This window comes from Coregonus lavaretus (genome assembly GCF_964263955.1).
Source record: "Coregonus lavaretus genome assembly, chromosome: 30".
Lineage (NCBI taxonomy): Eukaryota > Metazoa > Chordata > Actinopteri > Salmoniformes > Salmonidae > Coregonus > Coregonus lavaretus.
The window spans coordinates 20,193,100-20,308,054 of record NC_140017.1 but is presented as its reverse complement, the minus strand read 5'-3'; the positions used below and the strand labels follow the sequence as shown (position 1 = coordinate 20,308,054).

At 44.1% G+C, this 114,955-nt stretch overlaps 5 protein-coding genes and 3 pseudogenes across 11 annotated transcripts; 5 read left to right on the top strand and 3 right to left on the bottom strand.

Moving 5' to 3' along the window:
* Positions 1-9,932: 9,932 nt before the first annotated feature.
* LOC311106003 (cullin-5-like) lies at positions 9,933-21,174 on the bottom strand (annotated as a pseudogene). The gene is made up of 19 exons (XR_014615850.1): positions 21,151-21,174; positions 19,971-20,080; positions 19,765-19,864; positions 19,360-19,535; positions 19,054-19,195; positions 18,797-18,942; positions 18,607-18,687; positions 18,391-18,484; positions 18,160-18,290; positions 17,794-17,901; positions 17,571-17,635; positions 17,096-17,228; positions 16,708-16,839; positions 16,494-16,617; positions 16,152-16,327; positions 15,801-15,962; positions 15,535-15,653; positions 13,343-13,466; positions 9,933-13,138 (listed from the first exon to the last, which is right to left on the bottom strand). The product of XR_014615850.1 is annotated as a cullin-5-like (transcript).
* Positions 21,175-21,785: 611 nt separating this feature from the next.
* LOC311106010 (solute carrier family 35 member F2-like) lies at positions 21,786-25,671 on the top strand (annotated as a pseudogene). Its single transcript has 8 exons — positions 21,786-21,901; positions 22,314-22,489; positions 22,699-22,826; positions 22,961-23,120; positions 23,246-23,403; positions 23,534-23,586; positions 24,756-24,910; positions 25,384-25,671. The product of its transcript is annotated as a solute carrier family 35 member F2-like (transcript).
* A 3,258-nt stretch (positions 25,672-28,929) lies between these two features.
* On the top strand, positions 28,930-32,318 carry kbtbd3 (kelch repeat and BTB (POZ) domain containing 3; the record flags this gene model as incomplete). Its single annotated transcript, XM_084148481.1, has 9 exons — positions 28,930-29,174; positions 29,257-29,422; positions 29,642-29,824; positions 30,185-30,358; positions 30,444-30,734; positions 30,837-31,079; positions 31,154-31,226; positions 31,362-31,579; positions 32,043-32,318. The coding sequence occupies 9 exons, from the start codon at positions 28,930-28,932 to the stop codon at positions 32,316-32,318; spliced, it is 1,869 nt and encodes a 622-aa protein (XP_084004607.1).
* A 1,227-nt stretch (positions 32,319-33,545) lies between these two features.
* On the top strand, positions 33,546-48,233 carry LOC311106008 (uncharacterized protein). Its single transcript, XM_084148272.1, has 4 exons — positions 33,546-33,994; positions 43,404-43,490; positions 44,809-45,730; positions 46,006-48,233. The coding sequence occupies exons 1-4, from the start codon at positions 33,983-33,985 to the stop codon at positions 46,233-46,235; spliced, it is 1,251 nt and encodes a 416-aa protein (XP_084004398.1). The 5' UTR covers positions 33,546-33,982; the 3' UTR covers positions 46,236-48,233.
* Positions 48,234-48,318: 85 nt separating this feature from the next.
* LOC311106009 (uncharacterized protein) lies at positions 48,319-61,682 on the bottom strand. Its single transcript, XM_084148273.1, has 4 exons — positions 61,425-61,682; positions 49,682-50,411; positions 49,155-49,410; positions 48,319-49,005 (listed from the first exon to the last, which is right to left on the bottom strand). Exons 2-4 carry the CDS (start codon positions 50,377-50,379, stop codon positions 48,760-48,762), a joined length of 1,200 nt encoding a protein of 399 aa, XP_084004399.1. The 5' UTR covers positions 50,380-50,411; positions 61,425-61,682; the 3' UTR covers positions 48,319-48,759.
* A 1,487-nt stretch (positions 61,683-63,169) lies between these two features.
* On the top strand, positions 63,170-65,699 carry LOC311106014 (dual specificity protein phosphatase 14). 4 transcript variants are annotated; one of them, XM_084148280.1, is made up of 2 exons: positions 63,170-63,397; positions 64,782-65,699. In XM_084148280.1, the coding sequence occupies exons 1-2, from the start codon at positions 63,376-63,378 to the stop codon at positions 65,327-65,329; spliced, it is 570 nt and encodes a 189-aa protein (XP_084004406.1). In that variant the 5' UTR covers positions 63,170-63,375; the 3' UTR covers positions 65,330-65,699. The 4 variants fall into 4 exon arrangements, with proteins under 4 accessions (XP_084004406.1, XP_084004409.1, XP_084004407.1 ...); XM_084148283.1 differs by lacking the exon at positions 63,170-63,397 and adding an exon at positions 63,879-63,968; XM_084148281.1 differs by lacking the exon at positions 63,170-63,397 and adding an exon at positions 64,570-64,627.
* On the bottom strand, positions 65,697-67,598 carry LOC311106016 (DNA-directed RNA polymerase II subunit RPB4-like). The gene is made up of 4 exons (XM_084148285.1): positions 67,054-67,598; positions 66,556-66,736; positions 66,324-66,419; positions 65,697-66,138 (listed from the first exon to the last, which is right to left on the bottom strand). Exons 1-4 carry the CDS (start codon positions 67,127-67,129, stop codon positions 66,060-66,062), a joined length of 432 nt encoding a protein of 143 aa, XP_084004411.1. The 5' UTR covers positions 67,130-67,598; the 3' UTR covers positions 65,697-66,059.
* Positions 67,599-67,904: 306 nt separating this feature from the next.
* On the top strand, positions 67,905-87,886 carry LOC311106152 (integrin-linked kinase-associated serine/threonine phosphatase 2C-like; annotated as a pseudogene). Its single transcript, XR_014615849.1, has 11 exons — positions 67,905-68,033; positions 74,002-74,149; positions 74,306-74,423; positions 74,674-74,780; positions 85,031-85,124; positions 86,161-86,248; positions 86,460-86,548; positions 86,631-86,668; positions 86,846-86,965; positions 87,172-87,253; positions 87,358-87,886. The product of XR_014615849.1 is annotated as an integrin-linked kinase-associated serine/threonine phosphatase 2C-like (transcript).
* Positions 87,887-114,955: the final 27,069 nt, after the last annotated feature.

The following is a 114,955-nucleotide window of genomic DNA, read 5'->3' as shown; positions in this document are numbered from 1 at the left end:
AATACACATGTGGAGATCATCCGTTCACCCACACCGTGTCTCACAAAGCCACGGCTGTTGGAACCAAAAATCTTAAGGCCAAATTTCTACCGGTCTAATGTCCATTGCTCGTGTTTCTTGACCCAAGCAGGTCTCTTCTTATTATTGGTGTCCTTTAGTAGTGGTTTCTTTGCAGCAATTCGACCATGAAGGCCTGATTCACACAGTCCCCTCTGAACAGTTGATATTGAGATGTGTCTGTGACTTGAACTCTGTGAAGCATTTATTTGGGCTGCAATTTCTGAGGCTGGTAACTCTAATGAATTTATCCTCTGTAGCAGAGGTAACTCTGGGTCTTCCATTCCTGTTGCGGTCCTCATGAGAGCCAGTTTCATCATAGTGCTTGATGTTTTTTGCGACTACACTTGAAGAAACTTTAAAAGTTCTTGAAATGTTCTGTATTGACTGACCTTCATGTCTTAAAGTAATGGTGGACTGTAATTTCTCTTTGCTTATTTGAGCTATTCTTGCCATTATATGGACTTGGTTTTTTACCAAATAGGGCTATCTTCTGTATACCTATCTTCTGTAGACGCAAAGTTCAGCTAAAAATAAAAACATTACTTGGATTGCTGTAGTCTACGCAGGTTTAACGATAATGGCTTCACAGTCGTAGGTATTATTATTATTTTTTTCTACAGGACGTTTTTGTGATGTTGGTACTATTGGATTGTTTAAGCATTAAATCCAAAAAGTCACCCGGATAAATTTTATTTAGTAGCTCTAGACGATTAGGGTTTGATAAAATCAAAGTTGATAAATACAAAAACTGTCATAGATAATCTAATTCAAAAGTTTATAACCTTACCTGTCAACAAGGTTATCTTCTCCATGCTCCTGTGGTGTCTCCTCAAGCAAGCGATCAAATTGTGTATTTATTCGATCTCTCATTTCGCTTATACGTCTTCGGAATCGATCCGCCATCATTAGTTGTCAGTTGAAATGTGGATAATTGCACGAAACTATGGACCACTCTTGGGAAAATTGCACTTCCGGTATTAATTAAGGTTGTCAGAAATACTGAGTATTATTTATTAAAAACGATACTTAGAGATATATAAAAACATGAAAAGCGATATTAAAGACGAACATAAGTGGTTTTCATTAAGTCTTTCATGGGTTAGGACAACACACATTGGCGTGTTTGGATGTAACTTAGTAAAAGCAACTGGTCTTAAGGTAAAAACAAAATAAATGTTTCGTTTTCACTGTGTAAGGCAACCTCTGACAACACAAATATGTTATATTACACAATACAGCTTCAAATTTGCACAACACTTAATGGTAGTAACTAATCAAAATTGCAATAGGTATTCATTTTTTGGTCCACTAGATGTCAGTCTGAGTTGACTGTAGAATACACGGATACTCAGTGAAATAATAAAAAGCTTCAGTTATGTAGATAATTTCGGAACAGACAGCATTAGACAGCTATTCATGAAAATGTGCTTTTCAATTACCGCCATACCATGTTAACCTGATGAATGGGTGTACTTTATACTAGATAGGACTTCACTGCTCACTGAACTGTTACTAATTTCCTGCGCTGAGCAAAGACTGAATTAAAACATTTATAAAAAGTTATGGAATAAGAAAGCAACAATGTTGACATTTTCAAGATGTATTTTGTATGCATTGGCAAGAGGGAAAATAAATATTATATGCACAACAGTTATTGAACATTTGAGGACCCAAGGAAAGATATGACTTGTTGAAGAATGTCCATTCCTAGGCCTGCTCTGGAGCCTCCGAGGGGATTAATTTGCTCGACAAGTAGTTGCATGTGAGCATTGTCCAAAACAAACTGGTTTTGTGGGAAAGTCACTCTCTCTCTGGTCAGGCTACAACAGACTCTTCTGCTGTATAACGGTCTCCTGTCCCGGAAGCACCGCCGTCTCCTGTCCCGGAAGCACCGCCGTCTCCTGTCCCGGAAGGACCGCCGCCTTCTATCCCAGAAGGACTGCCGTCTCCTGTCCCAGAAGCACCTCCGCCTCCTGTCCCGGAAGCACCGCCGTCTCCTGTCCCGGAAGCACTGCCGCCTCCTGTCCCGGAAGCACCGCCATCTCCTGTCCCGGAAGCACCGCCACCTTCTATCCCAGAAGGACCGCCGTCTCCTGTCCCGGAAGCACCTCCGCCTCCTGTCCGGGAAGCACCGCCGTCTCCTGTCCCGGAAGCACAGCCGTCTCCTATCCCGGAAGCACCGCCGTCTCCTGTCCCGGAAGCACCGCCGTCTCCTGTCCCGGAAGCACCTCCGCCTCCTGTCCGGGAAGCACCTCCGCCTCCTGTCCGGGAAGCACCGCCGTCTCCTATCCCGGAAGCACCGCCGTCTCCTGTCCCGGAAGCACCTCCGTCTCCTGTCCTGGAAGCACCGCCGTCTCCTGTCCCGGAAGCACCGCCGCCTCCTGCCCGGGAAGCACCGCCGTCTCCTGTCCCGGAAGCACCGCCGCCTCCTGTCCGGGAAGCACTGCCGTCTCCTGTCCCGGAAGCTCCTGTTGGTGTTGGTACTGTGCCTTCAACTTCTGAGGGTGTGGCAGCAAACAGGTCATGTATTGCAGTGTTTGCTGTGCAAGGCAACCCCTAACAAACATTTGCAGAGGGGACTGATGCATCTCAGCCCTCAAACCATGATGGTTCCACTGGTTGCAGAATTCTGTTAAGTCTCTATTGATTCTAGGCAGGTACACATAATGCAGAGCCCAGAGTTGCATTTCATTGTCCACATACACAATGCCCTCGCTCTCACACATTGGTCATACCACGCCACAGGTCACCCCATAGTCTCTCAATCCGCTGATTGTGCGTGCTCCTTCCTCTCAGAGCACTGCCTCTCCCAGAGCCTCTGAAAATGTTAATCTCGTTACCTGTATAAAAGACACCTGGGAGCCAGAAATCTTTCTGATTGAGAGGGGGTCAAATACTTATTTCCCTCATTAAAATGCAAATCAATTTATATTGCAAAAAAAAAAATCGGGATTTTTTTGTTGTTATTCTGTCTCTCACTGTTCAAATAAACCTACCATTAAAATTATAGACTGATCATTTCTTTGTCAGTGGGCAAACGTACAAAATCAGCAGGGGATCAAATACTTTTTTCCCTCACTGTATAACAAAGCAGCAGACCAAATATTAAATTAACATCCAAAATGTGGAACAATGTTAATTAACAATCTACCGCGGATCACAACTATAAGTACTTCCGTTAGCCCTCTAAAGGCTACAACAAGGGTTTGTTCTAGACTGTTTCCTGCAGCGGAAGATGTGTGATTACAATATCTACTTCAATTGGAAAAATAACCACGTTTATCTTGATGAGTCAAGAGGACAGACTCTCCTGTTGTTCACATTTAGGCACAAATACTTTGCTCCAACTGTTTTTACCTCCGTATGTCCTCAATATGAGCATGTTAATTAATTTCATGATGCAGACATTCTATAAATCACAAAAGTAGAAGAAACACAATAAAACAATTATTATCCACACAAGTGACATATGGTATCAAGGGCCATTGCTTGCTAAACTGAACTGTTAGTTGTTGATGAACAAGTTGTTGATGAACAAAGTCCATCTTTTCATCCAGAGCCAAGTCTGACGTGTCTGAATCTAACGGTGCAAGTGACAGATTGAAGTGTCTGGAAAAAAAGAGTAACAATGGCCAGGGATGAGGTAATGTATATCATCATAGTAATTTTTAAGTCCTGTCTTGATTGTAGTCATTCTAAATTGTTTGATTGGTAAGAAACTGGAAACCATGCATCTAAAGTCTTTGTAGTTTATAGCATTATTCCCAAGCACAACTGATGTTTGACTGTCGATCGGGACACATGTAGAATATCTGCCATCTGAGGCACACTGAAAGCACAGGACATCAGAAACCTCAGTTGCTCTTGAGTGATGGCATAACAAGGTGCACCTCTAGCTCCTCTCCAAGTCCGAGAAGCCCGGTAACCGGAACTGGCTGTAACAATAATACAACACTGTGTTTAGGCTATTTAATGTATTGTGACACCGCCCGCCCCCCTCATTCCAAAAACACTTTTAAATGATAGTAACTGTCACAAATTGTGGCCAAGTAATGTTTTTATAATATTGGATTTTAAAGCCAAGACATAAATAGAAATGTTGACCAAGAACGAATACAATGGGCAACAGGAGATCGAAGAGTAAAAGAAAATCAACGGCCTATGAACATTACATGGTTTGATTGCTCAACAGTAAGCCCAACCACACCCACTACAATGTTGCTTACCTTGTTGTGCATGCCAGCCAGAGGTATGAATCTCCTGAATGAACTGAGATACTCAATTAGGTCATCTGCTGAAGCAACATTTATCAACCTCCCCTAGCCCACTCAAGGCTCCTCTGCATGGTTTCCATTCTGCAAAATGACAGTTTTGTGAAAATAGAGACCATGGGACTGCGATTCCTGTTCAAACAGTGCCATAGTACTAACGTTAACGTTCCTGGTTTATGTCTGAAGTTGTTAATTTCTATGAATATTTCAAAGGGTATTCAAAAGTAATATCTGTGCTGTTTGAAAGCTGATATGTTGTAGATATTAGCAAAGTTTTTACAGGGTTGTCCTAGGTTAAATTAGCTTTATGTGAGCTTTGTAGCGCGGATAAGGCCAGGTGGCATTGAAATTATAGCTAGCCAGCCAGCCTGCATGAAGTTTTAGACCTTCAGCTGTTGTTTTGCCTAAAAATACAAAAACAGATTTGACGTCAGTACTCCTCGATAATAAGTCACTTTTATGTAGCTAGTCTTAAGGCATAGCCATGTCATGTTTCAGTGGCTGTAAAAGTTAACAATGGACATGTTTTTTCGAGCAGGGCTGTAAATATGTCACAAGACGGCGCCATTCACTGCGGCTAAGTATGGCTGGGGTTTGAGGCTAAGGAACGTTAGCAAGCTAACTTGTAACTCATTTACCAATCCAGCCATTTAAATACCAGCATTCATTAAAAAAAATACATATATACTACATATACTAGCTATATATACAGTGGGGGAAAAAAGTATTTAGTCAGCCACCAATTGTGCAAGTTCTTCCACTTAAAAAGATGAGAGAGGCCTGTAATTTTCATCATAGGTACACGTCAACTATGACAGACAAATTGAGATTTTTTTTCTCCAGAAAATCACATTGTAGGATTTTTTATGAATTTATTTGCAAATTATGGTGGAAAATAAGTATTTGGTCACCTACAAACAAGCAAGATTTCTGGCTCTCACAGACCTGTAACTTCTTCTTTAAGAGGCTCCTCTGTCCTCCACTCGTTACCTGTATTAATGGCACCTGTTTGAACTTGTTATCAGTATAAAAGACACCTGTCCACAACCTCAAACAGTCACACTCCAAACTCCACTATGGCCAAGACCAAAGAGCTGTCAAAGGACACCAGAAACAAAATTGTAGACCTGCACCAGGCTGGGAAGACTGAATCTGCAATAGGTAAGCAGCTTGGTTTGAAGAAATCAACTGTGGGAGCAATTATTAGGAAATGGAAGACATACAAGACCACTGATAATCTCCCTCGATCTGGGGCTCCACGCAAGATCTCACCCCGTGGGGTCAAAATGATCACAAGAACGGTGAGCAAAAATCCCAGAACCACACGGGGGGACCTAGTGAATGACCTGCAGAGAGCTGGGACCAAAGTAACAAAGCCTACCATCAGTAACACACTACGCCGCCAGGGACTCAAATCCTGCAGTGCCAGACGTGTCCCCCTGCTTAAGCCAGTACATGTCCAGGCCCGTCTGAAGTTTGCTAGAGTGCATTTGGATGATCCAGAAGAGGATTGGGAGAATGTCATATGGTCAGATGAAACCAAAATAGAACTTTTTGGTAAAAACTCAACTCGTCGTGTTTGGAGGACAAAGAATGCTGAGTTGCATCCAAATAACACCATCCCTACTGTGAAGCATGGGGGTGGAAACATCATGCTTTGGGGCTGTTTTTCTGCAAAGGGACCAGGACGACTGATCCGTGTAAAGGAAAGAATGAATGGGGCCATGTATAGTGAGATTTTGAGTGAAAACCTCCTTCCATCAGCAAGGGCATTGAAGATGAAACGTGGCTGGTTCTTTCAGCATGACAATGATCCCAAACACACCGCCCGGGCAACGAAGGAGTGGCTTCGTAAGAAGCATTTCAAGGTCCTGGAGTGGTCTAGCCAGTCTCCAGATCTCAACCCCATAGAAAATCTTTGGAGGGAGTTGAAAGTCTGTGTTGCCCAGCGACAGCCCCAAAACATCACTGCTCTAGAGGAGATCTGCATGGATGAATGGGCCAAAATACCAGCAACAGTGTGTGAAAACCTTGTGAAGACTTACAGAAAACGTTTGACCTGTGTCATTGCCAACAAAGGGTATATAACAAAGTATTGAGAAACTTTTGTTATTGACCAAATACTTATTTTCCACCATAATTTGCAAATAAATTCATTAAAAATCCTACAATGTGATTTTCTGGATTTCTTTTGTCTGTCATAGTTGACGTGTACCTATGGTGAAAATTACAGGCCTCTCTCATCTTTTTAAGTGGGAGAACTTGCACAATTGGTGGCTGACTAAATACTTTTTTTCCCCAATGTATAAAATACTCCCTTGGCCTAATCAGACTTACAATATTAGCGACACATAGGCCTAAATTACTTCTGAGCCTCCAAAATACCTGCATAGCCATAAACATATCCGTCCTCTGTGTTAGCTAGTTGATCAACTTTATGATTAAGTAATAATAGTTTTTAAAATAATCAACCTTGTTAACATGGACTGAAGGGCATCAAGTCCAGGATTATCGGAGAGCAGAAGCCGAGTGCATCATTTAGGGTCTGTTTGCAGCGGATAAGGAAGTTCCTGCTCTACATCTTCAATTGTGGTGTTGTTGCTTCAAACTGACTGTACACCGATTAATGAAATCTGGTTGAAAGGAGGAGATAGGGAAATTGGCTGGTAAAATTTGCATATTAAAGAATGTGTTAAGTTAGCGTGTGTAGGTGTATATTTAGCAGCTGTAGCGTTAATTTGACGTGTGAAGGACCGCTTGCAGCCATTTATTTAGCACGTTGGACTGCCTGCAAGCATATTTGCACGCGCTTATTTGACGCATGTAGGCATTAACTTAGCGCGTGAAAGTGTTGACTTAACGGGTGAACACGTTAACTTAACGCGTGAATGCGTTAATTTAGCACCTGCACCTGCTTACTTTACACACGTAGCATTAAAAAGTTCGCATTTTGACCACGTGCTTTATGACCTGATCGGCGTTTCATACTGGACAGGTGTAAAGAACACATGTAAAAATGACCATAACAAGCGTTCTAATCACCTGTAAATGCACACTAAACAGGTGTAATGAACACGTGTACAAGTGACCATAACAAGCGTTCTAATCACCTGTAAATGCATACCAAACAGGTGTAATGAGCACGTCTAAAAATGACATTTGACACCTGAAAAAAGCAAGTGAAAAATGATCATAACAAGTGCTAACATCACCTGTAAATGCACACTGGACAGGTGAAAAAATCACGTGAACAAAAAATGACATTTGACACTTAAAAAAAGCAAGTGAAAAATTATCATTACAAGCGTTCAAATCACCTGTAAACGCACACAGGACATTTAATGACATTTGAAAAAAGCAAGTGAAAAATGTGAATTACAAGTGTTACTACGTCTTCAGGGTAAGACGATCTGAACCTTTTGGCTTTCCATATCGTTCTGCCATATGAAATACGAGTGATCGTGTAATCAATGTGTAATAAATACGTTAAAAAATTATGAACGTGTTAAATTGTTATGTGTCATATTCAGGTCCTGATTGGTCAACAACCTTATTTGACACGTCAAATAGTGTTATTTGACGTGTATTTTTTGACACGCAAAGACCCAAACAGCGTTCAATACACTTGCCATGTCGTCTGCCCGTTTCTCTACCTATCTCTTTCCCACATGTCCCTACGGTGTGAGGTATCTGCTATCATAGCAGGTCAATTAAACTTGGCCATTACTAATTATATATATGTCAATGGGCCATCATCACACTATCTTCTGTGCCATAAAGTTTCAGACCAATTGGAAGAGGCCATGGTATGCAAACATACAGGAAGGCTACTATCAAAGTACACTCAAATGTGGAATATATTGCCTGTCCTACACATGTTCATATGTGTTACACGCCATGTCTATAGATACAGTTGAAGTCGGAAGTTTACATACACTTAGGTTGGAGTCATTAAAACTCGTTTTTCAACCACTCCACAAATGTCCTTGTTAACAAACTATAGTTTTGTCAAGTCGGTTAGGACATCTACTTTGTGCATGACACAAGTAATTTTTCCAACAATTGTTTATAGACAGATTATTTCACTTATAATTCACTGTTTCACAATTCTAGTGGGTCAGAAGTTTACATACACTAAGTTGACTGTGGCTTTAAACAGCTTGGAAAATTCCAGAAAATGATGTCATGGCTTTAGAAGCTTCTGATAGGCTAATTGACATAATTTGAGTCAATTAGAGGTGTACCTGTGGATGCATTTCAAGGCCTACCTTCAAACTCAGTGCCTCTTTGCTTAACATCATGGGAAAATCAAAAGAAATCAGCCAAGACCTCAGAATTTTTTTTGTAGACCTCCACAAGTCTGGTTCATCCTGAAGGTACCACGCTCATCTGTACAAACAATAGTACGCAAGTATAAACACCACGGGACCATGCAGCCGTCATACCGCTCAGGAAGGAGACGCGTTCTGTCTCCTAGAGATTAATGTACTTTGGTGCGAAAAGTGAAAATCAATCCCAGAACAACAGCAAAGGACCTTGTGAAGATGCTGGAGGAAACAGGTACAAAAGTATATATATCCACAGTAAAACGAGTCCTATATCGACATAACCTGAAAGGCCGCTCAGCAAGGAAGAAGCCACTGCTCCAAAACCGCCATAAAAAAGCCAGACTACGGTTTGCAACTGCACATGGGGACAAAGATCGTACTTTTTGGAGAAATGTCCTTCGGTCTGATGAAACAAAAATAGAACTGTTTGGCCATAATGACCATCGTTATGTTTGGAGGAAAAAGGGGGTGCTTGCAAGCCGAAGAACACCATCCCAACCGTGAAGCACGGGGTTGGCAGCATCATGCTGTGGGGGTGCTTTGCTGCAGGAGGGTCTGGTGCACTTCACAAAATAGATGGCATCATGAGGAAGGAAAATTATGTGGATATATTGAAGCAACATCTCAAGACATCAGTCAGGAAGTTAAAGCTTGGTCGCAAATGGGTCTTCCAAATGGACAATGACCCCAAGGATACTTCCAAAGTTGTGGCAAAATGGCTTAAGGACAACAAAGTGAAGGTATTGGAGTGGCCATCACAAAGCCCTGACCTCAATCCTATAGCACATTTGTGGGCAGAACTGAAAAAGCATGTGCGAGCAAGGAGGCTTACTAACTTGATTCAGTTACACCAGCTCTGTCAGGAGGAATGGGCCAAAATTTACCCAACTTATTGTGGGAAGCTTGTGGAAGGCTACCCGAAACATTTGACCCAAGTTAAACAATTTAAAGGCAATGCTACCAAATACTAATTGAGTGTATGTAAACTTCTGACCCACTGGGAATGTGATGAAAGAAATAAAAGCTGAAATAAATCAATCATTCTCTCTACTATTATTCTGACATTTCACATTATTAAAATAAAGTAGTGTTCCTAACTGACCTAAGACAGGGAATTTTTACTAGGATTAAGTGTCAGGAATTGTGAAAAACTGAGTTTAAATGTATTTGGCTAAGGTGTATGTAAACTTCTGACTTCAACTGTAAGTACATTTCTGTCTATAGAAAACATCAGAAGACAAAGGAAACCAAGAGCAGTGGAGATGACTGACTCTCTCTTTACAATAGTTTTTATTTGCCAGGAAATAAATTAGACAACAAAAAAAAGTCACAAACAAAAAATAAAAAAAATAATGCAGCACATCAAAGTAGTTGAGTCCGACAGTCAGAATACTCCCATTCAAACAATGTACAGCATTATATCTGTACTCAAAGTAGGGACACACATTCATCTGGTAATGTTATGATTGATAAAACCTAGTTTTTCAAGTTTTCACTCAAGGCTCCAGATATGCAAGTAGGGAAGGAGAGGAAGAGGGAGGGAGAGATACATGTCTTATGATTACCCATCTGTCTACCATCATCATCACAACCACACTTAAACACATTCAACTGAAGCAAGATGTCAGTCTAGTCTCTTGACACAATAAGAGAGAAAAACATGAATTGTTACAACAAGTAATTCAAGTCATAGTTTAATTAATACTGTTCATTTGTTGTTACTCATAGTGACCTAAATTGTGTCATCTTAAAACATTGTTGAACATGGCTAAAATCCAGAGAATAGCTAAGTGTATCAGAGTGAGTTATATTATCAGAGTAACGTAATGTACTTTATGTATCTTAAGAAGAATGCACTAATTGTAAGCCGCTCTGGATAAGAGCGTCTGCTAAATTATTTAAATGTAATAACACTTTGGCTACGTTCCAAATGACACCTTATTCCTTATATAGTGCACTACTTTTGACCAGAGCCCTATTGGCCCTGGTCAAAAGTAGTGCACTAAATAGGAAATAGGGTGTCATTTGGGGGACAGCCTTCTTCTCCAGGTTGTTTTGATGCAACAACTACAGCAGTGATGCGTAACCATTAATTTCAGATACCAGGGAAGGAAGACATGAAAAACAACAATGGTACTAAAACCTGTCTGCCTGCTGGACACAATGTCATTCAGTGGACGATATAACTGCATAAACTGTCAATGATGACATTAACACACACTATTTATTCACAAAGTGATAGATATCCTTCAGAGTAACTGTTCAAAAGTTGAATTAGTCAGTCTGTTGAGAAATGTAACTGGATCACGTGAAGGAGAGCCTCTTATTGCCAACAGTTGACAGGTAGTAGAAGAATTATCCACACATTACATTACCTGATAGAATAAACTATTAACTGTTTTGGCAATAGTCAATGTGTGTACGTGAGTTTCTCATAGGTGTCCTCCACTGTAGAACGGTGGACTATACGGTGCTGGGTAGGTATGTAGCGTGTATGAATTAAACATGGTAGGATTAAGTAAAGCCATGACATCATGACCAAACAATTCATAACTGCTAAATCCCAAGTAATATTTCCATCATCTGACAATCACTTTGTCTTGAGGTGTCTAAATTGATTCCAATGTGGTTGCATTCAATTCAGAGAAAAGAGGATATTGCCACCTAGGCTGCATCCCAAATGGCACCATATTCCCTACATAGGGGCTCTGCTCAAAAGTCGTGCACTATGGGCCCTGGTCAAAAAGAATGCACTATTTAGGGAATAGGGGGCCATTTGGGGCCACATTCATTTCCCACACTACAAAATTATCCCAATGCAAATAGTAAAATTCAAACTAAAAAAAGAGTCAAAGAGGGATAGTGTTATTCAGTCGTCTCATACATTTCATCATGTACCATTACTCCAAATCAATAAGTGACTATGTACACCTAGTAGCCTGCTACAGACCGGACCTATTTATCAAAAACTTGCATACAAACAAACCACATTCTGATACAAATTAAATAAATAAACAAGTCAACCCAACACGCCCCCAATACTTTTCTGCTTCTTCCATCCTCACCCCTCATATCATACTGCAACACACAGTCTTCTGTAAAAGGTGGTGTGTAGGGTACATTAATAGCAACACTGCAGTGCCGTTGCTTTAGCAACATGACCTCTCACCACAGGAAGTGCTCCAGTAGGAGGGGCTCCCTTGATATTGCACTGGAGGAATTTTACTGGGGCACCCTATTCCATATATAGGGAATATAAACAACTTTTTCCTATATAAGGAATTTAACCTACTTTTTGCCCCATAGGGTCAAAAGTAATGCAGTACCTAGGGAATATGGTGGCATTTGGGAAGAAACCTGGGTTATGAACATTCATGACACCCTCTCATGGTCTGACAACAATACACCTGTCATGTCCTGTCCTGCACTGGCTATGGGTGGGGGAGCGCGAGAGGGAGAAAGAAGAGGAAAGGTACAGGAGAATCAAAGATCGCTAGAGAGAATTTGTGACTTCGATCAATTGGACGACGCTGTGCAGCATTTAACAAACGATACACACAACACACAAGTGTTCACAAAAATAAAGATGAGCATTGAAAAGGAGAATGAAAGTGATATATCAAGACATTCAGACACACTGACCTACAAGGTAGGAAACAGAAAAGTGCTGATGTTCTCGTTTGTTCTCACCCAGCGACTGGCTGATATGTGAGGAGCCATGATCCTCTCTGAGAGGTGTGGCAGTTGGGGGGTGGGGGATGGATCTGGAGGGAAACGTGACACACACACACACACACGTGACGGGTCGTCAGATGATTGCAAGACTTCCACAGAGCAGCAAGATGTCGTGGTGCAGACACACATACACACACACATTACATTTGGCAAAATACACTCCTCTCCGTGTCCACTCCATAATGATAAAGACTACTAGTCCGTTAGCCCTCCTGTCTGTCTGTGTGCGGACTGCGTAAGGAGGGAGAGTTTATTTCGTTAATAATGTCACTACTGTGATACTGAGACCGTCAGTCAGCCCCACTGTCCTCCTCCTCCAGGCCCCCGGGGGGCGCCACAGTCTGAAGACTACACCATCTATCTCGTACAACCAACCAACCGGCCCGGCCCACCCCCTCCGGCCACAGAGAGACAGCCTCCTTCTTCTGAAACAACCACTCCTCCCTCCCTCCTCTTCTTGTGTTTCCTCTTCCTCCTGCAGCAGCGAGGGTTCAGCCAGGTCAAGCAGTAGGTAGGTAAGTAGGTGGTTCCAGTCCAGGTAAGGGGGTTCTATGCCATGTAGATAAAGGTGTTGATGTCAGTCTCGTCCCGTTTGATGTATTTGTGTTCGATGAGCCACTCGATCTGTTCCTTGATCATCTTCTTCTGGGGCAGGAACATGTTCTTGAGGATCTCTACCAGCTCTGTCTGTAGCTGGGCATTACTGATCCTCTTCCTCATTTTCATAATCTGGATGATGGCCTCCTGGAGAGGGGTGGGTGGGTCAAACAACGTACAGCATTATATCTTTACTCAACGTTGCCACACATTCAACTGGTATGGTTATGATTGATAAAACCTAGTTTTTCATGTTCTCACTCGAGGCTTAGTGCTCCATTCAAGTATTTGGGGAAAAAAGTGCTGAAACTTCAGGTTCCTCAAGTTGGACCTTTAAATGTGTAACGTTACCTGGGTTCTTAATATTCTCAGCTGGACGATGCCCTCGTTCTCCTCCTCTCTCATTCGCTCCGTGGTCAGCTGCAGTCGACCAATCAGATTAATCTTGCCTCTTTTCTGGACCTTGGAGTTTTTACTAAGAAACAGAGAGACTAAAGAACTCAATATCCCATCAGCAATCACACCTGAAACTGCTCCTCAACATTCCATCCTGGTCCCTAAGTAGGAAACCATGACAACAAAGCTTTCATCAACATTCAAACTTCCCCAAAATGACTGATGAGTTAGAATACATACAGTTACATTAACTAAATAGAACATAGTAAGTCAACAGCGGTTGCAGTGAGGTGCAATTAAGGTTGCAAAACTCTGCCATCTTTCCCAAAAATCCCAGGTTTTTCAGAAATTCCAGATTCCTAGAATCAGGATGGAATAAGCAGGAAAGTCTGGAATGCTCCAATTAGTAATTTTTAGAAATCCTGGGAATGTGGGGAAAGTTACCAGAATTTTGCAACCCTATGTGCATTCAATGCCTTTATTTACAATGAGGGAAAAAAGTATTTGATCCCCTGCTGATTTTGTACGTTTGACCACTGACAAAGACATGATCAGTCTATAATTTTAATGGTAGGTTTATTTGAACAGTGAGAGACAGAATAACAACAACAAAATCCAGAAAAACGCATGTCAAAAATGTTATAAATTGATTTGCATTTTAAATGAGGGAAATAAGTATTTGACCCCTCTGCAAAACATGACTTAGTACTTGGTGGCAAAACCCTTGTTGGCAATCAGAGGTCAGACGTTTCTTGTAGTTGGCCACCAGGTTTGCACACACCTCAGGAGGGATTTTGTCCCACTCCTCTTTGCAGATCTTCTCCAAGTCATTAGGGTTTCGAGGCTGACGTTTGGCAACTCGAACCTTCAGCTCCTTCCACAGATTTTCTATGGGATTAAGGTCTGGAGACTGGCTAGGCCACTCCAGGACCTTAATGTGCTTCTTCTTGAGCCACTCCTTTGTTGCCTTGGCCGTGTGTTTTGGGTCATTGTCATGCTGGAATACCCATCCACGACCCATTTTCAATGCCCTGGCTGAGGAAAGGAGGTTCTCACCCAAGATTTGACGGTACATGGCCCCGTCCATCGTCCCTTTGATGCGGTGAAGTTGTCCTGTCCCCTTAGCAGAAAAACACCCCCAAAGCATAATGTTTCCACCTCCATGTTTGACAGTGGGGATGGTGTTCTTGGGGTCATAGGCAGCATTCCTCCTCCTCCAAACACGGCGAGTTGAGTTGATGCCAAAGAGCTCGATTTTGGTCTCATCTGACCACAACACTTTCACCCAGTTCTCCTCTGAATCATTCAGATGTTCATTGGCAAACTTCAGACGGGCCTGTATATGTGCTTTCTTGAGCAGGGGGACCTTGCGGGCGCTGCAGGATTTCAGTCCTTCACAGCGTAGTGTGTTACCAATTGTTTTCTTGGTGACTATGGTCCCAGCTGCCTTGAGATCATTGACAAGATCCTCCCGTGTAGTTCTAGGCTGATTCCTCACCGTTATCATGATCATTGCAACTCCACGAGGTGAGATCTTGCATGGAGCCCCAGGCCGAGGGAGATTGACAGTTCTTTTGTGTTTATTCCATTTGCAAATAATCGCACCAACTGTTGTCACCTTCTCACCAAGCTGCTTGGTGATGGTCTTGTAGCCCATTCCAGCCTTGTGTAGGTCTACAATCTTGTCCCTGACATCCTTGGAGAGCTCTTTGGTCTTGGCCATGGTGGAGAGTTTGGAATCTGATTGATTGATTGCTTCTGTGGACAGGTGTCTTTTATACAGGTAACAAGCTGAGATTAGGAGCACTCCCTTTAAGAGTGTGCTCCTAATCTCAGCTCGTTACCTATATAAAAGACACCTGGGAGCCAGAAATCTTTCTGATTGAGAGGGGGTCAAATACTTATTTCCCTCATTAAAATGCAAATCAATTTATAACATTTTTGACATGTGTTTTTCTGGATTTTTTTGTTGTTATTCTGTCTCTCACTGTTCAAATAAACCTACCATTAAAATTATAGACTGATCATTTCTTTGTCAGTGGGCAAACGTACAAAATCAGCAGGGTATCAAATACTTTTTTCCCTCACTGTAGCTCAGGGGGCTAACACAGTGTTGTGGGTTCAAAGCTAATGTTTTCGCTATGTACATGAGAGCGAAGTCCTGGTTGACATAGAACAGGGTGCTGTCTGTGAAGTCTTTAGGGGAGGAGACTGAAGGCTCATAGGACAACACCTGTCTCTTCAGCTTAGGGAACGCTACCAGAGACTAGAGACAGAGAAGAGACAGCAGAGAGAGGGAGAGAAAGAGAGGTAATTAGTTTGTTCTCTCAGTCTCTTCTCTGTGTATGAACTGCGTTTATATTGTAATGTTTGCTTTCATTTTTCAATCCCAGAGAGTGTGTGTGTGTGTTACCCAGAGTGTGCGTCGTAGCTCAGCATCGGGCAGCTCAGTGGCCAATTTAAGGTTCTCAAAGCTGATTCGCTCCCGCGGCCGCTGGTTCCAGGCGAATAGGACTGCCAGCTGAAAGGTTGTGACCTCAAGGTCATAATGACCCATTTCGTTCTTGAAGGTGATCTAAACATACACGCCCACACACACAAACACACACACACACCCCCACACACACAGGGGAGAGGAGGGAGATCACTATGCCGTTGGACATGAGGTGATAGTAGTTTTTCCACTGATTATGTTTCTGAGTGTGTGTGCACTGTGTCTGTCTGTCTGTCTGTCTGTCTGTCTGTCTGTGTATCTTCCACTCACGATGCCATTGGACATGAGGTGGTGCCAGTGTAGTTTCCTCCCGCTGTGGTTCCTCTTGTAGAAGTCTTCTACCTCTGGGATCAGATCCTCCAGCTCAGTAGGCAGAGACACAAACACCTTCTCACTGCTCCTCGACCACGCCCCTGCATTCAGGATCTTTATATTCACACTGTCAGCTGAGAGAGAGAGAGAGAGAGAGACAGACAGACAGAGCGTATTAGTGCATTACTATGATACACCAGCAGGAGGAATATTGAGGCTGTGGTTAATAATCACACAAGCTCAGGCCATAGGGTCTGTGTGTTTGTTACCTCGTAGAGCGAGTGTGTGAGTGTCTGTTACCTGGTAGAGCCAGCTTGTTGTGTTTGTGCATTTCCTTGAAGACCTGGTTGAGATCGTCCGATACTTTAATGTCCTGGAACATCCTGGCCAGCTTATTCACATAGTCTGCAGGCATCCCCACCTCCTACCCACACACAGACGACCCAGGGGAAAAAAATAAATCAAAAAGGGGTATAGAGAGAGAGAAAGCATCTGTCTGTGTGTGTGCTCTTACCCTGAGCCACTCCACCATGTTCTCTTCGATCTCGCTGTCGGCTGAGATATCCAGAATCAGTCTTCTGGTCAGGTGGGCTTTATGGTACCTCATAAACACATCCTTATTCTGAACATACTTCAATACCAGCAACTGGGGGGGGGAGAGAGAGCGAAAGAACACATCCTTATTCTGAACATACTTCAACACCAGCAGCTAGAAGGGTTCAGGATGAACAGGATAGAAGACTACGGCTGCATCCCAATTCTACACCCTTCTCCGAAAGTGCCGACTTCCCGTCATGGATTTCACAACAGCCAATGCTTACAACAATCCCAATGCTTTAAAATCCATGAATAAGAGTTTGAGAATCGGGGCTCATTCTACAGTACTAGGTGAGAGTCTTCACCACTTCTTTGAGTTTGAGTTCTATCTCCTCTGAGGTGAGTTTCTTGCTTAGGGTGGTTTTCCTCAGCAGCATGTCACAGTAGTTAGCTAGGAGCTCTGGACACTTAGACTCTGGCTGGGTCTTCAGACCTACCCTGTAGAGAGACACACAGATGAATAGCACATATATAAATATAATTGCTAAAACAGGCATCTACATTCAAGTCACTGGCTGTGTCCCGATTCTCCACCCTTTTTCCGAAGTCTACATGTGCACACTTTCTTGCATGGATTTTACAGTAATGGAAACTACCTCCAGCCAATGGTTACACAAATCATATGCTTTTAAATCCATGATGGGGAGTGTGAAAATGCACCCGTCAGGAAAAGGATGGAGAATCAGGATGCAGCTAATGTTCCGTGATGGGTGGACCAGCAGCCATATTGACACATAACCAAGGAATATAATATAAACATAAAACTCAGGTTTGTCTCACCCTTTCTGTTTGAGTGGCAGCTCTAGTTTAAAGATGGTGGCATCGTTCACTACAGCTTTGTAGGCCTGGAGAGAAACACAGAACTGTCAAACCTCCCGCTCTCCTCTCTCCCCTCACTTTTTTTCTCCTCCTCCATCCATCCCCACCCCCCTTTTCTCTCCACCCCTCCATTCCATCTCCTCCCTTCACCCCCTTTTCTCTCGCTGTATGTGTGTGTGTGTACCTTGTCTCTGGCGGTGAGGAATCGAGGGTCGTCCTGAAAAGCCTCCTTCACCAGTTTACTGAAACGGTTAAACAACATCAGCAGCTGCTCCACGTACTTCTCAGAGTCCTACACACACAGGAATAACAAGAGAAATACAGATATACTAGCTGATTTTGAGTGTGTACATGTTTTACTATACTTGTGAGTACCAGAAGTCCTCACAAGAATAGTAAACCAACTCAAATTCAGAGAAGTGAGGACATTTTAGGCTTAGGGGTTAGAATTAGGGTTAAGGGAAATAGGATTTTCAATGGGAATCAATTGTTGGTCGCCAAAAAGTCCTCACAAGTATAGTAAGACAGATCTGTGTGTGTGTGTACATACAGAAGTGATAGTCTCTGCAGCAGCCACCATATCAGCCAGCCCAGCATTCATGATGTGATCCTCCAGGTCTTTCAGCATGGGCTCTATCCCACTAGGAACCTTATCCATCAGGGAAAACATCAGGTGGAGCTCTGAAGGGGGAAGGACATTAACGTTACACAAAGAAGGACCCTCTTCTACAAACGGTCCCAAGGTTGGTGGGTTACAGTAGTAATGTAACGTGTTACTCACTGTCTGTCTCGTTGCGTTTGATCATGCCAGGACATTCGGCCAGGATGGTTTCTTTAAACGACGTCACCAGAGCGTTCACACAACATTCCATCAGCTGGAGAGAGACATCAGAGACTAACATTGATCTACATGACATCTACATCATCATCTGTTGACTGTGAATATGAGTTAAAACCAGTCTATACAGCCTCATGGGTAAACAGTCTGTCTACTCACTGCTTGGACAGAGTTACATTCACGACGAGTCTCGAGGTATCGAACTGCCCTCTTCTCCTCTTCCCTTAGCTTTGTGTCTGCCTGCAAGACACACGCGATCAGTGAATGTATACACACCCACTGAGATATTGTCACAACAACAACACACTGACACACACACACACACAGACAGAGAGAGAGCAGTCCTTACATATTTCATGTAGTTCTGGACTCCGTTCTGCTGTAGGTATGATGGGGCCTGTGTTCTGTAGAACCTCTCAGTTGAGTCCAGGTAGGCCTTCTCAAAGTTATCTCTGTAGATCTGGAGCTTGTCTTCAGGGTTGGAGCACAGGTTGACTACACACACACACACACACACAGTCAACATACCGAAAACGTACCATGCTTCACCATAACTTCCCATATAAAATGTGTGGATGTTAGCCACTCAGTGTGTGTGTGTCCTACCATATGATTCTCGTACTCCTATAACCAGCTGTGAGTCAAAAGCCTCTCCCAGCCTCTCAGCGTGAACCAGCTTCATAGCACTGTCCTGAAGACGGCTCTTTATGTTGGAGAAGATCGACTCGTTCCATGTGTCCAACATCAACTAGAGGGAGATTCAGAGGGGGACAGAGAGAGGAAAAGCAGAGAGAGTGAGTAAGCAGGATGAGACAATTGATGCATACTATCAAAAGATGAGCATTGTCCATCTCTCCCCTCCCTCATCTTTTCCTTTCCTCCCCCTTTCTCCTCTCATCCCCCTCTCCTCACCTTGCGTACGATGCTGTCCTCAACGTTAGACTCTTGTTGCTGCCCTGCTTCCCCATCAGTGTGATCTCCAGCTGACAGAAGGGTTTGGGCAGGATGTCACACTGCGTGAAGAACTTCCTCCACTCCACAATGTAGGCCTTCAGTAACGCTGTGTCATCCTGGTGACTCAACACACGCTGCCATGGAAACACAGGTCAGAGGTTAGGTCAGAGACAGGTTGCATAGGTAGAGGTCGGGAGTTTAAGAGTAGCCTCTTGCCTGGAAACTGTCATCACTGTACTGGAAAGGTGTGTGTGTGTGTGTGCACGCATGTGCATGTGTGTGTGAAGAACAGCACATTCCAAACTCAAATGTGATTTAAACCCTTACCAAAACCCTTCCCCTGTAACCCACAGTCACACTTACGTTCTGAGCTTGTTTGATGAAGTCTAGAATGTCTTCTTTGAGGGCCTGGTGGATCTTAGCTGGGCCCTTATCATCCCATAGACACACAGCATGGACGTCTCTGCAACACACAATAATAAGCATAGGGTTTTGTGTGTGTGTGTCTGCGGTGCAGTATGTGTCTGTTGTGCAGTTTGGTGTGGTGTGATGCAGTGTGTGTGTCTTACGAGAAGAGGTCGAACCACTGCTGCTTGGTGACAGCCTCCTGTCTCAGCAGCTTGAGAACGATGGGCCTCATCAGGTCCCACTTGTCCTCAAACTGCAAGGAGCCTTTATTCTGGAGAGAGATGATACTACTGTTACTACTCACTACAACTATACTGTTACTACTCAGGGTCATATTCATTAGTGCACACTGTAGAAAATGTTTTGCAACAGAAAATGAAAACAAGCGTTTCTTTTTTGGACAATTTCAAGTAGTCACTCTCTGTTTCGGCATGTTTGCTTCTGTTTCGTACCTAGTGAATATGACCCAGTACGCACTACAACTGTCAAACTGCAACGGAGCATTATTCTGGAAAGAAACTGAAACAAATACTGTTACTACCTATTACTTAGTATCTCAGACTACAGAGAGCCTTTATTCTGCAGAGAGATGACACTACTCACCACCACACTACCTAGAGCCATTCATTCTGGAGAGAGACCGAGAACGAATACTGTTCCTACTTACTAACCCATTACTCAGTAACATGCTACTGTCTAACGCTGTTCAGAATTAAATTATATGTTCACTAGTAGGTTTTTATTCTTTTAAAACATACGTTACAATGGTTCAGTTCGCTAAAATAAATCCTGCTTCAACTAAAACCTTAGCTACATTGTCAACAGTGTAGTTGCACCCAACTCTGATCAATCTGAAGCAGTCAAGACCGTATGTACAGTTAGTTAGCTAGCTAGCTAGTAACACTACCTTGCTGGAGAGCTGTCAAACAGAGCTAATGTTAGCTTGCCAATTCAGCTGATTGTTCCACCACCTGGACAAGCCTGCTACATATTCTCTTGCAGTTTGATGTTGACAGACAACTGTTACTACAATGAACTGTGTATGATATTATTGATGAACTGTCCATTTAAAAGACGAAATGCTTATGCCGGTGACAACTGTATTGCACGTTAGCCAGATGGCTGGCTAGCTAGCTAGCTAGCTAGCTTGTCTTAGCATCCCTTGCTAGCAAGAGAGACATTTCTGTAACCTTAAGTGCAAATAAAACCTGACAAACAGTGTCCGTGGTCGGATTTGTTTTTAACTCCTTCATTAACTTATTTACATCCAGACTATAGGCATCGGGGCGCATAATTAAGTCTTCAAATCCGGATAAAATGCTGACGTGAAGAGACTCTTACCTTTAACAAATTAGACGTCGCCATGTTTCCTCCAATTTGTGCCCTCCTCGCGCAGTCTCGCGAGTGTGTGGTTGGAGGGGATTAGGTAATGTAGCTTTCTATTTAGCACAATAAAAATAGACATATAGATAAAAAAAGGCTAGATAATTGTCCAGTTTAGAGTATTGTGTCATGACATGTTAACTGCATTTTTATGTGCTGCTCTTTGCACTTAAGACACTGCACCAACTTGGATCTTGCAGGTGTTGGAAAATAAATAGAGTAGGCCACAGTTGCCTTGGCTGGGACAGTGCTAAACTTAGCTTTTGACTGCCATGGAACCACTGAGTTTTATTACAGGTCAGTGCATGGTATGTACGTTAGCTATGTGACTGGGAGACAAGTGAGCAACATAGAGAAGGGATATGGGCCCTGTTCGAATCCACACAGCCTTCCTCTCCTTTCCTTAATTAATTAATTCATTCATTCTTTAATTCACCTACCATCTGAAAGCACTAAGTGGTCTTTGCACTTTGATTAGAGAAACTGTTAATCATTCAGCCCAGGCAGCACAGAAGAAATGTAAAATCCTCAGTACAGGCAGCACACAGCAGTATATTCCCCATCCCAGGACCCCACTGTTACAGTGAGACAACATGGCTGAGAAGGACCCAGAGGGGATTATAGCTACAGACCCCAGCGACAATGATGATAGAAAATGTGTTATTATACGGAAGCTTCTGAAGTTCAACCCTAAAGAAGTGTTTACATGGTGAGTCTGTGGGGGGAGAAAACTCAACTCTAAAGAGAGAGAGATGTTATATCAGTGATGATCTGGATCCCATATGGCACCCTATCCTTTATATAGTGCACTACTTTTAACCAGCTCCCTATGGGCTCTGATCGAAAGTAGAGCACTATATAGGGAATATGGTGCCATTTGGGACACATAGTGACATAGTGGAGATGTCCAAAAATGTGTCCACTGTCCAGTAGCCTAGTCTGAGTTGTGTATGTCCCTGGCAGCTAGCATACAGTAGCTTGGACTGAGTTGTGTTGAAACCCTAATGAAGGATATAGGGCCGAAACATGTTGGTTTTACCAATAAAGACGCAGCTTTGTCAACGTCCACTGTCTTCCAAGAGTTGCTGAATTTCCTCTTCACTTATGCTTTGTCCTAACAGGCAGCTGGTGAAGACAGTAGCCATGGGTCAGGGTTTGGCTGCTCTCATCTGCGGCACAGCAGTAACATCCCAGTACCTGGCTTCAGACTACCACGTGGATGCGCCCATGCTCCAGAGCTTTATAAGCTACACACTGCTCTGCCTCACCTACACCACCGCTCTGCTGTTCAGAACAGGTACACACACACACACACACACACACAAATATGCTGCTTTGAAGAACAGGCTGTCTCTCTCTCTCTCTCTCAAACACATACACACACACACACACACCACCCCAGGGCGCTCCTCGTCAGAATAGTACAGTTGTCAACTCTATAAAATGTTATAATTGTGTAGCAGTGCAATAACCTCCAGGCTACCCCCCTCTCCTAACGTACTGTAGGGGATGGCAATATGTTTCCGATTTTGAAGAAGAGGTGGTGGAAGTATCTCCTACTAGGCTTGGTGGACGTCGAGGCTAACTACACAGTGGTTAAAGCTTACCAGTACACTACACTCACCAGTATACAGGTCAGAACTACGAGAGGGTGTGTGTGTGTATGTCTGTATGTATGTTTTTGTGTGTGTGCGAGCTTGCGTGCATGTGTGTATGTGTGTGTGCTGAGTTATGTCCATGTATGTGACTATTCTGGTGTGTCTCACAGCTGCTGGACTGTATTGTGATCCCTGTGTTGATGATACTGTCCTGCTGGTTCCTGAATACGTGCTACAGACCCATCCACTACGTCTCTGTGTGTGTCTGTCTGCTGGGGGTGGGGGCCATGGTGGGAGCTGGTCTACTGGCTGGACGAGACCTAGGATCCAGTAAGAACCCACTCCATTCATTCATTCAATCTCTCAGTTCATATCATAATAAATAGTAACATCTCTTTCCTCATCCTCCTCTCCTCCCTCTCTCCTCTCCTCCCTCTCTCCTCCCTCTCTCCTAGCCTCAGACGTTCTGCTAGGTGATGGCTTGGTCCTGCTCAGTGCCAGTCTATATGCTGTGTCTAACGTTGTGTCAGGAGTACACCGTCAAACACCTCAGCAGAGTGGAGTTCCTAGGCATGGTCGGCCTTTTCGGCACACTCATCAGTGGCATACAGCTGTAAGTGTGTGTGTTTACGTGTGTGCGTGCGCGTGTATCTGCGTGTGGATGTGTGTTGTGTGTGCATGTTCAGGAGAAGGTAGTAGAACGGGAATGTAGTTGATTTGAGTGGTCTGCTGTGCTGCTACAGGGGTGTTCTGGAGCATAACAACGTGGCAAACATCCAATGGGACTGGAGAATCGGTTAGTACCACATAAAACTAAATATATAGGTAGCTGCCAAAATCAAGGAAACGCTTGAGTAAATTAGGGATTCAAAGTATATTGAAAGCAAGTGCTTCCACACGTATGGCTCCTAAGTTAATTAAGCAATTAACTTTCCATCATGCTTAGGGTCATGTATAAAAATGCCCAGTTGCCCATTGTTTTGGCTACCATGACTAGAAGAAGAGATTTCAGTGACTTTGAGAGAGGGTTCTCAAAGGTGCATAGGAGGTTTAAAGGGTGTGTATGTCTCTTATGGGAGATTCTGGAACGGCACCTAACACAGCGTTTTCCACCACCATCACCAAAACACCAAATGATGGAATTTCTCATGGAAGAATGGTGTCGCATCCCTCCAATATAGGTCCAGACACTTGTATAATATATGCTAAGGTGCACTGAAGCTATTGTGGCAGCTCGTGGTGGCCCAACGCCCTATTAAGACACTTTATGTTGGTGTTTCCTTTATTTTGGCAGTTACCTGTATATTTGTTGATATCTTTGTATGATTTTTTTATTGAACAGATAGGACAGTGTGGAAGAAGGAAAGGGTTTGTTACAAAGTAGCTGTGGGTCCGGGATTCGGTAGTGTTAACCACTAGACCACCCCAGGCCACCAGTTATTACCTCTCTCTTAGGGTTACAGAAGTGGTGGTGGCAAGGTTACAGAGAGTACAGAATGGATGCTGTGTCAGCTTGCAGAAGTACAGTTTCCACATACAGCTGTTTGCTGCTCTATATCTTGTGTTTTATGGGAGCTGCAACAGTTGATCTTCCTTGTTAATAATACTTTCTGCCCTGTATAATGATTGTATGTGTTTTCTGTTCAGGCCTATTGTTCTCTGACTACACCCAGTACAGCTGTATGTATGACTAGAGAGAGTAGAAGAGATTAGTACTTTGTTGATTCCAACTTGGGAAATTGTTTGATCACCACAAGCATCATCAACGATTACAAAAGACAAGACAAGGATCAATAATATTCAGATATGAACACATAATAAAATATTAAAAAGACAGATGCACCTTAGGAGCGATAAGAAAAAAACATTAGAAATGCTGTTGTCTGTCATACTCTGGGAAAACAAGCAACAACAATGCATAGTATAGTATGTTCATTTTATCATGTATAATTATTCTCTCCCCAGGCCTGCTGTTTTCTGGCTATGCCCTGTGTATGTACACCCTCTACAGCTGTATGCCCATAGTGGTCAAGAAGACCAGTGCTACAGCAGTCAACCTCTCCCTGCTCACTGCAGACCTCCTCAGCCTCTTCTGTGGCCTGTTTCTCTTTCAATACACGGTTAGTACACACACACACACACACAGCACACACACTGGGGATAGTAGGTACAGTAGGTTGAGCCATTTGACAGCTCAGTTACTGATTGTGTTTCTGAATAGATAAAGAGATGAGTTAATCAATGATTTGATGACTCCAATGATGGATGATATATTAATTGATTGCTGCTATACTATGTCTGTAATCTCTGTCAAACTAGTATAATCTAATCTCTGTGAGATCAAGGAGACAGTAGTGATAAGATCAGTCCCCAGAAACAGAGATAGGAGGATCCATCCCACTAGAGCTGTACTGAACACAGGACACATCTGTCCTTATCTTAAAACATCTTAGTCCTGAAGAGAAATCCCCTGGTCACCATGACCCTGTTCAGTGTGTTGATAATTGTTTTTAATGTGTAATATCCTATGTCCTCATATAGCTCATCTGGTGTGTGAGTGAGTGTGTGTGTGTGTGTGTGTGTGTGTGTGTAGTTCTCAGGTCTGTACATGGTGTCTCTGGTGGTCATCCTGGTGGGCTTCGTCTCCTTCAACGCTGTGGCAACGACCCCTGACCCTGCAGACCCCATCGCCCTCTCCATGGGCTGGGAGGAGGGCAGCTACGAGAACCCTGATGACATCATCAAAGAAGAAGTGGTGGTGGCGGTCTTGGAAGAGAAGGAGGATCAGGAAGAGGAAGAGGGTGAACGCCCATGGGTGTCATGGAATCAGAGAACACAGAATGAGGAGGTACCGGCAGGGGGACAGAGTACCAAGATGTGATCTGATCTACTAGACGAGCACTTCCCAACAGTCTATAGCTGTTAATCTCATTGTCTCCTTTCTTTAATTTGTACCATTCTAACAGATCTACAGATTCACAGGTGTATATATGTACAGTATAGGTGTTTGTATTAGTTGTAATATTTGTCCACTAGTTGACTTGGCAGGAAGAATAATAAATACATGTTTTATTCCACATTCATTGTGGGGTGTGTCAAGTTAATGAGTGAGTCTTCATTGATATCAAACCTGGTTGGAGCATAAACCCAATTAAGCAAGATATTTTCACATGAAGAATGTTATGTGCAGGGCTCAATGCCTGCAACATTACCTGATTCAATTATTATTATTTGAGACAACAAAACAAAAAACAATCGAAGAATGGGTCCCTCCTTTTTTTAATGAAGACAGTTGAAATACTTGATACTTGAAATCTTTGGAATGAGGTCGCAAGTTGAGTATTTTCACGTCATATCCTCGCGTGGCTTCAATCTTCCGGTAGGTAGAGAGCTGTCCGTGGTGCTGAAACCGTTAGTAGCACGCGCACAACATTGTTTACAAACATCGGATCTGATCAGCTCATCAAATCTATGGACAGAAAACGTTTGTTTTTCCCGAGCTAGTGCTAGTCAAATACTTTATTATTAACAGTTAGCGAACTAATAGTCTGCTTTGTGATTCACTATGTCTATGATGCTAAACAAGGCACGGAAGCAATGCTACTGAACTGCTTTGGGACAGAAAATAAGTGACATGTAGACACCTCCTCCGTGTGTTTACAGACAGGTGAGATATAACAAGGTAGACTGCATGCAATAGTTTTTCTTAACCTTCTCCCTCTGTCAATCTTCCATCTCTTTCCCTGACTCCTAAACTGTCAAACCAGCTCCACAGTAATGATCTATACACAGACTACTAGGCTATAGAGCTTTCACAGGCCCCATATGGAAAATAATTATGAAAATCAAATAAGAATCTTGTACAGCAGAATAACATAATTTGTACAAACATCTACGAATTACTCTAATAAGGATCTGGTAAGATTTTGTATGTTTTTCCTTATATGTCAGTGCTGTATTTGTATATGTGTTAACTTAAATGCATTTTATGACATACACCACAATAATGTATTCAATTGTGTATTTCCTAAAAAGATATGGTAAGACATACAGTACCAGTCAAAAGTTTGGACATACCTACTCAATCAAGGGTTTTTCTTTATTTTTTACATTTTTTGACATTGTAGAATAATAGTGAAGACATCACAACTATGAAATAACACATATGGAATCATGTAGTAACCAAAACAGTGTTCAACAAATCAAAATATATTTTATATTTGAGATTCTTCAAATAGTCACCCTTTGCCTTGAAGACAGCTTTGCACACTCTTGGCATTTTCTCAACCAGCTTCATGGGGTAGTCACCTGGAATGCATTTCAATTAACAGGTGTGCCTTCTTAAAAGTTAATTTGTGGAATTTCTTTCCTTCTTAATGCGTTTGAGCCAGTCAGTTGTGTTGTGACAAGGTAGGGGGGTATACAGGTATACTATTTGGTAAAAGACCAAGTCCATATTATGGCAAGAACAGCTCAAATAAGCAAAGAGAAAGGACAGTCCATCATTACTTTAAGACATGAAGGTCAGTCAATACGGAACATTTCAAGAACTTTGAACGTTTCTTCAAGTGCAGTCGCAAAAACCATCAAGTGCTATGATGAAATTGGCTCTCATGAGGACCGCCACAGGAATGGAAGACCCAGAGTTACCTCTGCTGCAGAGGATAAGTTCATTAGAGTTACCAGCTTCAGAAATTGCAGCCCAAATAAATGCTTCACAGCGTTCAAGTCACAGACACATCTCAACATCAACTGTTCAGAGGGGACTGTGTGAATCAGGCCTTTGTGGTCGAATTGCTGCAAAGAAACCACTACATAAGGACACCAATAATAAGAAGAGACCTGCTTGGGCCAAGAAACACGAGCAATGGACATTAGACCGGTGGAAATGTGTTCTTTGGTCTGGAATCCAAATTGGAGATTTTTGGTTCCAACCGCCGTGTCTTTGTGAGACACGGTGTGGGTGAACGGATGATCTCCGCATGTGTATTTCCCACTGTAAAGCATGGAGGAGGAGGTGTTATGGTTTGGGGGTGTTTTGCTGGTGATTTATTTAGAATTCAAGGCACACTTAACCAGCATGGCTACCACAGCATTCTGCAGCGATACGCCTTCCCATCTGGTTTGGGCTTAGTGGACTATCATTTGTTTTTCAACAGGACAATGACCCGACACACCTCCAGCCTGTGTAAGGACTATTTTACCAAGAAGGAGAGTGATGGAGTGCTGCATCAGATGACCTGGCCTCCACAATCCCCCGACCTCAACCCAATTGAGATGGTTTGGGATGAGTCGGACCGCAGAGTGAAGGAAAAGCAGCCAACAAGTGCTCAGCACTCCTTCAAGACTGTTGGAAAAGCATTCCTCATGAAGCTGGTTGAGAGAATGCCAAGAGTGTGCAAAGCTGTTGTCAAGGCAAAGGGTGGCTATTGGAAGAATCTCAAATATAAAATATATTCTGATTTGTTTAACAATGTTTTGGTTACCACATTATTCCATATGTGTTATTTCATAGTTTTGATGTCTTCACTATTATTCTACAATGTAGAAAAAATAAAGAAAAACCCTTGAATGAGTAGGTATGTCCAAACTTTTGACTGGTACTGTATTTGCGACAAATTATATGAATTATGTTCTGAGAATGTAACCTCTACAAAGTAAACATTTTTCTTATAGGTTTCTCACTGTTTTTTATAAGTAAACATATAAAGACCATGACAATTACTATAAGAAAAATACAGTATTTGTAGATAAATGTTCAGGTATGAGTTTCCATGGTTAAGGCTGGGCAGAACCTCCTACTGGACAGTTGATTTATCTACAGCTATGCCTTTGGTCTCCCATCCAGGATTTTAGCCAAACACAGCCCTGCTTAGCTTTGATATTTGTCACTGACTACTACCAATGTGCTATCATGAGAATGCTTGTTGTGAGATCTCCACTTAATAACTAAATATGACTCACTGCTGCTATCAAAGTCATTCCTCCTCAACCTCCTCCTCCTCTCCTCCTCCTCATCCTCCACCTGTTCTAATCTTCTCTCACTCAGTTGATGCCCCTAGTTTGCATAATATACAACCTTAGAACATAAAACTGATAATAAGGTTTTCCTGATTCTGTCCCAGACTCTGGAGCGATCATGGACCCACGGTCTGAGGGATCCGACCCCCGGGCCGAGGGAACTGACTACGTTCCCAACAGTATTCCCTATGTTCCGGAGCAAAGGTCTGAGCTGTGTGTGTCGGAGGCTCACAGCCAGCAGCTACTGGGCATGCTCAGATCGTTCAGAGAGAGAGGCCTGCTTTTTGACTTCACTATAACAGTCCAGGACCAGACCTTCCCCTGTCACCGCTGTGTCCTGGCGGCCTGCAGTGACTTCTTCAGGTTGGTGTGTGTGTGTATATGTGTGTGTGTGCGTGCGTGCATGTGTGCGTGTGTGTGTGCTCTAACGGTTCTCTGTCTGCAGGGCCATGTTTGAGTTGGACATGCGTGAGTGTGGTGATGGGATGGTAACCCTGGGTAACCAGTCTCCGGAAGCCGTGCGCTGCTTCCTGGACTTCTGTTACTCTGGAGAGATGGTCGTCACCCATGAAAACGTAGACATGCTGTTCCAGCTCGCCTCTTTCCTACAGGTACACTACATCAGGGGTAGCCCTTACCCTAAACCAAATGACACCCTACCCCTATGCCCTACATAGTGCACTACTTTTGACCAAAGCCCTATGGACCATGGTCAAAAGTATTGCACTATAAAGGGAATAGGGTGCAATTTGGAAAAAACACTAGATCTGGGTCAGATACATAAACTTGAGAGGTGATGTTGATATATTGACCGGTGTTCCGTTTCCCAGGTGTCTGTACTCTTCAGAGCATGCAGTGACTTCCTGATCGGAACCCTGGAGCTCTCCAACTGCCTGATGCTATTGGCCCTCGCCGAGGGATACGGCTCCGCCTCCCTCCTCCAGCAGGCCAATGAGTTTGTAGTTCAGAACTTCCACGACCTCTCAATGACTCCAGACTTCCTGGATATGCCGGTGAGGAGCCACTCTGATAGGTTCCCATTGTCATTTATTGAGACTCACAAAAATATGTTTGTGCATTGAAATAAAAGGGCCCTAGCACTAGCACACCTGATTCAACATATCAACTCATCATCAAGTTGAATCAGGTGTGTTGGGGCTAGAGCAAATACACCCCTCTGGGTCCCCCGGATCAGGATTGGGAAACACTGAAGTAGATAGTTACTCCTTTTAGCTTTGAGAAAGTCACTATGTGAGCCATGTAAAAGTGTGCATGGGTCCACTCCCCCTGAAGGATTTAAAAGGATTTAAAAGCATTGGATTGCTTTTAAATAATAACATTGGGAAACACTGATCTACTTCCTGTCCTCCCAGTTGGGCGTGCTTGAGGTATGTCTGGGGTCGGACAGTCTGAGCGTGCCCAGTGAGGAGGTGGCGGTGAGGTCATCGTTGAGGTGGACAAGTCACGACCTCCAGACCAGACAGAGGCTGTTGCCACGGCTACTCGCACTGCTACGGCTTTACCACGTACCCACACACACCCTGCAGGTACACACACACGCACACCCACCCACACACACGTATGCATGGGTCTTTTTACCAGTCAAAATGTATTGTGTATGTGTGTGTTCAGGCCCTGGCCCGGACTGAGAATCTCCTCTCAGAGGACCAACTCTGTGTTAGTCTGGTCAGTGATGCAGTGAGTAGACAGACACAGCTCAGTGGTCTACTGCCAGATGCCAGACCAGCCACCACACAGTCTTACATCTACATCCACAAGACAGAGGAGAACGGAGAGATACACCACAGCTTCTGTTACTGCCTGGACACAGACCAATGGAGAGAGCTGCCTCAGGGCCAGGGGGCGGGTTTTAGTATGACCCCTGACCCCCCAGGCTCCTCCCTCACCAGCTACGCCGAGAAGGTATACAAACAAACACACACACACATACACACACACAGGCAGTAGCGCACAATTGAATTTACGCTTTGATCAACTATCATCATCTTTTATCTCCTCTCTAAGTTGTTTGTGACAGGTGGTTGTCGGGGCAACTGTTGCCGCACGGTGCGTCTTCACGTGGCAGAGCCATTCCATGATGCGACAGCGGAGGTTTGGTGCTACTGCCCCATCACACACACCTGCACCCCTGCCCCGGACATGGGGAAACCCCGTACCATGCACACAGCTGTCACCACCCTGGGCAGACTGTATGTGCTAGGAGGGAGGACCGGAGGAGAGAGGGATGGGGCTCCTAGCCTAATGGAGGTGAGGATGAGGATGATGATAATTATGATGATGATAGTTGTAATGATGATGATGATGATGATGATCATCTGTAGGTGGAGTACTATGACCCCCTGGCCAAAACCTGGACATCCGTCAGCTCTCTGCCCACGGCTATCTACTACCCAGGTAAGGAACACACACACACACACAGAGAAACATACATGCACAAATGCACACAGACACACACAGAAATACAGAAACCCCCACACACATACACACACATACCTCTAACCCTCCCCGTGGCCTCGTATTACCACCCAGAATCTAGTGCGTGCGGCAGCATCATCTACACATTGGGGTCGTCAGTGGAGATATCGGACTCCTTCAACCCTTCGCTGGACTGTTTCCTGCGCTACGATGCCGTTTCTGACCAGTGGAGCCACCTGGTGGCAGAGTTTGGTCAGTTTTTCCATGCCACCCTGGTCAAGGCTGTGTCTGTCAACAACACTCTACACCTCTGTGACTTGTCTACATATAAGGTGACTGACTTGTTGATTGACTGGTTGATTGATTGATTGACTGATTATTTGATTGATTGATGTCTCCATCTATAAGTTTGAACTCACTGCTTGTACTGCAAGGAGCATACGCACAGCTCTTTTTTTTGTAGTCCCGTGTAGCTCAGTTGGTAGAGCATGGCGTTTGCAATGTCAGGGTTGTGGGTTCAATTCCCATGGGGGGCCAGTATGAAAATGTATGCACTCACTAACTGTAAGTCGCTCTGGATAAGAGCGTCTGCTAAATTACTAAAATGTAAAATGTAAATAAGTCTATTTGTATTTCTTTATCCTTCATTTAATCAGGCAGGTCCTATTGACATAGAAACAGTACATAGATAGGGACTTTGTCATTAAAACAAACTTGACAACTATTTTACGAAACACCAACTCACCACACCTGACCAGTCTGAATCCTGTGTTCTGTGTTCTGTGTTCTGTCCAGGTATACAGTTTCTGTCCGGAGACGTGTGTGTGGCAAGGGGAGGGGTCGTTTGAGTGTGCCGGGTTCAACGCAGGCGCCGTGGGTGTGGCCAACCGAATCTACATCCTGGGAGGAGACTACTCACCTGATGAGATCACTGACGAAGTCCAGGTGTACCACAGTGGGCGGGGCCAGTGGGAGGAAGTGACGCCAATGCCACGCCCCCTGACAGAGTTTCACTGTCAGGTCATCAGCTTCAACAGATACAGAGACCCCTGGGGAGGGAGGGACACATAACACACACACACACAAGCATGTGTGCACACACACAAACCCTGGGATTAAAAGCTGCACACCGCATCAATGAAATAAATTATGTTTTGTCATATCTAATTTTTATCACATTTTATGTTATATATTTATTTATAAACTGGGGGATTCGAGCCCTGAATGCTGATTGGCTGACAGCCATGGTATATCAGATCGTATACCACAGGTATGACAAAACATTTATTTTTACTGCTCTATTTACGTTGGTAACCAGTTTGTAATAGCAATAAGGCACCTCTGGGGTTTGTGGTATATGGCCAATATATCACGGCTAAGGGCTGTATCCAGGCACTCTGCGTTGCATCGTACATAAGAACAGCCCTTAGCCATGGTATATTGGCCATATACCACACCCCTTCGAGCATTATTGCTTAATTAAAACATTTTCTATTCCCAAGAATGCTATTTGGGTTCAAAGCCACAGTAGAGGTTTCTGAGTCTTCTGGTCCAAGGACTTGTCTTGGTTGTTTCTGGACATATCTGATCACCTAAGGCTGTTGCAGCTGACATGACATCTATCATGGTGCAGGATCTATTAAAGAACTCTGGAATGGCATTTTTCTGTGTGCAGGTTTTCTGTCTTTATTTTCAGTGTAACTGGACTGGGCCTGCCTTCACTATTTAAAAGTGAGACAATGAGAGACTACTGTTCCAGGTAACACGTGTTACAACACTCTCTACTTTGGAATGTTTTTGTGCCAGAGTAGGCTTGTCTAGCCAAACACCACGTTGTAATGCTGAAATATTTGTAAACACTTGCGCAGAGGGCTAACCATTTGACACAAACATAATTAAATGTTGATTCTACATAGCTCACATTGTGACTTTCTCAAAGCAAAAAACAATGAGCTTGAAATCAGTTGAAATTGAATGCGGGCACCTGTGCTCTATGATCTATTGCCGATTTTTCGCGGGAGATATGATAACGTATTCTACTGTTCAGTGCTTCAGGCTACTTGATTTCGGACGGACTCAACCATCTGACTGGATAGGGGTGTTCCACAATAGGATACGCTGTATGTAGTACGTTTTGTTTTTAGTTGTGTCATGCAAATGTGTTATAGCATTATAATATTCTGCTACAATTTATAACGCATATTTATTATACCTCAATGGTTATTTTAGATAGTATTCGTTCATCCATCTACGAAACGGGAGTTACCCTCCTCTTTTGAGTTAAAGCGGTCCTGTCCTGCTCCGGGAGTGATGTCACTGATAGAATGTGATCATTTCGTGAATCAGTGTACTTCTCGTTGCTTTTTTTAATCATAAGACAGCTTGTGCGGCATCGACAGACGATTGTTCGTAGAGAGACTATCAAAGAAAAGTACATTTTCGGTCTTAGTCTGCCTTCTAGGACAGCTACTCAATGGTTTATTATTAAACCTTTTGTGGATCAAACAACGTAGTTGGCTACATTTCAACTGGGTGACAATGCTAGAATGTTTTGTAGCTAAATGTTGTCTGTTTTGACGAACGTTTTGCTGTAAACTAGAACGTCGAGATTTATTTTCCTAAAAGACCCAATTTCGTCGATTGAAGATCATCAGGACAGGGCTACAGCCGAGCAAGGAGGACAAGATATCACCCTCAGCATTTTGTTTCCAGTTGATCTACAGCGACATACAACAATGTTAACCCAGGTATGTATGGTTTATTACATTCTTATTAGCCTACATTCGTGGTACATTCTTTCCAAAGTGGTAAGAACAAACAAGGTTCCGTGCAGGCTACTAGCCGCTTGTTGTTGTGTGTGGTGTGTCCAGGGCGCGTGTCTTGGACTTGGACACGACAATGTTCTTTCCGGGTAGCCTAATGAATCAAACCCCTCAAATGATGGTCAATGAAAAAAAGCATCGACAACGATGGATGCTCTTTTATTTGCACTTCGTGTGAAACGTGTCCTCTAGTTTGTGTGTCCAGAAAATGTTGACACAACTTATTTTTTTCCTGCGCAGCATCGAGTGTGTGTAGCCTAGGCTAGACAGAAGCCATGTCAGGAGGAATTCTATTGTGTCGCTGAAATATTTGGCACTCCGCTCATTGATTTGCAATCGCAACTTTATGTTAATGACAAATTAGATCCGTGAGTAGACTAGACTAGGATGCCATCTGATCAAGCTCTCGAATTTAGAGAAACTATTTGAAGAAGCGAAGGCTACATTTTATTAACCTACCTCAACAGTCTAACCCACTGTCATTTTTCTCTGATGACCGCCCAGCAATCAGGTTACGATGAAGTGACATCTTCGTCGCCATTTTTAGATAAAATTACTTTTAAGGACCGGAGAGTATCATTTTAGTGATTTTGGGCACGGTGTTTGTCTCGTTATGCGTTGATCAGTTCCTGTGCAGACGACCCCTGTGTAGAGACAGACATGAAGTAGATTTTTTCCTGATTGTCAAATCTCGGATGGGATGATAATGACAATAAGACTAGCCAGCTTATACACGAAAAGTTGTGTATTGTTGAAATGACGACCAGGCTACATTTGGCGCTCCGAGAAACCATCGAGACCGGCTTCGTTGTCAGTGTTTCTGTCATACATGCACCTACAGTCTTTCAGCCCTCGTTTCCTCCCATCCCCCATTAGCCCTTCCGCTCCGGCTTTACACACTCCGAAACAATGTTGCCATTAAGTGATACATAATGTCCAATCGAGTTACAAGTTGCAACAGTGTTGCAATAGCCTCTGTATATCAACACATGTCTGCAATATTCACGAGTCGTTCTTGGGCTATAGGATACGTTTTCATGCGTTGTAGGCTATTTGGGTACACGTTTTTGAAGGGCTGTTCATTTTGTGTAATGCCTTTCTTAGCCTAAAGTTGTGGGTTCTTTCAAAGCACAACTCTATATTTCTTGCATACTCATATTATTGTTATTGTTATTATTATTCCACCCGCTCTATTGCTTAAAATGATTAAGCTATTAACACTCAGCGCGCCGGAAATCTATAACTACTAGAATGGCCATGACGGTCAGTTGTTATTTCAACTGTGTAAATATTCCATAATCAGTGGCGACACGTCATTCAGGGGAGGGGGGGGCAGAGCCTGTTTTTGCCTGTTTTGCATGTTCTTTTGCCATTAATACGTGTCACATATCAGTTTGCAAACAATGTAAAAAAAAATTATATATATATATATAATATTGAGTTAATAAAGCACATACAAACATGGTCTCTTTTTTGCTTTCTTGAATAAGGCAGCTCCAAAATGCAGGTGTTTCAGCCTAGCTCAGTGCTTTCTGTGGTGGTGGGGCAGCCAGCGGAAAATACAGAGCATAGGGGTTGGTAATGTTCTCTATTTGCGCCGTGATTGGCTCAGTGTTCTGTCACTCATGGGTACACTACACCACTGCAAATTCTACAGGGAGAGCTCGAAAATTCAAGCCCCTTGGGTCCTGCCATAGAGTTACATTAGAAGTGCCCATCCAAGAAGGCTCAAGGTCATTGGCCACAGATAAAAATGTCAAATCACGTTTTATCTACCCTAGCTTTGATTGGACTGATCATGTCAACATCATACTTTCAAAATCTTAGCTAGACAAGCAGTCATCATCATGAATCAAGTCGACAATCTACTGGCAAGTCCTTTTCAATCCTTGTCATATGAAGAGAAATTATAGATAAAAGGTATCGGTGCTCATCGGCCATTGGACATAAACATTACACAAGTCGGAAATCGCAAATTCAACAATGAGTGGTTTGGAAGGAAGCAGTGGCTAACTGCAAGCATCTCTGTAGCTCAATTGGTAGAGCATGGCGCTTGTAATGCCAGGGTTGTGGGTTCGATCCCCGGGACCACCCATACGTAAAAATGTATGCACACATGACTGTAAGTCGCTTTGGATAAAAGCGTCTGCTAAATGGCATATTATTATTATTATTATTATATCTCAAAGCAATCACTATTTTGCTTCCCATGCCTGCTATTCAATGGAGAGGGTGTGTGGTCCAAGTCTGGGTTTAAGGATTTAAAACATAATAATATAATATAAAACCTAATATTAGATAAAGGGAACATACGTGAACAATTAACACAACAATTACATATTTATTTCATAAACAAAGTTATGCAACACCCAATTCCCCAGTGTGAAAAAGTAATTGCCGCCTTACACTCAATAACTGGTTGTGCCACCATTAGCTGCAATGACTCCAACCAAATGCTTCCTGTAGTTGTTGATCAGTCTCTCACGTCGCTGTGGAGGAAATTTGGGCCACTCTTCCATGCAGAACTGCTTTAACTCAGTGACGTGTGGGTTTTCAAGCATGAACTGCTCGTTTCAAGTCCTGCCACATCTCAATTGGGATTAGGTCTGGACTTTGACTAGGCCATTCCAAAACTTCCAATTTGTTGCTTTTTAACAATTTTCATGTAGACTTGATTGTGTGTTTTGGATCATTGTCTTGCTGCATGACCCAGCTGCGCTTCAGCTTCAGCTCACAGATGGATGGTCTGACATTCTCCTGTAGAATTCTCTGATACAGAGCAGAATTCATGGTTCCTTCTATTAAGGCAAGTCGTCCAGGTCCTGAGGCAGCAAAGCATCCCCAAACCATCACACCACCACCACCATGCTTGACCTTTGGTATGATGTTCTTACTGTGGAATGCAGTGTTTGGTTTTCGCCAGGCATAATGGGACCCATCTTGTCCAAAAAGTTGACTCAAGTTTGCCAAAAAGCACCTGGATGATCATCAAGACTCTTGGAAGAATGTTTTATGGACAGATGATTCAAAAGTATAACTTTTTGGACGACATGGTTCCAGTAATGCCTGGCGAAAACCAAACTCTGCATTCCACAGTAAGAACATCATACCAAAGGTCAAGTGTGGTGGTGTGATGGTTTGGGGATGCTTTGCTGCCTCAGGACCTGGACGACTTGCCTTAATAGAAGGAACCATGAATTCTGCTCTGTATCAGATAATTCTACAGGAGAATGTCAGACCATCTGTCTGTGAACTGAATCTAACACTTCAGCAACTTTGTGCAGGGAGAGTGAGAGTGCTTAAAGTGTTTTTTGCAGACCTATCCTCGTTTTCCACCTTTTTCACGGGCTCATCCAAAAGACTCTCCGCTCTTGCGGAATCAACGAACAGACGGGTCCCCAGGCCACCGGGTACACAATGGAACTTCAAAAGCAGAACTGTCAATGCAGTGTGGGAGGACCATGAGGCACTGGCCCAATGCATGGAGGACATCCACACGCAGCCTGGATGGGATGAGATCACCATCAGCAAGGCTTATGGCCTGTCCATGAAACTCAACGATCCCACATTTCTGCAACTGCTCAAGTTATTTTCCTTGGTAATGCAGCGGTGGATGTTTTGTACAACATAATGCAGAAACAAACCATTGGTGCAGCAGGAATCGTCGGAGCAATCAACAACTTCAAGGCGAACGTTCAAAACATTCGCGAGCAAACTAATGCACTGACCAAAGGACATGTTGATGCCACTGAACCAAGGCAGAGAAACCTTAACACTGCACCCATGATGAATGAGGCATGCGAAACAATCGCTGCTCATGTGCAAGAAAGGTTTTCTGAAAGTGACCAGTTAATTGCAGCAAAGTTGGACAGCTCATTTCCCCCCCAGTATGGACATTCCTTTCCGACCGCAGAACTCCAGTGTGCTACCAAGCAATGGCCTGTGGGCAACCAGGAGAAGTTGAAAAACTGAGATGTCCCCTCTCTACCGGCATTCCTGAACTGCACACTGGAAAGAGAGCACTTTCTTTATTGAAATCACTCTACGAGAACAACCTGCAGGAGGCCTTGTCTGAGACGGTCTCTCTTCTCAAAATCATCATCACCACTCCGATGACAACCGCAGAGTCAGAAAGAAAAGGTTCCACCCTTAAAAGGATAAAAACCTTCACACGTAACTCCATGGGCCAGAAAAGGTTAAATGCATTGGCCATGCTGTCAATCCAGTATGACTTCATCCAGAGAGTGCCAGACTTTGATGATAAAGTAATTGAGAAGTTTTCCCACAAGAAGGACCGCCGTGCCAACTTCCTGTTCAAGTGAGCACAGCACAACAATATGTCTAGTATGCTGCTGCATAAGTGATGTAATATGCCAGGGAGATGTGTATACTGTAGCTAAGAAAGTAATACTAAGTGTATGTTGTGTAGTAAGCAGTTAGTAGCCTATGTGTCTCACTCACCCTAAGAATGTGGTCCCTTTCCCCCTTAGAACTTAGCCTACTGTTCTGACTTGGTGGTGCACATGCAGCCTATAGCCTGTTTTAGAGAAATGTCATCATCAAATATTGTAACAGCTTTCATTGCCTGCTTACCTGCCCCCATTGTAAGAGCTTTCATTGTCTGCTTATGTGCCCCCATTATTGATCCTACGGTTCTGACTTGGTGTACAGGGAGAACACTGTAAGAACGGCCCATGTTCTGAATTATGTCGCTGTCCATTTCAAAATTGCTGAACGAATAGGCAGCATATAGGCTACATCCGTCTCAGCTCGCTCATGTCTTAATCGGAATTACGGCTTGCCTCTTAACCGCTTATCGTCATATATGCCATAGTTTGGACATCTGCATTGTTATATTGCTTATATAGGTCTCTCATTAGTATCTTATTAATAATTTTAGGCAATGTTAGAATTATGCATTTAATTGTTTTTCTTACTTTGTGTGTTATAATTAGCTCTGGTGCTTTTCTCCACGAGGAGGGTGGTAAGTTACAGACCCAACAACATTAAATTATAGTATCCCCTCCTCGTAACCATGTTTGCCAGTGACAGTCTCTTCCCATTCAAATATTTTTGTTCAACAAAAAGTTCAGTAATAGACCGATGTAATTCCAGTTCATATTGTGAGGGTTATTTTGTTTGCACAATGCGTAGTCAGTGCGTCTGTATATTGTCTATACAAGTGGATCCTCGTGATTTGTATTGTCCTTCCTTTTTAGACCACATAGGCCTAATAAAATATGTCAAATGGTAGGCTAACCGCTGAGTCTGGGTCTCTCTTTCTCTCTCTGTGGTGACTTAAAGAAGAGTAATGTTAAGGCCTCAACATCTTGCTGAATTTCTGTCGCTGCCCTTTTCGAAATTGCAGAACGAATACGCCTACCTCATCGCAGCTCGTTTGCTTGCACTTGCTTATACTTAGAGCTAAGTGTTAATTATATAAGAACAAACATTATGAATTTACTGAACATAAATCTAATGATGTTTGTGTATGGTTCAAAAGTCAAAACTCATGTGGACATTCATTATTATTGAAGGACAATGCGGTTCTTATCCAGTTACACAAATCCACAACGAGTCAGTAGAAACCACATTTATTTAAGCAAGTCAGCCATAAGCTTCACTCTCGGGACAGCTTTATGAAGACCCTAAAGGTTTGTGGGCACCGTTTGTCACCATTATAGTGCATTTCATGTATTGTTTAGAGTTGTGTAGTGACTTCGCTGGCATGCATCTAAAGAAATTGGTTGTTTGCCCCACCAAGATTGACACGCTAAAATCGCCACTGTCCATAATAAATAATAAATTGCTAAATGAATGCTTTTATTGTGTTAAAATAGGTCATAAGAAACCTCAGGACACCAAATGTACATTGTAATCAGTCAGAAAATGTATTGATTGATCCAGAAGTGCATAGACTTGAGTGTATTTTCTGACTTTAAGACAACAGTTGCCTGCCCATCTAGCCCGTCCAAACTACACCGAAACTATAATGAAACTAATTTCACACATATTATAATAATAACAGATGTGGCCTAAAGAAAATATTAAATTGACAATAGTCTGATGGGTTACAATATTATCAATTGAGAATGAAGAGACTGATGACCAGTGCACCAGCACATTGTGCATTGACAAACGCACCAGTGCATTGGAAAAGAAGGGACCAGAGCTTACAAAATAGCACCTTCCATATCAGTCTACAGAGGTCCATGCAGGCCAGACGTTTTGATTGCTATACACTATCGGAAAGAGCAGATTCCAAGGTTTCTAATTAAACTATTTTTGCCAAACAACTCTACAAATTGTGCACACTGTCTCTGTTTCAAAGTATTACTTTTTCCTAGAACAACCGAGGCTCCATACACATGCGTTCCTCATGTGAGTACTGGCGACAATCAGCAATAACCATTTGGGAAAACTATCATTTCTATTTTCTAATGTATATTCCATTACATTTTTACTGTAAAATATATGTTTTGACTGTGTTAGGGCAGGGGAATATACAGTGGGGAAAAAAAGTATTTAGTCAGCCACCAATTGTGCAAGTTCTCCCACTTAAAAAGATGAGAGAGGCCTGTAATTTTCATCATAGGTACACGTCAACTATGACAGACAATCCAGAAAATCACATTGTAGGATTTTTTATGAATTTATTTGCAAATTATGGTGGAAAATAAGTATTTGGTCAATAACAAAAGTTTCTCAATACTTTGTTATATACCCTTTGTTGGCAATGACACAGGTCAAACGTTTTCTGTAAGTCTTCACAAGGTTTTCACACACTGTTGCTGGTATTTTGGCCCATTCCTCCATGCAGATCTCCTCTAGAGCAGTGATGTTTTGGGGCTGTCGCTGGGCAACACGGACTTTCAACTCCCTCCAAAGATTTTCTATGGGGTTGAGATCTGGAGACTGGCTAGGCCACTCCAGGACCTTGAAATGCTTCTTACGAAGCCAGGCGGTGTGTTTGGGATCATTGTCATGCTGAAAGACCCAGCCACGTTTCATCTTCAATGCCCTTGCTGATGGAAGGAGGTTTTCACTCAAAATCTCACGATACATGGCCCCATTCATTCTTTCCTTTACATGGATCAGTCGTCCTGGTCCCTTTGCAGAAAAACAGCCCCAAAGCATGATGTTTCCACCCCCATGCTTCACAGTAGGTATGGTGTTCTTTGGATGCAACTCAGCATTCTTTGTCCTCCAAACACGACGACTTGAGTTTTTACCAAAAAGTTCTATTTTGGTTTAATCTGACCATATGACATTCTCCCAATCCTCTTCTGGATCATTCAAATGCACTCTAGCAAACTTCAGACGGGCCTGGGCATGTACTGGCTTAAGCAGGGGGACACGTCTGGCACTGCAGGATTTGAGTCCCTGGCGGCGTAGTGTGTTACTGATGGTAGGCTTTGTTACTTTGGTCCCAGCTCTCTGCAGGTCATTCACTAGGTCCCCCCGTGGGGTTCTGGGATTTTTTCTCACCGTTCTTGTGATCATTTTGAACCAACGGGGTGAGATCTTGCGTGGAGCCCCAGATCGAGGGAGATTATCAGTGGTCTTGTATGTCTTCCATTTCCTAATAATTGCTCCCACAGTTGATTTCTTCAAACCAAGCTGCTTACCTATTGCAGATTCAGTATTCCCAGCCTGATGCAGGTCTACAATTTTGTTTCTGGTGTCCTTTGACAGCTCTTTGGTCTTGGCCATAGTGGAGTTTGGAGTGTGACTGTTTGAGGTTGTGGACAGGTGTCTTTTATACTGATAACAAGTTCAAACAGGTGCCATTAATACAGGTAACGAGTGGAGGACAGAGGAGCCTCTTAAAGAAGAAGTTACAGGTCTGTGAGAGCCAGAAATCTTGCTTGTTTGTAGGTGACCAAATACTTATTTTCCACCATAATTTGCAAATAAATTCATTAAAAATCCTACAATGTGATTTTCTGGATATTTTTTTCTCAATTTGTCTGTCATAGTTGACGTGTACCTATGATGAAAATTACAGGCCTCTCTCATCTTTTTAAGTGGGAGAACTTGCACAATTGGTGGCTGACTAAATACTTTTTTTCCCCACTGTAAGTCTGCTAAATGAACAATTTGATTTTGTAGCCTTTGCTATAAAACACAGATTAATACAACTCAAAACATGCTATTCTCTTCTGTTCTTTTGAAATAAATTGTCTTTTATCATGTTTTTTTTAATGTACTTCCTAAACAGAATATTAATGGCTTTTTATAATATTTATACTTTTTCACCTATAACCATTTAACGTTTGCATAAATTAACATTGGTTTGAATGAGAACCATAGGACTACAGAGGTAGCTATTCAAAATGGTCCTGCTCCTTTGCCAATTAAGCTATAAGACCAAATTAAAAATGTTCAGGCTATCCTAATTCTTTAAAATCCTTATCAACTATAACTATAAATGTGCATAAATTAGCATAAAATTACTCACCAACAGTAACTCTTGAAACGTTCAAGCTAGATACGCCAAACCAAATTTCTCATGTTCAGGCTATCCTAATTTTAAATTCTTTAAAATCTTTTTCATTTATAACTATTCACTTTTGCATAAATTAGCATAACCTATCCCACCAACAGTAACTATTTAACCGATCAAGCTAGAGACACCAAACCAACTTTCACATGTTCAGGCTATCATATCTTATCCTATCAATCATTCAAGCAGTCTTTCCATCTACCTACATTTTCAACTATAACCAGTCACTACCACTACTATAACCATAAATACTTTAAAACAAGCTAGCAAGCACACCACATTTTCTTCAGGAAATGTATTTTTCTAGTTTAGCTTGAGCTTGATCACTTCTAGGATATATATAGCTGTTTTTGCAGCATAGGTATCTCTCTTGGCCACACTGAGTCAGTCCCACCATCGATCCAGGTTAATAATGTTTACATTTCAAAAGGCGTGGGCCCTGACATTCTAAAGCAGTAGTCGGTAATCGTTGTATCTTTACCGTGACGCCTGCTTTCACACACTGGGATTGTCTGTTACATAACTGGCTCGATGTTGTCGACTGAATGAAGTCTAGGCTAGCCTACAACCGATTGGTTGGTCGGTGTGACAGCGCCTCCCACGCTTGGTTCACGGCAGTTTACTATTGCACTTAGGTGCGTTTGTTTCAGTTCGCCGGGTGCACCGAGTAGGCGGAGTTTGCTTTCAAGGCCAATAGAATGGTCTCAAATGCACACACTCTGCCTACCCAGCGTTACGGGCCAGCTGCATAGATGGGAGGGACTCAGCATATGTTATAATGTGGTTATTAATGGTCTATAATAACAAGGTGTTCATTTGTTTCCGCAGAGAAAGAGAAAACGCACTGTGGAAGACTTCAACCAGTTTTGCACCTTTGTGTTGGCCTATGCTGGATACATCCCTTATCAAACAGAGGTAGGTTGATAAAACACTGTTTTTTCCTGTTCAAGTAAGACTGAGATGTAGCTTATTAACACCAAATTGCTCTTGTAATTAATTGATGTCTTATTGTTTCTACACTGAAAAAATATATAAACGCAACATGTAAAGTGTTGGTCCCATGTTTCATGAGCTGAAATAAAAATCCCAGAAATGTTCCATACGCACAAAAAGCTAATTTCTCTCAAATTCTGTGCACAAATTTGTTTAAATCCCTGTTAGTGATAATTTCTCCTTTGCCAAGATAATCCATCCACCTGACAGGTGTGGCATATCAAGAATCTGATTAAACAGCATGATCATTACACAGGTGCACCTTGTGCTGGGGACAATAAAAGGCCACTCTAAAGTGAGCAGTTTTGTCACACAACACAATGCCACACATGTTTTGAGGGAGCGTAAAATTGGCATGCTGACTGCAGGAATGTCCACCAGAGCTGTTGCCAGAGAATTCAAAGTTCATTTCTATACGTCGTTTTAGAGAATTTGGCAGTGCGTCCAACCGGCCTCACAACCGCAGACCATGTGTATGGCGTCATGTTTGCGAGCAGTTTGCTGATGTGAACATTGTGAACAGAGTGCCCCATGGTGCCGGTGGGTTATGGTATGGGTAGGCATAAGCTACGACGAACATAATTGCATTTTATCGATGGCAATTTGAATGCACAGGGATTCCGGATTCCATGAAGAGATCCTGATGCCCATGGTTGTGCCACTCATCCGCTGCCATCACCTCATGTTTCAGCATGATAATGCACGGCCCCATGTCGCAAGGATCTGTACACAGTTCCTGGAAACTGAAAATGTCCCAGTTCTTCTATGGCCTGCATACTCACCCATTGATCACGTTTGGGATGCTCTGGGTCAACGTGTACAACAGTGTGTTCCCGCCAATATCCAGCAACTTCGCACAGCCATTGAAGAGGAGTGGGACAACATTCCACGGGCCACAATCAACAGCCTGATCAACTCTATGCGAAGGAGATGTGTTGCGCTGCATGAGGCAAATGGTGGTCACACCAGATACTGACTGGTTTTCTTATCCACGCCCCTACCTTTTTTGTAAGGTATCTGTGACCAACAGATGCATGTCTGTATGCCCAGTCATGTGAAATCCATAGATGAGGGCCTAATCAATTTATTTCAATTGACTGATTTCCTTATATGAACTGTAACTCAGTAAAATCTTTGAAATTGTTGCATGTTGCGTTTTATATTTTTGATCAGTATATTTCTGTTGAATAAGGTCTCCAGTTCTGCTGTTGTGTTTACATGGTGATGTATCCCCTTGTAGGAGTGGTGGTGTAGTGAAAGCAAGCCCAGTGACAGCAACCCCTGCAGCACCAGCCACAGTACCAGTCCATGGAGCTACCAGTCCTCTCCTAACTCAGCCTGTGGCTCCTCCGCTCAGAGCCAGAAGGAGAAAGGGAAGGAGGTGAAGAGGAGGAGGTCAGACAAGAAACCAGCCGGGCCTGGCCAGGGGGAGAAGAAGCCTAGAGGAGGAAGTGCCAAAAAGTCTCCCAATACGAAACAGACTGCCCCTAGATCAACAGTCAGCAGAACGCCAGAGCTCCATGAGCAGCACCAGCCCCAGTCTGGACGGACCAACCACAACAGCTGTCCGACTGACAACAAAACACATACTCTGACAGTTCCCAAACGTGACCATGACTGTAAACTTCCCCCATCTTCCCTGACTCAACTCTTCCCTGATGCCACCCCCAGCAGCTCTCTGTCTGTCCACAGGCACAAGACCAACACCGGTCAGACAGACACACCAGACCCCAACGGGTCAGCTGGGAAGACGAGTGACGCTACAACCCTTCAGAAGACAGGAAGTGACGAACTTGAACAGGAAGTGACAGAGCAGCCTGTTGACATGACAACAACAAGCTATGAGACGGAGAGGAGCAGTCCTCACAGGCCAGGAGACAGAGAAAAGAAGAGAAGAAAGGAAGAGGAGAATGGGGCGAGGGATAGCTGGGAGGGGTCTGGGAGTGAAGGAGGGATAGACAGGGGTCAGAGGTCAGATATCCTGAGGATGGTGATGGACAGGAGGTTGAGAGATCAGCTAGCTGAAGACCAGGAGACAGGCTACCACACAGAGGAGGGCAGCAGCCCCGACCAGGACCAGGACCATGGAGGGAGCCACTACCAGACAGACCAGGGAGGGAGCGATGGAGAGGACACATCTGCAGACAACAGCAAGATGGAGGGTGAGTAAAGAGGAACCCCACCTGAGACTTAAGATGCATCCCAAATGGCACGCTGTCCTCTGTAGCACTAATTTTGACCAGGGCCCATATTCCCTATATAGTGAACTACTTTTGACCAGGACCCTAGTAGGGCTCAAGTCAAAAGTAATAGGGAACAGCGAGCCGCTTTGGTCGCAGCTTGCTCATTACCTCATCACTATCTACAACCATCATTGCTAGTTTAAAACAGAGGCTGTGTTTAATATAACATCTCTCTTCTATTTTTCTCTTCTCAGATGAGGACGACTCATGGGACCTGATCACCTGTTTCTGCCTGAAGCCGTTCGCGGGTCGGCCCATGATAGAGTGTAGTGAGTGTGGCACCTGGGTGCACCTGTCTTGCGCTAAGATCCGCCGCACCCACGTTCCTGAAGTCTTCACCTGCCAGCCCTGCCGAGATGCCAAGACCAACATCAGACGCTCCAACCGGGCGCGGATCGCCCCCCGCAAACGCTTCAGCGACTAGAGAGCACCAGCTGGTTCATTGGCTGCGTCCCAACTGGCGGCAGGTAGCCTAGCGGCTAAGAGCATTGGGCCAGTAACCAAAAGGTCACTGGTTCAAATCCCCAAGGTGGAAAAATCCCCAACAACAACTGCTCCCCGGGCACTGATGATGTTGATTAAGGCAGCCGCCCGCACCTCTCTGATTCAGAGGGGTTGGGTTAAATGCAGAAGACACATTTCGGTTGAATGCATTCAGTGTAACTGACTAGGTATCCCCTTTCCTATTCCGTATATAGTGAACTACTTTTGACCAGAGCCATATGTAGGGAATAGGGTGCCATTTGGGACGTTGACCACTAGTGAGCATCAAGTTCTTTGCTGGTCCATTCTGCCACTCTGCACAAACCACCTCCAGTCACCAGGGTTGTGTTCAGTAAGACACACAGTAAACGTAAATTAACTTTTGTTATTGAATAAGTCCAGGTAGTCCTCCCTGTTTCAGTCATTTTTCTTCCGTTTTGTGCCTAATGAACACGACCCAGGACACTGCCATCAGCAACCAAGCCATGAGTCTACGGTCGTGTTCCCCTGCTCAGACGTTGCATTCATCAACGAATGGTTGCGTGCCACATCCTCAACTGTGCCGTCGGCAACAATTGTTATAACATATGATGTGGCTAGCTAATACTTAAAAAACCTATACAGGCATTGTAAGATCCAATCACTCTCTCCAGAACAGTACAATGTCCATGCATTCACAGACAATCATGTCTTCTCAGGAAGGAATGAGGGGCTACAGGAGAGAGAAAGAGGGAATGGGCGGGATGGAGTGAGGGCAGGGGTGAAAGAGGGATGTGGTTGGTAAGTCTGCTGTTACTGTTGTGGTGAGAACATAACATCTTCTCACATGCTAATCTCATTTACCCCCACCCCTCCCTTCATCCATCCCTTTTATCCCTCCAGGCTCCATCCATCCATCCCCTTATCCCTCCAGGCTCCATCCACCCCTCCCTCCCTTCATCCATCCCTTTATCCCTCCAGGCTCCATCCACCCCTCCCTTCATCCATCTCTTCCTCCCTCCCTCCATCCACCCCTCCCTTCATCCATCCCTTTATCCCTCCAGGCTCCATCCACCCCTCACTTCATCCATCTCTTCCTCCCTCCAGGCTCCATCCACCCCTCCCTTCATCCATCTCTTCCTCCCTCCCTCCCTCCCTCCCTCCATCCACCCATCTCTTCATTGGTACATCACTGAACCTAAGGGCTTGCCTTGGCTGATCTACACTAGTATGTTCAATTCACTACTTAGGATTGTACTATGTAAGGAATAGGGTGCCATTTGAGACACATGGACAGGTTTCTGGGGACTGCTTTCTCAAAATATGCATTTTTAGTTTGTTCCACAGTTGTCATTTAAGATGTAAAAGATTGTCTCTTCCAAACACGTTATGTATGTACACTGAGTGTACAAAGCATTAAGAACACTTTCCTAATATTGAGTTGCCTCAATTCATCAGGGTATGGACTCTACAGGGTGTCGAAAGCGTTCCACAGGGATGCTGGCCCATGTTCACTCCAATGCTTCCCACAGTTGTGTCAAGTTGGCTGGATGTCCTTTGGGTGGTGGACCATTCTTGATACACACGGGAAACTGTTGAGCGTGAAAACCCAGCAGTGTTGCAGTTCTTGACACAAATCGGTGCGCCTGGCACCTACTACCATACCCCGTTCAAAAGCACTTACAGCTTTTGTTTTTCCCCATTCACCCTCTGAATGGCACACATACACAATCCAGGCATAAAAAATAATTATTTAACCTGTCTCCTCCCCTTCATCTACACTGATTGAAGTGGATTTAACAAGTGACATTAATAAGGAATCATGAGCAGGTGTTCATAATGCTTTGTACACTGAATATCAGATGGTAAACCTTTAGTAAGATGTAAATAGTTTGCTTTTTTTTAGGAGTTGTTTATTATGTGACACATGCAGTAATAAAGGTCAAGGACTAACTCCTTAGTCTCATCGTTGTTCTGTACTGTTTACATAATTACATTATTTTCACAAGTACCTTGTACACAACATCAGTCACCAGACCAAATAATGTGGTTTTGTCTTGTTTTAATGGAGCAAAGCATCACCATCATTAAGCATGTATTCTTCCAGTGTCTATTTAAGCAACCGATCTCTAGCACAACTACACTATGTTCCTGTCAGCTGCCACACTACTGTTGATCATATAGGTTGATCTCTGCACACATGAAATCAGCTCCAGGTATCTGAGATGTCTTAAGGCAGGCATGGTTTATTTACATTCAAATATTTGACAGTAAAGTAATAGGTTCAAATCTCCAAGCCTGCCTGTCAAAAGCAGAAGGTTCCTCTACCACTTATCTATGCAGTCGCCATAGCCCTTTACCACTTACCCTACCCTACCCAGACCTTCACCACAGACACAACCACAGTTTGTCTCGGGACTTCTATATCTGACATCCTGAACCAGCTAGCCACTCCCCTGTTTGTTAACAGTGTCCAGGCATGCTAGCTACTTCTCCGGCCTCATGGCTGGTATGTCCAGTCTGTCTCTGACGTAGGGCAGGACAGCGTCGGTGTAGAACATCTCCAGCTTGGCCAGGGTGTCGTCCCAGAACGCAGGGTCAAAGGTCACAGGGATGATGGCTGTTTCCTTCAGGGTGAACACCACTAGGTCAGCCTGGGTTAACCCCGTCACCGCCAGCTGGCACTGGATCTGGGTGTAGTAGCTGTGGTCTGGTTTCAGATGGTACCTCACCTGTAGAGAAAAAATAATTGGGAAGCGCTGCTAGAATACACTAGTAGATAGATCTTTGTAGATTGAAGGTGCTCTTTGGTTAAGGGGTTAACTGGTCATCAAAAAATCTTGGCGTACAATGATACAACAAACATCATGTCCTAACTAACCTGTCCCACCTCCTCCCCCTGGTCCTGTATCGTCAGGCAGAAGGCTGGGTCCTCTCTACAGGCCTGGGCTACAGTGTTCTGACGGTGCTTGTAGGGACACTTGACCTCCAGGCAGAGCAGCCGTTGGCCGGTCCTCTGGTCCTCTACGATGCCGTCAGGGCTGCCTGCTAGCCAGGGGCGCTGGGGGTCGATGAACAGGCCACACTCCTGCACCCTCACCACCCGGCCCAGGGCCTTGCTCTTGAGGCTCTGATATCTGAGAATAGATGAGATGAGATTGTAATTTATTAATCTCTGAGGGGAAATGAGTTTGTCATCTTTACAGCCATAGAAAACACAGGTGGTTGGTGGACCTTAATTGGGGAGGACGGGCTTGTGGTAATGACTGGAGTGGAATGGGTGGATTGATATGAAATACATCAGACATGGTTTGATGCCATTCCATTTGCTCCGTTCCAGCCATTTATGAGCCGTCCTCCCTATTTAAAACAATTGCAGGACAATTACAGTAAATACATAAATGGTACCTCCGCACGGCCTCGGCCTCCCGCTCGATGCCCCAGGTCATGGCGCGGGTTTTGATGTTGGGGCCGCAGCCGGTGATTGCGGCCAGATAGGAAGCGGGTGGGGTCTGGCTCTGGCCGGTGACGAAGCGGCTGTGGGCGAGGCGGTGAGCCACGGACGCTGTGATGCGGTTTTTACGCCAGGAGAACCAGCTGGGGTTCTCTCTCTGGCCCCGGGTCTGGAGCTCCACCGCCTCCACAACACCACCCTCCATCTTCTGCCCTAACCCCAGGGGCAGGGCTTCGGGCCTGGGGGGAGAGACCATGGAGCTCCCCCCAACCTGGTTGGTCCTGGGGGGAGAGACCACAGGCTTACCCCTGACCTGGCTGCACTTGACAGGGCTATGACTATGCTGATGGGCCTCAGGTTTCTTCTCTGAAATGTCAGGATGATATCTGACAGTAGGGATGTTCTTTTTGGCGTAACGTGTATCTGTGGTCTTTGCTCCTGCTCCCCTGGTCTGACTGGCTGTGGCTCTGGTGGTCCCTGAGCCTGGGGTCTTCACAGTGGCTGACCACCCTGCTGAGTCCCCTGAGCCATCAGAGGGGGTTAGGGTGGAACCTTTGTTGATATGCATCTGTGTTGGGGGGCTCTTTGAGGCAGAAGCAACCACTGAGCTGTCAGGGTGAGAGCCATCCTGGCTTGTCTTGGTGGTAGTCATTGTTCCGCGAGTTTCAACAAGTTAGAAGGATTCTGTAAATTTAAAACAAAATAGAGCAGTAAGATACTTTTGCATATAAAACATGTATATGTCCTATTCCTAAAGCTGTGTGTGTGTGTACCTAAAATCCCAACAAGGATAGTAAAACAAGGAAAATTCTCCCTCGTGGAGACATTTCCCACATCCCCATGAGGACAAAGGCTATTTTAATCTTAGGGGTTAGGTTTAAGGTTACAATTACGGTTAGAATTTGGGTTTGGGTAAGGGGTTAATGCTTAGGTTTGGGTTACAGGTTAGGGTAAAGGTTAGGTTTAGGGAAAATTGGATTTTGAATGGAAATTAATTTTAGGTCCCCACGAGGATAGAAGAACATACAGTGTGTGTGTGGCACGGGCTAGCAGGTGTGTTGGTGGTTTACTGTTCTTACTAACAGATTACAGTCTGTCTGTAACTAATGATACCCATTTAATCTGTCTCCTGCTACCTCTCTCTCTCCCTCTCCCTCCCTCCTTCTGAGTCTGTATGTGGTGACTGAGTAATCAATTTACAACGTAAAGTGCTTGTGAACCTCTTTTACAGTGCCCCTCCACTGCCCAGTTCACAGATCAGTAAATGTCCCGTAGCAGGTGGTGTACAGTGGGGGTTAAACTAGGGCTATGTAATGGGGAATGCATTCCCTGAACTGAACAGTTCTGCAGGTCAGGGATCAGGGTTCACATCACTGTCGGCACGTGAGGAGACTACTGGTAGGCTGTGTCCCAACTGGCACCCTACTCCCTTTATAGTGCACTACTTTTGATCAGGGCCTATAGGGCTCTGGTCAAAATTAGTGCACTATAACATTATAGGGTGCCACTTGGGACGCAAAGAAGAATTTCTGCAGTTGAGGGGCTGACTCTCGAGTCCTGATGGCTCCAATCTAAACCGAAACTACCAAACAAGCAACAAACCTACTTCTATGCAAGGTAGGTAATGGACATGAGACACTCACCCTATAGCAAGCTGGCCAGACATGAGAGGTATGCACGGAGGTACCGAGAGAGTCAATCTACATCTGCATACTGAGTAATTCTGAGTTGAGAGAACATGGAGATCACAACGGAGGTATTTAAACCCCCTATCCTGTGACTTCAGCTGTCCTCAGAACAACAGTGTATTAGGAGGCCAACCCCTAACAGAGCCTGTGTCCCAAATGGCACCCTATTCCCAATATAGAGGGCCCTGGTCAAAAGTAGTGCACTACGTTAGAGAATAGGGTGCCATTTGGAATACACCCAGAAACTGGGAGGATTTGCTCTATCCCTGATAGAGAACAAGATTATGGGAGGGGTTTGGAGGGTCTTTGTTGACATACTCCAAATGTCTGTGTTTGTTTGATCATTACGAGCCTCATTGACTTTATCTTCTGTTCAACTGTCTGTTTGCTGCTCTAATGGTCTTCTGTTTTTGCTTAGCTCCCCCCGCCCACTAAACATAAAACTTACTGGATAGTATTTCTGAAGTGTTTGAGAGAAGGGTAAGGGTCCTTCAGTGAGGGTTCAGAAGCAGACGTACAAACGAACCCTACTAAAAACATGACCAAAGTCTAACATTAAGACACTGTTTACAGGATCATCTAGGGACTAATAGGGGTAGCAGGTTTTGAATATAGTATAGACTGAGTAGTAGTAGACTTAGTGGAGTTAATTTCCTGGGAGTGATCTTTCAGATTTCATCCGAAATGGCACCCTATTCCCTTTATAACGCTCTACTTTTTGACTAGAGCCCTTTGTAGGTAATAGGGTGCCATTTGGGACACAACCATATTTGATCCCTTCCCCCTATGTAGTTGTCCAGACCAGGCAGGGGAGCCGGTGAGGCAAAATCATGTGTGGAGTTACACTAATAATAACTAAGAGACACACACCGAGTAGCACAGGGGCTTAGGCCACGTTCACGTCGTCATGGAGGAACGACTTGGAGCGTTCACGTGCTCAGAGCTTTGGAAGGAACGCAATAACTATTCTCACCATTGACAGCCGAAATCCCGGCCATGTTTGTTGCCTCTTTCAGTGGTGCATGACGTCAGAGTTCAGCATGTGGGAAAGATCGGGGTCCAGAGGTCATCCCTAAGTTTCCTAGTTGTAATTACAAGTTGGAAGTGCGTTCGCGTGCATTTTTCCCAGTAGGAAGGTCGTATTTACGAGTTCCCAACATGACGTGAACATGGCATTAGGCTGCCTGCCACACACACACACACACACACACACACACCGTGTGAGCTGTTGGTCAGCTCAACTCTCTCCTTCTCCGGACTAGCTCAGCTCACCCATCCACTCAAGCTCTTACATCAAATGCGGACCGCATTACCTCCCGTGAGAATTTTCTTTGGTTATTGTCACTGACGTGTATATCTGCCCCCAAGCAGACACCGTGACGGCTCTCACGGAACTACACTGGACTTTGTGCAAACTAGAAACCGCATATCCTGAGGCCGCATTTATTGTACCTGGGGACATTAATAAAGGAAATATGAGGAAAACGCTCCCAAAATTCTATCAACACATCTCCTGTGCTACATGCAGGGAGAACATGCTTGACCATTGTCACTTTCCCTTCCGGGATGGCTACAAGGCCCTCCCCTGCCTTCCCTTCGGCAAATCAGATCACGCCTCCATCCTGCTCCTCCCCGCCTATAGGCAGAAACTTAAGCAGGAAGCACCCGTGGTAAGGACTGTTCAATGTTGGTCTGACCAATCGCAATCTATGCTTGAAGACTATTTTGATCACGCGGACAGGTAAATGTTATGTTCCTACTGTGACAATTAGAACGTATCCAAACCAAAAACTGAAAGCACGAACCACCGCATTTAACCACGTCAAGGTGACTGAACATGGAAGTGTACAAACAGACCAGCTATGACCTCCATAAGGCAATCAGAGGCAAAACGACAGTACGGGGACAAAGTGGAGTCGCAATTCAACGGCTCAGACACGAGACATATATAGTAGGGAAAACCAGCCATATCACGAACACCGACGCCTCGCTCCCGGACAAGCTAAAAACCATCTTCGCCACTTCGAAGAAGGTGGGACCCATGTTGTCCATGTCACCCAAAAAGGTATACTTTTGACTCATCTGTCCATAGAACATTCTTCCAAGTGTCTTTATGATCATCCAGGTGTTTCCAGGTGCATTTTGGCAAGCTTGAGTCCACTTTTTGGATGAGATGGGTCCCATTATGTCTGGCAAAAACCAAACACTGCATTCCACAGTAAGAACCAAATACCAACAGTCAAGCATGGTGGTGGTAGTGTGATGGTTAGGGGATGCTTTGCTGCCTCAGGACCTGGACGACTTGCCTTAATAGAAGGAACAATGAATTCTGCTCTGTATCAGAGAATTCTACAGGAAAATGTCAGGCCATTCGTCTGTGAGCGGAAGCTGAAGTGCAGCTTGGTCATGCAGCAAGACGATGATCCAAAACACACAATCAAGTCTACATGAAAATTAAAAGCAACAAATTTGAAGTTTTGGCCTAGTCAAAGTCCAGACCTAATCAAAATTGAGATGTTGTGGCAGGACTTGAAATGAGCAGTTCATGCTTGAAAACCCACAAATGTCACTGAGTTAAAGCAGTTCTGTATGCAAGAGTGGGCCAAAATTACTCCACAGCGATGTGAGAGACTGATCAACAACTACAGGAATCATTTGGTTGCAGTCATTGCAGCTAAAAGGTGGCACAACCAGTTATTGAGTGTAAGGCGGCAATTACTTTTTCACACAGGGGAATTGGGTGTTGCATAACTTTGTTAATGAAATAAATAAGTATATATATTTTTGGTATTTGTACACTCAGGTTCCCTTTTTTTAGGGGATAGATCAGCTTTAATATCAATCAATCAATTTTATTTTATATAGCCCTTCGTACATCAGCTAATATCTCGAAGTGCTGTACAGAAACCCAGCCTAAAACCCCAAACAGCTAGTAATGCAGGTGTAGAACCACGGTGGCTAGGAAAAACTCCCTAGAAAGGCCAAAACCTAGGAAGAAACCTAGAGAGGAACCAGGCTATGAGGGGTGGCCAGTCCTCTTCTGGCTGTGCCGGGTGGAGGTTATAACAGAACCATGCCAAGATGTTCAAAAATGTTCATAAGTGACAAGCATGGTCAAATAATAATCAGGAATAAATCTCAGTTGGCTTTTCATAGCCGATCATTAAGAGTTGAAAACAGCAGGTCTGGGACAGGTAGGGGTTCCATAACCGCAGGCAGAACAGTTGAAACTGGAATAGCAGCAAGGCCAGGCGGACTGGGGACAGCAAGGAGTCACCACGGCCGGTAGTCCCGACGTATGGTCCTAGGGCTCAGGTCTCTCAGTTGGCTTTTCATAGCCGATCATTAAGAGTTGAAAACAGCAGGTCTGGGACAGGTAGGGGTTTCGTAACCGCAGGCAGAACAGTTGAAACTGGAATAGCAGCAAGGCCAGGCGGACTGGGGACAGCAAGGTGTCAGCATGCCCGGTAGTCCTGACGTATGGTCCTAGGGCTCAGGTTCTCAGAGAGAAAGAGAGAACGAGAGAATTAGAGAGAGCATACTTAAATTCACACAGGACACTGGATAAGACAGGAGAAGTACTCCAGGTATAACCAACTAACCCCAGCCCCCCGACACATAAACTACTGCAGCATAAATACTGGAGGCTGAGACAGGAGCGGTCCGGAGACACTGTGGCCCCATCCGAAGAAACCCCCGGACAGGGCCAAACAGGAAGGATATAACCCCACCCACTCTGCCAAAGCACAGCCCCCGCACCACTAGAGGGATATCCTCAACCACCAACTTACAATCCTGAGACAAGGCCGAGTATAGCCCACAGAGGTCTCCACCACAGCACAAACCAAGGGGGGGCGCCAACCCAGACAGGAAGATCACGTCAGTAACTCAACCCACTCAAGTGACGCACCCCTCCTAGGGACGGCATGAAAGAGCACCAGCAAGCCAGTGACTCAGCCCCTGTAACAGGGTTAGAGGCAGAGAACCCCAGTGGAGAGAGGGGAACCGGCCTGGCAGAGACAGCAAGGGCTGTTCGTTGCTCCAGAGCCTTTCCGTTCACCTTCACACTCCTGGGCCAGACTACACTCAATCATATGACCTACTGAAGAGATAAGTCTTCAGTAAAGACTTAAAGGTTGAGACCGAGTCTGCGTCTCTCACATGGGTAGGCAGACTGTTCCATAAAAATGGAGATCTATAGGAGAAAGCCCTGCCTCCCGCTGTTTGCTTAGAAATTCTAGGGACAATTAGGAGGCCTGCGTCTTGTGACCGTAGCGTACGTATTGGTATGTACGGCAGGACCAACTCGGAAAGATAGGTAGGAGCAAGCCCATGTAACGCTTTATAGGTTAACAGTAAAACCTTGAAATCAGCCCTTGCCTTAACAGGAAGCCAGTGTAGGGAAGCTAGCACTGGAGTAATATGATCAAATTTCTTGGTTCTAGTCAGGATTCTAGCAGCCGTATTTAGCACTAACTGAAGTTTATTTAGTGCTTTATCCGGGTAGCCGGAAAGTAGAGCATTGCAGTAGTCTAACCTAGAAGTAACAAATGCATGGATAAATTTTTCTGCATCATTTTTGGACAGAAAATTTCTGATTTTTGCAATGTTACGTAGATGGAAAAAAGCTGTCCTTGAAACAGTCTTGATATGTTCGTCAAAAGAGAGATCAGGGTCAAGAGTAACGCCGAGGTCCTTCACAGTTTTATTTGAGACGACTTTACAACCATCAAGATGAATTGTCAGATTTAACAGAAGATCTCTTTGTTTCTTGGGACCTAGAACAAGCATCTCTGTTTTGTCCGAGTTTAAAAGTAGAAAGTTTTCAGCCATCCACTTCCTTATGTCTGAAACACAGGCTTCTAGCGAGGGCAATTTTGGGGCTTCACCATGTTTCATTGAAATGTACAGCTGTGTGTCATCCGCATAGCAGTGAAAGTTAACATTATGTTTTCGAATAACATCCCCAAGAGGTAAAATATATAGTGAAAACAATAGTGGTCCTAAAACGGAACCTTGAGGAACACCGAAATGTACAGTTGATTTGTCGGAGGACAGACCATTCACAGAGACAAACTGATATCTTTCCGACAGGTAAGATCTAAACCAGGCCAGAACTTGTCCGTGTAGACCAATTTGGGTTTCCAGTCTCTCCAAAAGAATGTGGTGATCGATGGTGTCAAAGGCAGCACTAAGGTCTAGTAGCACGAGGACAGATGCAGAGCCTCGGTCTGACGCCATTAAAATGTCATTTACCACCTTCACAAGTGCAGTCTCAGTGCTATGATGGGGTCTAAAACCAGACTGAAGCATTTCGTATACATTGTTTGTCTTCAGAAAGGCAGTGAGTTGCTGCGCAACAGCTTTTTCTAAAATTTTTGAGAGGAATGGAAGATTCGATATAGGCCGATAATATTGCAGATAGATTGTAGCTTCCATCAATGTAATTGTCTGCATCATTTCCAATCCCCCATATCTTAAAGAAATTATAATATATATATATATATATATATATATATATATATATATATATATATATATATATATATATACACACAGTACCAGTCAAAAGTTTGGACACACCTACTCATTCCAGGGTTTTTCTTTATTTTTACTATTTTCTACATTGTAGAATAATAGTGAAGATATCTAAACTATGAAATTACACTTATGGAATTATGTAGTAACCAGAAAAGTGTTAAACAAACCAAAATATATTTGAGATTTTTCAAAGTAGCCACCCTTTGCCTTGACAGCTTGCAGACTCTTGGCATTCTCTCAACCAGCTTCATGATGTAGTCACCTGGAATGCATTTCAATTAACAGGTGTGCCTTGTTAAAAGTTAATTTGTGGAATTTCTTTCCTTCTTAATGCGTTTGAGCCAGTCAGTTGTGTTGTGACAAGGTAGGGGGGGTATACAGAAGATAGCACTATATGGTAAAAGACCAAGTCCATATTATGGCAAGAACAGCTCAAATAAGCAAAGAGAAAGGACAGTCCATCATTACTTTAAGACATGAAGGTCAGTCAATACGGAACATTTCAAGAACTTTGAAAGTTTCTTCAAGTGCAGTCGCAAAAACCATCAAGCGCTATGATGAAACTGGCTCTCATGAGGACCGCCACAGGAATGGAAGACCCAGAGTTACCTCTGCTGCAGAGGATAAATTCATTAGAGTGACCAGCTTCAGAAATTGCAGCCCAAATAAATGCTTCACAGAGTTCAAGTCACAGACACATCTCAACATCAACTGTTCAAAGGGGACTGTGTGAATCAGGCCTTTGTGGTCGAATTGCTGCAAAGAAACCACTACTAAAGGAAACCAATAAGAAGTAGAGACTTGCTTGGCCAAGAAACACGAGCAATGGACATTAGACCGGTGGAAATCTGTCCTTTGGTCGGATGAGTCCAAATTTGAGATTTTGGGTTCCAACCACTGTGTCTTTGTGAGACGCAGAGTAGGTGAACGGATGATCACGGCATGTGTGGTTCCCACCGTGAAGCATGGAGGAGGAGGTGTTATGGTGTGGGGGTGCTTTGCTGGTGACACTTTCCGTGATTTATTTAGAATTCAAAAGGCACACTTAACCAGCATGGCTACCACAGCATTCTGCAGCGATACGCCATCCCTTCTGGTTTAGGCTTAGTGGGACTATAATTTGCTTTTCAACAAGACAATGACCCAACACACCTCCAGGCTGTGTAAGGGCTATTTTACCAAGAAGGAGAGTGATGGAGTGCTGCATCAGATGACCTGGCCTCCACAATCACCCGACCTCAACCCAATTGAGATGGTTTGGGATGAGTTGGACTGCAGAGTTGTTACGGATACAGGTATCCTGTGTCCTGTGTTTTTCTCTCCTTCTGCCCTAATCACAGGTGTCCTGTATGTTCCTGATTGGTGGTCGTTGAGATGTCTGCTGATTGCTAAGGTGGACCAATCAGTGAACATTCCTCTGCATTTCACCACCTGTTGCTGGGTTTTCAATCACACATCCCATTATATAAAAACCAGTCAGTTATGTTTGTTGATAGAGAGAGACTATTTCCGTATGTGAGTATGGACACTGTGGTGTCCTGTTTTTGTTTACTCACTAAGTTGCTGGTTACTCTGGTTGGTAATTTTGTTAGACTATTTTTTTGTATGTGAGTAATGGATACTGTGATGTCCTGTGTTTAGAGTACTCATTAATTTGCTGGTTACTCTGTTTGGTAACTTTGTGTGTTTCTGGGAAAAGGGGAAGTTAAGCAAGCTGCCCTTGGGCATACATTTCCCGTAGAAAGAACTGTCTATAAACACTAGTTAGACCTGAGCGGACCACCCACTGTATTTTTTTATGAGTAGCAGTAGCTTAGCGGTTCTTGAGGCAGGCAAGATCAGTTTAGGGGTGTTTTACACTATTGTTTCATTTCTTGGGTCCTGCTCAGCCCTTTTTCCCAAACCTTTACCGTGTGTTCAGCAATAAACCATTTATGTTTGACGGTAGTTCATGGTTGTTGTGTAGTTTTTGTTCTCACTGCTCCATGTCACACTCCTAATTTGCATGAATTATGTTACGGGTCTCATGTCCATCCACCCTAGACGTTTAGAGCCACGGGGTTCGTAACAAGAGTGAAGGAAAAGCAGCCAACATGAAGCTGGTTGAGAGAATGCCAAGAGTGTGCAAAGCTGTCATCAAGGCAAAAGGTGGCTACTTTGAAGAATATAAAATATATTTTGATTTGTTTAACACTTTTTTGGTTACTACATGATTCCATATGTGTGTTATTTCATAGTTTTGATATCTTCAATATAGAAAATAGTAAAAATAAAGAAAAACCCTTGAATGAGTAGGTGTGTCCAAACTTTTGACTGGTACTGTATATATAAAATATTATTTTCCACTACCCCTAATTGGAGTAAACTAATGGACAACAACTCTTAGGCTTCTACTTCCAGCTTATACATACTATATACATTTTACAGACAAAGTATATTTTACAATAGTTACAGTTGAAGTCGGAAGTTTACATACACCTTAGCCAAATACATTTCAACTCAGTTTTTCACAATTCCTGACATTTAATCCTAGTACAAATGCCCTGTCTTAGGTCAGTTAGGATCACCACTTTATTTTAAGAATGTGAAATCTCACAATAATAGTAGAGAGAATGATTTATTTCAGCTTTTATTTCTTTCATCACATTCCCAGTGGGTCAGAAATTTACATACACTCAATTAGTAATTGGTAGCACTGCCTTTAAATTGTTTAACTTGGGTCAAACGTGTCGGGTAGCCTTCCACAAGCTTCCCACAATAAGTTGGGTGAATTTTGGACCATTCCTCCTGACAGAGCTGGTGTAACTGAGTCAGGTTTGTAGGCCTCCTTGCTCACATGCTTTTTCCGTTCTGCCCACACATTTTCTATAGGATTGAGGTCAGGGCTTTGTGATGGCCACTCCAATACCTTGACTTTGTTGTCCTTAAGCCATTTTGCCACAACTTTGGAAGTATGCTTGGGGTCATTGTCCATTTGGAAGACCCATTTGCGACCAAGCTTTAACTTCCTGACTGATGTCTTGAGATGTTGCTTCAATATATCCACATAATTGTCCTTCCTCATGATGCCATCTATTTTGTGAAGTGCACCAGTCCCTCCTGCAGCAAAGCACCCCCACAGCATGATGCTGCCACCCCCGTGCTTCACGGTTGGGATGGTGTTCTTGGGCTTGCAAGCCACCCCCTTTTTCCTCCAAACATAACGATGGTCATTATGGCCAAACAGTTATATTTTTGTACAGAATAAAAAATATTCCAAAACATGCATCGTGTTTGCAACAATGCACTAAAGTAATACAGCAAAAAAGGTGGCAAAGCAATTCACTTTTAGACCTGAATACAAAGTATTATGTTTTGGGCTAATCCAATACAACATATTCCTGAGTACCACTCTCCATATTTTCAAGCATAGTGGTGCTGCATCATATTATGGGTATGCTTGTAATCATTTAGGACTGGGGAGTTTTTCTGGATAAAATAGAAACGGAATGGAGCTAAGCACAGGCAAAATCGTAGAGAAAACCCTGGTTCAGTCTGCTTTCCACCAGACACTGGGAGATGAATTCACTTTTCAGCAGGACAATAACCTAAAACACAAGGGCAAATCTACACTGGAGTTGCTTACCAAGAAGACAGTAAATGTTCCTGAGAGGCCGAGTTACATTTTTGACTTAAATATACTTAAATCTATGGCAAGACCTGAAAATGGTTGTCTAGCAAAGACCAAAAAACAATTTGAAAGAGCTTGAATAATTGTTTTAAGAATAATGGGGAAATGTTGCACAATCCAGGTATGGAAAGCTCTTAAGAGACTTACCCAGAAAGACTCAGCTGTAATCGCTGCCAAAGTTGCTTCAACAAAGTATTGACTCAGGGGAGTGAATACTTAAGTAAATGAGATATTTCTGTATTTCATTTTCAATACATTTGAAAAAATGTCTACAAACAGGTTTTCACTTTGTCATTATGGGGTATTGTGTGTAGATGGGTGAGAAAAAAATCGATTTAATCCATTTTGAATTCAAACTGTAACACAACGAAATGTGGAATAAATCAAGGGGTATGAATACTTTCTGAAGGCACTGTAGGGTTTTACATAGAACCCAAAAGAGTTCTACCTGGAACCAAAACGTTTCTTCAAAGGGTTCTCCTATGGGAACAGCCGAAGAACCTTTAAGTTATAGATAGCACCCTTTTTTCTAAGAGTGTAAGAGGCGAGGAACAGAAACTATACACATATTGCATTCTGTTCCCTTTTCGATCGCCAGGTGAGCTAAATGGTCTTGATTTATCTGGCGTGATCTGATAGAATAATCCCAGCTAACCGTATGTTTTAAAGGTGTGTTTGGCCGTTTCAAACTAATAGTTTTAGAAAGAATACAGCAGACCTATGTCATCATTGTCCTACTCTACTTTTCTATTAAATTACAGGAAGAATAGTATTCCACAAAATATATTTTTTGCTTACCCGATGAAGTTCTGTCTAGTCGCGAGTTATGTATGAAAGTAAAACTGGTACAAAGGCGGAATTGAAGATCTACTACATGAGTCACTATCTCATGACAAACACGTCAGATTCATCCTATTGGCTTGCTGCTGCTGTGTGTGTGAGTGCGTTTGTGTGTATCCGACATGTCCTGAACATGTCCAGTTTCAGTTTCGCGTTAAAAACACCTGGGAACTCGGAAATCTCGGTGCGTTAAAGAAAAAAACGAGCTCCGACTGGGAAAAACAGTTTTGACTGGTCTTTCAACTCGACATTTCAAGTCGGAAACTCGGGCATATTACTAGAGCTCCGACTTTCCGAAGTAATTATTTGAGCTTCTTTTTTTCCTGAGTTCCCAGTTGTCTTGAAAGCACCAAGTGAGACAAAATACATAGGCCTTTGTAAATCGGTATTATCCTATACATATTTATTACACTATAATAACCATATTACCGCATATCTTAACCCATCTATGAATAACAGGATTAAAAACAATTACTCTTCCTGAATAAATGGTATAAAAACACGTTTTTCAGGGCTGCCAACTTTTGAAGAAAGCTTGGATTGAGATTTGCTTTGTGAATTTCATTGCCCCCTGGCACAATCCCTAGACTGGGGACTGGGGGTCCTCTTCCAGGAAGATTTTACTGTTTTAAAGCAAATTTCCTGCAATTCTATGTATTTTGAGGCCTATGACCAGGGTGTAAAAGTAGGTGTATTCAGGATACTTTGACCATTAAATGAGCACTCAAAATTAGATGACTTTGTTACTTTGAGATTTTGGGAGTATGAAATGTAAAGTATAGTAATATTTTTTTAAACATTTTTTTCGGTGGTTTGACAAATTATTCAGACAGTAATTAAATGAGATAGGGAGACAGGCATTTGCTAGAAACAGTGGGAAGGTTGGAAGCAGGGAATGATCCCTGTTCTCAGGTGGAAAGTTGTATGCGACAGGTACCTGGGAGTGTTACCACTACACTAAGGCTCTGCACAGTAATTACCCTATAGATTAGCCCATTGTTAAGAATGAGAATTGTTCCACTGATCAGACTAAATAAAGTAAATAGCTAATAAAATCTGCTGAATCAAATATTACATAATAATACATTTTATATGTATTGTACCCCATCTAGAACCAAATTTACACTTTTGGGTTCACAATTTGTTTGACAAAATGATTTTTCATAGTTACAAATCAGGTCCCACTACCCAATTTCCCTACTAAAACATATTGTAGGTCTGTCTGCTGCCTTTTCGTTGTCACAGCGTAAATGCCAATCACCAAATTATTGCATTCTGCAATAGGGACAGGAGTAACCGCAGCCTAATTTTGTTCACAATATTGTACATAAAACAGCGCTACCGTACTGCTGTTTTTACAGTTTTATAAACTCAGTGGAGAACGATCTCTCCATTCAACTCCACTCTAATCCTGAGGGGCGTTTCATCAAAGACTAGACCAACCATATCCTTAAATGTGCCGCGATTTACAGTGCTGTGGCAAGACATTGATAGAGATTCCCGTTCGTGATGTTAAATGCTCCGATTTCAAAACGATTTGGAGCACAGTTGAAAAATTAACGCGCGGCTATCCAACGGACTAATAAAATCAGTACTTTTCAATGCGTGAGACAAAATAGGTGTGAGATTTGGCAGCTCTGGTTTTTAGTTCAAGGCTGCGTTCCAAACACGTAAAAGACACACCCTCCTCCACTTACCCTCGCCCTTGGGGGAATCCCAGCAGCCATCTTTGCCGTCGGTCCAAACAGTTAGCCAAGCAAGGGAGGTTGGCAAGTAAGCCCCCCAGCCCTCGTTTGTGATCGAGTGTACAATTTTGTTCACTCTGGGGTCTGAAACGCCCCATAATTCAATTCGCGATGATTGTAAATAGGCTAAGAAAAGTCAGCCAAAACTTAAAACCAACATCAATATGGAAAAGTCAACATACAAGTGTAAGTACAAACAAATGTCAATAAATTACAAATTGTGCAACTACCGGTGGTTCCATGATTGATAACACAACTGTCGGACGAACGAGTTACGAATTTCCAGGCAAGGGCGGTCCATTTAATTTAATATATTCCTCCCTTGCCCTGCAACTGTCAACTCATGAAACGTCATCAGAAGTGTAAACTTAATTTGAGGGCTAAGGGGAGAGGGTGTGTTTTTTACGTGTTTGGAATGCAGCCCAAGAGATAATCAAAATGGGCATGTGTTCAGTACGTTTTTACGTTCTGGAACGTTCAATTGAACAGAAACGGTGCTGTACTGAACAACCAGTTGAAAAACGGGGAGGGGTTGGGTTGTGGGCATATATACAGTCATTGGGCGCCTTCAAGCGGATCAATTTTGTCAAGTCGATGGTCACCGCCTTTCAAAGTGTGTTGCATTCTGGGGATAAAAATTGTCAAACTTGCACCTACATGTCTACTGCATAAACTTTATAACAATCGTGATCAAAGGTCAGGAAGTTTTGATTGCTAGTTTCAGCAGTTGCTCTTCACCAACATTGGTTAAGGACTTGTAAGTAAACATTTCATGGTAAGGTCTACACCTGTTGTATTCGGCGCATGTGACAAATACAATTTGATTTGATTTGGATCATCCTGCAGCCATCTCCTGCATTGTGGGAGGCTCTATTGTCAACCAATCATTAAGGTGTTTTGTTTGACCCACACTAACATGACCAAAGATATGACTGAAACGGGTACCAATTTGTGATTTATGTGTACTGTGGATATACAGTATACAAATAAATGTGATATTTGAGGCTCTCTCACTAATTGATTGTACACTGTGTACACACATGATATTGTATTATGATTTCAGTGTGTGATATGGGGGTTAGATAGATATTTATTTCGACATCATAAAGAAAACCTTTTAGAGTAAAACGGCAACACGGCCATGTTGTTCTGAGCCTTGCTGTTGGAAAACCACATTAGTGTCTGACTTTTGGCCTCCCCTCGACTTTCGTCTACAGTCGGTTGCTTTGGCAAGAACGTACAAGAACGTTTTGGGAAAACGTGTCGTTCAGTATAAACCGTCCCGCAACGTAGCAAACGTTCAAGCGAACTGAACGCACATCTGACAATTCAGTCACGTGACCGATCGCGGATCATGACGTACAAATCTATGCGACAGAAAAAAAGGCCACTGTAAACAGAAAATAAAAATACACAGTAAGTTCAAAGATTATCTATATTAGCTTCGCCTCTTCTTTTCTGGTAAGTCTAGGCACATCACAATTAAGTACAGATATTCACGTTTGTGCTGTACTGACCTAAAGACTGTTTGTGCATCTTTTTACAATGTCATTTTGGTTCTCTGTTGCAGTGAGTCAGCCGGACAGCTGTGAATGTCCATTCCCCATGTCATTCTCCCAGATCACCCAGTCTCTGTATCTGGGTGGTGTGGACGCAATCTTCAAGCGCACCGGCCTCTCCAGTAGGAACATAACTCTGATAGTCAATGCCACAGCAGAGCACCCCTGTCCTCAGTACGAGGGTGTGGAGTGTTTCCAGGTACCCGTACTGGACCAGCCTCACGCCCCCCTGGCCTGCTACTTCGATGCTGTTGCAGAACGTATCCATAACAACCAGTCAGGTAGTACACTGGTCCACTGCACTGCAGGCCGGAGCCGTTCTCCTACCCTGATCATGGCTTACCTGATGAGGTATGAGGGGGTATCACTGCGCCAGGCCCATGAGTGGGTCCTGAAGTACAGACCTCATATCCGACCCAATGCTGGGTTCTGGAGGCAGCTGATGGAGTATGAGAGGAGGCTCTATGGGAAGAATACTTTGAGGATGGCTGCTACCTCCTGTGGTGTTCTGCCTGAGGCTCTGGATGGACAGGAGACTATTTACTATGTGAATGGCTGATGGAATGAGTCCCAAATGGCACCCTATTCCTTATATAGTGCACTACTTTTGACCAGAGCCTAAAGGGAATAAGGTGCCATTTGGGACAGAATTCTTTCTTCAATGTCTGAGGAAGTCATGAGTGCAAGTAGACCCGACTGACATGTCCTGACTGTGAAATGATCTGTGGCTTCGCTGAGACTCTTCATGCAATGTTTCTCTACCAGCAATAGTCAACTGTATGTACCGTTTTTATACAGTGGCATTCATTTGAGACAATTGTTGATTGCATTTGACAAGATTAAGTGATCAACCACATTTGTATAGCAGAAAATTGTATTATTGATAGATTTTTCATAGATGTATTTGAGAAAATAAAACAAATAGCTATAAAACATTTCAGATGTTTATTTGAAAATTATTTACATTTATGAATGTATGTATTCATCCTAGCTTGGTATGGTCTTCAAAATGGATCTGTATCATCTTTGCAATTAATGTACAGACCTGTGGTGCCTGATGCACCCCTCGGCTGTCGATACACCCCCCCCCCCAGTCCAAGTTGGAGGTACCCATCCTGTCGAGAACGGTCAGTGTCAGGTTTCATCCCAAACTGCACCCTATTCACTACATAGGGAATAGGGTGTTATTTGGGATGCACAGTGTCCTTCTGGGTGGGTAGCAGAGCCCAGTATATTATGACATAACGATGGGTTTAGGATAGAACAGGCCAGAGGAGGAGGAATTGTCTTCAGTACTGGAAACTTCTCTTGGTCTGGATGTCATCAAGGATCTGCTGCAGCTCCTCGTCCTCAAACCGCCCCTCCAGACTGCAGACAGAACAAACAGGCTTCAGTACACAACAGCAAAACTACTGTCACTACATTTTAATTTATACCAAATATTTACGCCTGATTTCCTGGTCAAGAGCCGGCTGCTACCCAACTAGAGACAAGGTTAGGGTTAGATGACTGAGTATGGTGATATGTGAGGAGGCAGTAACAGCAGGTCTTACCTAGGGATGAGGGCTTTGGCCTCCTCCGCTGCTTCTGGACACAGGTTGGCCAAACTGGCCAACTCAAATTTATGCAGCTTCTTCTGTAAGAGCAAGCTGTAGGATACAGGGCAATCATTTCAGTAATCCCGAAAAGTTAATGGACACATTAACCACCATATAAATATATATTGTATTTTATACGGTACTGACATTGGTTTTTGGTTGTGATAGTGACAACAGCTACACTGACCTGCGGACACTGGCTATAGTTTCTCTGTTTTTGAACCGGCTGAAACGTGCAGTATAATTCAGAGTTTTCATGAAGACCTCCGATAGCTCTTGTTCGTCCTCTGCACTCTCGTTCTGCTGCTTGCGATGCTCCAGAAGCATGTGTACCTCGGAGTTTAGAAGTGTCTCCGCGTTCTCGAACTCTGAAGAACACAGGTGTGTTTTAATGTTGGATATAGTTAGCTAGCTAAATACCTTAACCCTCCCGTTGTCCTAGGGTCAAAATGACCCGCCACTGTGTTGAACCAACTTTATTTAATTTTTATATTTTTGGGATCATTTGTGAGAAGGAGGCAGTGATAAAGTCTCACTGCCTCCTTCTCACAAATGATCCCAACAATATAAAAATCAAATAAAGTTGGTTCAACACAGTGGCGGGTCATTTTGACCCTAGGACAACGGGAGGGTTAAGTGAATCGTTATATTCAAGCTAGTTAACATAAATAAGCTGGATACGCACCTTTGGGGAACAGTAGCTGAGAAGCGTCCTCCTCAATATCTCCGACAGTTGTTGTTGAACCGCCTCCGGACGCCATGCTGCTTGTCACACTGAATTAATGAACCTTCCTAGCTAACGTTACAGTAAAAGAAAAAGCCACAGAGCTGATATCCAGTTGCTTGCTCTGAACCAAATGTTCCCTATAACGGCGCCTTATAATTGTTTTGTCATTACAAAAACAGCAAGACGAATCTCCAAATTCATCAAGGAAAGAAGCTGATACCTAACAAAAAAACAAAAATCAGCTTCTCATCGCAACACAAAAAAGGTACTTCCGGGTCACGGTATTTCGAATTTTAATTTGAAGGCAAAATCCGAAAACCGGATATCTTAATGTTGCTGCGGTGACGCTTATAAAACAAAGCTTGATATAGCTTCGGATTTCGACTAGAGACCAAAGTCTCGGGCGTTGCCAGTTGGTTGAAGCTTACATTACAACACTGACCATTTCCATTCAGTGCTGCATTGGCACATTTGTGCCAGTTCATTGTTCGGGAAAAAAATATGTAAATGCATGTTCCAAAGAATGCAGGCTCCGACAGTAGTACAAAACGGTTTGCGTTGGCCGGGAATCGAACCCGGGTCAACTGCTTGGAAGGCAGCTATGCTCACCACTATACCACCAACGCTGACAGAAAATATAGGAGAAACATGACCAATTTGAAAGTAACAACTGTGATCTTTTCCATAATTATCTGACAAATTCAGTATCGGTTATTTTTATTTTGCCATATACATATCAGACTAGCTAATTAGCTAAATGTTCATAGAAAATAGGTCACGGTTAAATAATACAGATGTGCTAATGTTGCTTGTTCATAGCTAACGTTCCTAGTAGCTACTTGCGAGCGCCTCTGCTCGACCTTGTGAGCGCCCCTGCGAGTGCGCCTTCTTCAAGATGGATTTATTTGACGATCTTCCAGAACCAACCCAAAGCGCAGGTAGCTAACTTGATATGTCACATTAAACATGTTTCATCAATTACACATTAAACATGTTTCAAGGTGTCGTAATCAAATAACCTTAGCTTGCTAATCCAGCTATTTATTCCCTGCTAAACCAGTTATGTAAAGTTAGCTAACTAGCTAGCCTTGTTTTGGTTAGCAAGTCAACTGCCAATTTAGCTAGTTAGCTTGCAAAGAGAGAGAGAGCTTCCAAATCTAGCTAGCTAGCTAACCTTACCTGAACAAATATTATCTAACAGTTTTTGTTTCTCAGAATAGCAAGTCATTAGTAGTGTTAGGCTATGGTTCAACCCAGCACTCAGAGAAACAAACACGACTAAGGGAGTGGAAGAAACAAAAATTCTTTTAATAAAAGTTCAAATTGTCTTAGTCCAAAAACAACTGAAGAAAAGGAACAGAGTGGGCTAGTCGGCTCCGGAGGAAGGAGAGGCTGAGACCGGCAGGCAGGAAGGCAGGCAGGCAGGTTGGGAGGTATGTCTGAACTGAAGACAAAACAAACGACAGGTTAAGGAGAGTAAAGAGCCAGGCTGAAGACAAAGACAAAATAACTCTACTGGTGAGCCAAGTTACCGCTCTGGTAAGAACAACGATCTGGCGCCGGTGGAGAGCCATGCCCAGGAATTAGTAGTGCAGGTTGATGAGAATAGGATGCAGCTGCGTAGGCAGGAATCACTGGAAACAACCCGCAGCTGCACAGGAGAGGCAGATCCTGAGCACGCCCCCCGATCCACTCCAGACACACCCACATAATGGGGACAAACACACATACAGAAACAACAGACAAAGAGGGGACAAAACAAGGAGGAAGGGAAACAGAAAAGGGAGAGACAAGCTGCCCACATAACAGTACCCCCCCCTCAATGGTCGCCACCTGGCGACCCACCAGGCCTGTCAGGGTTGTCGTGATGGAAGTCCGTGATCAACTGAGGATCCAACACAAAATGCTTAGGTACCCAAGACCTCTCCTCTGGTCCATAACCTTCCCAATCGACTAGGTATTGGAGACCCCTACCCCGCCACCGAGAGTCCAGGAGCCTACTGATGGTGTAGGCCGGATGGTCGTCAATGAGGCGAACAGGTGGAGGTGGATCTGCCGGCGGACACAAAAGGCTGGAGGACACAGGTTTCAGTTGGGAGACGTGGAAAGTAGGGTGTATCTTCATGGCTGAAGGCAACTTCAAACGAACCGCAGCGGGGTTAATGATGGACTCCACCACAAACGGACCCAGGTACCGAGGAGACAGCTTGCGTGATTTGGTACGTTCTTAGATGACAGCCAAACCTCTTGACCAGGATGAAACACAGGTGCGGGAGTCCTGCTCCTATCCGCTGTCGTCTTGTTCCTGTCGGTGGTCCGAAGCAACGTTTCCCGAGCGTCGCTCCACACTCTCTGGCAGCGGCGGAGGTTCTCCTGAACCGAAGGAACAGCCAATTCCTTCTCCTGAGCAGGAAACAGAGGGGGTTGATAACCCATGGTAACTTCGAAGGGTGAAAGGCCGGTGGCAGAGGTGGTGAGGGAGTTGTGGGCGTACTCTATCCAAGGCAGATGTTTGGCCCAGGATGATGGATGTTGAGCAGCCACACAACGAAGGGTTGCTTCGAGGTTTTGATTGGCTCTTTCGGTTTGACCGTTGGTCTGGGGATGAAACCCTGAGGACAGACTAACGGAAGCACCCAAAGCAGAACAGAAAACCTTCCAAACACGGGAAGTAAACTGTGGGCCTCTATCAGATACGATGTCCACAGGTATTCCATGGGGACGGAATACATGTTGGACTAGGAGGTCCGCTGTCTCACTGGCAGACGGTAATTTTGGTAATGCTATATAGTGAACAGATTTAGAGAATCTGTCCACAATGGTAAGTATAGTATCATTACCTTCAGACTTGGGTAGGCCGGTGACAAAATCCATGGCTATGTGGGACCAGGGACGGCTGGGAACTGGGAGGGGTAGCAGCAGCCCCGAAGGGGACTGATGGGAGGCTTTGCCCCGAGCACAGGTTGAACAGGCTGCCAAAAAAGCCAGAACGTCAGTTTCCATTGAAGGCCACCAAAAATGTCTCCTAAGCAGCGTCAACGTGCGTCTCATCCCAGGGTGACCAGCAAAACGGGAGGTGTGAATCCACTGCAACACCTGAGACCGGACCGTCTCGGGAACAAAGAGTAGGTTGGGAGGTCCATCACCCGGTCCCGGGTCCGTGGCAAGTGCAGTCTTCACAAGAGACTCGATCTCCCACTGAACTGCCGCCACGACGCATGAGGAAGGCAGGACTGCCTCAGGCTCGCTGGTCTCCGAAGGGTCAGCAAACTGGCGGGACAAAGCATCTGGTTTAACATTTCTTGACCCCGGTCTGTATGTAAGAATAAAGTTAAACCTACTAAAAAACAGGGCCCATCTGGCTTGGCGTGAGTTGAGTCTCTTAGTGGCTTGGATGTAAGCCAAGTTTTTGTGGTCTGTCCAGACCACAAACGGCAGTTCAGCTCCATCCAGCCAGTGCCGCCATTCTTCCAGTGCTAGCTTGACCGCCAGCAGTTCCCGGTTTCCAACGTCGTAATTCCGTTCTGTGGGTGACAATTTCTTGGAGAAAAAAGCACAGGGGTGAAGCTTTTGGTCATTGGGGGAGCGCTGGGAGAGGACTGCTCCCACACCTGAGTCCGACGCGTCCACCTCCACAACAAACTGCAGAGAGTTATTGGGGTGTATCAACACGGGGGAGGTGGAAAACAGTTCCTTCAAAACCCCTACCGCCTGCTCCGCCTCAGGGGACCACAGAAAAGGGACTTTTGGGGATGTGAGTCTAGTAAGGGGTGCCACCACTTTACTAAAACCCTTAATGAATCTACGGTAGAAGTTAGCAAAGCCCAAAAATCGTTGAAGTTGCTTACGGGTGGTGGGTGTGGGCCATTCCGTCACTGCCCGGATCTTCTCGGGGTCCGCCTTCACCTGCCCGCTCTCAATGATGAAACCAAGGAAGGAAGTAGACTGTTTGTGGAACTCACACTTTTCTGCTTTGACGTACAGCTTGTTCTCCAAGAGCCGTTGAAGGACTTGACGGACGTGTGACTCATGCTCCTCGGGTGACTTGGAAAAAACAAGAATATCATCCAGGTATACAAAGACAAAACGGTTCAAAAAATCCCTAAGAACATCGTTCACCATGGCTTGGAAAACAGCAGGGGCGTTTGAGAGCCCAAAGGGCATGACCAAATACTCAAAATGCCCCAGTGGAGTGTTGAAAGCGGTTTTCCACTCATCTCCCTTTCGGATTCGGACAAGGTGATAAGCGTTCCTGAGGTCGAGCTTGGAGAAAACTGTGGCGCCATGCAGAGGTTCAAAAGCTGAGTTGATGAGTGGAAGGGGATACTTGTTTTTAACAGTTATGTTGTTTAAACCCCTGAAATCGATACAGGGGCGTAACGACTTGTCTTTCTTTTCCACGAAAAAGAAACCTGCACCCAAAGGAGACGACGAGGGACGGATTATGCCCGAGGCCAGAGAATCACCAATATACTGCTCCATTGCCTCTCTTTCCGGTCGGGACAGATTGTATAAGCGACTAGAGGGCAAGGGGGCACCAGGAAGCAGTTCAATAGGGCAATCATAAGGCCTATGTGGTGGTAGAGACAGAGCCTTGTCCTTACTGAAAACCTCCGCTAAGTCATGGTATTATTTGGGGACCGATGACAGATCGAGAGGAGCTGAGGGATGAGTTGGGTTACACTTAGTGGGGGGAACCGCTGACCTAAGGCACTCTGAATGGCAGTTAGTGCTCCAACTGAGAATGGTGTGACGTGTCCAATCAATTTGTGGGTTGTGAAGAGCCAACCAGGGGAAGCCAAGGATTAGGGAGGTAGCTGAGCCAGACATAACTCTTAACTGAATGCTTTCACAATGATTGCCAGAAATCACTAGGGAAACGGGGGTGGTTTGATGAGTTATCTCCGCGAGGAGGCGCCCATCCAGGGCTGTGACCCGAATGGGGGTAGGTAGTGGCTCCATGGGGATACGAGCTTGTGTAACGAACTGGTGGCTAATAAAGTTGTCTTCTGCACCTGAGTCTATGAGAGCTGAGAGTGGCAGGGAATGACTCTGGAAACGTAAGGTTACAGGTACTTGTAATAGGGGAATGATGGGTTCAGGATCTAACTCTGGGCTCGCAAGTAGACCCACCGTTACGAGCGAGCCTTGTCTTTTGGTCGCTTAGGGCATGTAGTCAGAATGTGTGTGGCGTCTCCACAGTACAGGCACTCACCCGCCTGGAGGCGCCGTTGCCGCTCTGCTGGAGGTAGTCGAGCTCGACCCACTTGCATAGGTTCCTCCTCTGTGCTCGGGATGGGATCAGGAACAAGAAGCTGCCGGCTCCGGGGAGGCGAGACTCGAGTGGTTGAAGTCTGGGGAACTCGTCCTCCTAGATGTGGCCGACCGCCTCTCTCCCGACGCCTCTCCCGCAACCGGTTGTCTAGCTTAATGGACAGGGAAACGAGAGAATGTAAATCATGTGGCTCATCACGAGCAGCCAGTTCATCCTTAATGGCGTCATTCAAACCGTTTAGAAATGCTCCTTGAAGTGCCACATTGTTCCACTTGGAGTCCGCTGCCAACGTCCAGAACTCAATAGAGTACTCAGCCACACTGTTAGAACCCTGCCTCAAATTAAAAAGTATCTTGGAGGAATTACCCACATAGTCAGGATGGTCAAAAACAGTCTTCAATTTAGCAGAAAAATCAGTAAAAGTCAATCCAGTCAAAGTTTGATTTGAGCATACAGCCTCAGCCCAAACCAGAACTCTCCCTCTTAACAGCCCCAGAACATAATGTACCTTAGAGGAATCAGTAGAAAATGACAGTGGCCTCTGCCGAAAAATCAAGTCACACTGAAGCAAAAATCCCCGGCACTTGTCCAATTCTCCATTGAACGGTTCAGGCGACGTGACAGGGGGTTCCCGATGGAACGAAGCCTGCATAATGTCCGAGGAAACAACTTGGGGTGCATCAAACTGGGGGTCAGAGAGAGATGGAGAACTGATAACAGACAATTTAGAGACTTGTGTAGTTAACTGAGTCACCTGGTTCAGCAGTTGATGATTATCTTCCAAAAGAGTCCGAATCAATTGGTCATGCTGTCCTAGCAACGTTCCTTGAGCCTGGATAGCTTGTTGGAAGCTGTCTTCGTTTGCCCCGTGCTGTTTCTCTGTTGGGTCCATGGCCAGATCGTTCTGTTAGGCTATGGTTCAACCCAGCACTCAGAGAAACAAACACGACTAAGGGAGTGGAAGAAACAAAAATTATTTTAATAAAAGTTCAAATTGTCTTAGTCCAAAAACAACTGAAGAAAAGGAACAGAGTGGGCTAGTCGGCTCCGGAGGAAGGAGAGGCTGAGGCAGGCAGGCAGGCAGGCAGACCGGCAGGCAGGAAGGCAGGCAGGCAGGTTGGGAGGTATGTCTGAACTGAAGACAAAACAAACGACAGGTTAAGGAGAGTAAAGAGCCAGGCTGAAGACAAAGACAAAATAACTCTACTGGTGAGCCAAGTTACCGCTCTGGTAAGAACAACGATCTGGCGCCGGTGGAGAGCCATGCCCAGGAATTAGTAGTGCAGGTTGATGAGAGAATAGGATGCAGCTGTGTAGGCAGGAATCACTGGAAACAACCCGCAGCTGCACAGGAGAGGCAGATCCTGAGCACGCCCCCCGATCCACTCCAGACACACCCACATAATGGGGACAAACACACATACAGAAACAACAGACAAAGAGGGGACAAAACAAGGAGGAAGGGAAACAGAAAAGGGAGAGACAAGCTGCCCACATAACAAGTAGGCTCAGTGCAGTGGGTTTCCCGACTAGCTAGCTACTTGTTAGCCAAGCTGGAACAGCTAGCTAGTTAGTTTAACAGTTAGCAGTGAATGCATTAATGAATAGCTCTCTTTTCCTATCCTTGTCAGCCCCGGTCTGCCCTGCTTCAGGTGGTACAGAAGACATGTCCACCACTGCTGGAGAACAGGGGGGCCAAGAGGAAAAGAGAGGCACCCGATGATGAGGAGGTGGTGGTGGTGGACGAACAAAAACTAGAAGAAAATAAAGTTTGTAAAGGTTTTCGACATTTCCATATGAATGTGCAGTATGTCACCTATTTTATATGTGTGTTTGTCTGTCTGGGTGTAGAGTTAACTACTAGCTATGAGAGATCACTCTGTGTCTCCAGATGATCAATCTCTGAGTCAAAGTGATCACTCTCTGTGTCCCCAGGTGTGCCTACGTTGAAGGGGTATGTAGCCACTCAGAGGGGAGAGAGAGAGGAGATGCAGGACGCTCACGTTCTCCTACCTGACACGAAAGCCTGCCTGTCCACCCTTCCAACTACAGTGTAAGTCACCTCTGACTCAGAGCAGTGTCAGGAAGCATCCCACATGGTACCCTATTCCCTATCATATGTAGTGCCCTACTTTTGACCAGACCTTCCATAGGGTTCCAAAAGTAGTGCACTATATAGGTAAGAAGGTGTCATTTGGGACACATCCTAAGTCCCCTTCTTTCTAACATAGGGGAGTGTCAGTCTGCTAGGACCTGGATGATGTGCTCCAGTGAAGTGACGTACACTACTGTCTGTGTTGAAGGTCTCGTCTGGCCTACTTCGCTGTGTTCGACGGCCATGGAGGAGCTAGAGCCTCTCACTTCACTGCAGAACATCTTCACCACACTCTGGCCTCGAAGTTCCCCAAAGGTGAGTGGAGAGACTCAGATCCCCTATTCACTGTCAAGATATTGGGCTGCATTTATTTATTGTATCTCTTCACATATTCAATATACATCAGTTAATGCTAGACTCAGACCACATGTCTATTCATCCTCAATAAACTTGCCTTTCATTTGTAGTGGTATTACAGTGCATTCGTAAAGTATTCAGACCCCTTGACTTTTTCCACATTTTGTTACGTTACAGCCTTATTCTAAAATGGATTACACACAATACCCCATAATGACAAAGCGATTTTTTTAAACAACAGAAATACCTTATTTACATAAGTATTCAGACCTTTTGCTATGATACTCTAAATTGAGCTCAGGTGCATCCTGTTTACATTGATCATCGTTGAGATGTTTCTACAACTTGATTGGAGTCCACCTGTGGTAAATTCAATTGATTGGACATGATTTGGAAAGGCACACACCTGTCTATATAAGGTCCCACAGTTGACAGTGCATGTCAGAGCAAAAACCAAGCCAGGAGGTCGAAGGAATTGTCTGTAGAGCTCCGAGACAGGATTGGGGTCAAGGCACAGATCTGGGGAAGGGTACCAAAAAATGTCTGCAGTATTGAAGGTACCCAAGAACACAGTGGCCTCCATCATTATAAATGGAAGACGTTTGGAACCACAAAGACTCTTCCTAGAGCTAGTCGCCCGGCCAAACTGAGCAATCGGGGGAGAAGGGCCTTGGTCAGGGAGGTGACCAAGAACCCGATGGTCTGGGGCGGAGCTAGCATGTTGGAGTGAACGGCTGTGTGTGAGAGGCTCCCGCAACCTTTTTGCGAAATAATCTAACCTAACTTACTTTATTGCACTTGTTACAACAACCTTTTCTTTCTAATACAATATTGTAACTTTCTATGTGAAAATGCCTAGTAATAAGCGACCAAAGGACAATAAATCCACATCAGAGGCCTACTCCCCACCAAACAACGAGACAAACATGGCGGAAGGCACAGGTAACAACGTGACACTTACAGAACTTACCCGGGCTTTGGGAGAACTACGTGTTGCTATAGCGGAGGATCTTAAGGCTACTATTGCTGAACTGGACACTAAAATCGAGAGCACCATTCGAACGGTCGCTTCGCAGGGCCAGAGTATTGTCGACCTTGAGAAGGCTTCTGAATTCGGCGCTGGTAGGATCGACGAGTTAGAGAAGCTATGCACGTCATTGCAGGATAATGTGCAGAGGCTTTCTGTGAAAGTGGTCGACCTGGAGGGCAGATCCAGGCGTCATAACCTTCGCGTTGTGGGTCTGGCAGAAGGGGTGGAGGCGGGCTCTCGCCCCACCGACTTCTTCGCCAAGCTACTGAAGGATGCAATGGGACCGGATGTTTTGGCGTCGGATCCCCTACTGGACCGTGCACATCGCGCCCTTGTCCCAGTGCCTGGACCGGGCCAGCGTCCTCGCCCAGTAATCATCTGTTGTCACAGTTTCAAGACCAAGGATCTTATCCTGCGCGAGGCTCGAATGAGGGGCAACCTGTTACATAAAGGGCACCCCTTTCGTGTCTATGAGGACTATGCGCCCGATGTGGCAAAGCACCGCGCTGGCTACAGAGATGTCATGACCAAACTCTACAAACTCCATCTTCGCCCAGCCTTGCTCTTCCCTGCAAGACTAAGAATTACCCCGCCTTCCGGGGAGAAGATCTGTCTCTCCTCGGTTCTGGACGCAGAGAAGTTTGTCCGGGAATATACACCAATCCCCCGTACAGGTTAGAGTGCCTTGTCATTGTGTGTTAAGGTCTGCTCACGGACTCGAATCCATACCATACCATACCATAACGGGTGAAACCGTATTAAACGGTCTCAGCAAGGGCTACCGAACATGTAATGCGATGAGCTGACCAATGGAGGGCGGTCAGAGCTCTCACTTAATGTTAATTTCACTTTCATTCCGACTGGGTTTAGAGCGATGCCTGTTTGGGAGGCCTTCCAGGTTGGATCATTGACACTTTCGGATGGATATACTTATATTCCCCCATTTTTGTTTTGTTTCGTTATTTATTTTTCAATTCTTACATTATTCCTGTGCGTACATATAATAATAATCATTTGTACTTTATTATTATTTTCTCTTAGCATTTTAGTATTATGTATGTGTATATTTTAAATTGTATAGATTATTATTCTGGGGTATGCATGTTTGTGTACGTAGATGTGTGTGTATGGATGTATGTGTGTATGCGTGTGTATGTATCTGTATATATTTAAGAATATTTATTTTATATGTATATATTTTTTTGGGTGTGTGTATGTATGTGTGCGTGTATACGTGTGTATATGTGTGTGTGTGCGTATATATATACGTATGTGTGTGTGTGTATGTATGCAGGTATGCACATGTATGTATGTGTGTGTGTGTGTGTGTGTGTGTGTGTGTGTGTGTGGATGTGTATATGTATATGTGTGCACATATGTATATATAAATCACTATTTTTTAAAATTATTTGAAAATAATTTATGATTATTATTATTTTTACATTTTAATTATTTTTACATTTTTATTTACTTTGTTATTTTTTTGATTGGGGGGTACGTTCAATTTATCAAAATCCTTGTTCCCTTCTCCTAACCCACAATATGTAACTGTACTGCTGTCTATGTCGGTTACTGATGGTTTATGTTTAGACCGGCATTGCTTGGCAATAGAATCTTGTGATGATACATCTTGCTTATCTCAGGGATTGACCCAAGATGAACCTTAAGTGCGCAATATGTTTAAGTTGCAACTTATTCTGTTTAGGTTTATTAGATGCTAATTGAACACTTTAAGTGCGGGAGCCTCCTCAGTTCATATGTTAGTAGAAGTTCTAGGATAGTGAGAGGTGAGCGCTTAGTTGGGATTTTATTTGTGTTTTACCTCTTGTTCGAGGTCGCGCCGTGCTTTTTTGGCATCGGCCAGACAATGTGTTTGTTATTTTTATTTTCATATTTTTTTCTGTCCTATGTGTGTATGCCTGTTAAATGTGGGTTGATGGGGGGGGGTAAAGGTTGGGGAAAGTAGGGGAACAGGGTGGAGAGTAAAGGTGCTTGCGGGGGGGGAGGGGTGGGTTGGATACTGCTCGGGTGTAGGTGCTACATATGCTGATCGTGATGGTTTGGTGCGCTTTCTTACCTTTTTAGTGAGTGACATGTTATGCAGGCCACCATAGGAACTACAAATGAGAGGAGGGCGGGACTTACATTCACTTCCTGGAATGTCAAGGGTTTAAACGAACCAATTAAGAGAGGCAGGGTCCTAGCCCACTTGAAAGCACTTTCGTCTGATATTATATTTTTGCAAGAAACCCATCTGAAAAACAAATCTCATAACAGACTTAAATGTAAGTGGGTGGGACAAGTGTATCACTCTAACTTCTCTGCCAAAACGAGAGGCACAGCGATTCTGGTACGGAAAGGAATTCCCTTTCTACATAAAACCACTATTGTGGATAAAGAGGGTCGTTATGTGATCGTAATAGGAGAGATCCATTCTACTTCTGTAACTATACTAAATATCTATGGGCCAAACATTGATAACCCCTCTTTTTTCAAAAGAGTCCTTGCCCTGATTCCAGATATCTCCCATACTAATCTGGTCATTGGAGGGGACCTTAACTGTGTACTAGACCAATATTTGGATAGATCCTCTACCCGGCGAACCCCTACCTCCTATTCAAGCGAATTCTTGAATACCTACATAAAAAATTCTAACTTATTTGATATATGGAGGATCTCTAATCCTACGGGTAGGGAATACTCCTTTTACTCTCATGTTCACAATGTATATACTCGAATTGACTACTTTTTGGTTGATGCTAAACTACTCCCCTATACCTGTAATGTGAGATATCATGATATTATAATCTCTGACCACAGTCCACTCACCTTCTCCCTGAGATTGGATGACATTGTACCAAACGAGAGGGTCTGGAGGTTGAATCCTCAGCTCCTCACAGAACCAACATTCTGTGAACATCTTTAAGACCAAATTACATTTTTCTTTGATACCAACGACAACACAGAGACTTCCCCAGCATTATTGTGGGAAACGCTGAAGGCTTATTTGAGAGGCTGTATCATCTCCTTTCAGACTGCCAGGAGTAGGCAAAACAGAAAAAAACTGGTAGAACTGGAGGGACAAATTCACTTACTGGATAGGGAGAATGCTAGACATCCATCTATGGAGAAACATAAACAAATGATGTCTTTAAAATTTAAATACAATCAGATCCTCTCGGCTAAAATTGCTAAATCTTTTCTCTATGCCAAGCAAAAATATTTTGAGTTTGGTGACAAACCACACAAATTACTCGCCAGACAACTTCGAAAGAACGTGAGTGACCGAATGATTCACAAAGTTAAATCTGCATCTGGGGAATTACTCTCCTCCCCCAAAGACATCAATGACAGATTCCGTCAGTTTTATGAGACTCTATATACATCTAAAGCGGATCCTAACCCCTTAATTATGCAAAACTTGTTGGAGGACTGTAATCTTCCTGCCCTGAACCAGGAAGACTCTAACTTCCTGAATAAGGAAATATCTCTTGAAGAAATTAGAGAAACAATTAAATCTCTAAAGAGTGGCAAGACCCCGGGCCCAGATGGATACCCTGGTGAATTCTATAAAACATTCAGCAACATGCTATCTCCCTACCTGCACAAAATGTTGGTTCGGGCCAATGAGGATGGAGCTCTCCCATCTACTTTGGATGAGGCGTTTATTACAGTTATACATAAGAAGGGTAAAGATCCGGAAGAGGTAGGGTCATACAGACCAATATCCCTCCTTAATACAGACCAAAAGATTTTAGCAAAAACTCTGGCTAACAGGCTTAGCACTTTAATTGGCAAATTGGTCCATTCGGACCAGACCGGCTTTATCCCTAATAGAAACTCATTCTTCAATCTCAGGCGCCTCTTCAACATTATGTACTCTCAGAGGTTACCTAACGTGGACCTTGCCGTTATATCTCTTGACGCCGAGAAGGCCTTTGACCAAGTTGAGTGGCCCTATCTATTCAAGGTCCTACAGAAATTTAATATTGGAGATGGGTTCATAAATTGGATCCAGCTTTTATATAGGAACCCCTGTGCGAGAATACTCACTAACCAATCAATGTCGCCCCGATTTAACCTTCACAGAGGGACAAGGCAGGGTTGTGCGCTGTTGCCTATGCTCTTCGCCCTAATTATTGAACCTCTCGCTCAAGCGATCAGATCTCATTCAGCAATACACGGCTATAATACTAAAGATACTCTAAATAAGATTTCCCTATATTCAGATGATATTCTCCTCTATGTAACAGAACCCCAAGCTAGTATTCCAGCTATTCTTGAGGTGATTAATTTGTTTGGTACCTTCTCGGGATACAGAATAAATTGGAACAAGAGTGAATTAATACCCATACGGTTGCAAAACACCTCCTGGCTAGAACATCTTCCAGTTAAGTTATCTTCAGAAAAATTTATCTACCTTGGAATTGTAGTGACCAAACAATACTCCTTACTATTTAAAGAGAATTTCCCTTCTCTGATGCAAAATCTCAAGGCAAACATACAGTTTTGGAGAACTCTCCCAATTTCTCTGCTCGGAAGAATTAATGCCATTAAAATGGTCTTCCTCCCACAACTGCTCTACCTATACCAGAACATCCCAGTATTCATACCTAAATCATTTCATAAACAACTGGACTCTATTATCAATCCTTACATCTGGGATTATAAAACACACAGGATAGGTAAAAAACACCTATGTAAATCCAAGATGGAAGGAGGATTGTCTCTCCCAAATTTTATATTTTACTATTGGGCCGCTAACCTCCGCGCTGTTACGTTTTTGCTGGATGACGCAACCCCGCCATCCAGCTGGCTTAGCATGGAGCGGGAGGAGTGTCACCCCTTCTCTATTGGTGCCGTGATTTTGTCACCTGTCAATCTGGAGATGTCACTTTACCATAACAATCCTATTATACATAGCACAGTCCGAATCTGGAAGCAAATTAAAGTCCACTTTGAGCTTAGACCAATATCATTCATGCTCCCTGTTGCCAGGAATCCCTCCTTTGCCCCCTCTAACCTTGATAACACCTTTGAGCGATGGGGGGGGGTTGGGGATAAGTACCATAGGGGATTTATATATAGGAGGGACCTTTGCTTCCTTTGAAGCGCTGAGGGAAACTTATAACCTTCCCAGAAGTAACTTTTTCAGATACCTACAAATTAGAGACTATGTTAGAAAACACCTCCCAACATTTGAGAATGCTAAACCTTCCATGTTTGACGGATGCATAAAAATATGCCCCACCTCAGACAAACTGATATCTCGTCTATATGACACTTTTCAATCTGTTAGCGCACCCTCTACTGATGCCATTAAGGCAAAATGGGAGGAAGAACTAGGGACTGATATCTCGGTGGCAGACTGGGAGGATAGCTTGCAGTATATCCACACCTGCTCCATTAACTCCAGACATCGTCTCATACAATTTAAGGTATTACACAGATTACACTATTCCAAAACTAAACTGCATAGGATATTTCCTGATACATCCCCTATGTGTGATAAATGTCAGGCTTGTCACGCCCTGGCTCTGGGGACTATGTTATGTTGAGCCAGGGTGTGTAAGTCTATGTTTAATTTTCTATGTTGGTCTGAGTGACTCCCAATCAGAGGCAACGAGTGTCAGCTGGGTGTCTCTGATTGGGAGCCATATTTAACTGTTTGTCTTGCACTTTGGTTTTTGTGGTTTCTTGTTCCTTTTGGTTGTGTATCGAAGGACTTCACGTTTCGTTCTTTGTTTTGATCGTGTGATCAGTTGAATAAATATAATATGTTCACCCGCAACGCTGCGCCTTGGTCCTCTCTGTTCGACGAGCGTGACAGAAGAAACCACCTTAACCAGACCAAGCAGCGTGTTCAGGAGCCATCGCTGGCAGATCTCCGTGGCAACCTCGACTGGATCAAGCAGCGTGACGAGGAGAGAGGATGGACGTGGGAGGAGATGATTGCGAGTCTGGCAAGAGGGAGGAGAGACCCCCAGGAAATTTTTAGGGGGGGGCTCACGACGTCGGGCCAGCAGGTGTACGGGTTAGAGCGGTGCAAAGCGTTGGCAGAGAAGGCCGCCAGGTTAGGGGGGCCACTGGGCACAGAGGAGAGGGAAAGTGTGGAGGCACGGCGAGAGGTACTGGGGTGTGTTACCAGTCCGGTCCGGCCCGTTCCTGATCCCTGCGTGGGGCCAGTGGTGTGTGTCCCCAGTACGGTCCGGCCTGTTCCTGCCATTCCCACCAAGTCAGTGGTGCGCGTCGTCAGCCCAGCCCGGCCTGTTCCTGCCATTCCCACCAAGTCAGTGGTGCGCGTCGTCAGCCCGGCCCGGCCTGTTCCTGCCATTCCCACCAAGTCAGTGGTGCGCGTCGTCAGCCCAGCCCGGCCTGTTCCTGCCATTCCCACCAAGTCAGTGGTGTGCGTCGACAGCCCAGCCCGGCCTGTCCCTGCTCCACGCACAAAGCCTACGGTGTGCGTCGACAGCCCAGCCCGGCCCGTTCCTGCTCTCCGCACCAAGTCTGTGGTGCGCGTCGCCAGCCCAGTCCGGCCCATCCAAGCTTCCCGCACCAGGCCAGTGGTGTGCGTCGTCAGTCCGGCACGGCCCGTTCCTGCTCTCCGCACCAAGTCTGTGGTGCGCGTCGCCAGCCCAGTCCGGCCCATCCAAGCTTCCCGCACCAAGCCTGTGGTGTGCGTCGTCAGCCCTGTCCGGCCCGTTCCTGCTCTCCGCACCAAGTCTGTGGTGCGCGTCGCCAGCCCGGTCCGGCCCGTCCAAGCTCCCCGCACCGGGTCAGTGGTGCGCGTCGTCAGCCCGGTCCGGCTCATTCCTGCTCCCCGCACCAAGTCAGGGGTGCGCTTCGTCAGCCCGGTCCGGCCCGTTCCTCCTCCACGCATCAAGCCAGGGGTGTGCGTCGTCAGTCCAGCACAACCCGTGCCTGGGTCATGTCCGGAGCCGGATCCGCCGCCGAGGCGGAGTGCCCACCCGGTCCCTCCCCTGTTGTGGTTGTTTGGCGCGGCCGGAGTCCGCGCCTTTGGGGGGGGGTACTGTCACGCCCTGGCTCTGGGGACTATGTTATGTTGAGCCAGGGTGTGTAAGTCTATGTTTAATTTTCTATGTTGGTCTGAGTGACTCCCAATCAGAGGCAACGAGTGTCAGCTGGGTGTCTCTGATTGGGAGCCATATTTAACTGTTTGTCTTGCACTTTGGTTTTTGTGGTTTCTTGTTCCTTTTGGTTGTGTATCGAAGGACTTCACGTTTCGTTCTTTGTTTTGATCGTGTGATCAGTTGAATAAATATAATATGTTCACCCGCAACGCTGCGCCTTGGTCCTCTCTGTTCGACGAGCGTGACAAGGCTGAGCAGGGTACACTACTCCACTGCTTTGCCCTATGCTCTAGTCTGTATGGTTATTGGTGTGGAATATTTGGGGTCCTCTCTGAAGTTCTGGAGACTTCAATAGACCCAGACCCGCTTCTGATAATCCTGGGAGTGTCCGATTCCCTAAACGGATTAACCAACTCCCAAAAACAACTCATCTCTTACAGTCTCATTTCGGCAAAAAAATTAATCTTGTTGTTTTGGAAAAGGAGGGAAGCGCCCTCTACCAAATTATGGCTCAGCGAAGTGGCAAAAACTGTACACTTAGAAAGAATTAGATATATTCTGAACAATAAATTATCAACATTTGATCAAATCTGGCAGCCTTTCCTCTCTTACCTGGACCAGTCGGTGCTGTGAATTTGTACTTTTTAACACACTCTCAATTGTCATATTGTAATCTACCTTTGGGCAGCGTGTGCTGGCCCCGACACTCGAGCAGTCGGGAGGGGAATAGGGTGGAATAGGAAGGAGGGGGGGGGGGGATAAAGGGGGGTATAAGTGGGGGGGTTACATCTACCCTTTTTCTTTCTACCTGTCCCTGTTCTGTATGTCGTGTTTTGTAATATTTGTTTTGTGTCCAGAACTCTGGGTCTTGTTGTTCATGTCTGTTCTCTTATGTTTAGATAAGAACTGTACACATGTCTTTCATACCTATACACCATTCTTGTGTGTGTTCAATAAAAAATATTTGAACAGAACCCGATGGTCACTCTGACAGAGATCCAGAGTTCCTCTGTGGAGATGAGAGAACCTTCCAGAAGGACAACCATCTCTGCAGCACTCCACCAATCAGGCCTTTATGGTAGAGTGGCCAGATGGAAACCACTCCTCAGTAAAAGGCACATGGTAGCCCACTTGGAGTTTGCCAAAAGGCACCTAAAGACTCAGACCATGAGAAACAAGATTCTCTGGTCTGATGAAACCAAGATTGAACTCTTTGGCCTGAATGCCGAGCGTCACGTCTGGAGGAAACCTGACACCATCCCTACGGTGAAGCATGGTGGTGGCAGCATCATGCTGTGGGATATGTTTTTCAGTGGCAGGGACTGGGAGACTAGCCAGGATCAGTAAGTACAGAGATGTCCTTGGTGAAAACCTGCTCCAGAGCGCTCAGGACCTCAGACTGGGGCGAAGGTTCACCTTCCAACAAGACAACGACCCTAAGCACACAGCCAAGACAACTCAGGAGTGGCTTTGGGACAAGTCTCTGAATGTCCTTGAGTGACCCAACCAGAGCCCAGACTTGAATCCGATTTAACATCTCTGGAGAGACCTGAAAATAGTTGTGCAGCGACGTTCCCCATCCAACCTGACAGAGCTTGAGAGGATCTGCAGAGAAGAATGGGAGAAACTCCCCAAATACAGGTGTGCCAAGCTTGTAGCGTCATACCCAAGAAGACTCCAGGCTGTAATTGCTGCCAAAGGTGCTTCAACAAAGTACTGAGTAAAGGGTCTGAATACTTATGTAGGCCGTCATTGTAAATAAGAATTTGTTTTTAACTGACTTGCCTAGTTAAATAAAGGTAAAAAAAAAAAAAAAAAAAAAAGGGTGATATTTCAGTTTTTTTATTTGTAATACATTTTCAGAAACATTTCTAAAAACCTGTTTTTGCTTTGTCATTATGGGGTATTGTGTGTAGATTGATGAAGGAAAAACACAATCTAATCAATTTTAGAATAAGGCTGTAACGTAACAAAATGTGGAAAAGGTCAAGGGGTCTGAATACTTTACGAATGCACTGTTTCTCTTCACAATATTCTAGAACATCCATCAATATCTAATGCATATTGTGTATCTCCTTCTCTCACAGTAGAAACGGAGAACCTGGACAAACTGGTGAAGAAGTGCCTACTAGACACCTTCCGACAGACAGATGAAGACTTCCTGAAAAAAGCCTCCAGCCAGTAAGTGCTTAGTCTCGTAAACCCGACCCTAGGCGACAGCAGTGACTAGGTTCTGGTAGATATGATGGACTCTCTTGGTAACTTCGATAAGGGAAAACAATTTGTTCCGGGGTGGGTCCTCTCCCAATAAATCACGAGGCAGACATGCCAGAACGTCGTGATTCGAAACCAAAGTTTGTGGTTTCAGTGAAGGTAGTTGATGTAAACTAGCCACTTTCGAAATACACTCATTAAAAATAACCTCTGTGTTGGGCTTCCCGAGTGGCATAGCGATCTAAGGCACTGCATCGCAGTGCTTGAGGCGAGGCGTCACTACAGACCCAGGCTGTGTCACAACCGGCCGTGACCGGGAGTCCCATAGGGTGGCGCACAATTGGCCCAGCGTCGTCCGGGTTAGGGGAGGGTTTGGCTGGGGGGGGCTTTACTTGGCTCATTGCGCTCTAGCGAGTCCTTGTGGTGGGCCGGGCGCCTGCAGGCTGACTTTGTTTGTCAGTTGTACAGTGTTTCCTCCAACACATTGGAGCAGGTGTTAAGGAGCGTGGTTTGGCGGGTCATGTTTCGGAGGACGCATGACTCGACCTTTGTCTCTCCCGAGCCCGTTGGGGAATTGCAGTGATGACACAAGATTAAAATTTAAAAAGGGTGTAAAATACAAAAAATAAATAAATAACCTCTGTGATCTCCATCTTGCTAGCTACTATTTCATATCTTATTCAAGCGGATAAGGCAGTGACGTAGGTAGTGACGTAGTTCCTCTATGCCAAACTGACGTTCTGTTAACTGACATGTTAAGCTGGAACATTGAAACATTGTGGGAGGCAACACGGATGTCTAGTAAGTGTTTTGAATGTCTGAGCATTACTATGGTTGAGTCCCAAATGACACCCTATTCCCTACATAGCTGTGTGTCCCAAATGGGCCCTGGTCAAAGGTAGTGGGAGTATTTTAGAAGCCCTTTAAATTGATGAGTTAAATTTGTTCTACATGAATGACTGTATGAAGCGATGTGTACAGTGTGTCTGATCTGGTCCCACAGGAAGCCTGCCTGGATGGATGGCTTTACAGCCACCTGTATGTTAGTGGTGGATGACATGGTGTATGTGGCCAACCTGGGAGACAGCAGGGTAAGGCGCTGCTCTGCTCTCACATGGGCCCTGGTCAAAAGTAGTGCACTAGGGATTAGGGAATAGGCTGCAATTTTATATGTAACCGTAGTTTCAACCTGTTTATTTAGCCATCATCAATTATGATATTGCTATAGGAAGCTGCTGTTTGATTCCATTGCGTTGTAGTAACCTTCCTCACCTGTAACATTGTGCCTCTGTCTCTCTGTAGGCAGTTTTCTGTCAGATGGAACAGGAAATGCAGGGCAGGGCATACTGGCGCTCAGTAAGGAACACAACCCCACCATCAGTATGAAAAATGTATGCACTCACTAACTGTTAAGTCGCTCTGGATAAGAGCATCTGCTAAATGACTAAAATGTAATAATGTAAAATATACGAGGAGCGCATGAGGATCCAGCGGGCTGGTGGCACAGTCAGATACTTGGCTTTCACTGGGCTTTCATATCTTTTCTCTGTATATCTGTGCCTGGAAAAAAACATCAACAACAAAAATACTCTTTGATAAGTACTAGTGATATCCTTGACCTGCTCTGTGAGGAGGAATAACTTTTATCAACTCTTTATCCATGGTTGCTGCTGTGTGTGTTGCTCCAGGGGTGGGCGAGTCCTTGGGGTGCTGGAAGTGTCCAAGTCTATAGGAGATGGACAGTACAAACGCATTGGAGTCATATCCACACCTGACCTCAGGCACTGTCAGCTTACACCCAATGACAGGTAAGACACTGACTGTTTCAACCAATGACAGGTAACACTACGCCAGGTACTCCCAGCCAGGCCCTGTTCCAATACTTTGTAAATGCATTCTCTTTTCCTCCCTTCCTTGAAGTAGTCACTGAACTGACATGACTTGGACTTGGAAAGGCACATTGAATTTGTTGGTGGATTGATGGGTGATCTCTCTCTCTCTCTCTCTCTCTCAGGTTCATTATCCTGGGCTGTGATGGTCTGTTTAAAGTGTTCTCTGCAGAGGAAGCTGTTAAATACGTTCTCAACGTCCTGCAGGTATACATCATGTTCACAATGTGTGTTTATTTAAAAAATATATGTCTCAGAGAGTGTGTGTGTGTATGCTGTGGTGTGTGACACTGTCTTGTGGGTATTTTCAGAATGGGAGTGTTGAGAGGAAGGAGGGGCAGACAGAGGAGGAGGGCCGCTATGAAGCAGCATGTCAGAGACTGGCCAATGTTGTGCCGACAACGTTACCGTCATACTGGTGTCTGTTAGCTTCTGAACAACAGACACCCGATCTTGCCCGTCATTGATGTGTCTGTCATTGCGTGCCTCTGAGAGCTATGTCCACCGTGGCTCCAGACCTTAAAACATGAACAGATCCCACTGCTGCCAGCAACAGACAAACATCAGACATGTTGGTCAACCATTCATTTTAAAAGAGGTGTTCTAATCTCTAACTCAATTGTGAACTGTATACCCTACGCATGTATGCAATGCAATTGCTAATTGCTTGTGTTGCGTACTTGCGTAGGGTGTAAATTAGGCTTAATCCTCTGTACTGCCCTGTACTGCTTATCCTGATGACTACTGATGATTTAAATGGGCTTTATGTTTTCTGTCTAATACATTGTCTTGTCTAATTTGTGCACATGTTGTTTTATTGCCTTCAATGTTAAATTTGTATTTTTCTTTGGGTTACTTTTAATAAAGTATTTCAGAACAGAATTTCAGAGATTGTCCCATAAAATTCAACACATGTACACAACCCTGTATGATCCAATCGGAAGCTGTTCTAGATTTAATGGACTCCTATCTTCCTCCCTGTCCCCTCCACCCTGGATAATACAGATGTATGTCTGTCCCTTCCCTCTCTGTCCCAAGTCTCCTACAAGTTCATATCATGAACATACATTAGGATTTTCTTTATTGTATCCAATCAGAAATTTAAGAAGAAATCGTGTTGTATTGCATTACTGTCTGCAAAACATGGAGGGCAATGCCTACTCATAATTGGTTAAAACCACATGATGCACACCAGATGATGTCCCTCTTTATCAAGACAAATTTCCCCTCATGGACAATAAAGTAAATTCTATCCATTTGTAGGACACCTGGGATACACTTGGAAACCCCATCTTTAACAATAGCCTATTATTTTTCTCCCACAGTAATGAATGGGTTTGGCCATTAGATGGTGCTATCAAACCGTTTCTCAACCTCACACAAGATGAAGGCCTGTAACGGGCGAGACAGAGAGTTATGCCATCAGACAGAGCTACACATCTTCAGCTTGTCTTGGTATGTATGCCCCAGGAGATTTACACTGTACAAAAATATAAATGCAACATGTAAAGTGTTGGTCCCATGTTTCATGAGCTGAAATAAAAGATCCCAGAAATTTTCCATACGCACAAAATGCTTATTTCTGTCAAATGTTGTGCACAAATTTGTTCACAGCCCTGTTAGTGAGCATTTCTCCTTTGACAAGATAATCCATCCACCTGACAGGTGTGGCATATCAAGAAGCTGATTAAACAGCATGATCATTACACAAGTGGACCTTGTGCTGGGGACAATAAAAGGCTACTCTAAAATGTGCACTTTTGTCACACAACACAATGCCACAGATGTCTCAAGTTTTGAGGGAGCGTGCAATTGGGATGCTGACTGCAGGAATGTCCACCAGAGAATTGAATTATTCATTTCTCTGCCATAAACCGCCTCCAACGTTGTTTTAGAGAATTTGGCAGTACGTCCAACCGGCCTCACAACTGCAGACCACGTGTATGGCATTGTGTGGGGGAGTGGTTTGCTGATGTCAACGTGAACAGAGTGCCCCATGGTGGCGGTGGGGTTATGGTATGGGCAGGCATAAGCTACGGACAACAAACACAATTGCATTTTATCTATGGCAATTTGAACGCACAGAGATACCGTGACGAGATCCTGAGGCCCATTGTCATACCATTCATCTGCCGTCATCACCTCATGTTTTAGCATGATAATGCACAGCTCCATGTTGCAAGGATCTGTACACAATTCCTGGAAGCTGAAAATGTCCCAGTTCTTCCATGGCCTGCATACTCACCAGACATGCCACCCATTGAGCATGTTTGGGAGGCTCTGGATTAACGTGTACGACAGCGTGTCCGATCCACTCTCCATGCGCACCTTCCTCACCCGCGCCGTCCACGTCTCTTCCGACTGAGGCCCAGATGAAGGGTTGAGCAGTGGGGAAACAATGTTCAGATCCAGGGGGGAAACAAGTCAGTAGTCAGGTCACCTATTGCCACCCCCAGTCGTATTATAGGCCTACAGCCTGTTCATAAATGGCATGTCATATTGATATAGAAAACAGGGCTGTTTTAGAGTATTTGGGAATATGTGTAGGTTTGCAGACAGTGTATCCAAGGTTTGCAGACAATGTATCCATGGTGTGTACCCTGACAGAACGGTCTGGGATCCTTAGGATATCCCTACCCTAACCATAACCTTTAACTTAACCATTTTACATTTCAATTTAAATCGGGTAGGGACGTCCCAGGGATACCGAATAGCACAGACCCTGACAGAACAGTTGTTCTTCCTGTTATCTGTGTTCCTCCTGAAGCAGTGATGTGTTTATGGAACAGGCTGAATGTTCTAATAGCTTGCCTCAGGCTGTTGATTTAAATCACCATATCATTCTTTAGATAACTTTGCTGTTATATCATCACCAGCCAGCCAGCCTGACTGAGAGCTGCATCTGTTAGAGCAGGCTGCAGGATTCCTCTCTCTCTCTCTCTCTCTCTCTCTCTCTCTCTCTCTCTCTCTCTCTCTCTCTCTCTCTCTCTCTCTCTCTCTCTCTCTCCCCCCCCCTCTCTCTCCCCCTCTCTCTCTCTCTCTCTCTCTCTCTCTCTCTCTCTCTCTCTCTCTCTCTCTCTCTCTGTGTTTCTCTCTGCCCCCCCTCTCTGTGTGTTTCTCTCTGCCCCCCCCCCCCCTCTCTCTCTCTCTCTCTCTCTCTCTCTCTCTCTGTGTTTCTCTCTGCCCCCCTCTCTGTGTGTTTCTCTCTGCCCCCCCCCCCCCTCTCTCTCTCTCTCTCTCTCTCTCTCTCTCTCTCTCTCTCTCTCTCTCTCTCTGTGTCTCTTCCTCAATTCAATTCAATTCAATTCAAGGGGCTTTATTGGTAAGGAAACATGTTTACATTGCCAAAGCAAGTGAAATAGATAATAAACAAAAGTGAAATAAACAATTAAAAAAGAACAGTAAACATTACATAAAAGTTCCAAAAGAATAAAGACATTTCAAATGTCTTATTATGTCTATATACATTGTTGTAATGATGTGCAAATAGTTAAACTACAGAAGGGAAAATAAATAAACATAAATATGGGTTGTATTTACAATTATTTGTTCTTAACAGGTTGACCTTTTCTTTTGGCAACAGGTCACAAATCTTGCTGCTGTGAATGCACACTGTGGTATTTCACCCAATAGATATGGGACTTTATCAAAATTGGATTTGTTTTCAAATTCTTTGTGGGTCTGTGTAATCTGAGGGAGATATGTGTCTCTAATATGGTCATACATTTGGCAGGAGGTTAGGAAATGCAGCTCAGTTTCCACCTCGTTCTGTGGGCAGTGTGCACATAGCCTGTCTACTCTTGAGAGCCAGGTCTGCCTACGGCGGTCTTTCTCAATAGCAAGGCTATGCTCACTGAGTCTGTACATAGTCAAAGCGTTCCTTAATTTTGGGTCAGTCACAGTGATCAGGTATTCTGCCACTGTGTACTCTCTGTTTAGGGCCAAATAGCATTCTAGTTTGCTCTGGTTTTTGGTAAATTCTTTCCAATGTGTCAAGTAATTATCTTTTTGTTTTCTCATGATTTGGTTGGGTCTAATTGTGTTTCTGACCTGGGGCTCTGTGGGGTCTGTTTGTGTTTGTGAACAGAACCCCAGGACCAGCTTGCTTAAGGTGCTCTTCTCCAGGCTAATTTCTCTGTAGGTGATGGTTTTGTTATGGAAGGTTTGGGAATCACTTCCTTTTAGGTGGTTGTAGAATTTAGTGGCTCTTTTCTGGATTTTGATAATTAGCGGGTATCGTACTAATTCTGCACTGCATGCATTATTTGGTGTTTTACATTGTACACAGAGGATATTTTTTGCAGAATTCTGCATGCAGAGTCTCATTTTGGTGTTTTTCTCATTTTGTGAATTCTTGGTTGGTGAGCGGACCCCAGACCTCACAACCATAAAGGGCAATGGGTTCTATAACTGATTCAAGTATTTTTAGCCAGATCCTAATTGGTATGTCGAATTTCATGTTCCTTTTGATGGCATAGAAGGCCTGTGGCGCTGATGTTTAGGCCGAGGTATGTATAGTTTCTTGTGTGCTCTAGGGCAACAGTGTCTAGATGGAATTTGTATTTGTGGTCCTGGCAACTGGACGTTTTTGGAACACCATTATTTTTGTCTTAATGAGATTTACTGTCAGGGCCCAGGTCTGACAGAATCTGTGCAGAAGATCTAGGTGCTACTGTAGGCCCTCCTTGCTTTGGGACAGAAGCACCAGATCATCAGCAAACAGTAGACATTTGACTTCAGATTCTAGTAGGGTGAGGCCCGGGTGCTGCAGACTGTTCTAGTGCCCTCGCCAATTCGTTGATATATATGTTGAAGAGGGTGGGGCTTAAGCTGCATCCCTGTCTCACCCCCCAGGCCTGTGGAAAGAAATGTGTGTGTTTTTTGCCAATTTTAACCGCACACTTGTTCTTTGTGTACATGGATTTTATTTTTAATTTGGTAAAAAGCCAATTTGACATTTGCTCAGTACATTGTTTTCGCTGAGGAAATGTACGAATCTGCTGTTAATGATAATGCAGAGGATTTCCCCAAGGTTGCTGTTGATGCATATCCCACGGTAGTTATTAGTTCAAATTTGTCTCCACTTTTGTGAATTGGGGTGATCAGTCCTTGCTGAGGAAATGTACGAATCTGCTGTTAATGATAATGCAGAGGATTTCCCCAAGGTTGCTGTTGATGCATATCCCACGGTAGTTATTAGTTCAAATTTGTCTCCACTTTTGTGAATTGGGGTGATCAGTCCTTGGTTTCCAAATATTGGGGAAGATGCCAGAGATGAGGATGATGTTAAAGAGTTTAAGTATAGCCAATTGCAATTTGTGGTCTGTATATTTAATCATTTTATTTAGGATACCATCAACCCCACAGGCCTTTTTGGGTTGGAGGGTTTGTATTTTGTCCTGTAGTTCATTCATTGTAATTGGAGTATCCAGTGTGTTCTGGTAGTCTTTAATAGTTGATTCTAAGATTTGTATTTGATCATGTACAGTGGGGAGAACAAGTATTTGATACACTGCCGATTTTGCAGGTTTTCCTACTTACAAAGCATGTAGAGGTCTGTAATTTTTATCATAGGTACACAAAAACTGTGAGAGACGGAATCTAAAACAAAAATCCAGAAAATCACATTGTATGATTTTTAAGTAATTAATTAGCATTTTATTGCATGACATAAGTATTTGATACATCAGAAAAGCAGAACTTAATATTTGGTACAGAAACCTTTGTTTGCAATTACAGAGATCATACGTTTCCTGTAGGTCTTGACCAGGTTTGCACACACTGCAGCAGGGATTTTGGCCCACTCCTCCATACAGACCTTCTCCAGATCCTTCAGGTTTCGGGGCTGTCGCTGGGCAATACGGACTTTCAGCTCCCTCCAAAGATTTTCTATTGGTTTCAGGTCTGGAGACTGGCTAGGCCACTCCAGGACCTTGAGATGCTTCTTACGGAGCCACTCCTTAGTTGCCCTGGCTGTGTGTTTCGGGTTGTTGTCATGCTGGAAGACCCAGCCACGACCCATCTTCAATGCTCTTACTGAGGGAAGGAGGTTGTTGGCCAAGATCTTGCGATACATGGCCCCATCCATCCTCCCCTCAATACGGTGCAGTCGTCCTGTCCCCTTTGCAGAAAAGCATCCCCAAAGAATGATGTTTCCACCTCCATGCTTCACGGTTGGGATGGTGTTCTTGGGGTTGTACTCATCCTTCTTCTTTCTCCAAACACGGCGAGTGGAGTTTAGACCAAAAAGCTCTATTTCTGTCTCATCAGACCACATGACCTTCTCCCATTCCTCCTCTGGATCATCCAGATGGTCATTGGCAAACTTCAGAGGGGCCTGGACATGCGCTGGCTTGAGCAGGGGGACCTTGCGTGCGCTGCAGGATTTTAATCCATGACGGCGTAGTGTGTTACTAATGCTTTTCTTTGAGACTGTGGTCCCAGCTCTCTTCAGGTCATTGACCAGGTCCTGCCGTGTAGTTCTGGGCTGATCCCTCACCTTCCTCATGATCATTGATGCCCCACAAGGTGAGATCTTGCATGGAGCCCTAGACCGAGGGTGATTGACCGTCATCTTGAACTTCTTCCATTTTCTAATAATTGCGCCAACAGTTGTTGCCTTCTCACCAAGCTGCTTGCCTATTGTCCTGTAGCCCATCCCAGCCTTGTGCAGGTGTACAATTTTATCCCTGATGTCCTTACACAGCTCTCTGGTCTTGGCCATTGTGGAGAGGTTGGAGTCTGTTTGATTGAGTGTGTGGACAGGTCTTTTATACAGGTAACGAGTTCAAACAGGTGCAGTTAATACAGGTAATGAGTGGAGAACAGGAGGGCTTCTTAAAGAAAAACTAACAGGTCTGTGAGAGCCGGAATTGTTACTGGTTGGTAGGTGATCAATTACTTATGTCATGCAATAAAATGCAAATTAATTATTAAAAAATCATACAATGTGATTTTCTGGATTTTTGTTTTAGATTCCGTCTCTCACAGTTGAAGTGTACCTATGATAAAAAATTACAGACCTCTACATGCTTTGTAAGTAGGAAAACCTGCAAAATCGGCAGTGTATCAAATACTTGTTCTCCCCACTGTATATGTTTTTGCTGTTTTTTCTTTGTTATAGAGCCAAAAATGGATAGATAACTCTTTGTGTTGTTGTTTGTTTAGAGTTTTCCAATTTTCCCAGAATTGGTTAGATTCTATGGATTCTTCAATTACATTGAGTTGATTTCTGACGTGCAGTTCCTTCTTTTTCTTTAGTGTATTTCTGTATTGTTTTAGTGATTCACCATAGTGAAGGCGTAGGCTCAGGTTTTCTGGGTCTCTATATTTTTGGTTTGATAGGTTTCTCAATTTCTTTCTTAGGTTTTTGCATTCTTCATCAAACAATTTGTCATTGTTGTTAATTTTCTTAGGTTGTCTGCTTGACATTTTTAGATTTGATAGGGAAGCTGAGAGGTCAAATATACTGTTTAGGTTTTGTACTGCCAAGTTTACACCTTCCCTATTACAGTGAAACATTTTGTCCAGGAAAATGTCCAGAAGAGATTGAATTTGTTGTTGCCTAATAGTTTTTTGGTAGATTTCCACACTACTTTCCTTCCATCTATAGCATTTCTTAATATGATTTAGTTCCTTTGGCTTTGATGCCTCATGATTGAGCAGAGCTCTGTTCAAGTAGAGTGTGATTTTGCTGTGATCTGATAGGGGTGTCAGTGGGCTGACTGAGAGACTCTGGGTTGAGGTCAGTGATAAGGTAGTCTACAGTACTACTGCAAAGAGATGAGCTATAGGTGTACCTACCGTAGGAGTCCCTCGAAGCCTACCATTGACTATGTACATACCTAGCGTCCGACAGAGCTGCAGGAGTTGTGACCCGTTTTTGTTGGTTATGTTGTTGTAGTTGTGTCTAGGGGAGCATATGGGGGAGGGAATGCTGTCACCTCCAGGTAGGTGAGGGAAAAAAGTATTTGATCCCCTGCTGATTTTGTACGTTTGCCCACTGACAAAGACATGATCAGTCTATAATTTTAATGGTAGGTTTATTTGAACAGTGAGAGACAGAATAACAACAAAAAAATCCAGAAAAACGCATGTCAAAAATGTTATAAATTGATTTGCATTTTAATGAGGGAAATAAGTATTTGACCCCTCTGCAAAACATGACTTAGTACTTGGTGGCAAAACCCTTGGCAATCACAGAGGTCAGACATTTCTTGTAGTTGGCCACCAGGTTTGCACACATCTCAGGAGGGATTTTGTCCCACTCCTCTTTGCAGATCTTCTCCAAGTTATTAAGGTTTTGAGGCTGATGTTTGGCAACTCGAACCTTCAGCTCCCTCCACAGATTTTCTATGGGATTAAGGTCTGGAGACTGGCTAGGCCACTCCAGGACCTTAATGTGCTTCTTCTTGAGCCACTCCTTTGTTGCCTTGGCCGTGTGTTTTGGGTCATTGTCATGCAGGAATACCCATCCACGACCCATTTTCAATGCCCTGGCTAAGGGAAGGAGGTTCTCACCCAAGATTTGACGGTACATGGCCCCGTCCAATCGTCCCTTTGATGCGGTGAAGTTGTCCTGTCCCCTTAGCAGAAAAACACCCCCAAAGAATAATGTTTCCACCTCCATGTTTGACGGTGGGGATGGTGTTCTTGGGGTCATAGGCAGCATTCCTCCTCCTCCAAACACGGCGAGTTGAGTTGATGCCAAAGAGCTCGATTTTGGTCTCATCTGACCACAACACTTTCACCCAGTTCTCCTCTGAATCATTCAGATGTTCATTGGCAAACTTCAGACGAGCCTGTATATGTGCTTTCTTGAGCAGGGGGACCTTGCGGGCGCTGCAGGATTTCAGTCCTTCACGGCGTTGTGTGTTACCAATTGTTTTCTTGGTGACTATGGTCCCAGCTGCCTTGAGATCATTGACAAGATCCTCCCGTGTAGTTCTGGGCTGATTCCTCACCATTCTCATGATCATTGCAACTCCACGAGGTGAGATCTTGCATGGAGCCCTAGGCCGAGGGAGATTGACAGTTCTTTTGTGTTTCTTGTAGCCCATTCCAGCCTTGTGTAGGTCTACAATCTTGTCCCTGACATCCTTGGAGAGCTCTTTGGTCTTGGCCATGGTGGAGAGTTTGGAATCTGATTGATTGATTGCTTCTGTGGACAGGTGTCTTTTATACAGGTAACAAGCTGAGATTAGGAGCACTCCCTTTAAGAGTGTGCTCCTAATCTCAGCTCGTTACCTGTATAAAAGACAACAGGGAGCCAGAAATCTTTCTGATTGAGAGGGGGTCAAATAGTTATTTCCCTCATTAAAATGCAAATCAATTTCTAACATCTTTGACATGCGTTTTTCTGGATTTTTTTGTTGTTACTCTGTCTCTCACTGTTCAAATAAACCTACCATTAAAATTATAGACTGATAATTTCTTTGTCAGTGGGCAAACGTACAAAATCAGCAGGGGATCAAATACTTTTTTCCCTCACTGTAGGTAGCACACATGAGGACATTCTTATCTGTTGAAATAATTTCCTTATTAATTTCTAGCCAGATGACCTCAGACCTTGTATATTCCAGGATGAGATAGTAAAAGCTTTATGTTCCATAGTGTCTATTGTTGTTTTTGTGTGGTTTAGGCCCGGACCATCACAGTAGGTGTGAGCAGAGCATGTTGAGCATCTGATACATACCTCTTAGGTCGCAGGATGGTGCTTGGGCGGGTGTAATAGTGGGGGTTGGGCCCGCTCTCTCTCTCTCTCTCTCTCTCTCTCTCTCTCTCTCTCTCTCTCTCTCTCTCTCTCTCTCTCTCTCTCTCTCTCTCTCTCTCTCTCTCTCTCTCTCTCTCTCTCTCTCTCTCTCTCTCATACATCTCATCACCACAAAGTACTGTATGTCTTGCAGTAGGAAACATACTATATCAGTAGTAGTAGTCTGGTACATAGCCTGGTAGTAATAGTATGCTGGTACATAGCCTGGTAGTAATAGTATGCTGGTACATAGCCTGGTAGTAATAGTAGTCTGGTACATAGCCTGCTAGTAATAGTATGCGGGTACATACCCTGGTAGTAATAGTATGCTGGTACATGGCCTGGTAGTAATAGTATGCTGGTACATAGCCTGGGAGTAATAGTATGCTGGTACATAGCCTGGTAGTAATAGTAGTCTGGTACATATCCTGGTAGTAATAGTATGCTGTTACAAAGCATGGTAGCAATAGTATGCTGGTACATAGCCTGGTAGTAATAGTATGCTGGTACATAGCCTGGTAGCATTAGTATGTTGGTACATAGCCTAGTAGCAATAGTATGCTGGTACATAGCCTGGTAGTAATAGTATGCTGGTACATAGCCTGGTAGCAATAGTATGCTGGTACATAGCCTGGTAGTAATAGTATGCTGGTACATAGCCTGGTAGTAATAGTATGCTGGTACATAGCCTGGTAGTAATAGTATGCTGGTACAAAGCCTGGTAGCAATAGTATGCTGGTACATAGCCTGGTAGTAATAGTATGCTGGTACATAGCCTGGTAGTAATAGTATGCTGGTACATAGCCTGGTAGCAATAGTATGCTGGTACATAGCCTGGTAGCAATAGTATGCTGGTACATAGCCTGGTAGTAATAGTATGCTGGTACATAGCCTGGTAGCAATAGTATGCTAGTACATAGCCTGGTAGCAATAGTATGCTGGTACATAGCCTGTTAGCAATAGTATGCTGCTCCTGTAGAGGAGAACAATGGGAGGATGAGTGGAGGGCAGGAGGGAGGTAGAGAGGGAGGGAGAGGAGGAGATGATCGAGGGAGAGATGAGGGAGGGAGTGGAGGGCTGGAGGGAAGGAGTGGAGGGAGGGAGAGAGGGAATGGAGGGAGGGAGAGAGGGAATGGAGGGAGGGAGAGAGGGAATGGAGGGAGGGAGGGAGAGGAGGGCTGGAGGGAGGGAGAGGAGGACTGGAGGGAGGGAGGGAGATGAGAGATGGAGTGAGGGAGAGGAGGGCTGTAGGGAGGGAGGGGGAGGAGGGCTGGAGGGAGGGAGAGGAGAGATGGAGGGAGGGAGAGGAGTGCTGGAGGGAGGGAGAGGAGAGATGGAGGGAGGGGGGGAGGGCTGGAGGGAGGGAGAGGAGGGCTGGAGGGAGGGAGGGAGGGAGAGGAGAGATGGAGTGAGGGAGAGGAGGGCTGTAGGGAGGGAGGGAGAGGAGGGCTGGAGGAAGGGAGAGGAGAGATGGAGGGAGGGAGAGGAGTGCTGGAGGGAGGGAGAGGAGAGATGGAGGGAGGGAGAGGAAGGCTGGGGGCCCCTGTAAGTGCATGTAAATGAGATGAAGCTGTCAATCATTCAATGTTTATTTCTTCAGACTCCCCTCCTCTTTTTATTTAGTTCTCTCTTCCCCCCCTCCATCTCTATCACCCTCTTTCCAGATCCTTCTGTACATTTTCAAATCAGTTGGAAGAACCACATTTGAACTGTGCTGCAGTTGGAATGGTTAATGTAATGTATTAGCTCACCACTGGTGCTTCCTCAACCCCCCGTCCCCGTCCTCCCCGACACCCCCATCATTAAGCTGGTGTGTATGTGTGTGTGTGTGTGTGCGTGTGTGTGTGTTTATGCGTGCGTTTGATTGAAGGGGGATGGTCGCTTTTGTCACCCGCTGACAGGACAGTGGCAGTGTTTCATTCAGATTTCACACTGCAGTCGTACCAACAGGACAGGACATTCATTGCCCACTGTCCTCCACACACGCACACACTGCACACTGACGGAGGAGATTGGGAGGGGTAAGTAACCATGATGAGTTATTATATTTGGCACATTTTACAGCTCTTATTTATGTAATTATTTTAACACATTTTTTTACGTGATGATTTCAACCAAATGACTTGTTCAGTCTACTGTTGTCACAGTGAGTACTTTATGTAACACTGTCTCTCCATCTATCTGTCTGCATGTCTGTCTTTGGCTTGTTGGCAGACGACTGCTAGGCCAGGTCACTGGCTGTCTGGTTTACTGTGGGCCACAGGGCTATACTTAAAGCTTGGTAGTAGGGGGTTAAATAGGTGTGTAGGTGTGTGTGCATGTCAGACAGATTATTATGCCTACCCCTGCTGTGGGAGACCAGTGCTCTGGAGAAAGGAGGGGAGAGGAGGGGAGAGGAGGAGAGAGGAGGAGAAAGGAGTAAGGAGGTCTCAGGTGCAGCAGAGTGACAGTCTCATTATACAGAGAGCTGATTAGACAGAATCAATGTCAGAGTTCAGTTCAGGGCTTCATTGAGCAATTCAATTACTGCAAGGCTGTAGGACACAGGGCTTTTAACCTGATCAAGATAACCTGACTATAGGTTCATCACATCAGCTTGTTGACACAAGCCTATGGCTGTGTCCCAAATGGCACCCTAAAACAGTGGTTCCCAACCAGGGTACTAGGACCCTGGGGGTACTTGGCCTATCCACAGGGGGTAATTGAGAAGACTCAGGTATCCTGGATGGATATAGATCTCATTCCGTCAGTAGAGGATGCCTGGTTGTTCTTTAAAAGTAATTTCCTCTCAATCTTAAATAAACATGCCCCATTCAAAAAATACAGAACTAAGAACAGATATAGCCCCTGGTTCTCCTCAGACTTGACTGCCCTTGACCAGCACAAAAACATCCTGTGGCGTACTGCATTAGCATCAAATAGCCCCCGCGATATGCAACTTTTTAGGGAAGTTAGGAACCAATATACACAAGCAGTTAGGAAAGCAAAGGCTAACTTTTTCAAACAGAAATTTGCATCCTGTAGCACTAACTCCAAAAAGTTTTGGGACACTGTAAAGTCCATGGAGAATAAGAGCACTTCCTCCCAGCTGCCCACTGCACTGAGGCTAGGAAACACTATCACCACCGATAAATCTACAATAATCGAGAATTTCAACAAGCATTTTGCTACGGCTGGCCATGCTTTCCACCTGGCTACCACTACCCCGGCCACCAGCTCTGCACCCTCCGCTGCAACTTGCCCATGCCCCCCCCGCTTCTCCTTCACACAAATCCAGACAGCTGATGTTCTGAAAGAGCTGCAAAATCTGGACCCCTACAAATCATCTGGGCTAGACAATCTGGACCCTTTCTTTCTAAAACTAGCCGCCGAAATTGTCGCAACCCCTATTACTAGCCTGTTCAACCTCTCTTTCGTAACGTCTGAGATCCCCAGAGATTGGAAAGCTGCCGCGGTCATCCCCCTCTTCAAAGGGGGTGACACTCTAGATCCAAATTGTTACAGATCTATATCCATCCTGCCCTGCCTTTCGAAAGTTTTTGAAAGCCAAGTTAACAAACAGCTCACCGACCATTTCGAATCCCACCGAACCTTCTCCGCTATGCAATCCGGTTTCCGAGCTGGTCATGGGTGCACTTCAGCCACGCTCAAGGTCCTAAACGATATTATAACCGCGATCGATAATAGACAGTACTGTGCAGCCGTCTTCATCGACCTGGCCAAGGCTTTCGACTCTGTCAACCACCGCATTCTTATTGGCAGACTAAATAGCCTTGGTTTCTCAAATGACTGCCTCGCCTGGTTCACCAACTACTTCTCAGATAGAGTTCAATGTGTCAAATCGGAGGGCCTGTTGTCTGGACCTATGGCAGTCTCTATGGGGGTGCCACAGGGTTCAATTCTTCGGCCGACTCTTTTCTCCGTGTATATCAATGATGTCGCTCTTGCTGCTGGTGACTCTCAGATCCACCTCTACGCAGACGACACCATTTTGTATATATCAGGCCCTTCATTGGACACTGTGTTAACAAACCTCCAAACGAGCTTCAATGCCATACAACAATCCTTCAGTAGCCTCCAACTGCTCTTAAACACTAGTAAAACTAAATGCATGCTCTTCAATCGAACGCTGCTGGCACCCGCCCACCCGACTAGAATCACTACTCTCGACGGGTCTGACCTAGAGTATGTGGACAACTACAAATACCTAGGTGTCTGGTTAGACTGTAAACTCTCCTTCCAGACTCACATTAAGAATCTCCAATCCAAAGTTAAATCTAGAATCGGTTTCCTATTTCGCAACAAAGCCTCCTTCACTCATGCTGCCAAACATGCCCTCGTAAAACTGACTATCCTACCGATCCTTGACTTTGGCGATGTCATTTACAAAATAGCCTCCAACACTCTACTCAGCAAATTGGATGTAGTCTATCACAGTGCCATTCGTTTTGTCTCCAAAGCCCCATATACTACCCAACACTGTGACCTGTACGCTCTTGTTGGCTGGTCCTCACTACATATTCGTCGCCAAACCCACTGGCTCCAGGCCATCTATAAATCCCCGCCTTATCTTAGCTCATTGGTCACCATAGCAACACCCACCCGTAGTATGCGCTCCAGCAGGTATATCTCACTGGTCATCCCCAAAGCCAACACCTCCTTTGGCCGCCATTCCTTCCAGTTCTCTGCTGCCAATGACTGGAACAAATTGCAAAAATCTCTGAAGCTGGAGACACTTATCTCCCTCACTAACTTTAAGCATCAGTTGTCAGAGCACCTTACCGATCACTGCACCTGTACACAGCCCATCTGAAATTAGCCCGCCCAACTACCTCATCCCTATATTGTTATTTATTTTGCTCATTTGCACCCCAGTATCTCTATTTGCACATCATCTCTTGCACATCTATCATTCCAGTGTTAATACTAATTGTAATTATTTTGCACTATAGCCTATTTATTGCCTTACCTCCATAACTTGCTACATTTGCACACACTGTATATATATTTTCTGTCTTTATGTTTTGTTTTACCCCATATGTAACTCTGTGTTGTTGTTTTTATCACACTGCTTTGCTTTATCTTGGCCAGGTCGTAGTTGTAAATGAGAACTTGTTCTCAACTGGCTTACCTGGTTAAATAAAGGTGAAATAAAATAAAATAAAATAAAAAAAACTCATGAGACCATAAAATGCACATGAGGGGGTACTTCAGGGGTACTCCAGGCAGAGCAAAATTCAGTTGGTGGTACATAACCGAAAACGTTTTGGAACGCATCCTATGACTGTGTTGACTGGAATGGCTGAGGGCAGGAGGATGGAGATGGCTGACGATTATAAATCATTCTGCTGTGTTGTTTTGTCTTGACACTGACTTACTCTAGTGTAACACCACAACAACAATGGAAGTGGAACAACACCTAGTGGATGTGGACAGTTATCATTTACAGTGGGTCTTTGGTACACATGGACTATGGTGTCACAGTGAAACAGGAAGTTCTATTGTGACCAACATGTACGGTAGGATGAGCAGCTGTCCTCTCCTGTGGTGCTGATGCAACCTATGACTCACCGTATTGTTCTATAAAACCCTCTGGTCTAGTGGTGAGTGGGTCAGCTGTTTATTCACCTGTACCCACCTGCAATTGCTATTATAAACTGGGTGGTTCGAGCCCTGAATGCTGATTGGCTGAAAGTCGTGGTATATCAGACCGTATACTACGGGTATGACAAAACCTTTATTTTTACTCTTCTAATTACGTTGAGAACCAGTTTATAATAGCAATAAGGCACCTCAGGGGTTTGTTGTATATGGCCAATATACCAAGAACAGCCCTTAGCCGTGGTATATTGGCCATATACAACAAACCCCCTCTGGCCTTATTGCTTAAATAACCCATCCGCAGCCGCCTGACTATATGTGATAAAGAAAATCTGAGTGCAGCACCTCAGTCAAAGTCAAAGACGGCGCAACGATTTAGACAAGTTTCTGCTTATAATTTCCAACATATTCGTAGGCTATTTGTTAGTCAACTTGTCTATATTAGATACATGTAGCTTCTCTTCTGTCATTATATGTTGCCCTAGAATACTAAATAAACCCTTGTTCACCAGAATAATGTCATAAATTGATAGAATGAATGCTTCAAGCTAGTTGACATCGGTAAAGTTTTCTCTGTCATCTTCTTTTGTGGAGCAAAGACGTTTAGGGACCCGGGAAAAAATGCAATTACTAAAACAATACGGGAAAGACTTTCTGTGCAAAATGTCCAAATGAAATCAGTTCGACCGGTTGTAAGGAAAAAGAAAGCTGTGAAAACGACCCAACATGTTTCTGATAAGATTTTAGTTCGGCTTGGATGCATCTTTTATATGGTTGAAATACTATCAGCGTAAATGAGGCTGATAAACACCTACAGTTGAAGTCGGAAGTTTACATACACTTAGGTTGGAGTCATTAAAACTTGTTTTTCAACCACTCCACAAAGTTCTTGTTAACAAACTATAGTTTTGGCAAGTCGGTTAGGACATCTACTTTGTGCATGACACAAGTAATTTTTCCAACAATTGTTTACAGACAGATTATTTTGCTTGAATTCACTGTAGCACAATTCCAGTGGGTCAGAAGTTTACATACACTAAGTTGACTATGCCTTTAAACAGCTTGGATTCTAGAAAATGATGTCATGGCTATAGAAGCTTCTGATAGGCTAAATGACATCATTTGAGTCAATTGGAGTTGTACCTGTGGATGTATTTCAAGGCCTACCTTCAAATTCAGTGCCTCTTTGCTTGACATCATGGGAAAATCAAAAGAAATCAGCCAAGACCTCAGAAAAAAAATTGTAGACCTCCACAAGTCTGGTTCATCCTTGGGAGCAATTTCCAAACGCTTGAAGGTACCACGTTCATCTGTACAAACAATAGTATGCAAGTATAAACACCATGGGACCACGCAGCCGTCATACCGCTCAGGAAGGAGAAGTGTTCTGTCTCCTTGAGATGAACGTAGTTTGGTGCGAAAAGTGCAAAACAATCCCAGAACAACAGCAAAGGACCTTGTGAAGATGCTGGAGGAAACAGGTACAAAAGTATCTAAATTCACAGTAAAACTAGTCCTATATCGACATAACCTGAAAGGCCGCTTAGCAAGGAAGAAGCCACTGCTCCAAAACCACCATAAAAAAGCCAGAGTATGGTTTGCAACTGCACATGGGGACAAATATTGTACTTTTTGGAGAAATGTCCTCTGGTCTTATGAAACAAAAATAGAACTGTTTGGCCGTAGTGACCATTGTTATGTTTGGAGGAAAAAGGGGGTTGCTTGCAAGCCGAAGAACACCATCCCAACCGTGAAGCAAGGGGGTGGCAGCATCATGCTGTGGGGGTGCTTTGCTGTAGGAGGGACTGGTGCACTTCACAAAATAGAAGGAAAATTATGTGGATATATTGAAGCAACATCTCAAGACATCAGTCAGGAAGTTAAAGCTTGGTTGCAAATGGGTCTTCCAAATGGACAATGACCCCAAGCATACTTCCAAAGTTGTGGCAAAATGACTTAAGGACAACAAAGTCAAGGTATTGGAGTGGCCATCACAAAGCCCTGACCTCAATCCTATATAAGATTTGTGGCCAGAACTGAAAAAGCGTGTGCGAGCAAGGAAGCCTACAAACCTGACTCAGTTACACCAGCTCTGTCAGGAGGAATGGGCCAAAATTCACCCAACGTATTGTGGGAAGCTTGTGGAAGGCTACCCGAAATGTTTGACCCAAGTTAAACAATTTAAAGGCAATGCTACCAAATACTAATTGAGTGTATGTAAACTTCTGACCCACTAGGAATGTGATGAAATAAATAAAAGCTTAAATAAATGTGGTCCTCTGTAGCTCAATTGGTAGAGCATGGCGCTTGTAACGCCAGGGTAGTGGGTTCGATCCCCAGGACCACCCATACGTAAACATGTATGCACACATGACTGTAAGTCGCTTTGGATAAAAGCGTCTGCTAAATGGCATATTATTATATTATTATTCTCTCTACTATTATTCTGACATTTAACATTCTTCAAATAAAGTGGTGATCCTAACTGACCTAAGACAGAGAATTCTTACTAGGATTAAATGTCAGGAATTGTGAAAAACTGAGTTTAAATGTATTTGGCTAAGGTGTATGTAAACTTCCGACTACAACTGTATACAGATGGTATCTAACGGAGCATTTGCATTCTCTCAAGATGATGAAATAAATAAATCATAGTCTATTTCTCCACTGTTGTTCCTTAATCACATTTTTGTCTAAATATTGTGTATAATTTTACTGCAAGAAATTCTGCAGGGGTTAATATTAAGGCTATGTGAGAGGTTATTGACCTACAGTCGGTGTCCAGATTACAGTTTCCATTTAACCCATCTGAACAGTAGGCTACAGTTCCCTTGACGTGCCATAGGCTTATTTGAAGTCCCTGTCTTGTGGCTGTTGAATTTGTATAGTGCCTCACAATCATCACACATAACATAGCCGGCAGTGCTATCATCTTCTTTTAACACTTCACCAAATCTTTCACTGGTTACATCTAGTCTATGAGATCAGGCTGGTCCCAAACTTCACTTTTCTGGCCCTCCCTTTTCTTTATTTTCAACTCTCCTTTAGCAGCTTTTCTCTTATTTAATTAAACTCCAACATTGTCTTTTTGGATTGATGTTAACTATTTCTGCCTGTTTCCAAAGCATTTGGCCATTGGTGTTCAGGATATTTGGCGCGCGTACAGTTAGGACCTAAAGCTTAGGCTTATGCACTAATGCCAGATAGCCTAAAATAATGATTTCTTAAGGTATTGTTTTCTCTTTATTCAACCCGCCCACCACCCACCCGCCCTTCATCCATACAATATTGAATGACCCTAAACCAGTCCGCCCCACTGATATAGGCCTAACTGTGGGGACTGTGGGCTATGAGTCAATCCACATCACTACTCTGGTCCTCTTCTCTCTCTTTCTCTCTCGCTCTCTGACTCACTGTGACTACATCTACTACTATTGTTCTTCAAAACCTCAGGTCCTCTTCTGTCCTCACCTGACAGACAGCATGACTAAAGGGAGTTGTGTTTGTTCCTGTGGTGGTGAGTTGACTTGTGGTTCCTTGTGGTGAACTGTCATACATTGTAAGACTTTTCTTTTGTTGTTTGACTGTGTTTTTCCTGCTATAAACTTCTGTGTGGTGTGACATGTTTACATAATACAGGAACTAGGCCTATTCTCTAGAATAAAAGGCGTGAAAGTCACCCTGTATTATTCCAAGATGATGTCAGTTAATATAGAGGGTAATGTCAACAGCTCCTGCAGACAGACAGACTGTGTGTGTGAGTGTGTGTGTCTGTGCGTGCGCATGTGCATGTTTGTGTGTTTGTGTGCCTGTCCACAGACAGACTATTCAGCAAGTGTTTCAGTTCGATAAGTCCAGTCTCCACACAGAGAGATCAAATAACTGCATAATGAAGCTTATCAGGATTTACAGTATGTTTAACACCACAAGCCTGAGATAACTACACTGTGTAGATGGGAGAAAGAGTTGTCTTGATGAATAGGGAGTGCATCCAAAATAGCACCCTATTGCCTATAGTGCACTAGTTTTGACTAGAAATAGAGTGCCATTTGGAAGGCAACCTCACTCACATGTTTGTTGTCTGACCTGTACTGTAGAGGGGTGGGAGGGTGGGATCTGACATCACGCTGAGCAATCAAACATACATGTCAACCATACATGCACAGCCATTATGACATAGATCCCGTCCCCCCTTCTCTCCACCTCTCCTACTCTCCACCTGTCTCTCCTCTCACCTCGGAAGGAAGGAATTTGCCATCTGATTGCGAAGCTGGCAGAGCATGTTACAGCAGGTGGGACGGAGCTTGTTGTTCAGGTGAATACAGTGCCTTCAGAAAATATTCACACCCCTTGACTTTTTCCACTTTTTGTTGTGTTACAGCCTGAATGTCACTGGTCTACACACAATGCCCCATAATGTCAAAGTGGAATTATGTTTTTAGAAATTTTGCAAATTAATTAAAAATGGAAAGATGAAATGTCTTGAGTCAATAAGTGTTCAACCCCTTTGTTGTGGCAAGCCTAAATAAGTTCAGGAGTAAGAATTTACTTAATAAGTCACATAATAAGTTGCATGGACTCACTCTGTGTGCAATAATAGTGTTTAACATGATTTTTGAATGACTACCTCATCTCTGTACCCCACACATTCAATTATCTGTAATTTCAAACACAGATTCAACCACAAAGACCAGGGACGTTTTCCAATGTCTTGCAAAGAAGGGCACCTATTGGTAGACGTTGAATATCCCTTTGGTGAAGTTATTAATTACACTTTGGATGGTGTATAAATACACCCAGTCACTACAAAGAAACAGGCATCCTTCCTAACTCAGTTGCCGGAGAGGAAGGAAACCGCTCAGGAATTTCACCATGAGGCCAATGGTAACTTTAACACAGTTACAGAGTTTAATGGCTGTGATAGGAGAAAACTGAGGAAGGATCAACAACATTGTAGTTACTCCACAAAACGAACCTAAATGACAGAGTGAAAATATGCATCCTTTGGCAATAAGGCACTAAAGTAAAACTGCAAAAAATTAAGCAAAAAAAAAAACTATGTCCTGAATACAAAGCGTTATGTTTGGGGCAAATCCAACTCATCACTGAGTACCACTCTTCATATTTTAAAACATGGGCAGCCAGCTGCTCATCATCTCCGCTCACACATAGTTCTGGATGTTTAAGAAGTTGTTTGGGAAGTTGTTTGGTTTGTGACATCAGGGATGGAGGTGTCCTGTTGTTATGGTGTATTACCTATTTATGTCTGCGCCCCAAATGGTACCCTATTCCCTATATAGTGCAATAATTTTGACCAAAGCCCATGTAGTGCACTATACAGTGTGGGAAAAAAGTATTTGATCCCCTGCTGATTTTGTACGTTTGCCCACTGACAAAGAAATGATCAGTCTATAATTTTAATGGTAGGTTTATTTGAACAGTGAGAGACAGAATAACAACAAAAAAATCGCATGTCAAAAATGTTATAAATTGATTTGCATTTTAATGAGGGAAATAAGTATTTGATCCCCTCTCAATCAGAAAGATTTCTGGCTCCCAGGTGTCTTTTATACAGGTAACGAGCTAAGATTAGGAGCACACTCTTAAAGGGAGTGCTCCTAATCTCATTTTGTTACCTGTATAAAAGACACCTGTCCACAGAAGCAATCAATCAATCAGATTCCAAACTCTCCACCATGGCCAAGACCAAAGAGCTCTCTAAGGATGATTGTAGACCTACACAAGGCTGGAATGGGCTACAAGACCATCGCCAAGCAGCTTGGTGAGAAGGTGACAACAGTTGGTGCGATTATTCGCAAATGGAAGAAACACAAAAGAACTGTCAATCTCCCTCGGCCTGGGGCTCCATGCAAGATTTCACCTCGTGGAGTTGCAATGATCAGAACGGTGAGGAATCAGCCCAGAACTACATGGGAGGATCTTGTCAATGATCTCAAGGCAGCTGGGACCATAGTCACCAAGAAAACAATTGGTAACACACTACGCCGTGAAGGACTGAAATCCTGCAGCGCCCGCAAGGTCCCCCTGCTCAAGAAAGCACATATACAGGCCCGTCTGAAGTTTCCAATGAACATCTGAATGATTCAGAGGAGAACTGGGGGAAAGTGTTGTGGTCAGATGAGACCAAAATTGAGCTCTTTGGCATCAACTCAACTCGCCGTGTTTGGAGGAGGAGGAATGCTGCCTTTGACCCCAAGAACACCATCCCCACCGTCAAACATGGAGGTGGAAACATTATGCTTTGGGGGTGTTTTTCTGCTAAGGGGACAGGACAACGTCACCGCATTAAAGGGACGATGGACGGGGCCATGTACCGTCAAATCTTGGGTGAGAACCTCCTTCCCTCAGCCAGGGCATTGAAAATGGGTCGTGGATGGGTATTCCAAGGCAACAAAGGAGTGGCTCAAGAAGAAGCACATTAAGGTCCTGGAGTGGCCTAGCCAGTCTCCAGACCTTAATCTCATAGAAAATCTGTGGAGGGAGCTGAAGGTTCGAGTTGCCAAACGTCAGCCTAGAAACCTTAATGACTTGGAGAAGATCTGCAAAGAGGAGTGGGACAAAGTCCCTCCTGAGATGTGTGCAAACCTGGTGGCTACTACAAGAAACGTCTGACCTCTGTGATTGCCAACAAGGGTTTTGCCACCAAGTACTAAGTCATGTTTTGCAGAGGGGTCAAATACTTATTTCCCTCATTAAAATGCAAATCAATTTATAACATTTTTGACATCAGTTTTTCTGGATTTTTGTTGTTATTCTGTCTCTCACTGTTCAAATAAACATATCATTAAAATTATAGACTGATCATGTCTTTGTCAGTGGGCAAACGTACAAAATCAGCAGGGGATCAAATACTTAATTCCCTCACTGTATAGGGAATAGGGTGCTACTTGGGATGCAGACTATGTGTAAACGCTGTTCCTCCTTCTCTCCTGACTGGGATAAATAGGCTGACATTACTTTATGTGTTAATGTCAGCGCTAGTTTATGCACCAGTTTATATGCAAAAGCAGCTCTTATCGCAGTGCAATATCTAATACAACACACTAGAACGTGTGTGAGTGTTTTCAAGGTCTAGCCTGTTCTCAAAGATAAGGGTGACACATTGCAATAAAGCATAATGAGATTCACTTATATTTTTCCATCTAAAGATTGAAAACTAGTCTTCAGTAGTAATCTCTGTTTTAGGTCTGATGTTACCAGCTGCTGTTGGCCACAGATAAACCAAATGAGATGCAGATCTAGTCTCCTGGATGTTCATAACTGCACTATGAAGATTAGAACAATTAATTCACTATGGCTCCATCGCAATAGGGTCAAAAGTAGTGCACTAAATAGGGAATACACTGCCATTTAGGACGCAGACTGTGTTGATAATCTGTGGTCCCTGGGGGAGGAGGAGGAGGCAGCAGCACCAGTCTCGACGCTATTGTCTTCTGGGGCCCTCCCAAATGGTACCCTGTTCTCTATATACACACCTTTGACCATAGTCCTATATGTTGGTTAAAAGTAGTGCACTATATATGGAATAGGATGCGATTTGAGACAGCCCTGGTTCTACTGTATCACATTCACATCCTTCAAAGTCTTTCAAATCCCCCCCCTTCTCTCGCTCTCTCTCTCTCTGAGCTAAATCAAATGTTTCAGTAAACCATCTGAAGCACCGTAGGCTACACTGTAAAGGGGTTGTCGTGAATTTGACAGTAAATTACAGGCAGCTAATTGCCACGTTCATTTCTGTATTTCATATTTCAGTATACCTACTGTCATCTAAATAGCAAGCACTGTAATGTCACAGTACAATACCCTAAATATACTGTATTATACTGTAAAAAAGTAAATGCTACTGTAATCGTAATGGATGGTTGAATGAATTAAATTCATTGAGGGGAGATGGGGTTTGTATTTCATAGTATTTACTGTAATTACACATTACAGCACATCAGTGAATATTTGGTGTTTTATATCACCTGCACTTCTAGAGCCTTAACAAAGGCTTCCAAACTGGCAGCGACTACAGGGCAAAAAATACCGAAAGGACATGGCACGCCTCAAAATATGTTAATGAGCCAGTATTGGTACTGTATTCTGTGGGTTGGAATTACAGTACCATTTGAAATACAGCAATTCTTTCCTTACCCACAACATTTTCCCACAATGGAACATAATTTACAGTATGCTGCAGTAAAATGTTTCACAGTATTTTACTGTTGATAATACCCCAAATTACTGTATAAATTACAGTTTTCCATTACATTGTATGAGTTATCTGTCTCTAAATATAAAGAAAGCTATTTATGATCCTGGGTTAGGATACAGATGGCATGGCAGAGAGAGAGAGAGAGATGGCACAGAAGAGAGAGAGACAGAGAGAGAGAGAGAGAGAGAGAGAGAGAGAGACTGAGATGTAGGGGGGTGGGGGTGGTGTAGCAGGGAGGAGAGATTTAGAATTTTATCCTTTGTTATTGTGACATCCTCATTTGTTTAGAAACACCACAGAACTCTAAGAGAGAGAGATTACAGGGAGGATGTCACGATCGTTGAGAGACGGGTCAGACCAAGGTGCAGCGTGGTATGCGAACATGTTTATTAAACTGGATAAACACTGACAAAACAACAAAAGGCAACGAACCGTGACGTCGGAAGGCTATGCACAAACAAGCCAAACACACCGAAACACAAACAAGATCCCACAACCCAGGCAGGAAAACTGGCTGCCTAAGTATGATCCCCAATCAGAGACAATGAGCGACAGCTGCCTCTGATTGGGAATCACACCCGGCCAAACGTAGAAATAGAAACCTAGATCTAAACATAGATCTACAACAACATCGAACTAAACATGCACACCCTGACCAAACTAACTAGAGTTCTATAGGTCAGGGCGTGACAGAGGAAGGATAACACAGAACATCTGTTCATGTTCTCTGGAATGCTGGGAATGCAGGAGAATTGAAAAGGAATGGGAATGGAATGGGAATATTGAGTCAAGGACAGAGGTATTGCTGCAATGTTCTCCAAAAGAGTGTTGTCTCGTTGTGGTATTTTATTCATTGTCCATGGGTGGTGTAAATATTGTGACTGTTGTGTAAGAGTATAATTTGAAATGTAACGTCTGACATCCAGGCTGTGTCCCAAATGGCACCCTATTCCATATACAGTGGGGAGAACAAGTATTTGATACACTGCCGGTTTTGCAGGTTTTCCTACTTACAAAGCATGTAGAGGTCTGTCATTTCTATCATAGGTACACTTCAACTGTGAGAGACGAAATCTAAAACAAAAATTCAGAAAATCACATTGTATGATTTTTAAGTAATTAATTTGCATTTTATTGCATGACATAAGTATTTGATACATCAGAGAAGCAGAACTTAATATTTGGTACAGAAACCTTTGTTTGCAATTACAGAGATCATACGTTTCCAGTAGGTCTTGACCAGGTTTGCACACACTTCAGCAGGGATTTTGGCCCACTCCTCCATACAGACCTTCTCCAGATCCTTCAGGTTTCGGGGCTGTCGCTGGGCAATACGGACTTTCAGCTCCCTCCAAATATTTTCTATTGGGTTCAGGTCTGGAGACTGGCTAGGCCACTCCAGGACCTTGAGATGCTTCTTACGGAGCCACTCCTTAGTTGCCCTGGCTGTGTGTTTCGGGTCGTTGTCATGCTGGAAGACCCAGCCACAACCCATCTTCAATGCTCTTACTGAGGGAAGGAGGTTGTTGGCCAAGATCTCGCGATACATGGCCCCATCCATCCTCCCCTCAATACGGTGCAGTGGTCCTGTCCCCTTTGCAGAAAAGCATCCCCAAAGAATGATGTTTCCACCTCCATGCTTCACGGTTGGGATGGTGTTCTTGGGGTTATACTCATCCTTCTTCTTCCTCCAAACACGGCGAGTGGAGTTTAGACCAAAAAGCTCTATTTTTGTCTCATCAGACCACATGACCTTCTCCCATTCCTCCTCTGGATCATCCAGATGGTCATTGGCAAACTTCAGACGGGCCTGGACATGCGCTGGCTTGAGCAGGGGGACCTTGCGTGCGCTGCAGGATTTTAATCCATGACGGCGTAGTGTGTTACTAATGCTTTTCTTTGAGACGGTGGTCCCAGCTCTCTTCAGGTCATTGACCAGGTCCTGCCGTGTAGTTCTGGGCTGATCCCTCACCTTCCTCATGATCATTGATGCCCCATGAGGTGAGATCTTGCATGGAGCCCCAGACCGAGGGTGATTGACCGTCATCTTGAATTTCTTCCATTTTCTAATAATTACGCCAACAGTTGTTGCCTTCTCACCAAGCTGCTTGCCTATAGTCCTGTAGCCCATCCCAGCCTTGTGCAGGTCTACAATTGTATCCCTGATGTCCTTACACAGCTCTCTGGTCTTGGCCATTGTGGAGAGGTTGGAGTCTGTTTGATTGAGTGTGTGGACAGGTGTCTGTTATACAGATAACGAGTTCAAATAGGTGCAGTTAATACAGGTAATGAGTGGAGAACAGGAGGGCTTCTTAAAGAAAAACTAACAGGTCTGTGAGAGCCGGAATTCTTACTGGTTGGTAGGTGATCAAATACTTATGTCATGCAATAAAATGCAAATTAATTACTTAAAAATCATACAATGTGATTTTCTGGATTTTTGTTTTAGATTCCGTCTCTCACAGTTGAAGTGTACATATGATAAAAATTACAGACCTCTACATGCTTTGTAAGTAGGAAAACCTGCAAAATCGGCAGTGTATCAAATACTTGTTCTCCCCACTGTATAGTGCACTCATTTTGACCAGGGCCCTATGGATGCAGTCCCAGATATGCTTATTGTCTTGTTTGGGAAGGTGATCTTAGAGGTTTTACACAAATTTGAAGTGAAGTGAAGAACAGTCTCTCAGACTTTGCTGAGCACAACAACATGTTTTGTTGCTGGCATGCAGCAGGCCTTCAACCATACAGCCACATGTTGCAGCTGGCTTCTCTGTCTGTCTCTCTCTCTCTCTCTCTCTCTCTCTCTCTCTCTCTCTCTCTCTCTCTCTCTCTCTCTCTCTCTCTCTCTCTCTCACACACTCTCTCTCTCACCGACCCTCTCTCTCTCTGTCCTCCCTCTTTCCCTCTCTGTTCTATAGGAACCATAGTCTCTAGACATTCCTCTCCTGTCCTGACATTAAGTCTGATTCATTCCACTGATTAGAGAGAATATAGAGGAAAGGCAATAGAGGAATGACAGTGCACTCTTTTTTGTCATACCAGAGGGATGTGTGTGCAGTGCTCTTGACAGATGAAAATATGTTGCACAGCCTTGTGGTAATAGCAGTATTTAGCTGGTGGTTAGCATGCAGCGTTAGGAGTGGTGTCCCAGTTTACTGGGAGATGTATTACTGAATGAGCCCTCATCTCATCTGGTGCCCTGGGGAGCCTAAAGGTGTCTGCATGCTTCCCATCTGAAACAGTTCAGAACAGTTCGTGCATATATTATGACAACCTTTTGTAACGTTTTTGTTCGTTTTGGTCTTTAGCAAGTTTTTTTTGGGCTGTTCGTGCACACAACATTTTTTCTCAAGGCAAGCCGAAGTCGGTAGCTGAAGTCGGTAGCCGAAGTCTACGCCCCTTCGTCGGTAATTGGTCAACTGAAGGGATTCTTCAATTAAGTGTTTGTTGTCATCCAACTAGAGACTAATAGTTTTCATGCACATTTTTTCACTTGCGAAATACTGCACCAAACATCTTAGTTAGATGTAAAATTGCGCGACTAAGATCTCGGCAAAAAATCTAATTTAATGACAGATTTCTTGAGTGATCTTCGATTTAAAAAAATAAGAATTCTGGCTACAGTGTCTCAAGCTGGACAAACAGTACTATTGCCGCTTTTTTCAAATTTTTCAAGCGAAGGTCTTTTAAGGGAGTATGCAAGCACACTCTTGTTGACGCCTTAATTCCTCTGTGATTGGGTCATAACCCCTGTCAATCACAACCTTGTCCAATGGGCTCTCTGTTAGAGGGAGGGAAGTCAGGTTTCCTGTCTATATACTGTACATCAGCAGAAGATGAAGAGGTGTGGGGTACAAAACACATGTCACAAAGGAAAATACAATCGAAATACCCAGTAGAAACATTGTAATCAACTATAGAGGAACAGCAGTATCCTGTTTCTGGCCAAGGCATGCTTGCATCTCTAGCTGTTGGTTGTCTTTGGCAGCCTCTCCTAGGCCCTCCGGCCATGTCTTCACATAGCTGTCAAACAGCTCTACATTGCTCACCGCTCACCAGCAGAGCATTATCCCATCAAGCCTGTCTCCCGTCAATCTACCACCTGAATCACACATAGAGACATGCACAAGCGCGCACCCACACGCACACACACACACACACACACACACACACACACACACACACACACACACACACACACACACACACACACACACACACACACACACACACACACACACACACACACTGTTGTTGTAAGCTTTTAGTTCACAGCTAGATACTAGGTACTGTGTCATTACATTAGCCAGTTAGGATTGAGACAATTAAGTAAGCT

Bases quoted from the DNA above. Each gene is read 5' to 3' on its own strand.
- LOC311106014 (XM_084148280.1), top strand. From the start codon at position 63,376: ATGGAAAAGTCAACATACAAGT. The intron at 63,398-64,781 runs GTAAGTACAAAC...TCTCTGTTGCAG, and splicing joins GGAAAAGTCAACATACAAGT to TGAGTCAGCCGGACAGCTGT.
- LOC311106008 (XM_084148272.1), top strand. The intron at 43,491-44,808 runs GTAGGTTGATAA...ATCCCCTTGTAG, and splicing joins ACATCCCTTATCAAACAGAG to GAGTGGTGGTGTAGTGAAAG. The intron at 45,731-46,005 runs GTGAGTAAAGAG...TTCTCTTCTCAG, and splicing joins AGACAACAGCAAGATGGAGG to ATGAGGACGACTCATGGGAC.
- LOC311106009 (XM_084148273.1), bottom strand. From the start codon at position 50,379: ATGACTACCACCAAGACAAGCCAGGATGGCTCTCACCCTGACAGCTCA. The intron at 49,411-49,681 runs GTACCATTTATG...ATCTATTCTCAG, and splicing joins GAGGCCGAGGCCGTGCGGAG to ATATCAGAGCCTCAAGAGCA. The intron at 49,006-49,154 runs GTTAGTTAGGAC...TTTTCTCTACAG, and splicing joins AGGGGGAGGAGGTGGGACAG to GTGAGGTACCATCTGAAACC.
- LOC311106016 (XM_084148285.1), bottom strand. From the start codon at position 67,129: ATGGCGTCCGGAGGCGGTTCAACAACAACTGTCGGAGATATTGAGGAG. The intron at 66,737-67,053 runs GTGCGTATCCAG...TGTGTTCTTCAG, and splicing joins TCAGCTACTGTTCCCCAAAG to AGTTCGAGAACGCGGAGACA. The intron at 66,420-66,555 runs GTCAGTGTAGCT...TGTATCCTACAG, and splicing joins ACTATAGCCAGTGTCCGCAG to CTTGCTCTTACAGAAGAAGC.